This window comes from Megachile rotundata, chromosome 2 (assembly GCF_050947335.1).
Source record: "Megachile rotundata isolate GNS110a chromosome 2, iyMegRotu1, whole genome shotgun sequence".
Taxonomy (NCBI): Eukaryota; Metazoa; Arthropoda; class Insecta; order Hymenoptera; family Megachilidae; genus Megachile; species Megachile rotundata.
This window is the reverse complement of record NC_134984.1, coordinates 8386408-8503500: the sequence shown is the minus strand read 5'-3', so window position 1 is coordinate 8503500 and position 117093 is coordinate 8386408. Positions and strand designations below refer to the sequence as shown.

Here is a 117093-nt window from a genome sequence, read left to right as displayed (position 1 = left end):
CAAAATTTATTTGAGTTTATAAAACAAAACCTTCATTTATTTTTATGCTTATCACAAGTTAAGAATTAATACCCTAATTTATACTTAATAGACGTTAAGGATTAATAAGCTAATTTCTGCTTAACCTAAGCTAACAGTATAAAATTACATTATACCACTTCACTTTTGTATCATCACCAAGATAAATATGATTTACAAAAACATGAATTTAGTCTATGAAGAATGAAAATGATTAATTTGGGATCTTTAACAAGATGAATCAACTTAACATACTTCAATTTAACTAAAGTACTATATGAACCTGATTTAAATTAGTCGAAGTATCATTGCAAGAGAGTGCAAAACCATAAGTTCTTACACTTCAAGTACTAGAATCCCAAACTCGTTAACTTTAGTATCACTAAATGCTAAGATCACTTTAACTGTAGCACTCTCAATCTCCGTATCCTTGAATTTTAATATTCCTAAACCCAACAGACTCAAATCTGAAACTCTTACATCCCAAGCTCATAAACCCTGTTCCACTTGAACCCTGATACCCATAAACCTCAACACACTTGAGCTGTAGTGCTCTTAAACCCTAAACCCTTGGACTATAAATCTTAAAACTTTGAACCCTAAATGGTTAAACCCTAAAACCTATGATCCTTAACTCTTAAACTCTAAGCTCTTCAATCTTCAATCTTAACTCTTCAACTTCAGCTGCATGGATAGAAGAAAATTACTGCTTATTACTATTAGCAGAAAATTACTAAGAGTGACATCATGAAGTCACTATTCCTATGAATGAACATTTTTTCCGTGGAAAATTCATGTTACTCATTGAAGAAATTCTGAAAATTACATTAATAAAGATTGTAGAATTAATTTATGAAAATTCATTTTGAAAATTAAATCAATTAAAATCGCAGAATTAATTTAATTCTGAAAATTAAATCACAAGATGGATAAAATGCAAAGAAAATTCGGTTAAAATAAAAATAAAAAAAAGACGTTTGACTGAAGATATTCAGTTAAAGTAAAGAATTATTCGGACAAATTGATTTATAGTATAATTTATTTGAAGTTTAAGCTTGACCACACGAATCAGTTTGCATGACACGAAAGTTTATTGTTAGATGAAATTTCTTGTTGATAGAAGAAGCGGTAGGGAGAGAAGTTTTACGGTAATTGACATCTTCGTAAAACAAATGCTTACAAGAAGGATAATGATTGATTTATTACCATAGGCTTCACTTGCACACATAAATGTCTAATAATATTCTTTTGCATGGGACCTAACATCAGATGATTCACATAATTCAAAGAATCCAACAATATATGATTGATATTATTCATAGGATCTAACATTATATGATTCATATGATAGTACCTAACATCCTACGATTCATATAATTTATATAATCTAACATACAATTCATAATAATACAACTGTTTGTCAATCACTTGGAACAATCATATAAACCTTGTGACATCAACTGCAGAATACCTGCACTTTACTGTGATTTTTATTAAGCAACTTATTTTAATTCACCAAACCAGCTTTATACATCCCCACAAAGGTCTACTTACTTTATAGTTACAAAACCCAAAAACTCAGTCCACATTTCAAACTTTGAATTGTATGTTACAAGTCAATACACATAAATGAAGTGCAATGATATATGTATAAAGAAAAATAGAGTTTCCGATCAAGACATTTGTCACGCGAATTTTCGAACTTGTATTCATACATCAGTGAACCTCTGAGCCGTTTCGGAACCTTACAATATAAATAAAAGTTACCTCTATTCTAAGAAGTGTAGTTTCTCACTAAAAGTACCTCCCCCTGTGCGTTGCAGTATAACACTACATAATCACCTTGTAGAGAGGTCACTCCACGCCAAATCGATCACATTTGGAAGTCACCATTTCCGATTTTACTCTAATCGAAATATGTTGTAGTCCATGTGAAATTAAGGGGGGGTTTAAGTCATCATTTTGCCGGTTTCGAATTTGTTAAGGAATGACAAGCTTTCAAAGTTTGTAATTTTATCTCTAGATAAATGTAACACGTATGTTTTCATCCTTCAAAGTTTCAGCGATCATTCACTTTCGAGAAGTCATTATGTATCTATGATTGCAATACAATTTAGTTTAGTTTGTCTTCATTAAAAAACTGGCGCTTACATCGTATAAAGTTTGAAAAATAAGTATATCTTGTGGTATATCAAATTACTCCGAAAGTTTGTGTGCGTCCCTGACGCGCGATCTCGAAGACGAGACGAAAAGCTGAAGGCAGCAGCTTCACGATTTTTTCGTGACGAGTGGGAAACGAGATTTCGCGGTTGCTCGGCGTCGAGATGGCTATGCCAGAAGCGTCAAAATTCAGAATATTCACGTCGCCGTCGTGTAGGGTCCTTCTGGTGCACACCGGCAGCCTTGAGAGCGGCTCGCACAAAAAATATGTGTAATTAAAACTCGACGCTCCGGGGGATGCTCCGCGGAAAGGGAGAACGAAAGGGGTGAAAACGATAGAGACGTCCAGACGACGCGTGACGAGCGAGAGGTTAGAGAAGGAATAATCAACGACTCGAGGAGGAACAGTAACGATTTTTGATCCTATAGAGCGTTCATTCTTTCTTTCGGAAGAGCACTCTCACTCCAGGGGTCCAGCGTCTACGATCCATTCTTTTGACAATACTTGGTATTGTTCGGACCTTGGGTCCACTAATGTACGCAGGGTGTTCTGATTGATTTGGTCGATTATCCTCGAAATTGTTAGTAAGTAATATCTCGTGTTTCTGAAAAATACGTGTTATGGAATTTCGTTAATCTGTGCTATTATAAATATTTCAATATTTGAAGGATTCTTTTTTTTACGAAAAGATTAAAAAGCGGAATTTTTCGTTTCTCGATCATAGAAAGCTAAGACAAAGTAAAAATCCTCCTTGAAACTTACAACAAATGATTTGCAGTAATTAAAATTTATTTTTAATTAACTGAAATTTTTCATAATTAAAAATAGTTTTTGTTAAAAAATTTTTATTTATCAATATTAAATTTTAATAGAAAATAGTCTTTAATATTAAAAATTAATTAACTGAGAGTAGTACATAATAATAAGAATTAGATCGTTTTTAATTATCTTTAAAAATTTTTTTGTATAATAATTTTTTTGCAATGCAGCTGACACCGTACAATTGAAAAAGAAAGAGAGAACCAAACGGTGTACACGATATTTCACAATCCAGCTTCCTGAAATCAAAAAACAATATTTCTCTTTAAAACTGGTATGGTTGGTCAACGTATAGGTCAAAATTATTAAAAAATAACAGAAATTCGCTGATTGTTAGGTGTTTTTGTAAAGAGATTTAGAAACTAGTTGTCTTTTTAGTTACATATTGTGCTCGTGTATTATTTTGAAAGTATGTCAATAGTAAAAAAATGATTTCTGAATGAAAGTAACATTACAATGGAATAAATAACATTCGTATATAAATAATAAAGTATACAAAAGCTCAGTTGCTTTAAAATTGTTATGAGAAAGAATAAAAGCACCAAAAATCGGCGATTTATAATAATAAAGTAAATAAACATTCTTATGTGAATAATTCAATATTTGCAAGTTTAATTATCGTGAGGACATACAAAAATTTAAAAAACAGTAAAAGTCGACGATGTACAAAAATGAAATATATAGACATTTGTAAATAAATAATTAAACATCAACAAGCTTAATTAAACATCAAATGATTAAACATCTACAAGTTTAATTATTAAAATTGCATGAAAAAATGAAAACAGTAAAAAAACCTCAACTTATAATAAATAAACAACGGTATATAAATAATTAAATATCTGAAAGTTTAAAAATTTTGAAAAAATAAGATTTTGAAGAAATAAGAAACAATAGAAACAATAAAAGTCGGCGATTTACAGTAATGAAATAAATAAATATTCGGATAGAAATGAAAAATATCTAAATGTTTAATTTTTATTTTCTTAATAATCTAACAATTTAATTACTTTGAAATTATGATAAGAAAAAGTGAAGACAGTAAAAATTTGCAGTTTCAAATAAAGTTGTATACATAATGAAACAGATAAAAAATTCGTAAAAGACATTTTACGATTGGTATAAAAATAAATATTTATCGAAACGAATAAACAAATAAATGTACATTTTTCATGCTTATTAATGTATTCTGTCGTTCTTTTTCTGTTACATGTTGATGTGAATGACACGTTGGAACACCAAATTCTATGCGTCTCTAATGGAGCCCTCAGGCGATCAATATGTATTGTCAATATTTCAGGATTACCAGTATTTATTGACAATATTGTATCGACAATATACATACATCGATCCTGAATATGAGAAGTAGTGAATTTGGAAATTTGGTGAATCAGGATGTATGAATTTGGAAATTAGGAAACTTGGAAATTTGAATTTGAAAATTCAGTAATTTGGGAATTTCAAAATATGAAAGGACGAAAATTTGCAAGCAGACAAATGTTGAAATTTAGGAACTAGAAATTTAGAGATCTGGAAAATTAAAGATTTGGAAATTTAGAGAATTGGAAATTTAGAGATTTGGAAATTTAAAGATTTGGAAATTTAGAAATTTGGAAATTTGGAAATTTGGAAATTTGGAAATTTGGAAATTTGGAAATTGGGAAATTGGGAAATTGGGAAATTGGGAAATTCGGAAATTTGGAACTTTGGAAATTTGGAAATTTGGAAATTTGGAAATTGGGAAATTTGGAAATTCGGAACTTTGGAACTTTGGAACTTTGGAAATTTGGAAATTTGGAAATTGGGAAATTGGGAAATTGGGAAATTCGGAAATTTGGAACTTTGGAAATTTGGAAATTTGGAAATTTGGAAATTGGGAAATTGGGAAATTGGGAAATTTGGAAATTCGGAAATTCGGAACTTTGGAACTTTGGAAATTTGGAAATGTGGAAATTGGGAAATTGGGAAATTGGGAAATTTGGAAATTCGGAAATTTGGAACTTTGGAACTTTGGAAATTTGGAAATTTAGAAATTTGGAAATTTGGAAATTTGGAAATTTGGAAATTTGGAAGTTTAGAAATTTAGAAACTTGGAAATTAAGAAATTTCAAAATTTAGAAGTTTGGAAATTTTGAAATTTCTTTAAAAATTTGATAACACAAAACCTTAAAAATTTGAAAATTGGAAACTTTTGAGATTAAGAAGTGTGGGAATTTGGAAATTCAGAAGGTTGAGGACCTTAAAACTTGGAGATTCGGTACTTTGGGAACATTTAGAAAGTTAAAAATGTGATTATTTAAAAATTTGAAGATCTGGGAATATGAAAACTTAGAAATTTTTGGATTTAGAGATTTCATAACTTTAAATCTTTGAAGATTTTGGAATTATTGAATTTAGAAATTTCTTAATTTGACAATTGCAGAATTTGCATATTTGGTAATTTAAGAATTAATTACAATTAAATTACAATTGTAATCATATCACATTTATTTATGAATTGTACAATAATATATAACATTTTATTGATGATCTATACTGATAGCAAGTGCTTTGAAATATTGACAATTTATATCAATCATCCGAGGTTTCCATAACGCAAAAAATGCATTACGTCAGTTTTCCCTATTAGTATAATTTCTTTAATGTTCACTATAACTTGAACATTATCATTAATGTCATAATCCGACTAATTATTTATAATTATAAATATATCTGTAATTATATCTATAATTATAATTATCTCTCACGTTGAATTGAGGTTGCAATAATTTCCCTTCTCTCTTAGTAGACCTTTTATAATGTTATTTGTAAAAACCACCTGTTTTCGTTAGAAATCAATATTTTACACTTACATTGCATAATTTTCTCGTCACTTGAACGTGTCATTAGAGTGATGAAAAACGCTGTTGAACGTAGAACATGTTTCATACTGCACGCACCCAACATGTTTCATATTAGCTGCCTACGTGCTCCGATAGGAAAGTAATAATTATACTAAAGGAAGAAAATATATTTAACAAAAAATTGCTTTTGACAAATAAAATCCGAAATCTTTATATTTCAATGACGCATCAAAAATTATATTTTAACTTATCCGCACGAAAATATATTTATCTCACTATTTGCAGACTATTTAACTTTTCTTTTCAAACTATGAAAAGTTCTAATAAAAATGGATCAAAGAATTAATAGTTTCAAAGAAACAAACACTCTTCATTTAGAGCGAATAACTTTCTGGAGTACGCTAATTACCATTTCTTCTTTTACTGGTGAAAGATAATTAACCAGTTAACTGTGTCGCCGAAATCGAGCGATGACGAGTATACTCGTCAATCACAGAGTAAGTTGCGCTGGTAAGATATTGGATCAAAAAGATGGGTTTATTTTATAAAATTGACACTTTTATTACTAATGTATATTTATTTGGTTAACTTAAACATATATTACATACTTATTAGATGAAAAACACAATAAAAATTAAATGCATATGATAGACCATCCCTGAAGGGACCCTATCATAAATCAGCTTTCCGACTTTTGCTTTTGCTTTCCTTTCACGCTAACATCTAAAAAACGTTGTTGTCGCACATAAATAAATTCGTTGTGTGAACTGGTAAGCTGTTTCAGCCGGTGCATACGGGGACGCATGAGTTCATCGCAAATTATTTATATTTTTTATTTGTCTGTTTTATTCTGGCATGGCCTCAAAATATTCTAAACATCTTGAAATTTAAGATGACGTTTTGTTTTTCTCAAAAATTACAATTTAAATAGCCAATGGTCACTACTTTATACGCATGACGAGTATACTCGTCAATCACAGTTAACTGGTTAATACATTTTCCTCTAATGATACACTGTACAGAATATGAAGACAGATAATTCATTGCTTTCATACGAAAGCTTTAACTATGTTGCTTTGAGTATTTACCAAAGCAACAAAGTTATTCGCTGCAACCGAAATACAAAGTTGTTCACAACTTTTTGAAGCTGTCAGATTTTCAACCCATGTTTATCCTTCATTTCCTTCGTAGTTAAGTACTTCACCAGTTATGAATCCTTTTCGTATTTCATCTTTTAAATTCTTCTCTTATTTCTACCGACAGAATAAACTTCGCAATAGTTTAAGCAAATTCTTCGCAATTCGTTAAACGAAATATCTCGAATACCGCGACGCACAAAAGATTAACTCTTATCTCCTTCTCGATGCTCACGCAGGAAGAAGAGCAGCGAGCAATCAAGCAAAATGTGTGACAAAAGACTGTGCGCTTGCGAGAAAAAGGTGAAAGCACCTCAACCCCTGTTCATGAACCCAAACGACGAAAAAGTGAAGGTGTTGGAGCAGGCGTACGCCGAGTTCTCGAACGTCGAAAGCAAATCGTTGCTGAAGAAACACTTAACCCCAGAAATTTTCAACCGGCTGAAAACACGCATGACCAGCACCGGCTCTAATTTGATGGACGTGATTCAATCGGGTTTGACGAATCTTGACTCGGGTGTCGGCTTATACGCACCAGATCAGCTGGCGTACGACGTTTTCGCCGATCTTTTTGATCCCATGATCGAAGAATACCACGGCGATTTCAAGCCTACACACGTTCATCCTGATTTAGAGTGGGGAACGGCCGAGGAGCTGGGTAATCTTGATCCTGAAGGACAATTCGTGATCTCGACGAGGATTCGGTGTGCCAGGTCGGTTGAGGGATATCCTTTAAATCCCACGATGACGCTGAATCACTATCAGGACTTGGAGCAAAAGGTATGGAAGGACTGAAAGCTCGATTTTAATATGAACAGCACAGTGGATTAACGTCCGAGGCTCGGGGTTGTTCAAGTGTCAGCCTTTGAGCTTCCTTAAATCCTCGTTTTGTGTAGCGATGTTTGAGGACGCGTGTGTGGGTTATTTCTTCGGGTACAGGGAGGGGGACAATTTTGACTTAGGGTCTGTAAGTTGGGTTTCACAAAGTAGAGAGGAAAGTGAAACAGAAGGCTCCCAAGGAAGATAGTAAGTTTTGTGGAAAGCCTTGTTGGAAGTATATGTACTGTGTCACTGTGTTATTGAATACTAAGGGTAGAGATAACTAGAAGAGAGGCAAATACGGTAATTAAAAGAGGTAAATGAAACTTTGATGTTTAAGAGGACAAACTAAAAATTTATAACTAAAAGAACCAAATAAAAATGGGTAGTTAAACGAGAGGCAAATGCAAATTCATAACTAAACGGGGGAAATAAAAATTGGTAGCTAAACGAGAGGAAAAATTAATAACTAGAGAAATAAATAAAAATTGATAGATGACGTAGAACATCATGAATAATTAATATTTTTCATGGATTTTCGACAAATGTTCACATTTTCACCAAACTTATGACATGTTTTAGCGAAATTTATATTTAGCTATGAGATTCACAGAAAATTGATTAAAAATACAGTTTTTTAGGTATTCACAGATTTTCTTATAAATATTTTAAAAATTGTAAAATTCAATTTTCTCAAAAACAAAGCCAGATATTGAAAATTTCATTCTAGGATGCCGTGTATTTTTTATTAAAAATTTTATTCTAGGATGTCGTGTATTTTTTATTAAAAATTTTCAACTTTTATTTACAAATACGTAATTATTAACGTGACATGAATATTCTGTGCAGTAAATTTTATGGTAGAGTATTAGCAATAAATTTCTCAGTAGGAAGATTTATTTTTGAAATTGTTCTTCAAAATAGTTATTGAAAAATTCCGTAATTGAAAATTTAGAGCGGGATACGATATATGTAGGGTTAAAGTAAATATATATTTAGGGTAATATTAAAGTACTACAAATTAATTGAGCGTCGAAAGTTTCTATTTGTTTGTTATTACCTTTACGTCATCTTCGTGATAATTTTGCAAAGATGATTGTACGTAAAATTTGCTACTTCAGTAAATTGCATAAGTTGAAGAACTCCCGTGCATTTATTTTTTCCATTTTTTCAAAATTACAAAGTCATTATTACTTATAATAATGAACATTTAAATTGTCAAGGAACTATATTTTTTAATGATTCAACAGTTTTCAATTACGAAATATTCAGTATTTTTTTTCATAACCAGAAAATCAAATTCTTTCATCGGTTCAATATTTATTCCAATACACTCCGCCCGCACAAATACGCGTGCAGCTTTATGAATAACAAACCGTTCAATCCAAGCAGAGTGTTTTTTAATTTTAACAAAAACCTGTCCAAACTGTGTTCCTCGGCTAGTTGGTATTACATAAAATTAAATTTCCTTGGTTGTCTACCAATGCCAAACAAAAATCAATTTTATTCCAGACGTACTAAATTATAAAATTCAATGTCGTTCAAAGTTATTTGCGTACATTCATAGCTTCATAAAACTAATTACTTTGTGACTTCATGAATCGGTCATTGTGCTTTCTAATTATATTAGCTGATAGAATTAAGGGAAAATGAACGTACAAGGCACTATTATATGTTCTTACGTAATTAGCAATTCGAGTATTGAAGTATTAATTATTATTTTAAGTATTTATTATTTTTTATTGTTAATTTATTCCTTAAATATTATTTCACGTACTAATTATTATTAATTATTTGTAGTTAAGGTATTAATAATTAATGATTAGTAGAACAAGTATTAGTAGAAAAGCATCTTAAAATATAAAATATTTTAAGCTTTATAAAAAAGCAACTTCTTGTAATACGAAAGCGATTCAATCTGTATTGATACAAATACGTATCCATTTTTCGCAAGAAATATTAGCAGTATTTTACTTAAAAAATTTCAAATTTGTAAATTTTTAAATTTTATTTTCTCAAATGAAAAAATATGATTCTATATTTTCAATTTGTTTCTGTTTATCTCTCCAGAGTTATTTCTCTTCATCTCTGTGCGATCATCTTTCTCGTTTTATTCTTCATTCTGAAATAACTTGTAAGAGTCCACCACGACTCGTGACATTTCAGTGGCGCGACAAAATGGTTCCCGACTAACGCGGTAAAATGGCTTCTCACGCTCTGTACACTGTAAATTCTTTCCTATTTTTAGGTGAAAGGAATATTAAGTTCGTTAGAAGGCGAATTGAAAGGAACTTACTATTCTCTCGCCACGATGGATAAAGAAACGCAGCAACAACTGATAGACGATCATTTCCTGTTCAAGGAAGGCGATCGATTTTTAGAAGCAGCCAATGCCAATAGATTCTGGCCGACCGGTGAGTAATGGAACCCTCTTTGCCACTCTAACTTTCTTCAAACTTCAGCAGATCGGTCTCTGCTTTACTTTTAAAACTGTTCGAAAAATTTGTCGCTTCGTTGATTTTTCTTCGTCAGACGGCGTTGGAGATTATCTTTCATAAATAATTCGACGTCGGATTTCTTGGATATACATTAATGAGCGATTTACCTGTTATCTAACTTTTCATTTTTCATAAAAGAACGAAGCCACGTCAGTTAGTGGATTATGGATGGTTGAGTCTTTCGTTTAAAAAATACTTTATATTTGTTTTCGCAATCTTGCGTAAGCAGTTAATTTTGTATAAGAATAAAATCAGTTTTGTTCATCTTGCTAAAGTAATGGAAATATTTTCGTTAGAATGTAACTGATTTTGATCTGAAATTGATATGAGATTTCTGATTGCTATAATGTTATATTTTGTATTATTATCAAAATTTGATAATCAGATTATTAATCATAATGGAGATTTCATGTATAATCGCAATAACCTTACATTTTAGTTTATATTGAATTATTTTATGTTTTGGTTTTTTTTTAAACGGTTTCAATATAAGTATGTTACCTACGCAGAATTCTACATTTAATCTCCTATAATTTACGTAAGCGAACTCTTTTATAGTTACAATTATTTTTATTTACAAATATACTTAATGTATCACAGATACAATAATTTTAATAGTTAACAAGTAAAATATTCATTTAAAATGTCGAAAATGTTCTTTGAGTAACGTAACATTTTTAAATTCATTATTTTCTTTGAATACTATTGGAGTTCAGATGTTTCTGCTATTACCTACATTCTGCATACTGAAAATCTATAAACTCTAAAACTTATATTATTTATAACATAAAAATTTATATTTACCTAAGCTAAAAATAGTGATTAATAGTGTTTTATTATGTACTTAAAAAATCATCAAATTATTCTTCTGTTCGCAAATTGTCCAAATATTGAATCCTTTATATTATTTGCTAATTAATTTTAATGTACAAACCGCTTTCAAATTATTCAGCCATAAGCTACAAATATGTTTCAGTTAATAGAGATATTTTCTTGATGTGTTCATTACATGGAATTTTCCCTAACGTGTCAATTACGTGATACTTTCGATAACATCAACATCGTTCGTTTCGTGTCAAGCAGTTTTTATAAAAATATCACAGCTGTGATTAATAGTAAATTTATGGTAATCGAGCCGAAATTTGACGTATGTTCGTTTATTTTAGGGAAATTTTGAGGATTTGAACATTTTGGGGAAACAGAAATTTACGATTTAGAAATTTAGGGATATGGGTATTTGGGGACTGAGAGATATACGAATCTAAGAGTTTGGTGGTCTATGAATTGGAGGATCTTGGGATTTCGAATATTTGCGATATAGAGATGGACATTGAAGATTCAGCCATTTGGCAATCTAGAGATTTGGACATTTATGTACTTTGGATTCTATGTATTTATGAATATAAATGTCTAGGAACATATTTTTTGAAATCTTTAGATTCCAAATCTTTAGAATTTGGGAATCTACGAATATAGAAATCTAAAGATTTAACGATACAGGAATTTGCAGAGTTGAGACCTCTGAGATTTGAAGATTTACAGATATAGAAATCTAGAAATTTGATTCTTTAAAAATATGTGAATCGAGAAATTTGGAAGCGTAGAAATTAGAGGTATACAGGAATTTAGGGGCATTAATATCTGGGAGTTTAGGGATACAAGGGACTAGAAATTTGGGGATGGAGACATTTAGGTATTCATAGATTTGGAAACTTGAAAACTTGAAAATTTGAAAACTTGAAAACTTAAAAACTTGAAATCTTGAAATCTTGAAAACTAGAAATCTAGAAAACTAGAAAACTAGAAAACTAGAAAACTAGAAAACTAGAAGACTGGAAAACTAGAAGACTGAGAAATTAGAAGACTGGAAAACTAGAAAACTGAGAAATTAGAAGACTGGAAAACTAAAAGACTGAGAAACTAGAAGACTGGAAAACTAGAAGACTGAAAAACTAGAAGACTGAGAAATTAGAAGACTGGAAAACTAGAAGACTGAGAAATTAGAAGACTGGAAGACTAGAAGACTGGAAAACTAGAAGACTGAGAAATTAGAAGACTGGAAAACTAGAAGACTGGAAAACTAAAAGACTGAGAAACTAGAAGGCTGGAAAACTAGAAGACTAGAAGATTAGAAGACTAGAAGACTAGAAGACTAGAAAACTGTAAAACTGGAAAACTGGAAAACTGGAAAACTGGAAAACTGGAAAACTAGAAAACTAGAAAACTAGAAAACTAGAAAACTGGAAAACTAGAAAACTAGAAAACTAGAAAGCTAGAAAACGAAAACTAGAAAACTAGAAAACTAGAAAACTAGAAAACTAGAAAACTAGAAAACTAGAAAACTAGAATACTAGAAAAATGAGAAGAATTAGAAAAATTATAAAACCAGAACACTTGAAAACTTCCACTAGGTACTCGTAAGCAGTCTACCTTCACAATTATGCTGTGTCAATTGTTTGGTGTTGCCGATAATGTCATCATCGTTCACTCCACGTCAAATAGCTTTTATAAAAGCATCGCAGTAATAATTGATCGTAAACTTATCGTCGTGTTACGAACCGTAACAGATCGTAAGTGATCGCAATTACTGTGTGGACGTTCACGTAGCTGTGCATGTTTCATACGGTTTAAAGTCAACCGTGAATTCGAAATAACTTTAAACCGTCCGTAAAGCGATTCGATTAATCCTTGCCTCGAGTCAGCTTTAAACTTGGAATTGCTTTAAAGCATCTCAACGAGTTCTCTTCGAGCACGAGAGAACGTTTCAACTGTTTTTTCCTTCATTTTATTTTTGTGAAATATCTCTGTCGTGCTTGGATTTGTTGCAGTATTTTCCTCAAGGCTGAGTGGTTACTCTTTTCGTGGCAAAAACGAATTTATTTTATTCAGGATATTTAAATCGTATCACTATTTCAAGTCTTAACGCATGATTTCTATCAAATTATCAATTTAGGAACGTATCAATGCTTAGGAATTACTGAAAATAAGAGATCACGTGCAATTCATATTCGGGTTTTGTTAAAATTTTGATCACCTACAAAATTAATAGAAAATTATTTTTGAGGAAAAGGTAATGGTAATTTCGTTATACTTTAAAAATTATATCACAGTTATTAAATATTATAATTACAATTATAATTTTATAATAACACTAGCAGTGTACACTCGCTACGCGAGTAAAGTGAGTTTATTGTTTATCAATGCGAGAAATAACAAAGTTGTCGAAATTGGAAATCGAATTGCCTTTCAAATAATTATCTAACCACTGTTGTTCTTTGTCATTGATGGTTTGAATGTGAGGAGTACCTTTAAACGAACCTGTCTCAATTTCAAGTTGGTTGTCATGTGTCTTAGTTTGATAATTTGGAATTGGCTCCAAAAATTTTATGTCTGGAATTTCGACAGACAGACGTGGTATCTCGTTACTATTAAACGTTTTTCTTGTTAATAATACGTGTCTTAACAAAATGAAAGAGGAAAAAGTTTTACTGTTCTTTAATGCCGACATAATAGTGTGTGCACTTTTTTATATTTGCAGTATTCTTGGAGGAATGAAAATGACCCATAATTTTTTAAATGGAACTATATAGTTTTTCTTAGATAAATCGATTCTCTGAAATATTCTGAATAAAAAGTATTAGGGTATAATGGTAAAAAAAAACAATAATTTTTAAGACATTTTAAGTTTCTTTTTTAACATAGTATGCCATCACCTTGTTAATCAGTGATAGTGGATATCAACAAAATAACACAAACTTGCACACCTGTGGTCATAGACGAACATTTTGATACAATATGTGTAGGGGTGCACCTTGCCATCTTCTCACATGATTGCCGGCTAGAAACGGCTAAGCCGTTTTATATAAAGATTATAACGTGATACTAAAATGCTACAATTATGTAATATTGCATGAATATTTTTTGGTGTGATTATAAAAATGATCCACAAAAAATGTGTTTTATTTTATTTCTCCAAAATAGTTGGAACAGCAAACCACGCGAGCACATACAAAAAAATATTTTGTGCGTAAACGACTAACGAAATTTATACAGGATATCAGCGGTACAACTGGAAAGAGAATAACTCTGCATAAAAATGTAGGAAAAAAGGTAGAATAAAATTTTACATACAAGGATTTTTTGTAAGAATATTCGCCACATGTATATTTAATAAACACGTGCAAAATTCATGCCCAGATATTCTCGATTGCTATACGTTGTGACAACCAACGAAAGTAAGGTTTGTATGATTAATGCAAAGCGATTCGTAACATTACGAGCATTTACAAACGTGGGAAAAAATGATACTGTTGCAAAATTCTTTAAACTTGTATGACTTCTAAGCGAATATTTAAAGTGGAAATTTTCAAACGTAGTCTCATGTGAAATAATTTTACTGTTAATTTTTGTTATACTTTTTTCTTTTTGAAAAATTGCCTTTGTAGGTTAGGTTGTTAACCTGATATCTCGTATGTTATTGAAGATGTACAAAATACGATAATATGCAGGGTGTCCTAGTTGTTCGCTGCTAAATTTTATTGATATAGTCTATTGGTGAAAATAGAGAATGTTACATGAACATAGAGTTTCGAAAACCTTAATAAAAAATACAAGAATATAAAAAAGATTTGCTGCTCGATGTCACAAACAGGGTGATACAGTTTTCATAGAATTTTAGTAGCACATATAAATAAAAATAAGAGAGAATGTTTAGACGAACATAACTTCCCAAATTCCTGTATCCTTAAATCAAATTCTCAAGTTTTCTCATTTGCACGTTTTCAAGTTTTAAAGTTTTAAAGTTTTAAAGTTTTCAAGTTTTCAAGTTTTCAAGTTTTCAAGTTTTCAAGTTTTCAAGTTTTCAAGTTTTCAAGTTTTCAAGTTTTCAAGTTTTCAAGTTTTCAAGTTTTCAAGTTTTCAAGTTTTCAAGTTTTCAAGTTTTCAAGTTTTCAAGTTTCCAAGTTTCCAAGTTTCCAAGTTTCCGAGTTTTCAAGTTTTCAAATGTCCAAGTCTATAAATTCCTAAATGTCTCCATCCCCAAAATTTCTAAACTCTTGTATCCCTAAACTCCCAGATATCAATGCCCCTAAATTCCTGTATCCCTCTAATTTCTACGCTTCTAAATTTCTCGATTCACAAATTTTTAAGGAACCAAACTTCTATATCTGTAAATCTTCAAATCTCAGAGTTCTCAAATCGCTAATTCCCCAAATTTCGGTATCGTTAAATCTTTAGATTTCTATATTCGTAGATCCCCAAATTCTAAAGATTTGGAATTTAAAGATTTTCAAATCACTCGAACCCTAGACATCTATGTTCCTAGATATCTATATCCACAAATACATAGAATCCAGAATACATAAATCTCCAAATCTCTAGATTGCCAAATAGTTGGATCTTCAACATCCACCTCTATATCCCAAATATTCAAAATCCCAAGATCCTCCAATTCATACAACACTAAACCCTTAAATTCCTATATCTCTCAATCCCCAAATATCCCTAAATTTCTAGATCGCAAATGTCTAGTTCCCCAAATATTTAAGAATGTATGTTTATATAACACTTTTCTAGCATTTTTATTTATGGAACATACTGATAAAGTTTTACGTTAAAAACTGGAATACATTATATGTGGCACCGAAAACAAAGCAGTCCGAAATTAGTTTGCATTGTTGCTATAACTTTTTAATAAAGTGTTTAAAACCCTCTGTTAATATAACATCTTCTTCTTATTTTGTGTATGGAATATGTTGGAAAAGTTAGGTGGTGAGAAAGTTGAGTATCCTGTATGTACATGACCTAAATTAACTCAGGCAGTTTCTGAAATAAAGTACATTTTATACTTTGCCTACATAATGTGCATGTTATGGATTAAGTGATTAATACGAGCATTATGAATAATGCAAACAAAATCGGGTCAGGCATTATAAATAATGGTCCATTTATCACTTCGTTCATAATGTATATATATAAATTGCCGATTTGCGATTAGGCAAAATGTTAACACGTTTATTGTTAATCCAACGTTCATTACCTACGGTAAATGCTGGTAAATGCTAGCAAATATCTTTTTAATGCTTGCATTTGTATAAGTACGTTAAAACTGAAATATAATATGTACAAATTTATTAAAATAATATTTTTAATTAAAACTTCTTGTTTTATTTTTAAGAGATATAATTAAAGGGAATGTATTTATACAAGTTTATTATTTAATTTTCTTTGTTTGTGAAATATCTACTTTCACGTTAGGTTATGTCAGTAACAAATTTAGGTTAGGGTTGTAATTATAACAATATGAGGTATAGTAAAATTTTGAATAAAGTATATTAGACAATTAATACACCCTTACAAAACAGTTACATGAAAATGCTGTAATTTCTTAAGATACTGATAGTACTATTCCGGCGAAGTACTAGCAGTAAAAAAATAGAAATAATACAGGTTGCAATCAAATAATGAATGAGTTGCGATTTTAGTAAGCATGTCAATTCAATACATTAATATGAATTTTTTAGAATTTAATTTTCAATGTCAGAAGTAATCAAATACTTTCTTTATGAATTCTGATGAATTTATAGAAGAATTAGAGGAAAAGTGGTAGGAAGGGACATTTTTATTTTGTACAAGACATAAAATAAGTGAAAAATTAGTCAACTTCTGATTAATATTATGGGGACCAAAAAGTAATCAGCAGAATAGTTTCCATCATTCTCTAACATTTTTTTGCCAGCGTAATAGCAATTGTTCGATTCTCTACTTCAAAAAAGTCCTTCGATTTTTCATTGCAAAACATTAAGTCATCGAAGAAATTTTGAATACTTTTCGGTTCCCCTGATATCATAAGGATATAATTTGATTATACTTTTAAGTAGCATTATTATTTTTTTTATGTCCCTTCCATCATTTTATAAACAACTGTATTTTGTCCCTTATATAAATTCGTGGTATTGAAAAGGACATCGATGCTTATAAAAAAGCCATATAATACAGCATTGGCAAATGGCGACTATAAAAACACACACATGACACTATAGATTGCATTAAAATATTCTGATTTCAAATTGTATTAAACGAAATTATGAACGTATATATTATGAACGAATACAAAGATTATCATTAATTCTTTAATTTTCACATTATCTCAGTATTCAAATAAATACTAGGATATTGCTGAAATACCATAGAATATTGTTATATTCGATATTATTGTGTACTGTTATGTTGTGTTGTTATATTACAAATATTGTTATTACACCAAAATTGACATCAAATTACACATCTGTTCAGAAGCAGATATAACTTTAAATGAATAAAACAATTCTTCTCTAGTTTCGTTAAAAGATAGAATATAATGTTTTAACGCTTTGACTGCCATGTCACCCACATGTGGGTGGTATTTCAATTACCATGCAGATGGTATGGTAATACCGTCTACAATTTATATTATTAAAAATATGTCCTTTTATCTAAGTGAAAATACTCTTATTAGCTACTTGTAACTATGACACATAAATATAAGAAGATACTATAAAAATATTCGGTAAGATTTGTTAAAAATGAAAATGTTACCGAATGCAATTTTCAGTTATTTCAGTGTGACAGTTCATGTGTTAATAATTTAAATTTAAAGAAAACACAACACTAATTTATAAAACTAAATTAACTCAAAAACCAACAGCGAGGTTTATGAAATATATAACTTTTATTAATATCAGTAACGAATTTTTGAGTGTCATAATGAACAAAAGAAATTAAATGCAACTTTTAATCATGTCCTTCTCATAAATATTGCAGCCAGATTGAAAATCTAACCACTAATTCGTAGAATGTTAGCAATAATGATGGTAAACTTAAATAATTATTGGTTCAGATGATAAAGAATAAATAAAGAAAGAAGTACGACAGCATTAACAATACTCGGAAAAATTTCGAAAAAAAATTTTACATTTGTTATTGAAGAACTTCGACTGTATATTGCTGATAAGGATGGTTTGCTATTGCGTGCTATTACATACGTACACACGAATACTGTTTCAAAATGAAAAATTATTGATTTGGTCATATATTTTAGATATCTCTGTCAGCCTCTGTTACTTTTCAGTCACCTGCCGATTATCTACTATTATTAATGTATTCGTAATAAATTATTGCTGAGCTGAACTATTGGATTCTGTGGACTTCCACTAATGTGTTACTGCATACTAAATACTGATAAACTTTCATCAATATTCGAGATCTCTGATTGTACTGCTAAAATTGCTAACTATTATTGATCTGTTATTTAACTTTATTCTTTTACATAAATTAACAGATAAAAATAAAATATTAGTTGCTAGTATTAAATTTCTGTACCTCAGTAATAAAATGCGGACCTGGTAGTTATACTTTTCTGCAAGAGCAGTACCTAAAAGTACAATAACAGTTTTAAGAATAAAATAATAGTTTTTAGCAGTTAAAACTTACATACGATTCCCCAAAAGTCGTGATACATAGACGAGTGATGATTTTGCAAACAAAAATAAGTTGAAAAGAAAAAATAACACTTTCTTTACATGTGCCTTCGTTCTTGTAAATTCTTGAAAATATTTGTTGAGGAATGTGTTTACAATAATGAAAATGACAATTACCGTACTAATTTGTTTAATTTAATGGATTTCATAAATTGGTAAAAGAAACTATTGATAAAATTACTGTTATTATTCAGACCTATTTGATATTGATATTTATGCACATATTTATCGCATATATAATTACACTTATTACAAATAAAGTATTTTCATCTCTCAAATTGATTTTTTTATTAAATTATGAAAATAATTATACTAATACATACATAATATTTGGAACAGTAATAATTAGGGCATGTCACGAATATTCTTCCATTACTACGCCATATGAATATTTTTAGATTTTAATTAATTTAAAACTTCTACACAAAGAATTCTTATTTTTCAATTTTTAATTATGTTTTTCAAATTTAATTTTGCTATTGTTTTTATGTATAATGATTATTATTTTTAGGATATAGATGAGGATTATTCAAAGGAATACAAAGTACACTATTATGAATAACTTGCATTGAAGTATTAGATTATTATATTCATTAGTTTGGCGCAATCTTATTATATTAAAATGCAGTATACAAGGTGTACCAATAGTTGTATGCATTTTTAGGTATATCCAATAATTTTGAGTAAGATTATTTGAGCAAAAGAATTTCATGTAATATTCCACAACAGTCAACAACTACAATGTAAGAATTTTAGAATACTAAATTTTCTGCAAAAAATTGCGATTACTTTGACTTTTTTGAATGACACTATATTTCTAACCACCGATTTACCTAATACTAAAATAAATTCAATTTATTATTGATCTGTGCCTAAAATGATCTTCAATTTTGAAATGTTAATTAAACCTATAAAGGTTAATTCTCACAATTACATTAATTATTGTTAACGAAGTCAATTAGAGAAATATCAGTAATGTTACAAAATTTCCATGATAAATAATTGCATGAAAATACTACTAGAAATAAGGTTGTAGATAACAATGCAATAATATATTACAGTGTTTGGAAGGTTAAAAAGTTTCTTAATTCATAAAATGTTACATGATTATTTAATATAATAACAGTTTGCAATTTATAAGAAATAAAGCTATTACATGTTCGTTATTTGTATTTTGGTTATCAATGTGGGTAGTTCAAAAGCTACGAATAATTGAGAAGCAAGAAATATTGTCAAAGAGAATCAGTACAAGTTATTAAATAATTTTTCAAGGATGAGTAAAAGACAAATAATAGCTTCGGAAATTCGAACAACCAGTAAATAACAAACAAGGGTAGATAGGAACAAGAACCATCTTTGTAAGAAACAAGAACTATCATTGTTAACTTGAATCAAAAGTATAAAATGTAACTACCGGAAGAAACGAATGAAATGTTCAATTATGTCAAAGCAACGTAGGAAAGGAGCTTTTAGAATAACCATTTGGCGTGCTCCCGAAACGAATAGTCGATAAATCGTTCGTCCAAAAAGGAAGATAAGGATTGGGTGAAAGGAACTGGTAAACAATAGAGAAAAGAGAGTAACAGGGATAATAGTGCCATTACGAAAATGTAAAGATATAGTTAACTACTTTTTTGTGATCGCAATTATACTGTTCGGTATGATTCAGCTAAATATTTATACAAATTCTAATAATTTGATTTAGGTAGAATTCATCGAATCTCAAAAATCTGTGCAATCCACTTTGCCTAAAATAGTTCCTCAACCCTTTTGCCACGTAAATCTAATTGTTCAATTTATTTAAACGTAATTTAATTATTTTAATGTATGCAGTAAAATGTACTGAATGGTTCTTGAAACTGGGAGAGATTACTTCTCTTCTGTAAGTAAAGATAAAATATCAGGAAAAATACGGTATTAAAATAGCAGAAATCTGTCCCAACTCCCAGAATCACCCTGCATAAGAAATTTACTTTTAAATCGATTTAGAAGTATTTCTATTAACTTTGACAATATTTTCTGAAATTTTAAGATTAAATCAATTTTACTGAAGTGAAACCAACTAATCTAATTTCTAGTATTTAATTATTTATTATCAGAACAAAAATGCTTGTACTTGTAGGTAATCAACTATTAATTATTAATATCTGAATTGGGGTAAATTTTAATGTTAATTTCATTGCGATGTAAATTTTGTGGACGAAATAAATTTATAATAATTTTCTCAATTTGAATAACCTTCAGTGTATAAATTTGGCATTGTGATTGCCAGCGACCCTAATATGTATAATATCAAATTTATTCTTAATAAATTGCAGTCGTTACATATCATATGTATAAATAAGGAATAATATGGATATTTGACAATAATTGGTGCATGTGAAAAGTTTGATACTTTCATTTAACTTCAATTGCATTATACGATATAAAGGTAACGATTCTAAATGAAGTAAGGGCTGTAATGTATGTAAAAATCGCTAAAATAATTTTTATTTTACTACATGTATTAAAATCAAGTATGGAATTATTCCTAACAACATATTTATACAAAAGATTACTGTATTTTATTAGATTATGATAATTTAGCAGTAACTCAAAAGAGTATTACGTATTCATCTCAGGAACAGTAAGATATAAAATTTCAAAAATTCTTCAAATATAGAGCGAAAACGGGGAACGAATTGTGAAAACTGTGTAAATTTCATTAAAATCGGTTCACTGATTTTTTATTGAAATTCGGACAAACAAACAAACAAACATTTAAAAACCTGTTTTTATATCTGAATTTCATGACGATTCAATACTCTAAAATATTGACGAAAAAACATTTATTCCGAAATACCGATAAGCGGACAAATAAATGTTCTCGCATATTTTACTAAAGTATATTTTTGTTACCAAAATTAATAAATTGGTTAAAATATGCACTGAAAATACGTCTCACCTAATTTGCACGTAACATGTATCAAATAAAATTATAATTAAATTTCAATCAAAAATTAATAATTAATTATTAACGATTAGTATTTTAAAACCACGATTGCTGATGGCCGATTAATGTTTTCACTCGGTAATTGATAGTTAATGACCGGTATTTATAATTAGCGATTACAAACTAATTTCGTGTATCGGTTAAATCAACTTCTATATTTTGGCGATTCTTTTAATTGATCAATCAATCTGGTTTTAAGAATTCTGAGTAATTTATTTCAAAAATTGATCACGATATAATAATACACAAGTACCGACAATGTAACTAAAAATCTGACGTTAACATGTTGAACAAATATCAAAAATGTTTTTACTGTAGATAGGAGATAATATTTTACTGTTAGCAAAATTGAAATAAATAAAAAATTCTTACTGATGATTAGAAAATTTGTAAATACATGAATAGTCTACATTGCACTCGTGTGTACAACATACAGTGTGTTACCTGTAACGATTTTTCTCCCATTTGTAGCCATTTTACGAAAAAAAGTTTAAAACAATATTTGCAGGGTATGAAGCGCACAATAAATATTAGTAAAGCAAATTTTAAAAACTATTTGCTCTCTTGGCAAAGTCAAGGTCATCTTGGGTTTTTTAAATAGAAACACATTTTCTTTTATTCATAGTTTTAGAAGACATCGAGACGAATTGAGAACACACATTACATATTTTTATTATCATATTACTCGATTTACAGAAATGTATGCAGTTTGCTTCATATCGGGGCAGATTTCCGTTCTATGTAACTATTTCTAGTTTGAACTTTCATCAAATTTAACGCAGTGTATTTTCTGCCTCTATAAATCCCTACGTTCAGCTTGCGATGCCCAGTTTCGTAGACTAGATTTAGATTTTAGCAGTCGAAGCTCGCAGCATGTAGCATCTAATTTTAATCGCCTTGATTAAAACAGTTTTCTTTTTATATTCAACAGTGATGAATTTTTCATTAGGACACTTTCAAATCCTTCTTCGTATATGTCACGAACGCTCGATGCTCTATTTTCTTTGTCTTCGACAAGCCAGTCTAAATCAGTATCCTGGATTTAGCCTTCCGTAGGTGTCTTAGCGATTCCTCTTATAGTTCAATTGAAACGTTTTTTAAATATTTATTGTGTCATTAATGAGTCCATATCTGAATGTAGCTTAAAGAGGTAACACGTCACTCAATAAGTCCCCGGTCTGACACATATATGGCGACACTGGTGACAGACCCACGTTATTTTTGAATAATACTAACCTTCAAACAGTACGTGTCAAAATTTTATGGTATTCTGACCAATAGTTTAGAAGTTACAGTCATTTTAGTACCCCCAGTTTCGTAATTTTGAAGACAATGGATAGAATGGAATTTCGTGTGTTGATTAAACACTGTTTTTTAATCGGAAAAAATACTGTTGAAGCCAAAAAGTGACTTGATAAGCATTATAGGGACTCTGCACTAGGGAAATCAACTATCAATGACTGGTATGCTTAATTTAAACGCGGTCATACAAGCACCGATGATGTTGAACGCTCTGGTTGCCCAAAATCAGCAGTCGTTCCGGAAAACATAAAAAATGACACAAAATAGTTTTAAAGGGCCGTAAACTTAAGTTGTATGAGATAGCTGATGCCTTGAAGATATCAGAAGGTAGTGTCTTCACAATTTTGCATGAAAATTTGGGCATGTGCAAATTGCTTTCAAAGTGGGTGCCACGTTTGCTGTTTCACGAAGGCAATGCGCCGTGTCACAAGTCGATGAACACGATGGTTCAATTGAATGAATTGCGTTTTCCTCATAGTTGTGAGGAAACAATTCAATTGAATTGTTTCCTACACACCGTACTTCCCAGATTTGGACCCCAGCGACTACTGGCTCTTTACAGATATGAAAAAAATGCTCCAGGGAAAGAAATTTGGCTCAAATGAAGAAGTGATTGCGGAAACTGAAGCTTATTTTGGGAGCAAAGACAAATCGTTTAATATAAAGGGAATTGAAAAGTTAGAGGAGCGTTTGAATCAATGTATCACACTGGAAGGAACGTATATTGATGATTAAAGTGGAATTTCTAAAAAAAAATTTGTTTTTCTTAGTTAGACCGGAGACTTATTGAGTGACGTGTTACACCTTCTATGTAAAAAGATTTGCTAATCAAATAGTGCACACATGTATAGATGTTAATCCACAAGTTGATGCGTGAAGAAGCTAACCCAGTTATTTCGAAGAGCACGTACCCAAATAGTCGTTAGACTATTTCTAAATCCCTATATTTCCGAATTCCTATATATCCGAGTTTTTATATTTTTCAGTTCCTACATCCCGAGTCCTTACCTTCTTCAACCCCTAAATTTCCAAATATTTACATTCGCGAATCTCTACATTCCCAAATCCATACGTTCCCGAATCCCTACATTCCCAAATCCATACGTTCCCGAATCACTACATTCCCGAATCACTACATTCCCGAATTCCTAGATTTTTAAACCCCCACGTTCAGAAATTCCTACGTTCCCGAATCTCTACATTACCGAATCCCTGCATTCCCAAATTCCTACGTTCTCGAATCTCTACATTACCGAATCCCTGCATTCCCAAATCCCTACGTTCCCAAATCAATACATTCCCGAATTCCTACATTTTTAAACCCCCACATTCACAAATTCCTACGTCCCCGAATCTCTACATTACCGAATCCCTGCATTCCCAAATTCCTACGTTCTCGAATCTCTACATTACCGAATCCCTGCATTCCCAAATCCCTACGTTCTTGAATTTCTACATTACCGAATCCCTGCATTCCCAAATTCCTCAATTTCCAAATTCTTTCACATCCAAATCGCTGCATCCCTAAATCGCTATATCCACAAATCGCTACGTCCCCAAATCACTATATCCCCAAATCGGTACATCCCCAAATTGCTATATCTCTAAATCGCTGTCACAAGCTCAAATTTATCTGTGGCATTCATATTATACATTTCATTTTAAGGACTTTGGCTTTTCAACAAATACGAGTACTCCAAAATTTTGCAGTGAATTGTTTAGTTGATACATGGATTGAAGAACGCAAATGAATTGCAGAAATATTTTATAACCAGAAATGAAAGTTCATCTTAAAGAATAACATCATAAAATGTGGAATAATATGCAGTTAAGTTATTATATAATGCAGTTATATATTTCTCAGACATACATATAATACAATTCCTAGAGAATAATTTTTTTCTAAATCCCGCCAGAAATTGTAGTTGTCAGAAAATTTGAAAAATAGTTTTTAGAAGAACGTAATTCTACAACCACTTAAACCATTACTACCAGAAATCTGCAATTCGGTTAATTTCGGATATTTTTAAAAAACGTTGTAACGAGATTATGACGCTCAAAATAAAGCAAAAATTCGGCTTTTCGTTCATGATAGAAAACCATAATGTTACCTTACCTGTCATAAGATTGCCGAAGTCTTGGCTAAAAATTGAAAATACACTTTACTTGGTAACAGTTTATGACACTATAACAAGCAATTACGAAGGCAAGAGAACAGATTAAAATGTAATAAGTTATGTTGACGAAGGCTTCACGATAAGAGGAGTAGAAGGGAATATCTCTTTGGTTGGCTTTGAAAACTCTCTCCCTGAGTAGCTGATTCTCCCTTGTACATGCCCTAATCTCTTTAATATCCCTTAACCCTTTTGAGCCGTTTAATCTCACCAGCAAAGAGATTTCCCAAGGCCATCGTGATGAAAATCACTAATGCAAATTCAGTTAATCACGAAATCCGCAGTTGGCTTTCTGGTGGGCTGCGAACCACAAGACAGCCATTATTTGATACATCTTCATTTTGTACTTCGATTAGCAGGATCACATCGTTCTCAAGAAATGTCGAATTATTCAAAGGAAATAATCGTCGATAATTGGTTTTCAACAAAATTTGATAATTGGATAATAAAAGGAGTTTGAAAAACAATTTTGAAAAACAGCATGATGTGATATTTTGCAGATGCAATGTTTTAATAAACATGCATGTAAGGAAATCTTAACAGTTATATTTGTTCTGTTTTCTTATTTGTCTTTATTCTAAAACTCAGTGATGTCTAATGTAATGTTTATCTGAACATGTCTGATTAATACGAGTGCCATACGGATGTAGTCCAAACTTTTATTAGGTAGTCATTTTGTTTTTAATAAATTGTACCGAATATTGTGAAAATATTCGCACTTAGTACTTAAATTTTCAATTAAATAAGCGAGCAAATTCTGAATAATAAAATTTGTATGAAAATTTAAACGTCACCTCTATGTGACACTCAAAGTGTTAATGTTTATTCTTCCGGTCAATGGGGGTAGCAAATTCAATGCTTACTCTGACGGTCAACGAGGGCGTCTAATCTAATATTTACCCTGAAAGTCAACGAGGACATATAATTTCATACCAAATTCATTCTCTGTCATTCATATCTCATTTGATACAATATTTGAATCTTTTTTTGAAAGATATATGACTAATTATTTGAATCGAGGGTGTACACTTTTTTATTTATTTCAATGCAGTTCCATAATCTAATTTTGTCGGAACACTTCTACTTGATAGACTTTTCAATCATGGAACGACAGTAAAAAATGATGAAATCCACAAGGAACATTTATAATTATACAGCGCATTCCGCGTAAAATTCCCCAAACTGCTATTTTTGGGAATTTTTTTTTAATAGTACATCATAATAAAATATATAGTATTATATTATAATATTATGGTAAAAATATCTGCTGTATTCTATCGATTAAATAGAATATGAAAGTATATTTGAGTATAATAATTTTGTCACTCATTGTATTTAAATTAATTGATTTGCACGAGAACTGCAGATAGACATGACAACCTGCTCCAGCTTTAGCTATATCAATTTATTAGGTTGGGGAATAAGTTCGTAGCGTTCACTTCGTGAGGCACCCAGGCTCCCAATTTTTCGACAAATCCCATTGAATGGAGATGATTGAGAATAGTTTTGTAGTCACAGTTCATTTTTTCGACCAATTCACGACTAGTTTGAGGATCATCCTGCTTTACAAGTGCTCAGAGACGCTTTTCGTCGAACTCAGAAGGTCTTCCGCTGCGGGGCGGGTTTTCAACGTTAAAATCGCCATTTTTTAATTTTGCAAACCATTTCCGTGCTATCGACTCACCTATGACACCTTCTCCGTATACATTGCAAATATCCCGGGCTGCTTCAGCAGTTTTTTGGCCGCGATGGACAGCGAAGAAGAGCAGGTGTCGAAAGTGCTAATTTTTACCTCCTGGATATTCTGAGCCTCGATAGTAATAACGAATGAAACTACTGAAAAAAACGATTAACACAGTTTTGTAGAGCAGAAAGAGCTCTATCGAATGAATATTATAACCTCTTGCAAATTGCAAAATGTCGCTGTAAAAAAAAGAAAATGTTAAAACGCTACGAACTTATTCCCCAACCTAATAGTTTGTTTCTAAAGCACTAATGCAGCACACACACTTGACATCGTACATGTACGATAAAGTATTCCAGTCTAGACATCGAATATGTCCGGGAAGAATACGTCTGAGATGGCCAATGAAAGAATTTATTACAAGCATTGTTTGACATTTTGTAGACTGAAGAGAAATCCAACTTCTCTTAAAGAGAGTACGGTAATAAAGACGAAAAAGATCTATTATTATTTTATTTTTAGGTCTTTGGGGATTTGATAACTTGATCAGTATTTTTTCCAAGTATCGAATTCTTCGAAAATCTTTCATAAATCTTTCATAAATTATTTAAACGCTATTTAGGCGCTACAAAATGTCAACAAACAAGTGAGCCCTATAGTGTCACTCGTCAGATAGAAATTTCCCTAGTCCGTGTCCCGTCGAATTCATTTTAATCTGAGAAACTTTTGGCTTAATCTTCGTTTAAACTTGTACCACCCTCAATTTCCACCGTCTGGCTTACCGAGGATTTATGTTTTCCAACGAGCTGAAGCAACTTCGGGCATTGTAATTGAATGTTTTAAGTGAATTCGAGCTGATTACAACGGGCTCTAACCTATTCGACTAACGTTTGTTTCGAACTTTCTGTAAAACGAGTAGTGTGTGATAAAAATGCTTCGAACAGAAACTAAATTGTATAGCATAAATCTTTTGAAACGAGGACTTTATTATCCACTTGCTCTATTTCCACTTTCATACTTGCTCGTTTCATACTTCCGGCACCTGTATTTGTTATAGTAATTGTACTTTTCTACCGGAAAGGTCAAAAGGATCTGTTTAATCTTTTGCCTGGTAAAGCAACAGGTCCTTCTTAGAAGAGCATTTAAATTACATGATTTTATCAATTGGAAACAAAGTGGTGAATTTTTACTGAAAACGTCGACTTTTATATTTCGATGGTTTTAGAAGCACTTCGCTCTACTGTAAATTCCTTGAAATGGAAAATACGATATATCAATCTTTTCCGCATTAGTCAATGTATTTCTAGTCTGGTGGTACCATTGAAAAAAAATTCGTATGAATTCGTGCGAAAAAATAAACCAAAAACGTGGAATAAAATTTTTTCATATGCAGCTTTCGAGAAAACTGAATTTTAACTTGAAGTATTTACACAAATATTTGTTCACGCAAAATAAAATGACAAATACAACTTTCCGATTAATTTAAAGATTAATGCTGTCAAATAAATAAACCTAATCATTACTACAAATTGAATAGTATTTTAGTGCCCATTTTCCTACAACTTCATTTTTCTCACAGATGTGATACATGTAAAAAGTACAAATGTACTTTTTTTTAAAATGATGTGACATATTTTTGTTGATTTAAGTGATTAGAATATTCGACATAAAATAGTATTAAGGCTCAACATTTAAAAATGGCAAGTTTGATATAATATTTTGTTAATATGTCTTGTGACATGTTATTTTGTTGTAATCTTGTGAATACATTTGTAAAGATGTTACTTTGTTTTTTAACGCGTTATGCGAGATGTTTACTGTAATTTTGTTAACATGCTTTGTTAATTGTAATTTTAATGTAATCTCATTAATATGTTTACTGCGATATTACTTTATTGTAATTTCCTTTATACGGTTTGCGAGATGCTATTTTGTTGTAATTTCGCTAATATGTTTTGTGACATATGCATGTAACATATATAATCATATGTAATTTTTCTAGTAATATGTTTTGTGATAAATCGAAGTGTTTATTACGTACTTGAGCAATCACACATTTCTAACAAACTAACTTCCTACAAAAAATGTGAAATGCCTCAATAAATTTAGGCTTCTTAAAAACTACATCGAAACAAGAAATGCACATACATTTTTCAAATGTATGATTGCATTTATAAAAGAAAAGATGATGTCATAAAAATAGGTATTACAATAGTATGTAACATTTTCGTCAACTGACTTTTCTACCTGTTAACCAATTCCAAATATGTCTTGCAACTTTATGTTGCATCCTGTAAACAATCGTCATATACACAGACACGTTTCAGTAGAACTATGCAGGACTCCTTTAAGCGAAAGTATGTAGTTTTGACTTTTGGCCGACCGTGTAGAGTCGGTTCCACTTTACGACGTGTAATCTTCAATCTGTCTCAAGTACGAAACCACCTAAAACCAAGTCAAGTGTCGCTATAGGAGAGGTAACCCAAACATTTACAGTTGAGAGCAATCTTCACCATAAACCAGAATAAGTTCTAAGTACTTCAGACCCGCTTACGCTTGTACTTTCACACTTTCCTTTTCATGATCTGTCTCTATGCATATTTCCCCTTTCTTGTGTCGACCTCCACCAGCTGCACTCACTATTAACAACCCTCCCTAGTTCACTGAAATATATGCGTGCAAAATTTCTGAACATGTATCCTTATATTTAAAGTAATGGCAATAGTTGACCAGATAGGAGAAATCTTTATAACCTTTTGTAGTAGTATTTTCATGCAATTATTTATGGCGGAAATTTTGAAACATTACTGGTATTTCTCTACAATTAACTTCGTTAACAAGAATTAATGATCAAAATTAACCTTTTTGGACGAACGATTTATCGACTATTAGTTTTGGGAACACGCGAAATGGTTATTCTAAAAGCTCCTTTCCTACGTTGCTTTGACATAATTGAACATTTCATTCGTTTCTTCCGGTAGTTACATTTTATACTTTTGATTCAAGTTAACAATGATAGTTCTTGTTCCTTACAAAGATGGTTCTTGTTCCTATCTACCTTGTTTGTTATTTACTGGTTGTTCGAATTTCCGAAGCTATTATTTGTCTTTTACTCATCCTTGAAAAATTGTTTAGTAACTTATACTGTTTCTCTTTGATAATATTTCTTGCTTCTCAATTATTCGTAGCTTTTGAACTACCTCCATTGATAACCAAAATACAAATAACGAACTTGTAACAGCTTTATTTCTTATAAATTGCAAACAGTTATTATATTAAATAATCATGTAACATTTTATGAATTAAGAAACTTTTTAACCTTCCAAACACTGTAATATATTATTGCATTGTTATCTATAACCTTATTTCTAGTAGTATTTTCATGCAATTATTTATCATGGAAATTTTGTAACATTACTGATATTTCTCTAATTGACTTTGTTAACAATAATTAATGTAATTGTGAGAATTAACCTTTATAGGTTTAATTAACATTTCAAAATTGAAGATCATTTTAGGCACAGATCAATAATAAATTGAATTTATTTTAGTATTAGGTAAACCGCTGGTCATAAGTGCATAGTGTCATTCAAAAAAGTCAAAGTAACCGCGATTTTTTGCAGAAAATTTAGTATTCTAAAATTCTTACATTGCAGTTGTTGACTGTTGTAGAATATAAAACGAAATTTTTGTGCTCGAAAAATCTTATTCGAAATTATTGGATATATCTAAAAATTTATACAATTATTGGTACACTATACTATATTTTAATATAATAAAACTTTACAAAAATCCTAAAAAAATGAAAAGTAATTTTGATCTGTTTTAACTTTTATCGTAAGTCGTAACAATGATTACTTCATTTCTAAGGAAACGCAATCAGAGTAGTGCCATCATGAACAGTTGTTTTGAGACGTATAGAATGCAAAGAGGACGGGTTGGAAGGTTTTCGTGGAGAGTTAATCAATGTACAATTAATTTAATTGTGTCGCGAATCTCAATATTGAAAGGGGTAAATTTTCGTTCGCAATTTCAGGTTGCTTTTACAGCGAAGCAGCCTTGTGAAATTTAATTAGCTTGCGTCCGAAGTTATTCGTCGATTAAATGTTCGAAGTCTTTTAACAACGTGTTTACAGAGTAACGTTAGCGGGAGCTGAGTTCTTTGTTTAAATACAAAGTGTTGACTGGACGCACGCGGAGTTAACCATAGATTAATGGTTCTGCGAGCTTTATTCGTATCCAACGCATTTATTTGTGTTGATTTATGAGATGTGATTATTCTAACAAAGTGTTGCTTCGAGCATTTACGCGAAGTACCGAGTTCAATATTTTCGAATAATCGTTACCAACGAATATCTCTGTGTAATTGAAATGTCCGATGCTTTATCAAGTTCAATGCAAATATTTTGTTCGACGCTGAAAGAACCGATTTTTACGAAGAAAACATTTGTAGAAATAGAGTTAGTTTTATTAATTTTGTTGTTAAAACAATTATTCCAATTTTGTCAAATGTGTATGTCTTTTTTTATATTTTAAACGTCTGATTAGCTTTCGTAATTCGCGAAACTAATAAAAATAATACGCGTTTCTTCATGACTATTAAAAATCTCATATCTTGTTTGTCAAATTAATGTATAATTATTATGTACATTATTTACTCGTAGTTTTAACCATCATACCATATGTGCTGAAAATTGTTTTCCCTTTCTTGGTTCTTTTTGCAATATATTTCTTCAAGCAGCTGTTTGATTTTATTTTATCTTTTGACAAGATATATATTTTATCTTTTGACGAGATAAATTGTACAAATTATCGTACAAATTTAACTTTGTTAATTGTGAAGTACTTGCTGAGCAAAGTGTGCCAAATGGATAAAGAGTTTTAGGTTATGGTACCAATTATTATACACTTTATTCGGCGTCTGTTATGAAACATATTTCACGTATATTTTAAAAATTATTGTTGAAGCTTTTGTTTTCGGTCGACAAATTCGGTCGTTTGTATGTCGATTACTAATAAACTTTGTTATCAATTATTGATAAGTATCACTTTCAGTTTCTCATTCACTTTGGGATCAATTAACTTCGATATCAGTCACTGATAAATATTGTTCTCAACTATTGATATATTTTTTACACTTGTGAATAAATTTTGTTATAAATTATTGATAATTCTAGCAATTATACAAATGAAACAAGTCCATTTTCTTCATGACAAGTTCACTATAAATTAACATCTTCAATAAAATCCAAAATAATATTAAATCATACGCTTTCTAAAATGCACTTACTGTCCATAATAAACGGATCAATTAACTCCTTCATTAATAAAATTAATTATAGCCGTCTAATGCCGAGCGTTCACAGGGTACGTGACTAATGATCAATCAATTTTCTATCAGTTAATGTTACGATTTAGCGTAATATAATTAGATATTTTCCAACGGAATATTAATTCGGTTACTTCTTTGGTTCAATTGACATTTACAAAATAGCAAAACAATTCTTCATTCATTTACGTTTGAATTTACGTTTTTAGAACGTCTTGTATATTTCAGTTAATTTAAATAACACAAATTTTCCATTTAAACTCTATTGCCACGAACGAAAATGGCTGAGCTCAGAAACAAAAATAAAACAAGTATCTGAACTAAAGAGGATCTCTCATCCGCTAATGACATATTCCGCAATATGATTTTATTTGCTGTTATATTTCCTTTGATCATGCGGTCTTCATTGAGAACAAACGACTTATGTCATCTTTGGTTTGTTGCTGATGACAATGCGAGCATCAAAGAACACGTTGAACTTATAAAATGGTCACCAAACACACGTTATATGTATGTACTTGTAAACTGAAACAGAAAGTACTATTTTTCGCAGCGAAGGTCTTGTAAAGGTTGAAATTTTACACGTTTTTTCTGTAATCTTAACAATGTGTAACTTATGTTTGGTCCATGATAAAACTATAATTTGTTTATTTTCCCGGTATTTTACTTTAGAACCCTTTCGATGGTATCTCTTTTGCAAACTGTACGGTTGAGTAATAAATTATCTAATTTACACTAAGGTAAAGGTACCAGTAGTTGGTACTTTAAGGAATTCTTTGTCTATTTGTTCACATAGGTCAGGCTAAGTTCACTTTATGGAAAATTTATGATTAGCAGTCGCTGCATAAACTATTTTTCTATTATATTACAAGTATTCATTCCTGATGGCGGTTGTAAATTTTTTTCTTTCTTTCTTCTAAACGTAAAATTTGATTCAATAATTGACACTCAGCAAAAACAGAAAATTTAGTAGTTGACATCCTTTTGTTACAGTAGTTAACATAGGGAGAAAATCCAATTAATGAACTAGTCTTAATAATGTGTGAATAGAGAATTTTTTTGAACATATAAAAAAGAATATTCTTGAATAAGTTTACAAAAAAATATTTAATAATTAAGGGCTAATATGAAGAGTTAATAATAAATATTTAATATGAAGAGTTCGAACACTCCTCATATCGGAGGTATCCTCATATCAGTTTTTATTGCATTTTCTTCTGCATCAGTCAATACTCTGGCTGCGCCCATTTTTCTTTTAATTGGATATTTGCCTTCAACCTTGTATTCTAAAGTTACCCTCGGAACACTAAATTTCCTAGTTGCCGTTTTATACGGAGTTTTATGGAGCCGGACATCTTCCACAGCCGCTTACATAGTCTCTTCTGTAAAATTTCTGAAATTACACTTCGTAGGAGGTATCTCAGAATTGACAGAGGAACAAAGTTTGTAGTTGACACGTAGTAATTTAATAGTTGACACCCCATGACAACTGAATAATGAACCATTACAAGTTTCAGTAGTTGACACGGAGTATATTTAGACAATTTAACATTGTTTGTTGCCAATTTTAATAAATAAACCTCTTTTTAAATTTCAAACAACATAAACGAATGTTTTTTTTACTCACAATGATTAAATAATACAAACTTGCAATACTTACATTTTAACCAAATCCTTAGCGATTTATATAAGAAAACACTGAAAAATCGTAAGAGCCGTGGGTAAGTTTGATTAATCAGTTACTATTACATTTTTGAATGGCGGATATGCACAATAGTTCGCAATTAAGCCACTGAGGTGTGACAGTATACAGATTAATAAGGTTTAGTGTATTCCAACTTGTGGTTTCCTTATTTATTTACCTTTTTTGACAAAATGTCAAGTACAGGTACAGTGTCAACCACTGGTGCTCTTACCTTAGATTTACATGTTCAGATAATAAATATCTAATTTGTATATCTAGGTAAATTATCTAAATCAATATCCCCATCTAAGCGAAATAACTTCATTCACAAAACTTCATTTGCAGTGAAAAATTATTCGTTATAGTATTTTTATCACAATTATCTCTCGTCACATGACCACCTGAAATTTTTACTAATCCCAATTTTCCTTTTCCATTAATCCTTAATTTCATTTTCATTAATTCTGTTCGCGCCCGAATGCTCGGATAAGTACATATGATGATTGAGGTAGGAAAGGTGATATTCACAATTGCAAAGTGGACTGTATATAAAAGCTTTACTGTTAAATCTTGGACGCGTGACTTATTAAGGGTCTGTCCCTTCGAAAATACAAGTTCGAATCCGTAAGTGTCCGACGGTCGGAACACTAGCAAGCCCCTGTGGCTGTTGAGAAAATTCTGACGCTTTCCCCGAAAATCAGGACGAAGGTAAACCCTTAAAGGTTCCCCTTTCAGACATGTTAGACGTTTTTGGCGTTCAAGTGGGGTTGAGAACTTTCCCTATTCTTACCATGTGACAGGCAACTGTGATGTTTTGCACAGTTTTCTAATTTCTCTGCCTGCCATATGGTTTACAGCATTAACCTCGACCCGAGTCAACCCTGGCCCAACGATGGGCTGGCGGTTCTGCCATAAATAAACTATTATTTATGGGCCCCTAATAAGTTCACAACAAATTCCTTAATTCCTTTTTCAAGTAAAGTTTCACACGTATTTAAATATATGCGTATTAATAAATGCATATTTTAATCCACGCAGTATGGATATCCGATTATTTAAACGTGTTTGCTGCGAGTATTTAACGGAAGAAAAATATGATTGCACAATTTTCCAGCTTGCAGATACGAATAATTTTAAAAGTACTCAGCTTGTATTAAACGAAGAGATGTTTGAAAATCTTAAGATCTCTGTTGACTCGTTACATGCTCGATTATTCTGATTTTCAATCACACGAATATTCTAGTTCCACTTAACGGTCGTCTGAAGGAATAACAGAAATAATTTCTGTAGTTTGCGACATGAAAATCGTTTCGTCTGAATAATCGAATCGTCGTACCGTATCGATTTATCGGACCCGTTTGCCTTCCCCTTCATCCGGATAATCGACGTTCTTCTGTACTTGCACTTCTTTCAAAGAATTCTTTTCTTACAGATTATTCGGTATTAGGTATTGAAAAAGCTTCATTTCATATTCTTCGCTTCGCTCGGTTGATATTAATTTTATCTGCTGCTCTTTTAACTTTAAATATTCCTTAAGAACATGCTGTCAAATTTCAATAAATCCGAGTTTGTAACTTATTCGGTGCTTATATTTTATTTGTACAATATTATTTGCATTATAATATTAAATACTTTATAATATTATTTATTTTATAATATTCATTTCATAATATCTCAAACTTTACTTCAACACCTACTACCATACATTATAACAAATAATTACTTAAAGTAATACTTACTTTGATTGAAAATTATAATTAATTAATTTTTAATAAATAAATTGATATGTGGAATTCGGAAGAATCACCAAACAAATGGTTAACCCTTTTTAGTTGTATTACTCTTTAAGCAACTGAATTAATTGCTTAAATTACATAAAATTATGTTATTATAGTAAATAACATTAAATTAACAAAGACAGGTTAATAATGAGAGTTAATAATTAAAAGTGGAAAGATTTAGCGATTTATACATTTCTCATGAAAATTGAATCGATATCATAAACAAAGTAAATTTCTACCTAAACTACGTAAGTTTCTATATAAATATCTACTATAACAAATAATGTAATAAATTGTATAAACATCTAGCAAAATTTCACTTTTTACTTCTTTATGTTTAATTTTACTTTTCAAGTGAAATTTTAATGCTATAAAGAACGTACCTAACCGAAAAAGCTTATTTCCAGCTACATACAATTGTTTCATACGATAAATGTCAAAAGGAAATGTGTATTGTAGAACATGCAATTTCAATTTACTCTAATGAAATATTAATATCTTTGCATAATACATTTTCCGGGAGAAAAGCTACCTTTTATAGAATCATAATTTATCCAGAATCCATAGAAACTTCTGCCGAGTTCATAAATCGTATTCTCAGAAACCTTTGCAGCAACAATCAAAGTGAGTGGACGTAACAATACGATTTATGCCATTAATGTAATTCAAGAACAATCGCTCTGTTATTCGCTTGACGTAACTATACTCTGGAGATAATATTCGTTGACGCAATTATATTTTGAAAGTAATATGAGTCGTTTATTTTGAAAGTGGTTGAAAATAATATGAGTCGTTTATTTTGAAAGTGGTGTATGTCAAATCTCCTATCGATAACGTCGAAAACCGCGGATTTTGAAATGCCCGAAGGCACTGATGATGGTAATTACAATTAATTATTAATTCGTTAATATAATAATTGTTTAGTGACAACACGATTTACGTCATCGAAACATCATGACTTCTTCAAATCCCTTCCGCATATACAAAATATAGATGAGCATTAAATTGTTATGTAATTTATATGTACAGTTAGATAATTTACAGTAAATTACAGTTGTATAAATGGTGTTCTTCAAGTAGTGTAATGAAATATATAATAAATTGAGTACTGTTTTTTCAATTTGAAACATTTTAAATTGTATCGAATGGACTCGGAATGTTTCAAATTTTATGACAAATTTAGGTGTTAATTTTGAAAGTGGTTTAACTCTAGTTTTGAGAAGAAAACACATATTCTCCTAATGATTATTATATTAGGTTGTTCGGAAAGTAATTTCGTTTTTTCTCGACAGAGGATTTAATTGTATTTTTTTACAGCTACCTTCACATTCAAGCCGCAAATCATTATACATTTTAATAATTGATATAGCAAGGCTTTTTTGTGAAAAATTTCCATCGATTCTACGCAGTAGTTTTTGGTTGGTACCCCATCAAATATGGAAAGAGAAAAGCACCATTTTCGGCATATTTTACTTTTTTACTATCGTAAAGGTAAAAATGCTGTTTAAGCAAGAAAAAAATTGTCAGATGTGTATAGAGAAGACGTATTAACAGAACGATAGTGCCAAAACTGGTTATTATTATTTATTCCGATCACTACAGAATTTTTTAAACGGTAAAACCTTCACTTCAAACGAGGAGGTGAAAATTTACTTACATTAATTTTTTGCCAGCAAGGAACAAAAATTTTATGAACGTGGAATTATTTTACTGTCAGAAAGATGGTGAAGTGTATTGGACCAGAATTGACAATATTTAATAAAGTAAAATATTTATTCACTATAAGAAAATCGTATTTCGCTTCATGGAAAAAAAACGAAATGACTTTCCGAACAACCCAATAAAATTACATACTTTGTGAATTTTCTAAAAAAGTAAGTTATCAAAGTTAAAGTACATGTATCATATCTTTGGGAAAAATTATAATTTAATTATCAAAAACTTCATTCAAATGCACTCACGTAGAGAACAACATTATCACACACTATAGTGCTGTTTATGCGTAATTTGCGTTGAACTCTGCCATCCAGAGAAGCAGTACATTGCAGTTGAAGTAATACTCAGCCGTGCTTAAGAGGTTAATGTACAAGATATGTTGCATACATGTTTGATCTAACTGTACGACCATTTTCATAAACAGTATAGTTCTAAGTAAAACAGTTTTCATTAATTCCAATAGAGTTTGTACTATTTATACATCAAATCAAGTATCAAATTTGTTTGTAATAGAAAGTTAAAAATATGTGTATGTTCTTTCGAAATGAACTTTTCTAAATCGTAATTTTTCATGACAAATTATGAAATTATATACATTTGTAATGAAAATGTAAAACTTAATATGTACATTTTAGGAAAAATAATTGAATGCTTTTCTTGTTTAACTTGGACAATAAAACTGTTTATTTGCACAAGTCTCACAATACATGTCCAGCACAAAAACTAGCAGTATTAAAAATTAAACAAAATGAAAATAAAGAAGTGAAAAATTGCTAGATAAATATTAAAAATAATAATCTGATGATATATAAATGATAGTCAAAATTTAAAGTTTTACCCTTACAATTATTGCTACGTACATTTAAGGTAACATAGATAAAGAACATCCAATAAAGGTGCATTTATAGAATGTCATAAATTAACCAGTTAAGTGTGTTTGACGACTATATCCGTCATGGAGATGTGGCAGAATTTTGTGTCATGTCGACTGTATCCGTCATGCGTAAAATTTTGTTACAATTTTGATATCTAAATTGTAATTTTGGCGAAAACTAAATTATATTCGTAAATTGTAATATGTTTCAAATGTTTAGAGGTTAACACGAAATTAAATAAATAAAAAGTGTAAATGATTTGAGATGGATTCATAAATTCTTGAGAGCTAACTCGTCATCGCTTGATTATCGCGACATGCACTGGTGCGCGCTTTGCGAACAGATCGCCATAGTTAACTGGTTAAATAAATTATTCTGTATATTTAAATTAGCATACATTCTGAACTAGTATTGTCTGTAATAATTTTGTTATATTTTAAAGTAAAATTCAGATCAAAGTTAAAATGTGACTAAAAAAGTCAACGCTACTATTATTAAGATGTAACATTTGTTTTTAAACAAATTAAAGAAGAATGGAAAATATACTTATATCAGTTTCAAATACAAGCATTCATGCAATTTTATTTATAATTTTTTCTTTTATCTGTTTCGCGAGGATATTGCAAATATAAGTACAAAAAGGAAACATCCAATTACAGCTGAATCGAAGATTTTATCTGCTACCTTTCTCAAAATTGTACTTATATTGCTTTGAAAAGTAACCACGCACATAACATGGTATAATATTATTTCTGAAAACAAAATGATGACCCCTCATTTTCATCTTGTAACAATGTTTATCTTTGCATGTTTCGCTCATTTTCATTCGCTCTAACTATTTGAAATTTATAAGCTCTTGATTTTACTATAAAATCAACAAAGCAAGGAAGAAAATTATACATGTATCTTATAAACACATAAAAGTGGTGACAATTATAAAAATGTCGAATAACTGAATTTTTTAGCGCAGCCATCTTTCATTGCATTTTGCTTATGACTATCATAATTTGTCAACATGAAAACATTGTGGACAAAATATTTTTCGAATTTTTTTTACAAGAAGTACAACGTTGGCATACATTACGTTTGATATTTATATTGAAGTATGTTTAAAACAATGTTGGGAATTTTTGTAAGCAGTTTTTGTGGGTTAATTAGCACTTTATAACATTTTTAATGGAATAATATCATGAACGTTCAGTTACTAATACTTGTACGTTGTATTATACATATACCATATAACATAGTGTACATGTAAGCTTGAAAATTTACAAATATCCAAATTCTGATATTTCGAAATTATTAATTATTCATATTTCTAAAATCAAGGAATAATTTCTTGGTCTTCAAAATCACTGTATTTCGAAATTAATATACTTCGGAATCACTATGCTCCGGAATCCCTATGTCATACAAATTTCTGTACATCGAAATGACTATGTCTCCATTTCCATATGTGTGTCCCAAAATTCCTATGACCTGGAATATAACACATGACTCAATAAGTCTCCGGTCTAACTAAGAAAATCAAAGTTTTTTTAGAAATTCCACTTAAATCATCAATATACTTTCCTTCCAGTGTGATACATTGATTTCAACGCTCCTCTAACTTTTCAATTCCCTTTATATAAAACGATTTGTCTTTGCCCCCAAAATAAGCCTCAGTTTCCGCAATCACTTCTTCATTTGAGCCAAATTTCTTTCCCTGGAGCATTTTTTTCATATCTGTAAAGAGCCAGTAGTCGTTGGGGTTCAAATCTGGGGAGTACGGTGTGTGGGGAAACAATTCAAAACGTAATTCATTCAATTGAACCATCGTGTTCATCGACTTGTGACACGGCGCATTGCCTTCGTGAAACAGCAAACGCGGCACCCACTTTGAAAGCAATTTGCACAGGCCCAAATTTTCATGCAAAATTGTGAAGACACTACCTTCTGATATCTTCAAGGCATCAGCTATCTCACACAACTTAAGTTTACGGCCCTTTAAAACTATTTTGTGTCATTTTTTATGTTTTCCGGAACGACTGCTGATTTTGGGCAACCAGAGCGTTCAGCATCATCGGTGCTTGTATGACCGCGTTTAAATTAAGCATACCAGTCAATGATAGTTGATTTCCCTGGTGCAGAGTCCCTATAATGCTTATCAAGTCACTTTTTGGCTTCAACAGTATTTTTTCCGATTAAAAAACAATGTTTAATCAACACACGTAATTCCTTAGTATCCATTGTCTTCAAAATTACGAAACTGGGGGTACTGAAATTACTGTAACTTCTAAACTATCGGTCAGAATACCATGAAATTTTGACACGTCACTGTTTGAAGGTTAGTATTATTCGAAAATAAGGTGGGTCTGTCACCAGTGACGCCATATGTGTGAGACCGGGGACTTATTGAGTGACGTGTTATTGCAAAATTTTTATATGTCGAAACTTCTATACCTCAGAACTCCTATATACCAGAAGGCCTATGTCTCAAAACTCCTTTATCCCAAAACTCCTATGTCCAAAAATCCTTTCATCTCAAAACTACTATTTTCCCGTATCTATATCTCCCAAAACTCCTATGCCCCAAAACTTCTATATCCCAAAACTCATATGTACGAAACTCCTACACCCCAAAATCTCTCTATCCCAAAATCCCTATATCTCGAAACTACTATTTTTCCATATTTATATAACCCAAAATTCCTATGTCCTGAAATAGCTATATTCAAAAAATTCTATATCTTGGAATTCCTATATTTCAAAATTGGTATATCCGAAAATCCTTCTATCCCGAATTTCCTATATCCAAAAATTCCTATGTCCTGAAATAGCTATATTCCAAAAATTCTATATCTTTGAACTCCTATACCCCAAAACTCGCATATCCCAAAATTCCTATATTCCGAATGTCCTATGTCCTATAATTCTAAGATTACTGCATCTGTAAGCACTGATTCCTAATTTTCTAGATCCTGTTTCCCCAATTTTCTAAATCTCTATAGTTCTTCATTAATTTCTAATTCTCCAAGCACTAGCATCCCTAAATTCGCATATCTTCTGAAACATCCATAAAAATCAATATGCAGGACACCTCTTTTCCCTCGAGTGTCACATTTTCTCTAGAAGAACCAGATTTGTCCCTGACTGTACTTTCTACTGATTGTAAAACTGGGATAAAGGTTCTCACGTGAAAGGAAATTTCAAACTCTGCGCAGAGTTTCTTGCAGACGTACTTGCACGTGTGCCGTATCCAGAATGGAATATTAATAATTCAATTTCACGTTCCCTGAAGCAAACTGATACACAGCAACCGGTACATAGAAACTGTACCACTTTTCAAGTATCTCTTTACATCGCCGCAGGATTTACTTTTTGTCGCGTTTGGAATGACTGCTAGAAACATTGCGTAACAAAAGTGGAAAGAAGAACGTGTTTACCTTAATTGCGAATCGTTTTAAATAGAATATAAAACTGGATTAAACGTATTGTTTAATACTTTTTAGATATGAGCTATTTGTTCCCTTCCTTAACTTAACTTGGATCACTTTTAATTTACAATTAAACTCTAAATTCAGAGATATCGTGTTATTTTGTAATTATAATAAAAAGAGTGACGGTGAAGTGTTGTATTCCGAAGGGATGTGGATTATTGTATTAACCAGTTAACTGTAGCAATCTTTTTGCAAAGCGCGCACCATCGCGATAATCAAGCGATGACGAGTTAACTCTCAAGAATTTATGAATCCATCTCAAATCATTTACACTTTTCATTAGTTTATTTCATTTCGTGTTGACCTCTAAACATTTTAAACAATTTACAATTTACAAATATAATTTAGTTTTCGCCAAAATTACAATTTAAATATCAAATTGTAACAAAATTTTACGCATAACGGATATAGTCGTCGTGACACAAAATTCTGCCACATCTCCATGATGGATATAGTCGTCAATCTCACTTAACTGGTTAAATACGCTTCGATTCCAACCGGAATTTTAGGTTAGTCTTTATTTAACGCGTATAGTAAGGCCGATTGATATTTTGTTGTGTAGACGTGTGAGAGTTCGTTCTAAGATGGAAAATCTAACTAACTATTGTTTTGTGGGAAATGCAGGAATGTATATAACGAAGAATGGTGGAGGGCGTTGGAATTGGTAAGGATACAGTTCAAAAATGATGTAGAGGACGAGGTTGGGGATAATGTAGGGATGGGTATTGACAGTATGAATCGGAGTTACGGAGAGTGTCTCGCGGCGACAATCTTGCTTGTTTACATCAGCGTCTGTCTCACTCATGCACCTTCGAAAATTCGGCTTTATTCAGTATAGAGTATTTATTACTATCTAAAGCAACCAGAGCAACCTGTAGTGAAGTTCACTGATGAGTGCTGTACTCGTAAAAACTTCATTTGCGCAATATTCGAGCGTTAAAGTCGAATCTACGAAAATCAACTCGTCTCTCTCACACCAATGCGATGTGCGAAGGAGACGCGGCGATTTCGTAGATTCGACTTTAACAAGTGTTGAAATTTGGACCTCCGGAGAAAAGCAGAGTGTGCTTAGTACGAAATTCCTTACATTGTTGCTGTGCACGAATTAGTTGTACTTGATAACGCATTAGTCTGCGATGTTCATGCATGAGAAGCCGTGATTCGTTAATCTATGATGCAGTAGGGGTATGTGTGTTTCTATCACCCTCTAAATGTCTCTACTCTCGTTATATCGAAAATTTTCTGTACCCTTTGTTACCGTTGGAATTTTGATTATCGTGTCGACCATTCCTCCACAAACTGCTTGTACTTATCCTTATCAACCCTCAGACACTTATAAACGACATCGCTTTCCCTTTGTATTCAAATTCCTGAACACAGATATTCCAGTATTAGTGGACTTGGACCCTGTTTTTTGGCAATCTTGTACAATCAGGCTCATATGCTGCGCCTCTGATGATTCTTGCTGGATACTTATGCAAGTGGAGCACTTCTTTAATAACAACCCTAAAACTCCGCTCCCAGGATTACTCCTATACTTTAACTGTCAAAAACGACGTATAAAATTGAGACTTTTCAAGAATATAGAACTAGTAATTTACAGTCCCTCTGTCTGTTACACTTGTTTGTAATAATTATACTAAAATAACATAAATGTGTTCCAAAGTTATAAGCTTGGAGAAATAAAATATTTAAAACCAACTCGTTTAGGCTGATACAACGATACCTTATTTACTATTACGACTACTTCGATATAAAAAGTCGGTAAGCAAAGCTCCAATATTATCTTCCTACAAAAGTGTCATCTCTCAAACTACTATATTTCGTTACGACTAGCTGATAATTTAGCACTTTTGAAATATCTTACGTGTCTGCTGATCAGTCACCTCGTGTTTAGTTTAAATTTCAAACTATGATTCAATAATCATTTTCAGATTTAAAATAGCCATTCAAATCTTCGAATTACAGATTCATGACCAAGTTACTTGTGTTTATGACTAATAGAACACGATATCCTGCGGTACAATTCACTATGCAGGTACTTACATCCGAACACGTAAAGAAATCATACTGCATGGTGCCACGGTTTCGAAAATAAGCACCAAAGAAGTTGACCGTAAATGGCGGGAACTCGTCGGCTGGATTACGGTACAGAGAAATGTTCTTAGTTCTTTGGGACGAATACGCTATTGGCCTTCTTGTCCGAAGATAATCGCATTGTCCTCTATTTCCTACCCAAAAATTATTCGCCGTAATGTATCCAGATGTTGGTTGGTCATTTGAGTCCAACACTTGAAAACAAGAGCATTTATCGTTAATCTAAAACTGGTATTCTAACTAAGCCGAAGAATTTTTAGTAGCTACAGTACTCAAAGAAAAAGGTCTCATTATAAATAATAAACAATTTCTTTGAAATGACGTCCTAGAATGTTTTAAGCACCTTTACATTTTCTAATACTAATTGCTTATTCCGTGATTTTACTTTTTACTTTGAACTATTGATATCGACGTGACTCAATTTCTTTCCTATTTCTTTTGCCATAGCTGTGCGGATTGAAAATTTGTTGAAGAAAGGGTGTTACTACCCTGTCAGAGTCCACAGCATTCTATGGTTTATCGCATAGCGAAATTGCACCATTTTCGTTCGACATTTGGTCGCATTCAGTTGTTCGATACGATTGGTCACTGCATAACCGGGCAAATTTTCCATCACTGTTATGTTTGATGCGATCTTATCAATCACTTTACATCAGCAACCCTATCCCCATTAATTTATACTTCATTGTGTATGTAATTTGGTGCTTTTTGTCGCACAGGTGAATTTCACATTTCTTGTTCGGCAAAGTTTGTGTCACGTTGGAGAGAAAATCACAAAATATAAATGAATGATTTCGGGCTCCATATCCCCAACATTGCTATTAAGCTTTTAAAGTAATTTTCCACGGTGCAAGTTTCAACACTGTCGTAAATATAACGTTTCATATTGAATTATGTATCTCATAAATATTATGACTTCTTACTTATTTCATAGCTTACATAATGAGCGTTTCTTCTTTGACGTCAACATTAATTTAACATTTTTAAAGACATCTCATTATTTTTTTGATCTTGCATCCATTTCATTAAATATTAAAGGAACATAAAAAATGAATCGATAATTGCAACATATTTTTTGTGCAACCTGCGACTAAGTTACTCCGCCTTATGAGAGGAAAAAATAATCGTGCTCAAAAATCTGTATAAATTCTTAAATATGTTTCACTTTTATTTAGCAGGTTTTAGACTGTACATTACAAATCGCTTTCTCGGTGAGCACGAAACTTTGGAAGAACAGATTTACTTGAAATGCTACAAACAATCTTGTAAAATTCAGTAGGTCCAAGCGAACGTCGAATGGATTTCGTCATGATCAACTTTCAGATTTAAAGGCAATTATATCTCCATTATAACGTCTGCCCGTTTGTCCATACATCACTATTTCTCCACCAATAAAGACTGTTCATCATACTAAATTATAATGAACCGTGCGTGTTCATGTTATTGCTGAACTTTAGCAAATTTGTGTGCTCGAAACAGCAATATCGCAGGTACTTCACATACGGCTGACAATATAAAAGCAAGAATGTAAACAATTACAAACTGTCCTAGTCCCACAGTTATCTAGAAAGAATAAGAACATTACTTTTGGAACAAATATATCATTCGCAAGATGTGAATATTATTGATAACATACTAAGTTCAAGATTTCACCGTTGTATGCGTAATGGCTACACATGTCCATGTAAAATACGACAACTGGATCTATAAGGTAAACGAAAAGTGATACTCTGCTAAAGGGAACCCAGCACGGTAACGACAAAAATCGATTTATGATGCCTGCAACAAAAAAAAATATTAATATTCCAGTAGGTAGTAATTATATAATTATCTCTAATTGTTTACACACGATCACATCTATAATAAGTGCACGAACTATTTTTGTAAGAAGAAGGATCATACCGCCATTGTTCGTTACACATGCAACAATGAGCCACCCTATTCCAAGACTCCAACCAATTTTGAAGAATGCCTCGTAAATGATTGATGAGACGAGCGACTTTTTAACGCTAGGAACACCAAATATAATCGAACAAATGCACAAAACGCTGAGGCACCAACAGACAGCTACCACTTTCTGAAGCATATATAAAAGGTAGAAAATATATGACATAGAGTATCTTTATGCCGCATTAGAGATGAAATAAATGTAACATATTAAGTGTTGCATAAATTATAACGAGAGAGAGAGTGCTGTAATTATTGTATACGAATAACACACAGACCTAAGATGCCATTCTATAGCATCTGAGATCTCGGTGCTACTATAGTGACTATTTACTTTTGACAGGTGTAATTTGTAATTTAGTTTATGGAGAATCAGGGCCGTTCCCATTCCTAATAGGTACGGTTGTATTCTCATCCAAGGTCGTATGTACATGAAACTCAGAGTTTCAAATTTTGCATCATTCCTGCAAAATTAAATGCGTCGAATACTCGTCCTATTATTTACGATTAATTACACTTTCATTAGACTCACGTAGCAAGGTATTCTGTAACGTATGTAACGTAAGCACGGTATGCCGACGCTGCAATGATCATAGTTACGCTTAAGCTCAGGCTTGCATAGTAATAGCTGAAATTATGGATCGTAATTACATATTGCACAAACAAAATTGATTAGTAAGGGAACATCTACATGTTGCCTAGTAGGGACTACTTACCTAGTTGACAGCATCAATAGAAAGATACCCAACATAAAAAATTGCATATCGTTGCTGATATACCAAGTCCAGGACATGCACTGAAACAGTTTCTTTTTCTTAGACAGTCTTAGACGGATTTTCTGTATGATATACCGAAATTGTAGGGTCATATAACCTCACTCACCAAATCTTGCCACTCGAAAAAGTTGTTGATGTACAGCACATTTGCCCACCAGTATTTCGAGCATAATTCGTGTGCTGGTTCATTCATGAAGAATAATGATGTATTTGCTAAGTAGGTGAACGTTACGATAACGATCAATATTGTAACAACTTGCGCGGATGTAAGCCTGTTGATTTTTAATTTGCAGATTTCATATAAATAATGTATAAGCATTTTTGTGCGCACTATGCTAAATACTTAGATTTCTATTGGTAAAGAGGAAAATGGGTAATATTTGGCCTGTGCTGCCCTCGCACAAAAATAATATTTACTATTGTGACGGTAAGAAGGACAAAGATCAAGTTCATGTCAGAAAATGTTATACCTGACGTATCGTTTAATTATACCGCCGATAAATCCAATCGCACATTCGCGAAACGAACGAGGTTTTCTTTGCAACTTAATATATCCAAAAGTCAGTATAAAACCACTGAGGAAGAAATAAGTCTCTACTACCAGTGTTGCGTTCGCAATGATTTGGTACCAAAGGGTGCTCATAATTATAAACAGTTGTCCCCTATCAGCTGAACAGACGGAATCTTTCTGTCAGTACTTTGGAAAGTTAGAAAAGTAACGAAACAAATAAAGGACCAATGACTGTAAGATATATTGTACTTACCAATATTACTTTTATATGCCATTGCGTGGCCCACAATAATCGTCACTGTTCCAAAAACTTTTAAACCATGGATCATTTTCAGATCTTCTGACGTATTGTTCACATTGAATATTTCTTTCAAGTTCGAATAAATTGAGAAATACGTAAGGATTCCTTTACTACGGCTAACCGTCTTCGGCTTTTGTATCACTGCAATCTCTTCGTGCGGAGCTTTCTTCTCCACAATATTATTCAATTCGATTTCTCCTGTATCCTGTAACTCTATTATACACATTTCCTCAACACTTTAACACTATGATGATAGAAGCAATCATGTTAGCTATTAAAAATATTAGAGGATATTGCTATAAGGATATCCTTAAATAGGTAAAAATGCGCAGCATATCCATTTTATTTACTTTTAAGAAATTAGCTAAAATCCGCGAGAGTCAAAGCGAAATTCGGTTAACGTCAAAGATGAGTTTAATTTAGAACCTCCTGCAGCGCAGACAAAAGGTGATACTTTGCGTGGCCCATGAGAAGTTCCCTGAAAATATAGCGAAGTTAATTTGCCAGAGTGAAAGGAGGATACCTAATTTTACACATATTCTTGGGCTACATCGTGTTATTAGTAGAAGTGAAAAGTTTTATTAACAAGTAGTGTATAAAATTAGACAATAAGCCAGCTTATGTTAGCTAGCTAGCATGCTTTGTTTATTTTAAAACAGATGAGGCCTTATTTCTATGCTCCCGTACGATTGAACACTCCAGAGCAAATCTGGCGCTCTTGAGAAAAATGATGACATACGCACATTGGCGTGTATTATACCTAGCTAACTGTTCCGAAGTGGATGAATGTACAAATTTTTGCAGGTACAAACTTAACTTAAGCTTTCTCATACAGTGAAAAAGCTTTCGCGAAAGGATGGCGGTCTTTGCAAATCTTTGGGTCCTTGAAAATTAAATCAAAACATGGTCTAAATGATATCATACAGTGGTACTCAGAAATTTCAACCTGCGGATAAAGTTTTGGCCAGGCTGACGTGCCGGGCCTGGGCGAGGTGAACGGTTGGCGACTTCGTGTCGCGTCCCGGAATCCGACCTCAGGACTCGGGAGGCTGGTGTCTCAAAGCCAGTCTCAGGGAAGCCGGGGGCCTAGAGAAAAATTCCTTACAGGAGGCAATGGAGTCAGGTGATGTCTTTGGAACCCGCGGATTGGACTGGGCTCCGACTCTTGTGCGGTGGTGGGTCTAAGACTCGAACACCTGCCGATATAAGCGAAAGCTCAGGAGCGGCGGAGCGGCAAAAGGCCATGATGCTCAACTAGACAATAAACTGCGGATAAAGTTCCGGTTCCCTCCGGTCTGTTGGGTGTTGTCTAACCCAATAGCAGTAACGGAACCAAGAATAAAATTCCTTACAGCAGGCAATCAGATTCAAGTGAGGTCTTCCCCTCGCTGGTTGGACTGGGTCCTGACTCTTGTGCAGTGGTGGGTCTATGACTTCTCAACACCTGCCGATATAAGCGAAAGCTAAGGTGCGGCGGAGCGGCATAAGGCCAACAAAGCTCAACTAGACAATAAACTGCGGATAAAGTTGTCTAATTTCCATATTTTTTTGTTTGATTTTTGAAGTATCTTTTCGTCAGATCATTCCGTATTATACGATCTCTATATGAGTTGTAAACTTTTACTCCACCATTTTGTCTGAGAAGGAGGGATTAGTCTAGTTGCATGCATGGTTTCTTATATTCTCCACATTAATTCGATTTAATAATAGTATTTGTTCCTGCTATTGCTATTCACGGTACCAATCACTGTAGAAGTTCTCTATTTCTGAATCGTTTTTTCCTCCCTTCTGTTATCTTTCATCATTTCTTATTATCCTCAGAATGTTCAAATGAATTTTTGTTTCTCCGAAGAAGTCTTGTATTTTGTTAGTGTCATAATTAACAAAACATGTACGATATAATTATTTTTGTTTAGTTTTAGTCGGACTTCTTGAAAGTATTTTTACAAGCCACTGAAGTGATTTATCTACACGATTTCGGTATTTACATACAAAGATGAGGCCATTTCAGGTCCTGTGGATTGATGACAAGCTAGAATCGTTTATCTGCATGTACTTTTGCTTCAAATATGTCCATACTTTGCAAGTCACTGAACAGGTACATACTTATAATTGTAGTATAAATTTTATGTGTATGTCAGCCCCCCCCCCCCCCCCCCCCCCGCTCTTTATCCTATCAACCATTCTGCTTCGCGAGGTGAAATTTTGTCTGCATATCAGGTGACATTTGAGCAATATTTCAAAACAAAAATGTACTACTTTTGCAGAGACACTTCCCGTGCATGAACGGAAGTACCGCCGTCATATAATATCTAAAATAATACAAATAATAGTAGGTTATTAAAATTAGTTAATTAGTTTATGAAGGTAAAAACATTGTGATGATCTCGTTCAAATGTATATTTCTGAATGAGCTATCTGAAATAAATATCGCTACTGGTGTCCAGAGCTAAAGCGCGTAATTGTCCAAGTGAAAGACGACATTTTTTAAGAAAATAAGCTATTTTTGCAATTTGTTCGCCCTTATGATACAGTTAAAATAATGATCGTATAATGGACTCGAAATTTTATGCTGGAAAATTGAAAAAATTGCAATTTACGGACATTAAAATGTTTAGTAGTCCAAGAATCGGAAGTGAACAATAAATTTCGAACAGAACTCTTGTATTTATTGACTTTTTCCATCTGTTGGCACTTTATGAACATTCCAAAGCTAACTAATACTGCTTCTTGAAGCAATTTAACGCAAAATATTGTCTATTACGATGAAAAATCAGGGATTGAATTCGATCGAACACGGTATAAAACGTCGAGTAGTGGAACTAGCATAACAAAAATTAGTGACTTTTTCCGAACTACAGACTTTTACGTTTCCTTGGGATGAATAGAACATCCTAGAATCTCGTCAGAATTGAAAGAATGTCATCGTAACGCGATAAAAGCATTATGAATGAAAATGAGAGATATTGTACGCATGTGCATCGTTTCACAACTGCTGCGACTTCGTGTAAATGTGCCATTCTACAGTATACTTAATTCAAACTGAAAGTAAACAGGCTTTTATTGGTCTCTTTATGTAATATAGTTGAAATTATAATAACGCTATCAATAGTGATTGTATTTAGATAAAAAAGTTGCAAACTTACCACTAACTTTGCTCTGGTCAGAGGAATATTCCTTATATTCTCTCAGTTTTTTCTGCACCACAAGCATATCGTACAACGTACCAGCAGTTACTGTACCCAATAATGCCGTCAAAATAAGTCTACAAACAAGAAACTAATTAGTTTATTAATTTTCAATTGTTACATGTCCAAGGAGCAAGTACCACTTAGAATGCAACTTTCGATCACTAATCGTGCTTGCGTACATGATAATAATAATCTTCGCATTAAAAAATAATGCATAATCTGGCCTAAGATCCGAAACTCGGAGCAACTTCAGGTCCATCGAATATAGGCGATCGGCTAAAAGAAGCTTATCATCGATTACCTTAGTCACCATTGTTGTTACTTCGTCTTCAGTGCAAGATGCGGGTAGGCAAAGTCCCAGAATTATCACATCCTAAAAAGAAGTTCTTTTTCAAACTACTGTTACGGCTTGATCTATCTAACAATTTCGAAATCGGTTCTGTTCCAGTTAGTGTTTAATTATTTGCACTTCTATGTCGAGTATGGTTCGACATTTCGCTTGGACCTCACAAATAATTCAGATTGATAGGTTGGTTGGATATGTACATTATCATTCATTTACTGCTTGCAATAAAAGAAATATGTATTTGTCAGATAGTCCGCCCTGTTGCAATACATTTTATTGAGAACCCCTTTTTTAATTTATTTTGTAAATTAGAGAGTCAGTAGATGAAAGGAGTTGAGGAGCGTAAAGAGTTAACATGGCGAACACTTGAAATTTTAAAACTGCATTCAAAAGACAACTTCTAGTAATAAAGTTGCGTCGTTAAAGTTTCTCACATACCAATATCGCTACTGCAAAGAATAAGTCACTCATACAAGTACTGTCTATATCCACTGGCTTACTTCTGGAAATGTCGAAGTATGATACTGTATGGTGCCACCTTGATGAATGTATGCACCAAAGAAGTTGAGCTCAAACGGCGGATACTCATCGGCTGGATTGCGAAAGCGTGAATTGTTCTTAGCATTTTGTGGTGAATACACAAACGGCAGCTTCTGACTAAGAGACTCGCACTGTGGCCTGTTACCCAGCCAAAAATTATTTCCCAGAATGTATCCAGATGATGGTTGCCCACTTGTGTCCAACACTCAAAAACAAGAGATGTAACTATTGAGAAGCTGCTTCTTGAGCAAAGGGAAGAATGTCGGTAATTACGATAGCGAAATGAAAAATGTCGTAAACGAGTTGGTTCGAGATGAAGCTACGAGTTCGAATCCCATCCACCTACTCTCCTAACAATTTTTACATATCTGTTTCTTTTTCCTCCCGATTGATGCAGTTGTGGCGATTGAATTACCGAATATAACTTTTTACTAACTTTTGAGACTCCATAGTATCCGGCGGTCTATCGCATCGCGAAATTGCTCCATTTCCGTTCGGCATCTGGACCTATTCAGCTGTTCGATACTGCTGATCACTGCATAACCAGGCAAGTTTTCTATCAATGCTAAGTCTGATGCGATCCCATCAATTAGTGTACACAAATATATTAGCACAACTATCCCGACCCACTGGCACTTCATTGTGTGTATAATTTGTTTTAGTGAATGTCACGTTCCTTGTTTGCCGATAAAATTTATATAACGTAGCTGAAGTTTGTTAACAGTAGATAATTTTGTTCCCTACGTGGATCTGTCTTGGATCAAATAAGGAAGTATGGTCGGGGAAAGAATGACGCTTTGAAGAAGAAACAAAACTCAAATGAAAAGTAAGACTGTTACACGTGCCTTATATTATCAACGTCACTTCAGGTCATATTGAGCTTGTAACGTATTTTCCAAGATGCACATTTCAACACAGTCGTAAATATTACATTTCATATTGAATTCAATACTTCATAAATATGATGATTTTCAATTTATGTCATGTTTTAAATTATGTGCGTCCTCTCCTTGACGGCGACATTAACTGCCTCTTTTTGAAGACTATGTTCGTAGAATACTGAGTTCACTATTATACTTTTGATCTTGCTTCCATTTCATTAAATGTTAGTGAAAGATAAAAAATGAATCGATAATTGTAGCATACTTCTTGTACTGTGACCAAGTTACTGTGCCTTATAAGTGAGGAATAATAGTCCTGATCGAAAATTCGTGTTATACGCTTGCTAAACCGCATAGTATGTTTAGTTACGACGTGGTACAATATGAACCTGCCGTTTCTTTACGTCACCGAAAACCTTCTTGTTCTACAAATCTTTTCTTACTAATTGCATTGTCTCAATGAATGTCGAAAATACGAGAGCCATAGCGCTGTGATTGTGTTAGAAGTGTGTTGGTTTTAGAGTGAAACACCAGTTTAGATTCGTATTCATTTCGCAGGTGAACTCGCAGGATTCGAACATTGCATTAAATGTGTCATGTGCGTCAGTACTATGTTACTTGAAAAGCCCTTCGACAAAAATGTTTTATGAGATATAAACAACAAAATAAAAAAATGAAGTGTATAATTGGTATGTGCATGTTATTCGAAGGTTTGCAAGTGAATTTCTCAGTAGAATTCTGCCAAAATAGTTTTGTTTTAATGTGTACTTACAAAAATTCGGACATAGTTATACCTATCCCGATTAAAATTAGTAAAACACGAAATATGTACCATGTTGACTCATAAATTCCACAATTTCAAATTCTTAAATTTGCTTCACTTTTATTTAGCAGGTTTTAGATTGTACATTGTTCGGTGAAAGCAAACCATTCATCTATAATTACAAAGTGCTTTCTCGGTGAACATGAAACTTTGGACGAACCAATTTACATGAAATGCTGCAAACAATCTTGTAAAATTGAGTGGGTCCACATGAGCACCGGAAGGATATCGTCATGGACAACTTTCGGATTTTAAGGCAATTATATCTCCATTACTTCATCACTACTTCTCCACCAATAATGACTATTTATTATACTAAGTTATAATGAATCGTATATGTGCATTTTATCGCTTAATTCTGGAAGAATTCTGTGCTCTAAACAGCAATAAGGCAGGCATTTCACATACCGCTGACAATACGAAGGCAAGAATGTAAATAAGTACAAACTGTCCTAGTCCGAAAGATAGCTAGAAAGAATGAAATCATTATATATATATATATATATATCACTGTAAGATACGAATATTACTGGAAACATACTACGTTGTAGAATTCACTAGGGTATCCGTAATTGCTACACATGTCCATGAATAATACGACAACTGGATCTATAAGGTAAACGAAAAGTGCTACTCTGCTAAAGGGAACCCAGCACGGTAACGACAAAAATCGATTTATGATGCCTGCCACAAAAAAAAAATATTAACATTCCGGTTGGCAGTAATTGTATAATTATCTCTAATTGCTGTAACAGGATCACATCTATAATAAGTATACAAAATATATTTCTAAGAAGAAGGATCATACCGCCATTGTTCGTCGCACATGCAACAATGAGCCACCCTATTCCAAGACTCCAACCAATTTTGAAGAATGCCTCGTAAATGATTGATGAGACGAGAGCCTTGTTAACGCTAGGAACACCAAATAGAATCGAACAATTGCACAAAACGCTGAGACACCAACAGACAGCTACTACTTTCTGAAGCATATATAAAAAGTAGAAAATATATGACATACAGCACATTTATGCCGCATGAGAGATAAAATAAATGTAACATATTAAGTGTTGCATAAATTATGACGAGAGAGTGCTGTAATTATTGTATACGAATAACACACAGACCTGAGATGCCATTCTATAGCATCTGAGATCTAGGTGCTACTATAGTGACTATTTACTTTCGACAGGTGTAATTTGTAATTTAGTTTATGGAGAATCAGCGCCGTTCCCATTCCTAGTAGGTACGTCTGTACTCTCATCCATGGTCGTATGTACATGGAGCTCAAAGTTTCGAATATCGTATCAACTCTGCAAAATTAAACGTGTCGAACACTCGTCCTATTATTTGCGATTAATGACACTTTCACTAGACTCACGTAGCATGGTATTCTGTAGCGTATGTAACGTAAGCACGGTACACCGACGCTGTAATGATGATAGTTACGCTTAAGCTCAGCGTTGCATAGTAATAGCTGAAATTATGGATCGTGATTGCATATTACGGAAGCAAAATTGATTGGTAAGGGAACATCGACTACTTACCAAGTTGACAGCATCAATAGAAAAGTACCCAACATATACAGTTGCATATCGTTGCTGATATACCAGGTCCAGGACATGCACTGAAATAGTTTTTTCATTTCTTAGACAGTATTTTCTCTATGATTTACCTACATTGTAGGGTCATAAAATTTGCTCACTATATCTTTCCATTCGAAGAAGTTGTTGATGTACAGCACATTTTGCCACCAGTATTTCGAGCATGATTCGTGTGCTGGTTCAATCGGAAATACTAATGATGTATGTGATAAGTACGTGAACGTTACGATAACGATCAATATTGTAACAACTTGTGGGGGTGTAAGCCTGTTGATTTTTAATTTGCAGATTTCATATAAATAATGTACAAGCATTTTTGTGCACACTATGCTAAATACTTAGATTTCTATTGGTAAAGAGGAAAAATGGGTAATATTTGGGCTGTGCTGCCCTCGCACAAAAATAATATTTACTATTGTGACGGTGAGAAGGACAAAGATAAAGTTCATGTCAGAAAATGTTATACCTGACGTATCGTTTAATTATACCGCCGATAAATCCAATCGCACATTCGCGAAACGAACGAGGTTTTCTTTGCGACTTGATATATCCAAAAGTCAGTATAAAACCACCGAGGAAAAAATAAGTCTCTACCGCGAGTGTTGCGTTCGTCGGGATTTGGTATGGAAGGGTGCCCAAATTTAAGAATACTTGTCCCCTATCAGCTGAATAGATGGAATCTTTCTATCAGTACTTTAGAAAATGTGGAGAGTAGCGAAACAAATAAATGACCAATGAATGTAACATAGATTTACAAACTATAGACATTCTACTTACAAGTATTGCTTCTATATATTATTACATGGGCCAAAATAATCCACACTGATCCAAAAACTCTTATACCATGTATCACTTTTAGATCTTCTGACAAATTGTTCACATTAAATATTTCTTTCAAGTTCGAATAAATTGAGAAATACGTAAGGATTCCTTTACTACGGCTAACCGTCTTCGGCTTTTGTATCACACCAATCTTTTCGAGCGAAACTTTCTTCTCTACAATATTATTCAATTCCATTTCTCCAGTATCCTGTAACTCTGTTATACACATTTCCTTAACACTTTAATACTATCATGATAGAAGCAATCATGTTAGCTATTAAAAATATTAGAGGATATTGCTATGAGGATATCCTTAAATAGGTAAAAATGCGCAGCATATCCATTTTATTTACTTTTAAGAAATTAGCTGAAATCCGTGAGAGTCAAAACGAAATTCTGAAGTGAGTTTCATTTAGAATCTCTTGCAGTGCAGAGAAAAATTGAAATTGTGTGTGGCCCATAGGAAACGCTCTGACAAGATAACGAAGTTAATTTGCCAGAGTGGAAGGGGCATCCCTAGATTCACACATATTTTTGGGCCACAGAATATTATTGGTAGAAGTGAGAAGTCTTTTTAATAAGTAGCGTATAGAATTAAACAACAAGACAGCTTATGGTCATTCGTCGTCCTTGGTCTTGCACAGCTAGCATACTGAGTTTGTTTGTGAACAGAAGAAGCCTTACTTCTATGCTCCCGTATGATTGAACACTCCAGAGCAAATCTGGCTTTCTTGAGGAAAATGATGACATACACACATTGGCATGAATTTTACCTAAGTGACACTTATGGAGTGGATGAATGTACACATTTTTGCAGATACAAACTGTTTTAATGAGCATTTTCCGTTCTGGAATACTGATTCTACTGAACTATATTGGATGTGTAACTTAAGCTTTTTCATAATTCAATTCTACAGTGAAAAAGCTTTTGCGAAAGGAGGGCGGTCTTTGCAAATCTTTGGATCCTTGAAAATTAAATCAAAACATGCCCTAAATGATATCATACAGTGGTACTCAGAAATTTCAACCTGCGGACAAAGTTGTCTAATTTCCATATTTTTTGTTCGATTTTTGATGTATCTTTTCGTCAGATCAGTGGGGATTATAAGATCTCTGACACTTATTTTGGAAACTATCGAAATATATGCTATATGAGTTGTACACTTTTACTCCACCATCTTCGTTGAGGAGGAGGGAGCAGTCTAGTTTCCTAAGCAGCAACTTCTCAGCGTTAAAACTTGATAAATACGTAGAGTTTGTGAATGACATGTTGCATGCATGGTTTCTTGGACTTTCCACATTGATTCGATTTAATAATATTATTTGTGTCTGCTATTAAGCGCAAATAATGCGTCAGCTCCACCACGTCATGGTACCAATCACTGTAGAAGTTTTCCTTTTCTGTATAATTTTTTCCTCCCTTCTTTGGTCTTTTATCATTTGTTATTATTCTCAGAATATTTGAATGAACTTTTGTAACTTCGGAAAAGTCTCATCATTGTCATTGTCATTGTCATTGTCGTTATCGTTGTCATTGTCATTGTTCATGTCATAACTAGCAAAACATGTACGTCATGATCATTTTTTTGGCTTTATTACTTTATTTTCTGGTAGGTTTAGGTGGACTTCTTGAAAATATTTTTACAAGCCACTGAAGTGATTAGCCTATGATTTCTGTATTTACATACACAGATGGGGCGATTTCTGGGTCCTGTGGATTCACAATAAGTTACAATCGCCTATCTATGTGTGCTTTACATCAAATACGTTCGTACTGTTAGGGCACAGTTGCTAAAACATGTTTGAGTCCTCAAACCTTTGCAAGTCGCTGAACTATCCCACGCCAAATCTTACATTTTAGTCAACATTGTCCTCTATATGTCGCAAACAATTCTTACACACAAGTTGAAATTTTGTCTGCGTATCAGTGTATGATAAGGTATACTTAAAACTACGTTTCAGGGTCATTCCAAACCTGATTAATGTTGCTTTTCGAAGCAATTTAACGCATACTATTGTCCATTATGTCGAAAAATCAGTGACCAATGAATTCGATCGAAAACGCTACAACCGGCGAGTAGTGGAACTATCATAACAAAAAATTGTTATATTTCTCCAAATAATCGACATTCACGTTTGTTTGGAATGAAAAGAACATCCTAGAATCTAGACAGAATTGAAAGAATGTCATCGTAACGCGATAAAAGCATTATGAATGAAAATGAGAGATATTGTACTCATGTGCACCGTTTCAAGACAGCTGCGACTTCGTGCAAATATGCCATTCTAAAGTATAATTAATTCAAACTGAAAGTAAAAAAGCTTTTATTGGTCTTTTTATGTAACATAGTTGAAATTATAATAATGCTATCTGTTACGGATAGAACTGGCCAATTGAGGCATTTGAGAGCATGGGATGAGAATTTAAAGATAAACATAAGATTTAATGAATTTAGCGGGGTTTTCGGGGACGACTGGTCAAAAGCAGCAGGCATGGCGAGTTTCCATGCCTCGAAGCCCTACGTGCACGGGGAAACCTGTGGCCGTATTCGTCGAACACCATGAGTATCTCGGCATGAAAAACACCATCGTAGCACCGGGGGTAACCAATCCGCCCGGGAGTGGTGGTGCTCACCAAAACACCGAGGGCCACTCCGCTCGGGAGAGGTGAGAACCCGGGCGAGGGCGAGCTTACTTGCCCTGCGCTCCGGCTAGCTGTCTGCGGGATCGGTCGCACTCGAAGATGATAGATAATTAAATTTTCTAAGAAATGTACACGTGCGTGGTGCACGTGGCAATGGCACGTGGCAAAAGTGGCACGTGGCACATGCTCTGAAATTCCGAGAAAAATGCCAATTAATAAGTATTTGATCCACCGCGAAATGCCGGCGAACCCAGGTGCGTACTTCGGCAGAAAAGAAAGGCACTCCTCGGCGACGTGTCCTGATGCGTAATTTTCGAGAAACGAGTACAAAGGCGCGGACCGCTCCGTTTGACGGCGGGTACCGGCAAGTGCCGGCGCGACATCGGTATCGGCGCGCGGCGTGGCGGCGCGGCGGCTCGGCCACAAAGGGCGGGCGGCATCGCGAGGATCGGTCGTAGAGGGATGACCGCGAAGCCAAGGTCGACGGAGGGCACGTGGCAGATTTCGAAGAAATCGGGTGGTTGCTAGGAGACGTCGTAGGGGAGTGAAACGTATAAAATAAACAAGGGCATCGGGCCCGCATCCTCATTCTCTTATATTTGTTGTTACGCGCTTCTTTCTTTATATTTGTCGTTACGAGGGTTCACTTATAACTTGTCACTACGGGACGTACTTGTTTGTCATTACGGACTTTACTTTGTATTTTGCAAAGACTTTCATTGCGTGATCAAGTATTTCGGCATTTGATTGTAATATTGATGTCACTCGCAGACTAAATTATAATACGTGTGTTATATAATAATTGAAATAAACTGTGCGTATTCACCGTCGAAAAATTCAGTTGTTCTGATACACTATCAATAGTGATTGTATTTAGATAAAAATGTTGCAAACTTACCACTAACTTTGCTCTGGTCAGAGGAATATTCCTTATATTCTTTCAGCTTCTTCTGCACCACAAGCATATCATACAACGTACCAGCAGTTACTGTACTAAATAATGCCGTCAAAATAAGTCTACAAACCAGAAACTAATTAATTTATCAATTCTCAATTGCTAAATGTCCAAGAAACAAGTTCCATTTAGAATGGAACTTTCGATAACTAATCGTGCTTGCGTACATGATAATAATAATCTTCGCATTAAAAAATAATGCATAATCTGGCCTAAGATCCGAAACTCGGAGCAACTTCAGGTCCATCGAATATAGGCGATCGGCTAAAAGAAGCCTATCATCGATTACCTTAGTCACCATTGTTGTTACTTCGTTTTCAGTGCAAGATGCGGGTAGGCAAAGTCCCAGAATTATCACATCCTAAAAAGAAGTTCTTTTTCAAACTACTGTTACGGCTTGATCTATCTAACAATTTCGAAATCGGTTCTGTTCCAGTTAGTGTTTAATTATTTGCACTTCTATGTCGAGTATGGTTCGACATTTCGCTTGGACCTCACAAATAATTCAGATTGATAGGTTGGTTGGATATGTACATTATCATTCATTTACTGCTTGTAATAAAAGAAAAATGTATTTGTCACATAGTCCGCCCTGTTGCAATACATTTTTTTGAGAACCCTTTTTTAATTTATTTTGTAAATTAGAGCGTCAGTAGATGAAAGGTGTTGAGGAGCGTAAAGAGTTAACATGGCGAACACTTGAAATTTTAAAACTGCATTCAAAAGACAACTTCTAATAATAAAGCTGCGTTGTTAAAGTTTCTCACATACCAATATCGCTACTGCAAAGAATACGTCATTCATACAAGCACTGTCTATATATCCACTGGCTTACTTCTCGAGACATCGAAGTATGACGATACTGTATGGTGCCACGTTCATGAATGTATGCACCAAAGAAGTTGAGCTCAAACGGCGGATACTCATCGGCTGGATTGCGAAAGCGTGAATTGTTCTTAGCATTTTGTGGTGAATACACAAACGGCAGCTTCTGGCTAAGAGACTCGCACTGTACCCTGTTACCCATCCAAAAATTATTTCCAAGAATGTATCCAGATGATGGTTGCCCACTTGTGTCCAACACTTAAAAACAAAAGATGTAACTATTGAGAAGCTGCTTCTTGAGCAAAGGGAAGAATGTCGGTAATTACGATAGCGAAATGAAAAATGTCGTAAACGAATTGGTTCGAGATGAAGCTACGAGTTCGAATCCTATTCACCTACTCTCCTAACAATTTTTACGTATTTGTTTCTTTTTCTTTCTCATTGATGTAGTTGTAGTAATTGATAATTTACCGAATATAAATTTTTACTAACTTTTGAGACTCCATAGTATCCGGCGGTCTACCGCATCGCGAAATTGCTCCATTTCCGTTCGGCATCTGGACCTATTCAGCTGTTCGATACTGCTGATCACTGCATAACCAGGCAAGTTTTCCATCAACCCTAAGTCTGATGCGATCCCATCAATCAGTGTACACAGATACATTAACACAATTATCCCAATCCACTTGTACCTCATTGTGTGTATAATTTGTTTTAGTGAATGTCACGTTCCTTGTTTGCCGACAAAATTTATATAACGTAGCTAAAGTTTGTTATCAGTAGAGAATTTTCGTACCAACGTGGATCTGTCTTGAATCAAATAAGGACGTATGGTCGCGGAAAGAACGACACTTTGTAAAGGAAACAGGACTTAAATGGAGAATAAGATTATTTTACAGGCCTTATATTATGAACGTCACAATAGTAATCTTGTAATGTATTTTCCAAGGTGCACATTTCAACACAGTCGTAAATATGACATTTCATATTGAATTCAATACTTCATGAATATGATGATTTTCAATTTATTTCATATTTTAAATTATGCGCGTCCTCTCATTGACAGCGAAAATTAATTGCCTCTTTTTGAAGACTATGTTCGTAGAATACTCAGTTCACTTTAATTTTTTTGATCATACTTCCATTTCATTAAATGTTAGTGAAAGATGAAAAATGAATCGATAATTGTAACATACTTTTCGTACTGTGACGAAGTTACTATACCTTATAAGTGGGAAATAATAATCATGATCGAAAACTCGTGTTATACGCTTGCTAAACCGTATAGCACGTTTAGTGACGATCCGGTACAATATAAAAATTCCGTTCACTTACGTCGTCGAAGACCTTCTTGGTTTGCAAGTTTTTCTTACTAACTGTATTGTCTCAATGAATGACGAAAATACATGACCCATAGTTCTGTGATTGTGTTAGAAGTGTGTTGGCTTTAGAATGAAACACCAGTTTAGATTCGTATTCATTTCGCAGGTGAACTCACAGGATTCAAACATTGTATTAAATGTGCCAGTATGTGTAAGTGCGTCCCTATTACGTCAATTCAAAACCCTTGCGCTAAAATGTTATATGAGATACAAACAACAAAATGAAGAAATGAACTGCATAATTGGTATGTGTACGTTATTCCAAGGTTTGCAAGTGATTTTCTCAGTAGAATTCTGCCAAAATAGTTTTGTTTTAGTGTTTACTGACAAAAATCCAGACATAGTTATACATACCCCGATCAACATTAGTAAAGCACGAAATATGTAACACATCACTCAATAAGTCCCCGGTCTAACTAAGAAAAACAAATTTTTTTTTAGAAATTCCACTTTAATCATCAATATACATGTACGTTCCTTTCAGTGTAATACATTAATTCAAACGCTCCTCTAACTTTTCAATTCCCCTTATATTAAACGATTTGTCTTTGCCCCCAAAATAAGCTTCAGTTTCCGCAATCACTTCTTCATTTGAGCCAAATTTCTTTCCGTGGAGCATTTTTTTCATATCTGCAAAGAGCCAGTAGTCGCTGGGGTCCAAATCTGGGGAGTACGGTGTGTGGGGAAACAATTCAAAACGTAATTCATTCAATTGAACCATCGTGTTCATCGACTTGTGACACGGCGCATTGCCTTCGTGAAACAGCAAACGCGGCACCCATTTGGAAGCAATTTTGGCACTTCAAGGTATCAGCTATCTCACGCAACTTAAGTTTACGATCTTTTAAATCTATTTTGTGGACATTTTTTAAGTTTTCCGGAACAACTGCTGATATTGGGCAACCAGAGAGTTCAGCATCATCGGTGCTTGTATGATCAGCATACCATTCATTTAAATTCAGCATACCAGTCAATGATAGTTGATTTCCCTGGTGTAGAATCCCTATAATGCTTATCAAGTCACTTTGTGGATTCAACAGTATCTTTTACGATTAAAAAACAGTGTTTAATCAACACACGAAATTCCTTTCTATCCATTGTCTTCAAAATTACAAAAGTGCGGGTACTAAAATGACTCTAACTTCTAAACTATCGGTCAGAATACCATGAAATTTTGACACGTACTGTTTGAAAGTTAATATTATTCGAAAATAACGTGGGTCTGTCACCAGTGTCGCTATATGTATGTGTCAGACCGGGGACTTATTGACTAACGTGTTACCATGTCGATTCATAAATTACACAATTCAAATTCTTAAGTTTGATTCACTTTTATTTAGCAAGTTTTAGATTGTACATTGTTCGGTGAAAGCATACCATTCATCTATGATAACAAATTGCTTTCTCGGTGAACATGAAACTTTGGACGAACCGATTTACATGAAATGCTGCAAAGAATCTTGTAAAATTGAGTAGGTCCAAGTGAGCACCGGACGGATATCGTCATGGACAACTTTCAGATTTAAAGGCAATTATATTTCCATTATAACGTATGCCCGTTTGTTCATACATCATTATTTCTCCACCAATAAAGACTATTCATCATACTAAATTATAATGATCCGTACGTGTTCATGTTACCGCTGAACTCTAGCAAATTTGTGTGCTCGAAACAGCAATATCGCAGGCACTTCACATACGGCTGACAATATAAAAGCAAGAATGTAAACAATTACAAACTGTCCTAGCGCCACAGTTACCTAGAAAGAATAAAAACATTAGTTTTGGAATAAATATATCATTTGCAAAATGTGAATATTACTGTTAACATACTAAGTTTAAGATTTCAGCGTTGTATGCGTAATCGCTATACATGCCCATGTAAAACACGACAACTGGATCTATAAGGTAAACGAAAAGTGATACTCTGCTAAAGGGAACCCAGCACGGTAACGACAAAAATCGATTTATGATGCCTGCAACAAAAAAAAATATTAATATTCCAGTAGGTAGTAATTATATAATTATCTCTAATTGTTTTAACACGTTCACATCTATAATAAGTGCACGAACTATTTTTGTAAGAAGAAGGATCATACCGCCATTGTTCGTTACACATGCAACAATGAGCCACCCTATTCCAAGACTCCAACCAATTTTGAAGAATGCCTCGTAAATGATTGATGAGATGAGAGACTTGTTAACGCTAGGAACACCAAATATAATCGAACAATTGCACAAAACGCTGAGGCACCAACAGACAGCTACCACTATCTGAAGCATATATAAAAGGTGGAAAATATATGACATAGAATACATTTATGCCGCATTAGAGATAAAATAAAAGTAACATATTAAGTGTTGCATAAATTATGACGAGGAGAGAGAGAGTGCTGCAATTATTGTATACGAATAACACACAGACTTAAGATGCCATTCTATAGCATCTGAGATCTAGGTGCTACTATGGTGACTATTTACTTTTGACAGGTGTAATTTGTAATTTAATTTATGGAGAATCAGGGCCGTTCCCATTCCTAATAGGTACGGTTGTATTCTCATCCATGGTCGTATGTACATGGAGCTCAAAGTTTCAAATTTCGCATCAATCCTGCAAAATTAAATGCGTCGAATACTCGTCCTATTATTTACGATTAATTACACTTTCATTAGACTCACGTAGCAAGGTATTCTGTAGCGTATGTAACGTAAGCACGGTACGCCGACGCTGCAATGATCATAGTTACGCTTAAGCTCAGGGTTGCATAGTAATAGCTGAAATTATGGATTGTAATTGCATATTACACAAACAAAATTGATTGGTAGGGGAACATCGACTACTTACCTAGTTGACAGCATCAATAGAATGGTACCCAACATATAGAATTGCATATCGTTAGTGATATACCAAGTCCAGGACATGCACTGAAACAGTTTCTTTTTCTTAGACCGTCTTAGACAGATTTTCTGTATGATATACCGAAATTGTAGGGTCATGAAACCTCACTCACCAAATCCTGCCACTCGAAAAAATTGTTGATGTACAGCACATTTGCCCACCAGTATTTCGAGCATAATTCGTGTGCTGGTTCAATCATGAATAATAGTGAAGTATTTGCTAAGTAGGTGAATGTTACGATAATGATCAATATTGTCACAACTTGTGCGGGTGTAAGCCTGTTGATTTTTAATTTGCAGATTTCATATAAATAATGTATAAGCACTTTTGTGCGTACTATGCTAAATATCTAGATTTCTATTGGTAAAGAGGAAAAATGGGTAATATTTGGCGTGTGTTGCCCTCGCATAAAAATAATATTTACTATTGTGACGATAAGAAGGACAAAGATAAAATTCATGTCAGAAAATGTTATACCTGATGTATCGTTTAATTATACCGCCGATAAATCCAATCGCACATTCGCGAAACGAACGAGGTTTTCTTTGCGACTTAATATATCCAAAAGTCAGTATAAAACCACCGAGGAAAAAATAAGTCTCTACCGCGAGTGTTGCGTTCGCAAAGATTTGATACGAAAGGGTGCTCAAAGTTTGGGTCAGTTGTCCCCTATCAGCTGAACAGACAGAATATTTCTGTCAGTATTTAGGAAATTTAGGAAAGTAACGAAACAAATAAATGACCAATGACTGTAACATAGATTTGCAACGTATAGGCATTGTACTTACCAATATTGCTTCCATATATTATTACATGGGCCGAAATAATCCACACTGATCCAAAAACTCTTATACCATGCATCATTTTTAGATCTCCTGACAAATTGTTCACATTGAATATTTCTTTCAAGTTCGAATAAATTGAGAAATACGTAAGGATTCCTACACTACGGCTAACCGTCTTCGGCTTTTGTATCACTGCAATCTCTTCGTGCGAAGCTTTCTTCTCCACAATATTATTCAATTCTATTTCTCCTGTATCCTGTAACTCTATTATACACATTTCCTTAATACTTTAACACTATGATGATAGAAGCAATCACGTTAGCTATTAAAAATAATAGAGGATATTGCTATAAGGATATACTTAAATAGGTAAAAATACGCAGCATATCCATTTTATTTACTTTTAAGAAATTAGCTAAAATCCGTGAAAGTCAAAACGAAATTCTGAAGTGAGTTTCATTTAGAATCTCTTGCAGTGCAGAGAAAAATTGAAATTGTGTGTGGCCCATAGGAAACGCTCTGACAAGATAACAAGTGAGAAGTAAGAAGTCTTTTTAATAAGTAGCGTATAGAATTAAACAACAAGACGGCTTATGGTCATACGTCGTCCTTGGTCTTGCACAGCTAGCATACTGAGTTTGTTTGTGAACAGAAGAAGCCTTACTTCTATGCTCCCGTATGATTGAACACTCCAGAGCAAATCTGGCTTTCTTGAGGAAAATGATGACATACACACATTGGCATGAATTTTATCTAAGTGACAGTTATGGAGTGGATGAATGTACACATTTTTGCAGATACAAACTGTTTTAATGAGCATTTTCCGTTCTGGAATACTGATTCTACTGAACTATATTGGATGTGTAACTTAAGCTTTTTCATAATTCAATTCTACAGTGAAAAAGCTTTTGCGAAACGAGGGCGGTCTTTGCAAATCTTTGGATCCTTGAAAATTAAATCAAAACATGCCCTAAACGATATCATACAGTGGTACTCAGAAATTTCAACCTGCGGACAATGTTGTCTAATTTCCATATTTCTTGTTCGATTTTTGATGTATCTTTTCGTCAGATCAGTGGGGATTATAAGATCTCTGACACTTATTTTGGAAACTGTCGAAATATATGCTATATGAGTTGTACACTTTTACTCCACCATCTTCGTTGAGGAGGAGGGAGCAGTCTAGTTTCCTAAGCAGCAACTTCTCAGCGTTAAAACTTGATAAATACGTAGAGTTTGTGAATGACATGTTGCATGCATGGTTTCTTGGACTCTCCACATTGATTCGATTTAATAATATTATTTGTGTCTGCTATTAATTGTAAATAATGCGTAAGCTCCACCACGTCATGGTACCAATCACTGTAGAAGTTTTCCTTTTCTGTATAATTTTTTCCTCCCTTCTTTTGTCTTTTATCATTTGTTATTATTCTCAGAATGTTTGAATGAATTTTTGTACCTTCGGAAAAGTCTCATCATTGTCATTGTTATTGTCATTTGCGTTGTCATTGTCATTGTCATTGACATTGGCATTGTTCATGTCATAAGTACCAAAACATGTACGTCATGATCATTTTTTTGGCTTTATTACTTTATTTTCTGGTAGATTTAGGTAGACTTCTTGAAAATATTTTTACAAGCCACTGAAGTGATTCGCCTACGATTTCTGTATTTACATACACAGATGGGGCGATTTCTGGGTCCTGTGGATTCACAATAAGTTACAATCGCCTATCTATGTGTGCTTTACATCAAATACGTTCGTACTGTTAGGGCACAGTTGCTAAAACATGTTTGAGTCCACAAACCTTTGCAAGTCGCTGAACTATCCCACGCCAAATCTTACATTTTAGTCAACATTGTCCTCTATATGTCGGAAACAATTCTTACACGCAAGTTGAAATTTTGTCTCCGTATCAGTGTATGATAAGGTATACTTCAAACTACGTTTCAGGGTCATTCCAAACCTGATTAATGTTGCTTTTCGAAGCAATTTAACGCATACTATTGCCCATTATGACGAAAAATCAGTGACCAATGAATTCGATCGAAAACGCTACAACCGGCGAGTAGTGGATTTATCATAACAAAAAATTGTTATATTTCTCCAAATAAGCGACATTCACGTTTGTTTGGAATGAAAAGAACATCCTAGAATCTAGACAGAATTGAAAGAATGTCATCGTAACGCGATAAAAGCATTATGAATGAAAATGAGAGATATTGTACTCATGTGCACCGTTTCAAGACAGCTGCGACTTCGTGCAAATATGCCATTCTAAAGTATAATTAATTCAAACTGAAAGTAAAAAAGCTTTTATTGGTCTTTTTGTGAAACATTGAAATTATAATGATGCTATCAATAGTGATTGTATTTAGATAAAAATGTTGCAAACTTACCATTAACTTTGCTCTGGTCAGAGGAATATTCCCTACATTCTTTCAGCTTCTTCTGCACCACAAGCATATCATACAACGTACCAGCTGTTACTGTACCAAATAATGCCGTCAAAATAAGTCTACAAACCAGAAACTAATTAATTTATCAATTCTCAATTGCTAAATGTCCAAGAAGCAAGTTCCATTTAGAGTGGAACTTTCGATCAGTAATCGTGCTTGCGTACATGATAATAATAATCTTCGCATTAAAAAATAGTGCATAATCTGGCCTAAGATTTGAAACTCGGTGCAACTTCAGGTCCATCGAATATAGTCGATCGGCTAAAAGAAGCCTATCATCGATTACCTTAGTCACCATTGTTGTTACTTCGTCTTCAGTGCAAGATGCAGGTAGGCAAAGTCCCAGAATTATCACATCCTAAAAAGAAGTTCTTTTTCAAACTATTGTTACGGCTTGATCTATCTAACAATTTCGAGATCGGTTCTGTTCCAGTTAGTGTTTAATTATTTGCACTTCTATGTCGAGTATGGTTCGACATTTCTCTTGGACCTCATAAATAATTCAGATTGATAAGTTGGTTGGATATGTACATTATCATTCATTTACTGCTTGTAAGAAAAGAAATATGTATTTGTCAGATAGTCCGCCCAGTTGCAATACATTTTATTGAGAACCCCTTTTTTAATTTATTTTGTAAATTAGAGAGTTAGTAGATGGAAGGAGTTGAGGAGCGTAAAGAGTTAACATGGCGAACACTTGAAATTTTAAAACTGCATTCAAAAGACACCTTCTAGTAATAAAGCCGCGTCGTTAAAGTTTCTCACATACCAATATCGCTACTGCAAAGAATAAGTCACTCATACAAGTACTGTCTATATCCACTGGCTTACTTCTGGAAATGTCGAAGTATGATACTGTATGGTGCCACCTTGATGAATGTATGCACCAAAGAAGTTGAGCTCAAACGGCGGATACTCGTCGGCTGGATGGCGAAAGCGTGAATTGTTCTTAGCATTTTGTGGTGAATACACAAACGGCAGCTTCTGACTAAGAGACTCGCACTGTGGCCTGTTACCCAGCCAAAAATTATTTCCCAGAATGTATCCAGATGATGGTTGCCCACTTGTGTCCAACACTTAAAAGCAAGAGATGTAACTATTGAGAAGCTGCTTCTTGAGCAAAGGGAAGAATGTCGGTAATTACGATAGCGAAATGAAAAATGTCGTAAACGAATTGGTTCGAGATGAAGCTACGAGTTCGAATCCCATCCACCTACTCTCCTAACAATTTTTACATATCTGTTTCGTTTTCTTTCCGATTGATGCAGTTGTGGTGATTGAAAATTTGCCGAATATAACTTTTTACTAACTTTTGAGACTCCATAGTATCCGGCGGTCTATCGCATCGCGAAATTGCTCCATTTCCGTTCGGCATCTGGTCGCATTCAGTTGTTCGATACTGCTGGTCACTGCATAACCAGGCGAATTTTCCATCAATGCTAAGTCTGATGCGATCCCATCAATCAGTGTACACAGATACATTAGCACAATTATCCCAATCCATTTGTACCTCATTGTGTAAATAATTTGTTTTAGTGAATGTCACGTTCCTTGTTTGCCGATAAAAGTATAACGTAGCTAAAGTTTGTTAACAGTAGAGAATTTTAGTACGAACGTGGATCTTGGATCAAATAAGGACGTATGGTCAGGGAAAGAACGACACTTTGAAAAGGAGAGAGGACTTAAATGGAGAATAAGACTATTTTACAGGCCTTATATTATCAACGTCATAATAGTAAGCTTGTAACGTATTTTCCAAGGAGCACATTTTAACACAGTCGTAAATATGACATTCCATATTGAATTCAATACTTCATAAATATGATGATTTTCAATTTATTTCATGTTTCAAATTATGTGCGTCCTCTCCTTGACAGCGACATTAACTGCCTCTTTTTAAGGACTATGTTAGTAGAATACTGAGTTCACTTTTATTTCTTTGATCTTGCTTCCATTTCATTAAATGTTAGTAAAAGATGAAAAATGAATCGATAATTGTAGCATACTTCTTGTGCTGTGACCAAGCTACTATGCCTTATAAGCGGGGAATAATAGTCGTGATCGAAAACTCGTGTTATAAGCTTGCTAAACCGTATAGTATGTTTAGTTACGACCTGGTACAATATGAACCTGTCGTTTCTTTACGTCACCGAAAACCTTCTTGTTCTACATATCTTTTCTTACTAATTGCATTGTCTCAATGAATGTCGAAAATACGAGAGCCATAGCTCTGTGATTGTGTTAGAAGTGTGTTGGTTTTAGAGTGAAACACCAGTTTAGATTCGTATTCATTTCGCAGGTGAACTCGCAGGATTCGAACATTGCATTAAATGTGTCATGTGCGTCAGTACTATGTTACTTGAAGAGCCCTTCGACAAAAATGTTTTATGAGATATAAACAACAAAATAAAAAAATGAAGTGTATAATTGGTATGTGCATGTTATTCGAAGGTTTGCAAGTGAATTTCTCAGTAGAATTCTGCCAAAATAGTTTTGTTTTAATGTGTACTTACAAAAATTCGGACATAGTTATACCTATCCCGATTAACATTAGTAAAGCACGAAATATGTACCATGTAGGTTCAGAAATTCCTCAGATCAAATTCTTGAATTTGCTTCACTTTCATTTAGCAGGTTTTAGATTGTACACTGTTCGGTGAAAGCGAACCATTCATCTATGATTACAAATTGCTTTCTCAGTGAACATGAAACTTTGGACGAACTGATTTACATGAAATGCTGCAAACAATATTGTAAAATTGAGTAGCTCCAAGTGAGCGCCGGATGGATATCGTCATGGACAACTTTCAGATTTAAAGGCAATTATATCTCCATTATTTCTCCACTATTTCTCCACCAATAAAGACTATTCATTATACTAAGTTATAATGAATCGTATATGTGCATTTTATCGCTTAATTCTGGAAGAATTCTGTGCTCTAAGCAGCAATACCGCAGGCACTTCACATACCGCTGACATTACAAAGGCAAGAATGTAAATAAGTACAAGCTGTCCTAGTCCGACAGATAGCTAGAAAGAATGAAATCATTATTTTTGGAATATATATATATCACTTTAAGATACGAATATTACTGGAAACATACTACGTTGTAGAATTCACTAGGGTATCCGTAATTGCTACACATGTTCATGAATAATACGACAACTGGATCTATAAGGTAAGCAAAAAGTGATACTCTGCTAAAGGGAACCCAGCACGATAACGACAAAAATCGATTTATGATACCTGGTACAAATAAAAAATATTAATGTTCCAGTAGGTAGTAATTATATAATTATCTCTAATTGCTTTAACGCGATCACATCTATAATAAGTGCACAAACTATTTTTGTAAGAAGAAGGATCATACCGCCATTGTTCGTTACACATGCAACAATGAGCCAGCCTATTCCAAGACTCCAACCAATTTTGAAGAATGACTCGTAAACGATTGATGAGACGAGAGACTTGTTAACGTTAGGGACACCAAATATAATCGAACAATTGCACAAAATGCTGAGACACCAACAGACAGCTACCACTTTCTGAAGCATATATAAAAAGTAGAAAATATATGACATAGAGTACATTTACGCCGCATGAGGGATAAAATAAATGTAACATAGTAAGTGTTGCATAAATTATGACGAGAGAGAGTGCTGTAATTATTGCATACGAATAACACACAGATCTGAGATGCCATTCTATAGCATCTGAGATCTAGGTGCTACTATAGTGACTATTTACTTTCGACAGGTGTAATTTGTAATTTAGTTTATGGAGAATCAGGGCCGCTCCCATTCCTAGTAGGTACGTCTGTACTCTCATCCATGGTCGTATGTACATGGAGCTCAAAGTTTCGAATTTCGTATCAACTCTGCAAAATTAAACGCGTCGAACACTCGTCCTATTATTTACGATTAATTACACTTTCACTAGACTCACGTAGCATAGTATTCTGTAGCGTATGTAACGTAAGCACGGTACACCGACGCTACAATGATCATAGTTACGCTTAAGCTCAGCGTTGCATAGTAATAGCTGAAATTATGGATCGTGATTGCATATTACAGAAGCAAAATTGATTGGTAAGAGAACATCGACTACTTACCAAGTTGACAGCATCAATAGAAAAGTACCCAACATATACAATTGCATATCGTTGCTGATATACCAGGTCCAGGACATGCACTGAAATAGTTTTTTCATTTCTTAGATAATATTCTCTCTATGATGTACGTACATTGTAGGGTCATAAAGTTTACTCACTATATCTTTCCATTCGTAGAAGCTGTTGATGTACAGCACATTTTGCCACCAGTATTTCGAGCATGATTCGTGTGCTGGTTCAATCGGAAATACTAATGATGTATGTGATAGATACGTGAAAGTTACGATAACGATCAGTATTGTAACCATGTGTGCAGGTGTAAGCCTGTTGATTTTTAATTTGCAGATTTCATATAGATAATGTATAAGTATTTTTGTGCGCACTATGCTAAATACTGACATTTTTATTGGTAAAGGGGAAAAAATGAGTAATATTTGGACTGTGTTGCCCTCGCACATAAATGATATTTACTATTGTGACGGTAAGAAAGACAAAGATAAAGTATATGTCAGAAAATGTTATACCTGACGTATCGTTTAATTACACCGCCGACAAATCCAATCACACATTCGCGAAACGAACGAGGTTTTCTTTGCGACTTGATATATCCAAAAGTCAGCACAAAACCACTGAGGAATAAATAAGTCTCGACCTGCAGTGTTGCGTTCGTCATGACTTGGTACGGAAGTGTGCCCAAATTTATGAATACTTGTCCCCTATCAGCTGAATAGATGGAATCTTTCTATCAGTACTTTAGGAAATGAGGAGAGTAGCGAAACATATAAAGGACCAATGAATGTAACATAGATTTACAAACTATAGACATTGTACTTACAAGTATTGCTACTATATATTATTGCGTGGCCCACAATAATCCACACTGTTCCAAAAACTCTTATACCATGCATCATTTTTAGATCTTCTGACAAATTGCTCACATCGAATATTTCTTTCAAGTTCGAATAAATTGAGAAATACGTAAGGATTCCTACACTACGGCTAACCGTCTTCGGCTTTTGTATCACAGCAATCTCTTCGTGCGAAGCTTTCTTCTCTACAATATTATTCAATTCCATTTCTCCAGTATCCTGTAACTCTGTTATACACATTTCCTTAACACTTTAATACTATCATGATAGAAGCAATCATATTAGCTATTAAAAATATTAGAGGATATTGCTATGAGGATATCCTTAAATAGGTAAAAATCCGCAGTATATTCATTGTATTCAATTTTAACAAATTAGTTAAACTCAATGGAAGTCAAAGCGAAATTCAGCTATCGTCAAAGGTGAATTTAATTTAGAACCTTCTGCAGCGCAGGAAAAAATTGAAACTGTGCGTGGCCCATAGGAAGTGCCCTGAAAAGATGGCGAAGTTATTTTACCAGAGTGAAAGGAGCATTCCTAGAATCACACATATTTTTGGGCTACGTCGTATTATTTGTAGAAGTGAGAAGTTTTATTAATAAGTATTGTATAAAATGAGACAACAAGCCAGGTTATGTTCATTCGTCCTCCTTGATCCTGCACAGCTAGCATACTCAGTTGGTTTTTAAACAGAAGTCTTACTTCTATACTATTGTACGATTCAACATTCCAGACCAAATCTGGCCCTCTTGAGAAAAATGATGACATACACATACGGCATGTAATATACCTAGCTGACATTTACGGAATAGATGAATGTACACATTTTTGCAGCTTCAAATTGCTTTAATGAGCATTTTCTGTTCTGGAATACTGATTCTACTAAACTACATTGGATGTGTAACTTAACCTCTCTCATAATTGAATTCTACACTGAAAAAGCTTCTGCAAAACGTGGGCGTTTTTTGCAAATTTTTGGATCCTTGAAAATTAAATCAAAACATGCCCTAAACGATATCATACAGTGGTACTCAGAAATTTCAACCTGCGGACAATGTTGTCTAATTTCCATATTTCTTGTTCGATTTTTGATGTATCTTTTCGTCAGATCAGTGGGGATTATAAGATCTCTGACACTTATTTTGGAAACTATCGAAATATATGCTATATGAGTTGTAAACTTTTACTCAACCAATTTGTCTGAGAAGGAGGGATTAGTCTAGTTTCCTAAGCAGCAACTTCTCAGCGTTAAAACTTGATAAATACGTAGAGTTTGGCAATGATATGTTGCATGCATGGTTTCTTATATTCTCCACATTAATTCGATTTAATAATAGTATTTGTTCCTGTTATTGTTCGCAAATAATACGTAAGCTTCATCACGTCACGGTACCAATCACTGTTGAAGTTTTCTATTTCTGTATCATTTTTTCCTCCCTTCTTTTATCTTTTATCATTTCTTATTATTCTCTGAATGTTCAAATGAATTTTTGTTTCTCTGGAGAAGTCTTGTATTTTGTTATTGTCATAATTAACAGAGCATGTACGTTACAATTATTTGTTTGTTAATTTTAGGTGAACTTCTTGAAAGTATTTTAATAAGTCACTTAAGTGATTCATCTGCACGGTTTCTGTATTTACGTACACAGATGAGGCGATTTCCGGGTCCTGTGGATTGACAATAAGTTACAATCGACTATTTATGTGTGCTTTACATCAAATACGTTCATCCTGCTAGGGCACAGCTGCTGAAACATGTTTGAGTCCTTAAGTTTTTACAAGTTTCTGTACTATCCCATGCAAAATCTTACATTTTAGTCAACATTGCCCCCTATATCTCGTAAGCGATTCTTACACGCAAATTGAAATTTTGTCTGCGTATCAGTTTATGATAAGGTATACTTTAAACTACATTTCGGAATCATCTTCGAAGGATCCAAAATGAACAACTTTTGCAGAGGCACCTTTACGTACATGAAAGGAAGTACTGCCGTCATTTAACATGTAAAATGATAAAAATAACAACACTTTTTGCAAATAGCTAATTGATTTACGAAGCTGAAATCATTGGGGATGTCTCGTTAAAGATTATATTTCTGAATAAGCTATCTGGTATAAATATCGGCGTCCAGGGCTAAAGCGCGAAATTGTCCAAATGAAAGACGACGATATTTTTTTGTAAAATAAGATACTTCTGCAATTTGTGGGCCCTTATGATAAAGTTAAAATAGTGTCTCACAATGGACTCGAATCTTTATGATCGAAAATTGAGAAAATTGCAACTTATGGATATTAAAATATTTAGCCATCCAAGAATAGGAGGTAAATATTACATTTCGATTAGAATTTTTACATTTATTGACGTCTTCCACTTGTTGAGACTTCTTGAACATTCTAAAGCTGATCAATATTGCTTTACGAAGCAATTTAACACATATTAATGTCTATTATAATGCAAAATCAATGATAGATAAATTCGATCAAAATCGCTACAACCAGTGGCGTATAATGGACCTAGCATAACAAAAAATTGTTACTTTTCTCCAAATTAGCGACTTTTACCTTTCTTTGGAATGAAAAGAATATTCTAGAATGTAGACAGAATTGAAAGAATGTCATCGTAACGCGATAAAAGCATTATGAATGGAAACGAGAGATATTGAACGCATGTGCATCGTTTCATGACAGCTGCGACTTCGTGCAAATATGCCATTCTACAGTATACTTAATTCAAACTGAAAGTAAACAGGCTTTTATTGGTCTTTTTATGTAACATAGTTGAAATTATAATAACGCTATCAATAGTGATTGTATTTAGATAAAAAAGTTGCAAACTTACCAGTACCTTTGCTCTGGTCAGAGGAACATTCCTTATGTTCTTTCAGTTTTGTCTGCACCACAAGCATATCGTACAATGTACCAGCTATTACTGTACCCAATAATGCCGTCAAAATAAGTCTACAAACCAGAAACTAATTAATTTATCAATTCTCGATTGCTAAATGTCCAAGAAGCAAGTTCCACTTAGAATAGAACTTCCGATCACTAATCGCGCTTGCGTACATAATAATAATAATCTTCGCATTAAAAAATGATGCATAATCTGGCCTAAGATCCGAAACTCGGAGCAACTTCAGGTCCATCGAATATAGGCGATCGGCTAAAAGAAGCCTATCATCGAGTACCTTAGTCACCATTGTTGTTACTTCGTCTTCAGTGCAAGATGCGGGTAGGCAAAGTCCCAGAATTATCACATCCTAAAAAGAAGTTCTTTTTCAAACTACTGTTACGGCTTGATCTATCTAAGAATTTCGAGATCGTTTCTGTTCCAGTTAGTGTTTAATCCTTTGCACTTCTATGTCGAGTATGGTTCGACATTTCTCTTGGATCTCACAAATAATTCAGATTAATAGGTTGGCTGGATATGTACATTATCATTCATTTACTGCTTGTAATAAAAGAAATATGTATTTGTCACATAGTCCGCCCTGTTAGAATTCATTTTATTGAGAACCCTTTTTTTAATTTATCCTGTAAATTAGAGAGTCAGTAGATGAAAGAAGTTGAGGAGTGCAAAGGGTTAACATGGCGAACACTTGAAATTTTGAAGCTGCATTCAAAAGATAACTTCTCGTGATAAAACGTCATCGTTAATGTTTTTCATAAACCAATTTCGTTACTGCAAAGAAAGAGTCATTCATACAAGCACTGTCTATATATCCACTGGCTTACTTCTCGAGACATCGAAGTATGACGATACTGTATGGTGCCACGTTCATGAATGTATGCACCAAAGAAGTTGAGCTCATACGGCGGATACTCATCGGCTGGATTGCGAAAACGTGAATTGTTCTTAGCATTTTGTGGTGAATACACAAACGGCAGCTTCTGGCTAAGAGATTCGCACTGTACCCTGTTACCCATCCAAAAATTATTTCCAAGAATGTATCCAGATGATGGTTGCCCACTTGTGTCCAACACTTAAAAACAAGAGATGTAACTATTGAGAAGCTGCTTCTTGAGCAAAGGGAAGAATGTCGGTAATTACGATAGCGAAATGAAAAATGTCGTAAACGAGTTGGTTCGAGATGAAGCTACGAGTTCGAATCCCATCCACCTACTCTCCTAACAATTTTTACATATCTGTTTCTTTTTCTTTCCCAATAATGCAGTTGTAGCAGTTGAAAATTTACCGAATATAAATTTTTACTAACTTTTGAGACTCCATAGTATCCGGCGGTCTACCGCATCGCGAAATTGCTCCAATTCCGTTCGGCATCTGGTTCTATTTAGCTGTTCGATAGTGCTGATCACTGCATAACCAGGCATGTTTTCCATCAATGCTAAATCTAATGCGACCCCATGAATCAGTGTACACAGATACATTAGCACAATTATCCCAATCCACTTGTACCTCATTGTGTGTATAATTTGTTTTAGTGAATGTCACGTTCCTTGTTTGCCGATACAATTTATATAACGTAACTAAAATTTGTTAGCAGTAGAGAATTTTGATTCTGACATGGGTCTGCCTTGGATCGAATCAGGAACTATGGTCACGGAAAGAGTAACACTTTGAAGTGGAAGCAGAACAAATGTAAAATAGGACTATTGTGCAGGGCTTATATTATCTACGTCACTATATTAAGCTTGTAACAATTTTTTCGACAGCGCACATTTCAAATCATCATTTTACTTTTAGAATAAATACATTTTCTGCGAGATGCAAATATTGCTGGAAGCACGTTGCGTTCAAGGATGCACAGTTGTATGAGAAACTGCTAATCATGTTTGAACAATACGGATTTAGAACTCGAACTATTTATTCTGCCATTGTCCGTAAAACATAGACTATTCTTTTCCATTGTTCAGACATTATTTTTACATTGAACCTGAAATATGTTCCAGTAATTGAAACATTTTTGCAACAACCTGATCTATTAGTTATTTTTTAAAACGATTAATAATATAAAAATGAGTTACAAACTCAGTATTCTGTGCATTCTGTGCATTCTGTCCTGTTACATCCCATTTAAACTAGAACTATCTCATTAACATGTTTAAAACATTTTCATCCGAAAAAAGTTGATAGCAAAAAAGTTACAGATTCAGTAAATAGATTATGTCATATTTCATCTCATTTAAATCAGAATAATCTCATTAACATGTTAAAAACATTTTCATTTGAAAGAAGTTAATAGCAAAAAAGTTTAAACGCTGTTTTCAATATAACACTTGATGAGCAGGGATTTGAATCTCCTTGACTTGCTTTTCATCCTTGATATCTACTCTTCGTCATTTTCTTTGGCAAACTACGAGCTGCAAGGCTCGATTTTCGATTTTTTCCATTTCGATTCCGGGCTAAGGGACAATGTGACCGACATTACTGTAAGTGCTGCATGTACATTGCTATGTTTTCAGACTACTGTAGCGTGTTTCCCTATTTACACATGATGTAGCAACTTGCAAGTTGATTTGTTGGGACACGGGCTGAATGTGGCAAGGAAACAGACTGTCTTATAGTAGCACTATGAAACTGTCGGCGAAAAGACACTTCGTTATGTCTGAACTAAGCATTTAACGTGTTAACATGGAATTTAATTTTAAAAATCTCTTATTAGATACACAATTTAGTTTTTAAAATTCCTCGTCAGGATGTATGTATAGTTAAAATTAAGGAATGACGAGTATACATCGAACGCCAGACAAGTGCACTTAATAAATTTGATAAACTTAATAAATCTAATAAATTTCACGAAAAAGGCAAAGTAAAAGGTAGGATTATATTTTTATTTCGTGAAATATTAATATTTAGTTAATGTTAATCGTATTGGAATAAAATTTTCAATTAACGTATATACATATACGCCAAAAGCAGACACTATTATGTATAATAAAAAAGAAAACAATTATGCAGTATAATTAGCAACTTGTCTTTCTGGTCATAAATTGAAAAGATAAGAAATGTACGAGATGATAAATACACATAAATTTTTTTTAATTCAATTAGAATAGCACATTAGTTTCCACGTTAATTAGTTCCACTCTTTAGTTCAGGAATTAAAGGCAAGCTCACATAAAGATTTGTAAAATACAGTTTTGGAGCAACATGTCACACATCTATGACATTCAATTGAATTCAAAGTTAAGGTATGAGATGGCCTAATCTGTAAGATTGAATATGAAATCTTCAATGTTCAAAAATCCGAAGCCAACTAGGTCACTGTGAGATGTGATAAGTGGTTTTACGACAGTTGTTAAAAATTTGTAAACTTATGCAATCTTTGTGGAAAAGTTGTATGCAAAGAAAAGAAAATCTCCAAAACCTATTCTTTACCTGAACTGACACAGCTTGAATCATGTGTCATCTCGAACGAATAGTTCGGGTTAGTCGATTTTATGCATGGGATGCAATTTACTTTCTTTCCGAAAAAACCTTTGATTATTTTGGTATTCCCTGATATTACAATCTTATAAATATTCATTTCATTTTAATTTCAAATATATTTTTTAATATCGGTTAAAATAACGATATATCAATCGTTCTTTACAAAATAGTCTGCCACTTTACACTTTTCTGTGCTTCTAAATCGATTTTCTCTGAATACAATTTACACTAAATAAATTTCAATTTCAATAAAATTATTAAAGGAACTTAAAGTTGTACGCAAGTGATTTATCATCTTCTAAATTTATTCTTGCGGAACAGGAAGTATTAGTATAAGAACCCTTCGATCTATTCGAGGATTCATAATATTGAGTGGATAAACCTCCGTCTGAGCGGTATTGGACTAAAGAGAAGTAAGAAGCCGGTTATCGAATTTCCAGGTAGAGGAATATTTTTTAACGAGGCGAAAACTTTTCTCGTCTGGTGCAACGAGGAGGATCACTTACGTCTGATATCGATGGAAAAGGGTGGAGATCTGTCGTCTGTGTATGCCAGACTTGTTAAAGCAGCTACTGAGATCGGGCAGAAGCTACAATTTTCGCGGCACAGAAGACTCGGTTTCCTCACATTTTGCCCGACTAACTTGGGAACCACCATCAGGGCGTCCGTTCACGCACGCTTGCCGAAATTGAGTGAGGATTATGCCAGATTTGAAGAAATCGCAAACATGTACCATCTTCAGGTAAGAAATAAAATATCCTAGCTCTTTCTATGTTGATTATGATGCTCAATATATATCGTTCATTTTTAGTTGATTATTTTTGTGTAAATAGGTGACCGAATTATTGTAATCAAGAGATTTCTTTTTAATAATGTGCAACGAACGCGATTTTATTTAATTTATGTTAGTAGTACTTGTTATATTAATAAGTTGCAATGTATAAATAATGTGCTATCATTTGCTGTGAGTAATATGCTATCACATGAATTTTCTTGAAGCCAAAAAAATATTTTAAAATTCGTAAATGAAGTCTATTTTTGACGAAGTGCTTAAAAATTGCCAACTTTGAAGGCTTGTTATTTCTTAACAAATTCGAAATAGGTAAATGACTTAACCCCCCCAATTTCCCGTGGACTATAACATATTCTGATTACAGCAAAATTAAAAACAAAACTCAAAGCTTAGCAAATATTTTTTAATTTGTTAGAATAAATAAAGGTTTAGGAGAAAATTAAATTGCACCGCGTGATAAAGCAGACGATTTTCTATGAAAAGCATCAAAGGAGATTGTTCGTCTGCCTCAGTGTTTAACGTAGAAATGGAATTAATTTGGTAAACATGCGGGGTCAGCAGTAGTACTCATTTGTTGAAATCGATAAAATATGTATTGGATTAATAAGTATAAAACAGTTTTTATTTTTATGTAGATACCATGAGTGATTTGGAGAAAAGAAATAAATAGCTGTGCAATATGCCATCTGTATGTCACGAAGACAAATTACAAATTTTTGAAAATTGCACCAAATAAAATTTATAAATAATTAAATCTTTGACATCTTTTATCGACAGTGAATGTTTCTTTCTTGTTTAACAAAGTATAGGCAGTTAAAGATTACTGCACAATTAAAGGTTAAAAGTTAAAGGCTACTGCACAAATATGGCGAATGTAAGAGTACCTTCGACATTAAGTTGATGCTGAAAATTTATTAGGAAATCTTGTCAGAAACAATTAAAATGTCATATGATTTTGTTGAAAAAAACTTTTATTATTTTTGTTATAGTAAGTAGGGTTATGTTTGTTTACAACGCTAGAAGTATACATGCGCCGGCCATGATTATTAGTTGATACGCTGATGTATTAGATTTAGATACTGCTTTGAAGGAAAAATTGTTTTATTATATGATGTAACTAGATTTTCTTCTAAAACTTTGGTTTCTAAAAAAAGTAAATATCGACAAATCTATGTTTAGTTTGTGAATATAATAATTGAGCGTAATAATAACGTCATTTTATTTTGGAGGATTCATGGAATAATTTTATACGAAAAACAGTCGACTAATTTGTTACCGTTCAAACATCAAACATCTTCAAGTTTCAAATTTTACATTTTTTCTAAAAAAAAACTAAGACGATTTGCAGAATCAAATTCAATACACGAAAGATTATAAAAATTATTTAATAATTGTGATTTAAGAAAAGGAGTTAAAATTTATTAAATATTACAGTAACGACTCGAGTTATTGATTGATGGTTATTGCATGACTTGTGATTCAAGATTTCATTATTATTTCCTCCTAGAAAAATATTTTAGAATTTTATTGGAATATTTTAGGTATAATATAGGCGAAGGTTATTTTGGGTTACCAACCCGGATAATACGCCAGGGTCATTTAAAGTTTATAAATTATAGAACCGTCATTTTGATATTGCATCACTGCAAAAGTATTTAAACTAATTTAGGAGTTCATCAAAAGTTTAACAGCTCAGATAATACGGAACTTCGGTTAAACGAGATTGTATCAAAATGTTTCAGGTACAATGAGTATAAAAAGTACTCCTACACCAATTAATTTTAATAAAAATTGTATTTATTATTCAATAGTTATACAACAAATAATGTTTATATACCAATGAAAATCGTTAAAATATATTTTGCATAAATACTGACTGATTTCTGTTTTGTATAGAGTTCGTTAATATAGAAAATATTGTACATCACTATCTAGAAGAAATATGTTCCAATCAATACAAGAATTATATTTTAATTTTTTTTATACCCTCAATACGGTACAAACAAATTCATAAGGGTAAAATACGTGTAAAATCGGCGAAATATGTGTGCGTTGCCATTTTAAAAATTTAACCAGTTAAGTGTGTTTGACGACTATATCCGTCATGGAGATGTGGCAACATTTTGTGTCATGACGACTATATCCGTCATGCGTAAAATTTTGTTACAATTTGATATTTAAATTGTAATTTTGGCGAAAACTAAATTATATTCGTACATTGTAATATGTTTAAAATGTTTAGAGGTCAACACGAAATGAAATAAACAAATAAAAAGTGTAAATGATTTGAGATGGATTCATAAATTCTTGAAAGCTAACTTGTTATCGCTTGATTATCGCGACACACACTGGTGCGCGCTTTGCAAAAAGATCGCTACAGTTAACTGGTTAAGAAAGTGGAATAAGATACATAATTTTTATGATTTGTCAGCTTTCATTTATTTTTTCGTCATTAAACCTCATTTCACTATTTCGGTTGTTTGAATGTTAATTATGACATAAAGCCGTTAATTTTTGTCATATTTATTTTACATGTAATAAATATATCTATGCATTTACTATAAAAAGGATATATTTTTTATATTTTAATTATGATATAGGATCGCTAATTTTTGTTACATTTGTTTTACACGCAGCAAACGTATTTATGCATTTACCATAAAAATGATATACTTTTTATATTTTGTTCATTTTTACGCCATTCTTTCAACGGCGTAAAAAGACTGAAAAGACGAGACATATTAAAAATTTTTCGAGTACCTGCATTGTTCGCTGTTTTTTATCGGTGAATGCATACATAGTAGTAGAATATGTCAATTGTAGCATAAATTTAACCGAAGTTTCTTTATGAATATCTCTAAAACTAACAGTGAGGTCGAATGCATAGAATTTTTGTATGAATAATAAAAGATTATTCATAATGTTGTTCATGGTACATGTCTCAAGGTTATTCAAATCAATGAAAACATTCACTTTATACATACATAGATGTGGAAATATATATAATCTTCAATTTTATACATACAGTATTTTGCAATTAGTTCAAGAGTGCAATACCAGAATTTTCCAAATTGAAACTTTTTAAATTTCTAAATAAGAAACCGCAAAGTTCTTTATTTTCCAGTTGATCTACCACCGTCGTTTCCAATCAAATGTATGTACATATGTGTAATGCAATTTAAATACGTATACATACATGTAATACAATACACATACATATATGCATAATGTTGCATCGCCTTAGAGTGCGATGCAGCTATTTTTTCATATATTTACAAGGCAATAGACCGAGGATCTCAAACTGACCGTACAGGCAATAAGTTTATGAAGCCATTGACCATTTTTCGTTAGCAAAAAATACCTTCGCGTCGGCACCTAAGTTTACTGCTTGGGACCAGCATGTTTAATTTCCTATTCCGTTATTTTCAATCATCATCGTCAGGGTCAGAGTGCTTTTTCACCTTATTACCTGCTACGGGTTTTTTCCAAATCGCGGAATCCCTCGTGCGTTACCTCTTGGTCGCGGCTACTTCCAGGGGTGACCATTTCTTGTACGAGGGAGGTGACCATTTCTTACGAGGGCGGTCACCTCTCAAAAATCAACGACCAATGGACATACACATCCCCTTCCAAATTACCGATTCCGAGGTAACATCGATAGCCACTTTGGCGAAAGACGAGAGAACACGATAATATCTCATACAACACATATCTAAAATCACGAACAGAACTCAGTAATATCACGAACAACACGCATCTAAGTCGTGAAACGAACATAGTAGTACCTCATACAACACACTTTGAATCACGGACTGAACGCTTTTATACATCGAATAATAAACACTTTTAAACACGAACCGAATCGACTAAGATTTCGAACAACGAACGTTATAACACGAACCTTAATCGAATCATTACATCACGGCTATCTATTAAAACCAGGCTCAGAGCTCGTTAAATCGTGACTGGGTCAGAATAGTGTCGGATGTTCGAATCCGCGCTGTTCACGCAACACATAATACATTTCTTAGATTATAAAACATGTATTTCTTTTAAACAATATTACCAATGTCGTTAGAATAAATAACTATAGAAATTAAATAACACTACAGCAATTTAAAAGTATAGGATACTTTTACAAGGATAGAAGTAAACCTATCCTTGTTACGAAATGTATGTGGACATACGCCGTTATCAACACATTTCTTAATTTTTGTAAACGATAGTACAAAACTTGCAATATAATAACCAAAATGCCACTGAGCATGTTAACTGATTCCACATACATATGTCAACACACGTGTTGGCAAGGACGACTCAAAGTAAAGGAAGTTACGCCAATCTCCATCGTGAACACTTCCAGTGTTACATTTCGACAAACAAGAATACTAATGATAATAATAATTGCATCACGCAATTTACGTGTGAGTCTAGGTGTCCATTTTTCTATTCTGGCCAGTTGGGGTTGTAGCGATTTGGGGGTGTACAAATTTCGAGATGTAGAAATTTGGAAATATAGCGAGTTGGGGGTGTACCAATTTGCAGATGTAGGAATTTGAGAATATAGCGATTCGGGGGTGTACCAATTTAGAGATGTAGGAATTTGAGAATATAGCGATTCGGGGGTGTACCAATTTGGAGATGTAGGAATTTGAGAATATAGTAATTTGGGGATGTATCGATTTGGAGATATAGGGATTCGGGAATACAGCGATTTAGAGGTGTACCGATTTGGGAATGTATCGATTTGGAGATGTAGTAATTTAGGGATATAGCGATTTGAGGGTGTACCGATTTGAGAATGTATGATTTCCGATTTGGAGATATAGAGATTCGAGAATATAGCGATTTGAGGGTGTACCAATTTGGAGATGTGAGAATTTGGGAATATCGCGATTTGGGTATCTAAGATTTTAAGAATGTAGGAATTTGGGAATGTAGGAATTTAGGAATGTAGGAATTTGGGAATGTAAGAATTTAGGAATGTGGGAATTTGGGAATGTAAGGACTCGGGAATATGGGTATTCGAGAATATGGTAATTTGAAGATATGGGAACTCAAGAACATGAAAACTCAAGGATACAGGAATCCGGAAGTATATGGATTTAGGAATAGTATAGCGATTTTGATTTGTGCTCTTGTAAACATTATGTGTGAGTCTAAGTGTCCATTTTTCTATTTTGACCAACTGAAGTCGAAGCTCTTCTAAACACCTGAGTCAGCCTATTCGCGCGCCAACTCATGGGTTAACATCGGTACATACAATGGCGGCATACTACAACACTTATTTTACAAAAACCAATGGAACCCAGTATAAACTCATGTACTCGATTGTACTTACCCTTCCTCTACACAGAAGTTTAACAATGATAATTGAAAACAAAGATGTCTATGTAAAATAATCCTTAGTGTTAATAACGTTTTAAAGGTATTTAATACTTTATTTGTGTCCATATGCTGCATTAAATAATTTCACACTTGAGTGTTCCAATAATTTCAATAATTAATAATGAAATAAAGTAATATCTCGAATGATAATCGATTATAAGCAAAACAGAAACAGAATTTTCAGTTCAGCATCAATGTGGTGAAATTATTTATCAGCGAAACGAGCGGCGAAACAAACGCAACAAGTTTTCACAGTGAAATTAACGTTAATCGCTCATGCGAAATATTTATATTTTCATGTTATCGTAATTCTGAACGTATATACAATATATAGGTTCATCCAGCATTTTTTAAGATGAAATATCTAAAAAAATTATAAATATTTTATACTGGCATTATCTTTTGAGAAATAAAGGTACGATATTTTATTCCTGCAAAATGGCCAATATGGTCTCCAGATTTGTCTCCTTTAGATTTTTTTATGGGACACTCAAGAATAACGTTTACGATACACCGTTCTCTAATGTAAATGACTTGCAATCTGTCCCACAAGAGCATGTTGGCGATGTTTCTGTAAATATTTATATTTTAGTAAGATAGTTCTTATGCATGGAATCTATACGTAAAACACTAATATGTTTTTTTTTATTAAGGGGTTCTCCCACTGTCATTAATAAGCTTGAAAGCGTTTTGACTTTGACACATTCGCGACTAACAATAAGTTTTCAATGTAAGATAGGGATAGTGACCTCCATAACTTCCGTATGGTGTACAAGTGTTATTTTGGTGAACATCTTCCTCTCAGCTCGTTTTTCAAGGACTAGACATTTTCAATATGGTTTGCATCAGAAGACTGCTGTTTGTAATGAAGTACAATGATAGTGTTTTCTGCATTTTGTATATTCTTTTTCTGCATTGTTTATTCCGAGTTGCACCATTCACGTTACTCGAAATAATATCAACTCACTGTTTATGGGCATTCGGTCAAAACCCATATGGTGTCTATGCATCACTCACGTAATATTAGATGGATATTTATGACTTTTCGGAACGTCTCCACAAGTTGACATTCTAAACTATTGTTAGTAGCATTGCTAACAAACCAAAATGAATGCTATTCATCGAAAGCTAACGTATCTTTCCTTGAAGAAGTTTCTTTCCTATATCCTAAACTTGCAACCCCTTCCGTGTAGGGTATTTACAAAATACATGTCTACCCGGCGAGCTAATGCACTCGAGCTCAACCATTCAGCAGCCTCGTAGTTGTGCCCCAATGCCGAGACTCATAGAAGGACCCAAATCACTCAAGTATTTGCGTTGCGTACATCCATAAACACTTACGACCACTCATTGAGGAGTCTTACAACGACTCTAAAAGGCTTGCGATCTTATTCGCTCAGTCACGTCACAAATCGGTGTTTTTGCCAAACTATGGACTGACCCTGATTGATCCTCTACAGCAGACACATCCACGGCTTGACCTTCCCCTCCAGCGTTCATAGGTCTTCCTTTTTGAGCAACTTGTACAGTCTGAATATGGATCTCTCGTTGATACCAATTCACTCGACGAACTATCGTCACAGAGATTTGCGTGATATCAGTTATCACTCGATGACCATCGTCATCAAGACACGAGGATACATTTTGTATGTGTGAGACGAAGCCTTACAACTTTCGTTGGCCTGATCGTCTGAAGGTCTTTGAGCTATTATACGCTCGCAATCTAACCTCTTATCACACTCACAACTCGAGCACAACATTGGATTTGTGGGACGAAGCCTTACGATCTTCGATTACCTGGTCGATCATCGAGACGGTCTCATAACAACCACTTGCTCATAGGCTTGTTTCCTGTCAAATACCAAAGTTAATCAACTCTACACCAAATTCACGTCATCCAACTCAAAGACAATCGGTTTTACACAACATTTAACTCGTCATATATAGCCTTCACAATTCTAACAAGTAGTGGAGATGCATTGGAATATTCGTGGGACGAAGATTTACGACCTTCGACTACCTGATCGACCATTGTGAGGATTCCTCCATGATCCAATGCTCATAAATACTGTTCTTTTAACACTAAAACTACCAAACCGGTCAAATGATCACTCCATAAGTTTCTTATTATAAAATACACATTTTGTTAAACTACATTCTTTGAAATCAGCATTGATTTTCATCAAGATAAAAAATAAATGTGTGTACTAATTTATGTTTCGTCGTTTGTTTATTTATTTTTTAACTTCATTTTTAATTTCAAATTAAATACACATTATATGTCGGTAGGTTTAGTGTTAAATGCCTCACATGGAACTCAAATATATTCAACCAACGAAATAAATAAATCTATATTTGTTAACACTTTTATATCATCTTCGTTAGATGTCGGGTTTCGCAGATATCGTCAACATACTCAAGGATTGTAAAATAAAGTTTGATTTAGAACATCTGGTTCTACATATGTCGGTTAAATGAGAGTTTGCTGTACATAATCTTTCCTCAATTACAGTGCATCATTTTTTCCTTGTCGATACTGTTATTTTTTAACTCTGATTCTCAAAAATGGATGAAATTGCTTGAAAGGGTTGATAAATGCTGTTCTATGATGCTGTGTGACGCCGAGTGGCAGCACCGTTGATGTTGAGCACCATCGCTGCATTGCGTGATTTACTAAGCTATTTTATTTCTAAATTGAAAATAAAAATGAATCAACCGTTTTCTTTGATCCTTTCCGTAGTGAAAGTGTTCGCTCTATCACGAAGCGCAATTAATATTCCCTCTCAAAGCTTTAATTTTTCAAATAAATTGAAAAATGTCTGCAAGCGTTGATTCATTTTTGGTACAATTTCCAATCTGATCGTTGTTTCACCATGCTCGAAAATTTTTAATACAAGAATAATTTGTATCATAGTGATCGGGATAGTTCATGGAGTCTTTTGTAAAAACTGGAAATATTGAAAATTTATCAATGTGAAAATTTATCAATGTGAAAATTTATTATTAATATTAATGGACTGATTTATATTATTTAATGTACTTATCAAGTAATTGCTTTTTCAATATATTCATTAATTCACCATTTATAAGCGTATAAACAGTACATCACTTTTTTCGCGAATTATGTATAGATGTTTTTGATAAGGCCTTGATACCTTTTTACTCAAAACATTCTTAAAAATCTATCTATGTATATAGAAGTGAATAATCTGTTGCAAGAGATTAAATGTAAATGAATTATATTTACTTATATTTTATTTTATATATTTCTGTTACAAGGACCAATTACTTAGAACATTCAGAATGAGGTATTAGTGTATAATACGAAATAGGTATCAATAAGAAATATACTTCTTATAAAATAAAATTACAAAATTCGTAATTTAAAATATTTGAGAAACTATTGAATTTTTTTAGTAATCTCTAATACTTCTAGTATCTAAAATATCTTTAACAAATTTTTAATATAGAATTGTGCATGGAATTAACCACTTAACTGTGGCGATTATTTTGCAAAGCGCGTACCAGTGTGTGTCGCGATAATCAAGTGATGACGAGTTAACTCATAAGAATTTATGAATCCATCTCAAATCATTTACACTTTTATTTTGTTTATTTCATTTCGCGTTGACCTCTAAATATTTTAAACATACTACAATTTACGAATATAATTTAGTTTTCGCCAAATTTACAATTTAAATATCAAATTGTAACAAAATTTTACGCATGATGGATATAGTCGTCATGACACAAAATTCTGCCACATCTCCATGACGGATATAGTCATCAAACACACCTAACTGATTAATTTATAAAAAATAATCATTGCTTTCAATTTTAAAAATAAGTACAGTTGCATTTTATAACCTAATTACATTACGGTATTACCCGTAATAAGCGATATTGCAGGATGATTTATTTGACAATGAAAATTGTTCTTAAAAATGTTTACGTACCTATATAAAATATATTAATTCTTGATCAAATACAGCAACTTTTATTAATGATCGAACATTACAGTATTCCATCAATTACTACTCCGTAAAAGTGTACATAATTAAATTAACATATTATTTATGTTATGTTATGATAAAATACGTGTTCTTCTTAATGATACCGCAAATTTTATTTATTTGAATTAATTTGTCGTATGACGTATGATTAATCTTCTTCCAAATTGTTTAAAACAGTTCATCAATTTTCATTTATTCCAGCACGAATCACTAAGGATCCTACAAAAACCGAAATTCACAGCCATGAATGATACAAAGTACATGTTTCACAGCGGCCCGAAAATAAAATATAGCCTAAACCAATACCGATATATCATACATCGTGTTTTGTGATTTACAACTGTGTTCACAATATATTAAATGTGTTAAAACTTACTTCTCTGTAGGAACGGATCCATTCAACTACTTTATTTGCTGCAAACCATAGGCAATGTAATTGAGTCACGGTGCTATTTATTTTATTTTGTATTACTTTATTAATAATTATTTTACTATTTTATTATTTTTCAATCGTTCGAACTGTTAAAAACATCGTCGAAAATACTTATGCATTTTTCATATCAGAATTTTTGTACCATAAACTAATTAAGACGAATTTTATTAAAAAGAAGTTTGACAAATGTCTATAACGATATTTCGTGTCAACAGCAATCTAGACTATTTTTTATATTTTTAGTAGTCGTTGATTTGTATTATTTTCTACGCTACGTATTCAAAATAAATTAATTAAAAAAGGATCTTGATCCAAGATGGCATCATATATCTATAAATTGACAAAACAATATTGACACTGTAAAGCGATACAAAAGTAGAAATTGCATTAATTCCAGACAGAATTGTTTCTTGCTTTTTAGCATATTTAGTGATAGTTGTCTTGTAAATAAATAAATTAAAAATTTACAACTAAGTTCTAAATTTAGTATTAATATTAACTAAAGATCTGGAAATTGCAGTACATTCAGAAGGGTACAAAAATTGTTAACATTGAACGCCCACAGCGAGTGAATAGTTCAAAAACAACTATGGGTAAATGCAGTAAATAAAAGAAAAATAATGAAATATGTAAAAGTATAATAACTAAATATGCACGTATACTTTAAGTAACCAAGTAATAATGTTTGTCAATGAGAGCAAATTTAACACCTACGATAATAATTGGAAGGTAGAGTTTAACCCTGCTTGTACCGATAGAATTCTACAGGGTGTCTCACAATTAGTGTAGGTCTCGGAAGTGGGGGATAGCTGACGCGATTCTGAATAAGATTTCCCTTTGCAAAAATAGGGTTTGAAGCTTTGTTTTTGAATTATTAAGCAAAAACACGGACCAATCAGAACGCGAGGATTACGCGCGCTCAGCCACTAGACTCGAAGTTGTCGCATCTCGCGTCTGCGCATGCGTAACTCTCGCGCTTTGATTGGTCCGTGTTTTTGCTTAATAATTCAAAAACAAAGCTTCAAACCCCATTTTTGCAAAGGGAAATCTTGTTCAAAATCACGTCCTCTACCTCCCCTTTTCGGGAGTAACACTAGTTACGGGACACCCTGTATATCTTCACTAAAAGGAACAAAAGAACGAAAAAATAAAATTCAAAACGTTCACTACGATCTGATAATATATTAGGTTATTAAATATTAAGTATAAGATTAGGTTATTAGATACTAAATAGAAAATTAGGATAATAAGTATTCCAAAATACCTATAGAGAGTCGGGTATTATTTGATGTCAACAATTATTTCAAAATAACGATAGTGTACATAAACGTTAATGAAAGTGACGATGCATTGTACATAACCGTTTTGTCAATATTAATAATACGAAGTGGCTGGTTCTTCATCGAAACAAACAATGCATTAATCAATACACGGCTTACAATTACCGTTGTCCATTGACGAATATTCAATTTGCAACCATTTATATCCCAAAATGGTAATGGACTTTCGATTCGTTCGCGTAAACGAAGGAAAAGTATAAAAGTGCACAATTAGGGAATTTATATCAAAGTGTGTTAAATATAAAATAAAGCATTGAGATTAATTGCATTATTACAAAATATCAAATAAATAATTTTCTTGTTTTCTTAAAATTTAAAACAAGTATTTATTATTGAATAGATTATTTGAATTAAAAACTCATTTATGTTATTTATATAAATAATTTATATTATTTGTACAAAAAGTAATTTACTTAAATTATGCAATTTAGAAAGGTTATTTAAATAAAAATTACTTATTTATTGTAAATAATTATTATTTATTATCAAAATCCTTTTTGGAAAGAGGCGAATAAGCTGTGCCTACATAAATTTGTCTTTTTTTTGTTTATAATTTAAAGTAGTATTTTCTCAGACGCATTAACAGAAGTATGTTAACGCTCATTCGAACAACATACAACATGCAATGACTTTGATAATGAAGAGTTATATTGCAGTTAAATTATTCAATAACGGAATAATTGTCTTAGATAAATATTCATTCGAAATTATTCAGAATGGAATCAATTCACCATTGAATATATAGGTTCTTTCTACATTTGAAAAGATTCATTGGCCTGGATATAATGTCCCTTAAGGGAATGCGTGGCAATGGTGGCATACACTGAATAAATCGATATAAATAATCATTGTAATATGTAAATTAATATCAGCAGTACGTACTACTGTGTCCATAATTTGAAATAATTAACCGTAATGAGCACGAAGGGTACGTAAAGCTATCAATGAAGTTGCAGTGTAAGACAAATATGTGCAATAAATTCATTTATGCTAAAGTGTATCGTTTAGAGTGATTAACATTTTCGGGGTTTACTATTGTCGTAAAAAGCTATTGTTATGTGTACCTTTGTTATATGAACATCTTTGTCGTTTTTCAAAATACAAAAATATTGTTGACCTATTAACAAAATAATATGTAAGGCAAATCTGTTTTTCTGGGTTACGTAAAAATTGTAGTTTATCTTCAATGAATTTATTAATGTTCTTCCATTAATCTTTTTATCAACAATTTCACTCTATCCATTAGTTGCCTACTTTTCATTTTTCACACTCAAGATCATGAGAAGGTCATAACATTGTAGGTCACTGAAATTACGATGATCTCAGCTTTTAATACAAATATATTTCGGACATTTCGGATATACAACTGCGAATACAATGAACACTTCTGGAAACAAAATAACAGACTGTTACACAAAAGAATTGAAAGAATTCTTCTAACTTCTGAAGATTTTGGTTCTTATACTAGACTTCTTAGGTGAAGAGGGGTTATCCGTGATCCTTGCTACTGGGCCACCAGCTACTCTGAGACAATAGTGTCTACAGACTTTGTCTGGAATTTTTGAACTTAGATAAGGAAGGGGAAAACAAGGTTGACTAACTCACTTTAAATATATCATTTCCAATATACTTATCTTACTGAATCACTAAGTCATCCAAAACAGCTATCGTGTCACGTTAATGACAGTATATTATCCCACGTAAAATAACTTTGTGGATAAAATTTTGGAAGAAGTGACTTCAAGGAAAAATTTGAATATAATTCCAAAGTGCTACGGTGGAGGGGATGACAACTTTTGAAGGGGACGAGACCCTAAATATCAAGCGGTGTTTACACCAACCTATGAATTTTGGCGATATTAATGAAAAATTTTCAATATAATACATAGAATTCTGCCCAGACCAACATAACGAATACAACTTGCGCTGAAGTAACTACCGCCATCAAGTGGTGAGCAACTGATGACACCTGAGGGGGATGTCGACCTCAGCATGCATAGGGGATCTCGCTGAAAATTTTGCTGATGCATTGATCGTTGCATTACTAATATATCATATATAATATATGTAGCATTTTTGACAAGCGAGATAAAGTAATTTCAATGCTTCAAAGCAGTTTTCACCGAGCATTAACGCGCAAACTTTTTTCTGAAAAATGTAACCTAAGCTGATCATACCGTGGTCCAATATTTGTGGACCTACTGAAATGTTCTATTCGTAGACGTATAAGTGGCAAATTCACAAATACATCGTACACGAACAAAAGATAGCTATGCTCCTGACCTTTTTGTAAGTCCACACATTTAAGTACAATTCTTTAATCTACTAACAGTGTTTGAGAATATTTCAATAGCTTATTAATTCCACCAAAAATGAGATTCATATTCACAGGTTACAAAATAATGTTTTATACATATGGGACACCCTATAGATGCGCAAGTCAAGGGCACTATTACCTACTACGATAATTACTACAGCGAGATGGTTATGTTAATTATGTCTGTATAGGCAGAATTTAATGTATTATGCTGAGAGTTTTTCACTAATATCTCCGAAACGAAAATGCTGATGTGAAAACCGCTTGATGTTTGAAGTCGCCGCACTCCCTGTTTCACGCATACAACGCATATATCCATCAGCCACCAGGGTACTTCGGAACCCAAAAATTCTTTATCACATTTGTCCCTTCGAACAAAATGAGGGTACCAAAGTGCCCCGGGGCAGAATCACGGCCCGCCCAGTATAATGTTTCCCTGTGACACTTTTCTTGGTCATAGAGTAGCAAGACATTTAAGATGTTCGATTAATAACGTTTTCTAATTAAATGTCTAGATAAGGGGTACCCGTGGCGAGCATAGCGAAAGCGAGGAAGGTATTTACGACATTAGCAACAGACGTCGGCTGGGCTTGACCGAGCGAGAAGTGGTTTTCGAGATGAGAAACGGCGTGCTCGAACTGATCAAACAAGAGAAACAGCTGCAAGGGGAAACGTCGTAATATCGCGTGTCCGCTGGAAGTCGATGAAGGCCTCCCAGTACCATACGTTTCCATCGATTTCCCCTCGATTCGACACGACTGCCCCTGTAATTCTTATAAATCGAAATATCCAAACTGTTTCGATTAATGTTTCCCCCTGTGCCACCAATATGTTTCCGTTACGATCACCGACAGCGAGAGAGAAAGCCAAAGAGAGAGTGAGAGAGAAAGCAGAAGTGCTTCGGTAGCCTGGTTATCGACAAGTTGAAGCGGTACTCGTCTATTTCACTGCTTGAAAATGTCTGTGGCATTCCTCTCCGCTCTGGAGTTCGAAGCAAAGAAACATCGATTCGTTATTAACTTGTGATACAGTTGTTGTGCAACCTGATGGTTCTGATTGCGAACAGTTCTACGAAAATATTGACGAAATGAATATTCATTGCTGTGCTCTTTGGTTTGGAATTTTCGTTCTGTTGCTGTACAATAATAAACTTATGAAACTAAATGGTTGTTTAGTTTTTCTTGTAGAAATTTGTATTCCCAGATAAGCCGTGATTAAAAACGAAATTTAAAAGATATTCTCGTAAAGACTTATTATTTTATAAGGCAATATTTTTATTCCGCAAATTTGAGTCTTACAATTATTTTGTATTGTTTCTTGTTATAATATTTATTGCAACATTTATAATTATATTATAACATATATATTTCACTCTACACTAAAAAAGCAAATACGTTCTACACGCATTTAAAAATTTTGTGTTAGATAAATTTAGTCAATGAATAAACATTCTATAAACAGACTAGAAACGTATCTTAATTTAATATTTAATAAATATCGATAAATAAGCAATCTACGAAAGAAAAGTAGGTCTTTCAGTCCTGCAAGAATTAAATAGCAGTAAATACTTCGCAAACGTATAAAAGATACTTTGTAACTGATAGCTGATATAAAAAAGAGATCAATATATAAATTTAAATCTTCCAGAGGTATTTACAATCACGGAAAATATTTCATTTTTACTGCAGAGACGTTTGAGCTCAATTTTTTCTTTTCCCGTTTATTCCGTCCTTAAAGATACGCTTTTCCTGCTCGAACGCAGCAGCATCTGTAACGTTATCTAATGCCAAGAACCCGCTATTCCTGACACCGTGAAAATATCGTACACGTGAATGTGTCTAGATATAACAATAACGTGGGACATAACATCAACAACCGTCTGAAACTGACAAGGGAACGGTTATGAGAGTTTCTGGGACGTCATTTTTGTGAGGTATTGCATTCGTGTGACTCACAAAATGGAACAAGATTTTTATCACTATTCTATCAACAATTTACCAAGTATTGAACAATTTTGTTCCTTTAACATTTTCTCTGCGGTTTTTTTCAAATTCAGCTTTTCAAATTTCATTTTAGTTTTTACCGCAGTAAGTTCATTGATGCATAGTTAATTAACGGCGCCTAGGTCCGTTCGTTTATTTGAAACGCATGACAAGATTCGTTCATTTATTTGGTCTGTTAATTTTTGGACAATTTCTTGTATCATAACCGATGACGTGAAATATAGGATTCTATAGATTTTCTTTATAGTAACGTGTCACAAAAAAGTGCCTTCTTAAAAGTAACAGGAATTAATTTTTAGCGTTTACAGTAACTGTACTTAATATGAATCATCTGTGTTTGAAAGATGTCAGAAATAGACACATGTTATTTTTAACGAAATCTGAACACAAAAGGAATTAATAAATATTTGATTAATTATATAAAAATATATGTGTATTAAAATTATGACGAAAATTGTAAAAGACCTCAAAAGTAGAAACATGTAGGAAATTCGTACAGTAAATTCAAAACTTCATTTTCATTATGAAAAGTGAATATTTATTTTATTAAACATAAATAAAGGAATACTTTCGATATTTTTTAAATTTATTTTAAATAATATTATTTTTCTTCCTGTTGTTGAGAACATTACTCACATGTGAACGTATTGCAGCCATTTTACTCCATTATTATCGCTATAATATACTAGGATGATAAAAGTATAACTTATAAATGCTATACAATATTAACAGGAAACATGTACCCAATATAAAACATGTTTCATATTACGTACACTCAGCATATTCCACGTTGCAAGTACGTATTTCAACAGAAAAATTGTTATCCTAAAGAGAAAATAAATTTCGCGATAAATTGCTTTTGAACACGCAAAAATAAACATGTTTGATGATAAATCGTATAGAAGTAATATTTTATAACTTATTTACATTTGAAAATTTAACGAGCCGTTTATTTCGAAAATGGTGCAAACCAATGTTCAGAAAAATTAATGATAATAAATAGAAATAAATACTATAGATAATTTTTATTTAGAAATTTTAGTTATAATAATTAAAACTCAATATTTGAGCGAAGTTAACTGTATTACGAAAATTTTTATTTTGAAGCTTGTTCATTTAGGTCTAATATTACAAAAGCCTTATTATATTTAGCCAGTATGAACACTGATTGACATTAATGTTGATTAATATTACTCGATAATTATTATGTATTATACAAATGCAAAAAATGCAAAACAATATTTTATTATCGCTTACTAATATTTTTAAATTGATTGAAGTTCAAACCCATAAATATGTCACTAATAAAAAAGAAGCTTACCCTACTTTCAAATTTTTGAAGAATTTTATTACCTTCAGAAATTTTAAATCATTACGAAATATCGTTAATAGTTACTTCCGTATATAAAGACAAACCGATCCACTAATTTTTTGCAAAGAAAAGAACATTCTAGTGGATACAAGTAGAACGTGGTCTAAGAGTCCATTGATTGTTTTGCGCTAAAGTTCGTTGGTTGATTACTTCTTTCTACGTCGAACGCTTTGGATTTTCTGACCGATTGTTTCAAACTTTAGATCTCCTCTCCTCAAATGGTTTAGCACTTTCTGTCGTGGATGCATCGTGTTGATCCAGACGATGCCAGCAGACTAAACAATTCAAGTTCCAGACACACGAAACAATTTATTAGCCGCAGTAGCGAGGTCGTCTCTAAATGAAACGTCCATTCATCCTGTCACGTAAGACAAATTTTTAAAGCTTCGATGAATTGAAACGTTTAAATACATAATGCAACCATGATGCTACAAAATACGTCACTTGTTATCGAACTCGGAGGAATAAGATACCAGCACAGATGGTCTGCGTGTGAACCCTGCTCCGCGATTACATCAACCTTCTGACTCAGAAACACGAGCAGCTTCCGTGATTTCACCAAAATGATGTGACGGTCTCCGCATATTCCACCAGACGAGCATCAACTTTCTCGCAAGTCCTCACTGATTTATTTCTCTACTGATCTGATTTATAAGCCCGAAAATTACATCTAAATTCATAGGTATGAGATGAAAATTCATAGATATATTTTGGAATGCAAAGTTATGTAAACGTGTTGTGAAACGTAACTTCAAAGATATAAATGCTCTTATAAAAGAATCTGTTCTCTTTGAAATAATTTTTTTTATATTGTTTTAAGTAATAGAGATCTTATTGTTAGAATGGTGCTATATTGTTGGACCTTTTCACATATGAATTCGGTGAATAAATTGATTTTCAAACAATCTTTTTATTGCTAGAATTGTTAGTCTATACAACTTATTGTTAAAATAGCTTTACTACAAATTATCAATATTATAAATTGCAGAAATAACAAAATTTGACGTTGAAATTGGTGAGCAAAGTTCATTTCACCGACTCGTAAAATAGTTTTGGTAATTATGATATATAATTTTCAAACGTTCTGTACATATATGTAGCATAATTACACTTTGCATTCTTGACAACAGTATTTACATAACAAAAAAATGCTTAAGATGCACATTTTTTGCATTACACGTTTAATTATTGTAGTGCCGTAAGCATTATTGGTGGCAACCAGTAACCTACTTATGACAAGTAGGTACTCTACAAAGCAATACAGAATTTTTGAACACATTTGATCTTTCATCTATTAAGCCGCTTTTATACCATGAATACATGATGCAGTTTTGATACCTGGGAGATGAAAATTGATCGTAGACCCGAGATTGTAATTTTATCATATTGTTCCTGGCACAGAGGTTAACCTCTAACCACCATGGGTTAGAAACATAACATACAGCACGCGGCTCGTTCAAAAGTGATTTTGTGGCTGTGTAATGTATAAGTGCTTTGTTTCTATTTTTATTTTAACGCTGAAACACAAAAACAATAAACAATTTTGTTATTACAAAGAAATTCATTGAATAGTGTGCGAGGATTTCTACACAGGTATTGTTTAGTATTATTTTCTCAGACTAGCAATAAGGTGATTTAAAATATAAAATAAAATGCAGTTTGAGATATTTATATTTGTACATAACTGTCCGACAGTAGTAATTTAGATATTGATAAAAAAGGATGGTTTCAATCTTTAAATTCGGGTTATTAAAGCTAAAAATAAATAGCATATGTAGAAGTATTTTCATCTGCCCTACAAACCCACAAAATTGCAACCATGTCAAAGTTCAACCACGACCTCCTTTGTCTATTCTTCGGAAGCAACACGACTATTTTTAGTTGCAATTCCAATTTTAATGGAGTATATGAATGTATCCTCTCTGTATGAACTATAATACTCTGTATTCCATTTAAAAAAATATTAATGACCTTCATATGTCCTTTGCACGTCCACTTACAAAAAAAATATACCACCAGCATATGCCCCTCTCAAAACCATTCAACTGCATCTAAAACATTGTTTGCTATGAGTAATAATAATGATGCAAATCTAGATGACAAAATGTGGTAAGCCACCCTGTATATTATCTACCATTTACCATGTATTATCTACCATCTGCTATCTACTGTATAACCTACTATCAATTGTATTATCCAGTAACGATTATCAATTATCTATTTTGTCTTATTTTATATTATTTCATACGTAAGAAAAACCAAACCTGGTATACAATTTTATTAAGATTAAATTTGGTACTTGTCCATATATCGTAATCCTAAATCACTAAATTCAACTGACGCAGCTATGGAAAAGGTCATAAGTTAAAGGACGAAACAAAACAGCATTTGTATCTCAACGTCGAAAGTTCAGCACAGATTCGTACTTACCACATACTTTTGTTCTTTACTCCCTGCGGATGAAGCCACTTGGAAAGTATCAAACTTGAATTTAGAGAAGCAGGATTTTTCCTCGATTTTCTCGATCACAATTTCCCTGTTATTTTCTTTCTGACTCTGTAATCAGGTTCTTCGAAGTCACCGTTTCAAATCTTGGACGATTTGAGGCGAAACGGTTGCTATGCTCTGCTTCTTCAGACCTCGATTTTCCCTTGACTACCTTTGCATGCTTCTTTCATGTTCTTTCCATCCTTTGCACATAAAGAAAAGGTACAAAACGGTAACTAAATCGCTGAGTAAATAATAATTCCATTAGGATACGTAAATAATTGAGGTTTCCAATTAAGGCTGTGCAATTGCACCTGGTCTTCGTTACTTTGTATCTGGATGAGGTTTAATATGCACCACGTTGACTGTTCGTGGAAAATAAATAATGTTCGACGTTTGCGTACTTGCTTCTTCACATTAAAGTGACTTTTTCCGGTGACTCCTCATCTCAATATTTGAGTAGGTTCCGTTCCCTTTAAGTGACAGCCTTGTTATGGTCGTAAAGGATTCATTTCGTTGATTTTTTCCTCCCTCAAGTTGAATCTAAATTTCTTGTCGCAGTAATGTTCCCGAGAATATTTTATCCAATAAGCAGAAAATTTTTTAAATTAACTGAATGAGTACATGGAACTTGATTTCTATTGAGTTGTATTAACATCGTTTGATGTCGTTTGTATCATTAAATTGTTAAATGCTAATCAATTTTGGTTCAAATTTTTGTTATTCTAATCACGTTCGGTTTATAGATTATAATTTAAATAGATACGGTTTAATTATAGTTCAAATAAATATTTTTACAGATTATAATTGAAACAAATCTCAATAAAATTTAATTACAAACGTTTGCAGTGTTCAGAACTAAAATGGATATCCAAAAGTAGGGAAAATTAACAATTGCTTAAAAGTTGTAAATTTTTTGTGCAAATATTTTCTATAATAATTAATGTTCCAAGAATATCACAGCTGTTACGTAAACTGTGTTAATGAAGGCATTCCTATTTGCATTTTCTGTAAGGTAACGCATGACAAATTTCAAGTCTCAATAACAGCATTACAAAATGGTCCAACTGCTACGTGATATTTTGTTTGGATAAGATGTATATTATTAAACGTATACCAGTTTGCAAAAACAAGTCTGACTAAACTGCTGCCTTTGGATCCTTTTCAAATGAAGGATTAAATTAAATATGATGCTGGGAGACTGAAGTTTGAAGGTGACGGATTCAATGAAAAAAACATGCAATATCTTGAAAGAAGCTTTTTAACACTGGAAAAGTTGCTAGCAGCGATGTCTACGTAGCAGAGAAGAGGTATGTAAGTACTTTAAAGGTGATATCACTGCTTAATATTGACAGTAGGAAAACTAATATTTGAAATTTATATTTGTGGAGTACAAGTCTATAGTATATTTCTATTATCCAAGAAATGGCGAATTATATCAAATTATATTAAATTATAAGAAATTATATTAAATAATTATATGCAATTGATGATAATAACAATTATTAAGCTGTGCATTTAGTATGTTACAAAATGTAAATACTAGAAAATCTTGCTGAAATTTACAGATTTTTATTTGTGCAACTCTCGATGCTCAGCAATAACATGTTTAAACAATATGTAATATAGATCAAAAAAAAAACGTTGTGCGGATATGAAAAATGTTCTAGATAAATATTGTATCTATTATATATAAATATTGTAACACGTATATGAACATAGCGCCTTCACTTGGATAAAAATTATTATCGCTATATAATAGAGCCCTTTGCATTGTACAATTTTGGTTACAATAATTTTTCTGTGGACTTTATAGATTCGAAGATATTTCAGCTGCTAATTGTTATTGACCTACCCCCTATATTTAATTAATACAACATTCAACATTGCCAGTTATAATATTTAATAATATTAACTTATTCTGTGTTAAAGTAGAAGACTTTATCGAGGGATAAATGATAGTAAACGTAATGGTATTCTTAAAGAGGAATTACAGTAAAACAGAAAAAACGGTGTAATAAAAACGCGTGTGAATAGCGTCATGACGCCATGTACAGTGCAGGACAAAAGTATTCGTACACTTAAAATATAAAAATAAAAAGAACAATATTTTCTACATCTTTAGTATTTTTTATATTTTTCTATATGATTTACCTTCTTCGTGTAACCGTATACCAATTTTTCTTTCTTTTAACGTCGTTTCATTGCGTTTTTTCTCCATATTGTAAATATTAGTAATACAGTGTTCATTCTATATACACCAATTTTTCTTTCTTTTAGCGTCGTTTCATTGCGTTTTTTCTCCATATTGTAAATATTAGTAATACAGTGTTCATTCTATATAAGCAAAAATGTCCTTTCCGATATAAGCAAAAATGTTATCCCCACCACTGGGGGGAAGACCCCTCGAGACGTCCGTGGTTCGCTCGCTGGGAAATGTAACGTGACCCGGGTATTAATGTATCCGTGAGACAATACCAATGCAAATATAAAACTTTTTTATTTTTGACTTTTTCGTTATCAAACTTTTACCAATTAATTCTTGACATTTTTCCGATTAAAATGAGACCAAATACGGTATAATTTGGACTATATTTACTGGTTTAATTGACGATAAAAGTTTCTCACGTCGAAGAGGATAGCGAGTCAAAAAGAAAGGGACGCTACAATCGTGGCAGCCGGCAAAGATCAAAAGTCTGTTCGATTTTTTGCAATATTTGAGCATTGCTAATTTTTTTATTTTTCATCCATTTTTTTATATAACTTTTTCCATCATATTCGTGACGTTTTCCTGATTAAAATGAGACCAAACACGACGTAATTTGAGTTATATTTGCTTGCAATATCTTATTAGAGTAAAATCATCGATGTACGCGTAGCACTTGAAATTACAAGTAAATATGTCCCGAAGTATGTCGTGTTTGGTCTCATTTTAATGAGAAAAATGTTACATATATGATGGAAAAAATTTCAAAAAAAAAATCAAAAATAAAAAAGTTTTATTCTTGCATTAGGAGTGTCCTTCTAGTAGGTCACTGTTTGTTTACGTTCGGTCTCCTTCGCTCGAAATGTAGCACCTTTACGATATACGCAAACGGCGACCGTGATATTTTTCTCTTCTGTCCTTTTCTACGTTCGGCAAGACATCAATCAATGTAGGACCTGTACCATATACGCAAAACCTCAGACCCGAAAGATTTGCTTATATAGAATATCCACTGTAAAATGTACTTACCACGATTATTACTGACTACGCTAAAATAACATCATCTAATGTAATGGTTACATTGATCAAAATGCCCTGATGCCATCGCAACTGTTGTATTTATCAACATAAACGATAATGTACGAATACCTTTGTCCTCGCGATTTCTTACAGTCTCGTGAATTTCAAGTCATTTCAAGTTACTACATGATGTTATTACAAATGATTTTAATGTTTGACATAAGCTCATGAACAGTGATCTCTGAATATTTACGCAACAATGTACTGATATGCATGTTTTACAAATTTTGGTATTCATATTCGAACCATTCTGGAGTAAATGTCAAAAAGTCACACTTACAAGGAAACATATCGAACCGCAACACACCGATTTTAATGAAACTTATGTGAAAGATAGTTCTCAAGAAAATATTTCACACGTATTTTTTTTATCGGCCATCGTTCATATTAAAGGGGTGAAAGTAGTCCTTGAAGTTTGGGGTTGGAATCATATTTTTGGGAATATCTCCGGAATTAAAGAAGATGATTAGATTCTTTTTTTTTGTAAATTAATAAATAGGGAATTTGTAAATGAATAAATAAATAGGGAATTTTCGTGTGTGAAAAAATTTCAATAAACTTTATTTGTCTAAATAATATTTTGAAAATTTATCATTTTTGCTTAAATTTTTGCGTTAAATGTTAATCTACTTTTTGGAACTTCGTGTACGTAAACTACGGACAAAAATAGAGGATACGTGTTTTCGGAATTTGTTATTTGTTGCAATGTTTATTAGATATAAACAATTCGAACAAATAGTCCTGTGACATCTAATTGTCATATCACTTCAAGTCAGTGACCATTGTCTGTTACCTCAAATGATTACCATCATCCTCTTGTTCAGACCTTACACAGTCCATACCTATCATAAATCGTAAAAAGTAAAATAATAACAAGCTAATTGCCTTCGACGATCCTCAATCATGAATTTCAAGTCACTACATGATGTTATTGCCTTCGGTTTTGGATCATTTGTTACAGTAAATGTAATATTTAATATACAGCTATATATGATTAAATATACTTAATAGTATAGAAAACATTCATCTTTTTATTTCTATATTTCAAGTGTACGAATACTTTTGTTCTACACTGTATCTGACAGTTCGAGCCTACAGGTCCACAGTTACAGATGTCACTAGTGTAATCAGAGGCGCAGATTACAAATGCACGTTCCAACATTTTATTTATCGTTTAATTTATTTTATTGTAGACTATTCCGGGTTAAAGGTGGGGAAATAGAAAAAAATAAATCAGAGGCCGAACAACAATTAAACAAATAACGGATACAGAGGGTGTTTAATATTTAATTCAATTTCTTAGGATAGACTTTCGCGCATTTTCCTGTACAGAGTATATATGTCTTCCCAGGACTCTGGCAAGGGAGAAAAACACGGAGTGGAAAAGCGGATGACGTTTCCAAAAATCGGGAATTCCCACTTTCTCCTGCAGCGGTCATCCGTCCCAAAACCGTTGACCGGTGACCCATCCGGCCCTCGACTTACAAATTACCGTAACAGTAATAAACCCAAGGATTGCTTCGACTTTTCAAACTACATATACCGCAAAAAAAGAAATACAACTACGCCAACCCTGGGTTCAATGTGCCTACCAACTGGTGAAACGGACAAGTAATGGTTCCTTGGTCTTTTATTGCTGCTATGGCAAATCTTCAATATTATAAAACGTCCTAAAATCTAACATTATGTCTACTATGAATTCCTCATATTTACAAAAAATGTTTCGAAATAAATAAATGACTATCAAAATCTTTATAAATTTTAACGGTATACTTAACACGTTGACTGCCGCCCCATCCATATATGACATTTCAGTTGTTAAGCTGATCTAACATGAGTATTATTAAAAGTTTGTTCACTTTCCTCATAAAAAATTCTTGCATTACTTACATGGATCTATGGAAAATAAATGTAATAAGATATTGTGAAAGTATTTGGTAAAATTTATTAAAAATTAAAATACTACTTGATGCAATTTTCAATTGTTTCAGTGTGGCAGTCAATGTGTTAAACTACACAAAGAGACTACATGCAGTATATCCAAAAAATTCAGAAAATTCATATCAGTCGTAATGACATTCTCGCAAGTTTAGATGTTCAATCCCTCTTCACTAATGTTCCTATTTCAGACACCATCCATATCTTTAAGAACAGAGTTCCTGCTAGTTTCATCTCCTTTATACAACATCGCCTTACTTCCATCTATTCCCTTTTCCAAGGTGATTACTACAAACAAACTTATGGTGCCACAAGGGGTTTACCCATCTTTCCAGTTATTACGGATATCTATATGGAATGTCTTGAAGCACGAATCTTCAAAGATGCTCCTTCGACATCAACCACCCAGGAGTTCTAGAAATTCACAAAATAAGTCCACTTTTCTATTTTTGTAATCTGATCAATGAAGGTAACTACTGTTAGCAACTATTTGCATGTATGGAAAATATAAAACAAAGAATCAAGTCGCATTTTTTCAATTTTGCCAATCTTCATCTTATGACGGACAAACTATAGTACTTGTGACGTCACACGATAAAAGTAAAGGATACGAGAGTCAATTTGCCTTTGCAGATCTGTAATCTTCGAATTGTAAGGAAATTTTAAACAGTTCGTACAAAATTGGTTGTTGGACAATGTCAAGCCTAAAATTTCGAATATATTGCACCATCTTTTTATACTCTTCGGGAGGATTATAAATTAATTTGAATATTTTCACGCTTAGGGAGGATTGTAAACTAATTTGAAAATGAAACCAGTGATTACAAATGATGTTTTAGACGATATTTTTATTATTAGACATAAATATGTTTAAGTACATGTATATGTATATAATTTTTTAAATTAGAAAAATAATAATTTGAAAATATTAACTTGATAAAAAGTATGTTATACTTGTTAGTAAACAAACTAGGTCCAAAATTCAGTTTTTGTCAAATCACTCTTTAAATTCCATTTTCCAAGGAAATAGTTATGCTAACACAAGGAGGAAGAAACGATAGAGCATGTAATAAAAAGTGTATAAAAAATTCGTTCTGCACATCGTTACATTTTCATTAGAAACATAAATTCGTTTTGTATCGAATGGTGTAAGTAATATCACAGTTCGAGCTGGAACTATCACGCAGATACCGAAAATAAATTTTGATATGTGTGGTAGTGTTGGTATTGAATTCAGACACGAACGAAGCACGATATAAAACAGAATTCATACACTTACCCCTCACGAGTGGATATAAAACAAAAGTCATTTCTCTTTCCACGCGGACAACGAGAAAGTGAAGGTAAAATGCTATGAAATTCGAGTGAAAAAAAGGAGAAAACGATTTGCAGAGTTTCCCGAAGGTCGCGAAAAATCGACCGGTGAAATTGTTTAATGTCACGAGAAACGAAGATCAGACTAATATTACTTATCGCTCGAAACGTCGCGGAATAATTTAATGAGACTGCCATGGCCCTTTTCTCGCAAAATCATCTGCCTCTCGGTTCACAATATTCAGTTTAAATTGGAAGCCGAGCATAAGAGAGAGGAAAGATAAAAAAAAGGACAGACTGCTAACATACAGGGTGACAATAATGTTCCAGAATTCACATAAATTGTACTAATATTCGTTTTATAAAATTGACCACAGTTGAATGACTTTTAATAAACATTGAAATTCATTTGATTTTAATTAACAGCAAAAATTTTTACCGTCAAAAAATATTTATTATTTTAATTTCTTTTTTGATATTCACAGTCGAATGACTTTTTCTCGATATTGCAATTCGTTCCACTTCAAGTAACAATCAAAATTACCTTTAGAATTTTTATTGATTATTTACCATTTTATAAAAATAATTTTCATTCAGAGAATTTTTATTGGAATTGAAGTTCGTTCGACTTGAAATAATGATGCCAATTCGTGTTTCTTGTAATTCATATTGATTATTTATAAGTTTACAAATTTTAATAAATTTAAGTTATTGTAGATTAAATTTTATTGTTTAATGCATTTTACCATAAATATTACAATATTTTATACAGTTGTGTCAATGTGTGTAACATTAAAACATGAAAATCATAAAATGTTATGTAGCAAAATTAAGTAGTGAATGCATCATTGCGTTTTGCTTATTCCAGTACGAAAACTAGAATTGTTTAAAAGCTTTCAAAATCATCTACCTTTTTCAAAATGAAATTGCACCATGTTTTATCTATGAATGCATTTTTACAAATATTCGTTATAAAAAGGTATTAAAGTTCATATAAAAAAATATCAACAATTCTTTGGAAATTTTTACCGCTTTTATCATTTATTCCTTTTAAAATGTATACAATTTTATTCAAAAAACGTGCAAATATTCTCGGAATCTTTTAAATACCTCTGTTTTTAAAGTTAAATGAAATTGCATGCGATATTTAACATCATTTAATTTTGCCAAATGACACTCTTTTTATCTTCTAAAGTTTCCATTATAATTATTTTCTTACGCTTTACTGTAATTATGTAAAATACGATCGGTTTATTTTTTAAACTCACACTTCACATCAGCTACCTAAAATAGTGAATACAATAGTAAGACAAACTAAAAATTTTCCTTAACGGTTTTTACTATTAAATGAGCAATTTACTTTGAAAGTGATACAAATCTATTTGAATAAAATAAAACCATTTTTTAGCGCGGATTTCAAGCACTATTGGATAATAAACATACAGTATATAACGTTATAAGATACAAAATATTTGTTTAATAAACTTAAAAAATGAACTCTTCCCATTTTCAAAATAAATGACTTAATTATTTAATTGAAGTAAACTTGTAGTTGTAGCTACTAATATTCAAGGAATATGCCGTGTGTTAATCAAGGTTGAAGTTTATTTCATTCCACTATAACATAATTTACAAACAATAGTTTCGATCCAGTTCACTAATATGATATATCATAGCAATAGCAGTTTTGTCCGTATGCCGGGTTTGGAAACCCAGATCGCACGTAGAGTTGCTCGCTATTAGAAAGTAGTTAGTACGGAGAGGCGGAAAATACAGTCGAAGTGAAATCGGTTGCCGATCGTGAAGTCGAACGATTGTAGATTCGCATATCGCCTTTTCTTGGCAGGAGATCGGTGTCCTGAGATCACGCTGCAGATTCGCACTCGTGTTACTTGGCGGTCGGACGCGCCTATTCATCTAGTGACAGATTCACTCTTTTGCTTGATCTGCCTCCGCAGAATGAAAGGAAACAAAAATTATCAGTCGGCAGGTCGCTTCGAGTACACGTTATCACTTTATCGCATGCTCACCGACTTCAGGCCCCAACGGGTGGTTCTATATACTAATACGGAGTCGCTTTACCTGCGAGAAATGTGGTCGCAGCTGTCGCCCTCTCGCGATGGCGTTTGATAGCTGTGCGGCCTGAATATGTCAGGAATGGCGGATTTGCGCCTAGACGTCACAAATACGCCTCCCCTTTACTAGACGTAAACTCTCAATACTTATTTTTCCTTTTTGTGTGTTGTGGGAGCTTTTATTTTCGTTGTACATCGGTGGAATGTTTACCTTAAAACTACAAATTACACTGATCTTTAGTAACGGAAGCTTAACCCTAACTTACATAGTCTTAATGAAACTAATTGCTCTCAAAACGTTTACCTAACTTTATCTTACAAACTATACACAGTGGTGGCTTACAACTATCTTAAAGCTAGGGGGTTGCGGTGTCCGGCAGTGGAGGCTGAGCAGTGGTCGGTTCGGACTGCGAATCGTGGGCTGCAGCAGGGAGTACCAGTGGCGGTCCGCTTGCTGCGGGGCCGGGTCGGGTTCTGATCCGCAGTTTGTGTTTTCCTACCCGCTTGATCGAAATTTGCTGTCCATCTGGCAGGCTGTATTGTAGGGGACGGCGGCGGGTAAGACGGGACAGGTCGATGAAGAATTCTACGCTATGTTCGCTGCGGGAAGTGACAGGAAGCGGTGCCTGGCGTGGCGGCTGTGGGGGCCTCTCTGTTTGAGTGGCCTGGTCGACACTGGAGGGCTTCTCCGTTTGAGTGGCCTGGTCGACACTGGAGGGCTTCTCCGTTTGGGTGGTTTGGTGCGAAATGGTCGGTTCCGTGGTCATCATGCCCCGTTGTCGGGCAGTAACCCTCGAGGACGGGCGTCGAGCGGCCGAACAGGGCCTTGGTGCCGATTGCTGGGCCCCTGCTTTTCCTGTAAGTGCGGATGGCTTGTTTAGCCGACGACGCTTAAATGGCTTGGCAGGCGCCGAGGTCGATGTAGATGCTGGCAGCGACGTGTCCATTGGTGACGGCGGCAGTTGGTCGAACTGGGGAGGCTCCTCATCCTGGAACTGTTGCAGCGCCCTGTTTTGTTCTGGTATGTATCGGCTCTCGATCCAAGGTTGTTGGGTGGTTCGAAGTTCCTCCTCCAGGGCCTCATACTCCGTGATCTCACGCAGTAAGTCGTCGCGGGTACGGATGCTCGACCGGCGGATGTAACGCCGGTACTCGGGGCTGAGGTTGCGGTAGCTCATTTCCAACCGCTCCTCCTCGGAGAAACCCCCATGAAGGCGTATTATGGTCTCGATGTCGTTGAGATATTTCCGGCCAGATTCGCCAGGACGCTGTCGTCGCTGTAGAAACCGCTTCTCCAGTTCCTCCAGTTCGTGGTGTAGCAGATACTCCAGGCGGAAGGCGTCCAGAAACGCTGTCCACGAGGTCCACTTGTGCCGGTGATTAAAGTACCAGGCCAGGGCTGGTCCCCGCAACAACTGGGACAGACCTCGCAGAATATTATTGCCCGACGGGTCGTACGTGGCCTGTAAGTGCTGCAAATGGTTGAGGAAGTCTTCGGCTCCTTCACTGCCGTCGTAGAAAATTCCGCTGTCGTGAAGCAGATTCAGGAACGTCAGATTCATAGGTAGTGTCCAGGCAGGCTCGTCTTTAGGATTTTCAGTGGAGGAGTGCTCGCTATCGCCTTGTTTGGTTGCCATTTTGTGGCTCCTAATGAGTCTTCGGAGGCACAGTTTTGCCGACTAGACCGGTATGCCGGGTTCGGAAACGCGGTTCGCACGCAAACTTACTCTCTATTATACAATTATTAGGATGAAGGGGCGGAAAGTAGGCAGTCGGAGTGAAATCGGTTGCCGATAGTGAGGCCGAACGATTGCAGGTTCACACTTCGTCCTTCCCTGGCTAGAAATGGGTACTCCGAGAACACGCTGCAGATTCGCACTCGTATTCTTCGGCGGTCGGATTGCCTTCGTCTCGTAGCTGAGCTACAGCGTACGGTCGTTGGAGTACGGAGTATGGTTGCGACAAGTGGGCTGCAGATTCACACTCCCGCTTGATCACCCTCCGTTGGAGGAAAAGGAACAAAAATTTACAAGAGAGCGCTAGCACGGTGTAGACCGCTTCGTATACACTTACGCTATCGCTTTGCCGTACGCTCTCCGGCCGTAGGGCCCGACGAGTACCTCTATATACTATTTTGGGCGCGCTTTAACTGGGAGAAACGTGGTCGCAGCGGTCGCCCTCTCGCGGTGGCGTTTGGTAGCTGTGCGGCCTGGCTGTGCCAACAACTGTGTGAACGGCAGGTTCGCGCCTAGATGTTATGTTACAAGGTTTACATACGAATTAGTGATGAACTGCCTGTTGTTTTGACAGCAACGTTAAAAGCTTTGTTTAGTCTGACACGGTTCAATGAATACTTTCAATTTAATGAAAATGTCATTTTGCAATACGATTTTAATTTAGAACCGAAAAGAAGTCACAGGAAGAAAGTTATTTAGAATAATAATAGCACTATATGAGAGTGCATTCTCTTCTACAGTGCCATCTAATGTAATTTTATTTATTTAATAGCTTATATTAACTAAACTAATTAAGTTGTATCTAGAATTTTCCATATAATGTAGTTACTTTAAATATTTTTATTAATAAATTAAGTCAATCGCTTATCAAATGTAATATGGCTTCAAAAGTTCTTCGAGATGATAATCTTACACTTCTGTTTTTCTTTATCTACCTAACATAACTTTCTCAGTCACTTATACACATTTCGAGACTTTTCACGTATTAACCAGAAGTAATGAAGATAAATATTACATCAGTTTAAGTTATAATATTCTTTCATGCAATATTAAGATGGCGTAATAAAATCCTTGAAGTGAATATTAATTTTAATTGCCAATCTGATGTTGTATAGTTATGATCATTCTTCAACTGTTATAAGTTTAATACATTCTATCATTTGCAGCATCTCGGAAATTGCAAATAAAAGTCGTAAATGTAAGTAATTGTATTAAAATTTAATTTTTCTTATCACTATAATAATTTTATAAATATTTTATACGATAAACGATTATTAAATGTTTAATAAATTATTGTAATTTTTGTGCAAACCGCTTAAAAGTCTATAAGCCTTAATGTAAGGACAATATTCGCGTGACCTTGAAAAGGGAAAAGTACGCCGTAGTCCAATGCCAGGCGCATGCGCGGTAGTCATTTTCTGTTGTCGGATGAGTATAAATACAAGTGCATTAGCCAGTGGAGTAGCAGATCGCGTTCAAGTATACCTCAAGAAGGAATCTAGATTGGATCAACTCGAGGAAGCCCAAAAGGACTCTTCACTTTCGACTCATTCAGAGCACTGCATCAACTTTCAGGTTCTTGAAGCTGAGTTTGAGTTAGTTTATGTATCAGTCTAGTCTCAAAGCCTGGTTGTTTTAAGGAAAGTTGTGCATAAGGTTCTTGCAGCAGTTAACTTATTCCGCTGAACAACGATGCTTTATTTCATATTTAAATTCAAATTCCTTTAAGTTAACATTTCTATTTTCAAATTCTCTAAACTCATTCTAACAAGCTTAATAAACCAGTGAGGGGTAAAAATTCTTGTATAGCTGTTTGATTTCTGAAACTGTTATTTTAAGAGACGTATTTACCAACTCTGTGAGCAAACATTAAATCAGTTAATTATTGGAAGTATGTTATACTAATTATTCATTAATAAGTTAAGTTTAGAGAGCTAGTCAGCACTGAACACTAAACATTGTTGACTACATGTTGAAAAAACACGTGTTATCTAGTAAAGTCGATTTGTAAAAATGGCCAGCAAGAAGGTCAGGATCTACTAACAAATCTGACCAGTTATCATGGATCTTAGCGAAATATACATGACTTAAACCCTTGTCATGATGACATTAATGCAAAAGACCGAAGCAAATATCCACAGTCGCAACAACCTAGTCAAGCACTTGATGCAAACAGTCAGGTAACCACATAATATCGATAAACGAATAACGAGATGCTTTATTCATACTGGTAATTTACATGTCTCAAAGAGTACCAGTAACGGCGTATGGCTGGATGATTTTCTTCCCAAAAAACGCACTGATGAAAAGATACTCTAGATTAAATCGTGTTTAACCATAATAAGTGTGAACGTCTTCTTCGATTCAAACGACCCAGATTTTCTCGGGAACGATGTCACATCGACAATATCCTCACCACTATCTCATCAATCCGTTGAACGATCGTGTACTTACGGTAACTGCAACCTCCTCAAGGGGCGTACGGTAACCCACTCAACCAAACATAGTTACACCATGGCCGCAGGCGTTTGACCGCACCTGGTCTCGGACAATATCGTACCCATCAGATAAGAGATAAAATATGTGTTTAACAGAGGCACGAAGATTTTCATGAATGACTTGAAGAAAGCAAGGACTATATGTACCATGAATGTTATTCGTTCGAAGCTATTAAAAAAAAAGACTTAAAAGGCATCCATATGATAACGGCGATGCCGTAACAGTAGAAATACCAGTTAACACACAAAGATAGATGATACATGATGGCTGCGTTGGACTTACGTTTCGGTGACATAATCGCTGCATTGAACACACCGAACATACGTCAACATACGTGCTCCACCGTCGTCTCGAACATAGTTCACACTGCCCATGTATAGACCACCAACTGTACGAGCTCTAGTTCGACAGCGTCACAAGTAGTGTGGTCGACCGCACCATCAATCGTATCGCTGATATTTCCAACGCGTGTATCACCGACCACACTACCGATGACTCGATCTGCTACACCACCTACTATTCACTCACCACTTGATGAACCCTAAGAGCTTAGCGAGGCAAGAGAGAATCCCGCGGCTTGTTCCGCCCACCTTACTGTTGACACACTCATCGTCCATATGAGTAGAGATCTAATGATCATCTACTTTCCTTTCCTTCGATCTGACTGGTGTGTGCGAGTGCGTATATATGACCGCTGTAGCCTTCGTTCTAACCAAAGAACGATCTATCTATCTGTGTGTTCTAACCAAAAGCCTCATCTTCGGTTGCATGTAAGCGAATACCGCCTTCGTTTCAGTTGAGAAGTGAACTCTGCATGACTCATTCCCGATCTGTACAGGTATGTGACGCGTGGCTGGACTCAGTTGCAGATCGTATGCGAGTTTAAGTGATGCCGCTATTTTGTTGTAAATCGAGAAGCATGTAGTTTAAAGCAATCGGCAGACGTATGATTCGCTGAGGTCATTGAGGTACTGCGGTGAGATGCTTTTCTGCGCAGCGCATGCGTAGTATAATATGCGCCTGAATGTCCATATGCAGGTGTTCGACTACTAGTAGACATGATTTCAGGGGATGGTAGCTGAGATGATACTGAATAATTTTATCTTTACCAAAATGTTGACTGAAACTTAGTTTTTGAACTATTAACACTGACCAATCAGAACACGAGAATAGTGCACGCCCAGACGCGAGAGCGACAATTTCGAGTCTAACGGCTGAGCGCAATCGTGAATAAGCATGTTTTTACCGCGATAATTGCTAACAGAAAACCGCTACGTTAATGTTAACGTGCTTGTTCATGATCACGTATGTGTTTTTGATTAATAATTCACAAACGAAGCTTCAAACCCCATTTTTGCAACTGGAAAAGTTGTTTAGAATCACATCGTCATTTCCGGACGTTGCATCACTCATTTCTTAGAGCTACATCAGTTGTGAGACACCCTGTAAATAGACTGCATCCTCTATCTGAACAGTTTAGTTTGACGTCTGAATGGCGAAGATCAACAATCTTGCCTGCACATCACAGAAGTATCAAAATAGAATCTCATTATCAATTTACACGTTAGAAAGAGAAAGACGATCAAGAGCCATTGCTCCTCTCTTGTATTAAATTTAATGCCTCTCATGGGTCGTGTCTAATGTATTCCTGAATGACGTGTAATTATTCAGTATTCACCGGTAATGAACGGTGAAATTAACGTATTAAAAAGAAAAATAAGAGTATAGAAACGTAAAATGACTTTTTATTTATTTACATTGTTCACACATATGTAAATGACTTTTATAATGCTGTATTGAGTTCATGAAGTTTCCTTAAATCTCATCCTGTTCATAGCAATTTTTAATGTGATTACTTTTGGTTTCAGTATTTAGGGGAGTAATCAGACGATACTAAATCAACTGCGAAGGATGAATAGGGTAACATTGATTTTTTTGATTCAAAAAATTGATGCCAATAGTCAGAGAATACAATGCATAGTCATGCAAAAGGGTTACAAACCTACTTTCAAAAAATAGGAATGTTTAAATTTTTCTATTAAAGTTTTCCGTGCTATCTCCTTGCTTGGCTTAGTTATTTTCTCAAATAAACATTTGTGAATGATTTTTATGAATTCTTTTATCTCTTTCTATGTCTTCTTCATTCGTCAGCTTCTTTACAATCTTTTATGCAATATAAATACTTTTATTTTCAATGAACATTCTAGCTAAGTAAATTTTCAAATACTTTAACACTAGAACTACCAACCAGTCAAAATGACTGGTTTCAGATTTCTCATTTTGTATTACAAAATTTTATTGTCGCGATTTTATGGAAATGTCTGTCATATTTTGTTGACGTTCAAACTAGTTCTGTATGTTACTTGATGCGTTAGTATTTATTTATTTCCCTTTTCATTTTATTTTTCATTCTTCAATAAACGAGCATTTAATGTCGGTAGTTCTAGTGTTAATTATTCTTTAGCGTTATACAAATTTAATCTTCTTTGTTTCTTCTACTTTCAAAATTTTACCGCGATGTCCACATGAATTGTGCTGATACAATTGGAACTTAAGAGTGCATTAATAAAACAGCTTAATACTTGCGTATCGACTATCGAGGTTCCCTATAAAATGTTTCACTCACGAAACATTTCATGAAACGCTGGAGAAAAGTGAGCAATCATATACACAGAAGAAAGATGAATCTTTAACTCTCTCTTACCATTAGGAAGCGAAAGGTAATCACGGATTAAATTCGGATTTTCCGGAGACACAGGGTCAAGTATTACTGTGATCGCGGTCTAAAGATTTATGTACCTTAATTTCATCGCAAAATAATCATGATGAAGATTTATGTCCTGTGATATCAGAAAGAACAAAATCACGATGAAGATATGACCCGCGATTTATTCAATCAGAAATATCATCAGTAAATGAAAAAGCGAACAAATACTTGCAAAGACAAAGACGAAGAAATACATAGCCTGAAGAAATTTGTAAATTGATTTGTTACTATCATCATAATTGTTAAATTGTGTGGATGATAAACGATTAAGAGACGTGTGAACGTTTACGTTAGACTCGAGTATCGATAGCGCACCAAGTGAAATTTGGTGAACGCAACAGAAAATGTCTGGAGTCTACTCAAAAGACTACAACTCTCCAAATACAGACGTTTACATTACACATTACAGATGTTTGGGAAAATAATGAAGATATAAAGCATGTGATCAATATACAAAAAAACGAGACTAGTCCAATAAATCATTGTATCTTCAGAATCAGTTCTCCGTGACATTACCACCTTCAAAGTAGTCCCTTTTAGCATTCACACACTTCTGCATTCGGCGCTGCCATTGCTGGTAACAATTCTGGAACGAGATTTTTGGAAGTCCCTTCGGGAGATTCTCCATTTTTACCTGAACCTCTTCAACTGAGGTGAAATGGGTTCCCTTTAAGCAAAATTTAACTTTAGGAAATAAAAAAGTCGCATGGAGCCAAATCAAGTGAATAAGGGGGATGTCCCATCACAGTAATATTTTTGTTGGTCAGAAACTGCTTGAGAGACAGTGCCGTATGAGCGGGTGCATTATCCTGGTGCAACAGCCATCCATTGCTCCACAACTGTGGCCCTTTTTTCCTAATTTTTTCACGAAGTCTTTTTAGTATTTCAATGTAATATTTGATTTGTAATGTTGATTTTGACATGCGTGCTTTTTTGGGGTTTGGGGATCCTAGAGACTTCCACTCCATTGACTGGCGCTTACTTTTTGGGTCATAGGTAAAAATCCACGTCTCATCACATGTTACAAAATATTTCAACAAATTTTACAAGGAACTTGATGTTTATTCGCTGTTCGGTTTTTACATTAAACATTTTTTCGGCAGAATGCAGTTGCATGTGTTTACTCAATGATGTAATACTCCGCAATGGCATGACGGATTAAATCGAAATTGGCAGCATGGATAGAGGATATATGTGGGATGATGCCACCAAAAGAATTTCTGTCAACTCCATTGCTTTTTCAAACTACACACCTAGTCTCGTTTTTTTTGTGTCGCACCTCGTATATAAGGAGCATGCTGGATACAAGCTGTCAACAAAGCAAAGTGTGGAAACACAAAATATTAGCATGTGTTAATAATGTTATGTACAATAATAATGTATCATGTTCGTAGCTAAATATCATTATAATTTGAAGAGATCTTTTAATTTTGCGGGAAATGTGCAAAATACTGAAAATTTGCAATGATTCTAATTCGATGGCCAAGCACCAATATTTAACCAAATAGGTTGTCGTCCTATATCGAAGAAGAATCGTCAATTCTCTCCGTTTAAGCCACATTTATATCCGTACTATTTTAAACGATGGAAGAAGGTCTGACATTAATAGCAACTATCTAATAGTGGAGATTTTGCGTATTAAATATTAACACATTGACTGTCAGAGCAAAATCAGTCGTGTGAAGTGCGACATGTTATAACTGTACTCACACAGGATATGATCGTTTCACTTTTGAAACATTTCGTTTTCTGTCTTCCTTCTCAATCTGTCTGTCATTTTCTTCTTAGTTACTCAATTATTCCGGATCTTCCATTTGTATGCTACCAAACGGCAACGGTGTATTTTACGGTTAAAAAAAGTATGATGTAAAGGGGGTCATGAATGTTTTCTTATGTAAGTTGTAATTAAATTTGTGAAATTTCGTATGATTAGATTCGTGTTTGATCGATTAATAATTTTTACTAAAGTTTTTGAAATTGTCATTTATCCTTATAATTTTCTTATGAATGAATTCAACCTGTCCAATTATTTCTTATAAATTATCTAAAAATTTCATATTGTTGATAAATTGAATTTATTTCCTTCATTTTCAATTCTAGTTAATTCATTCAATGCAGCATCGAACAAGAAATTAGTTTTTTATAACTCGTGTACCTTTGTTGAGATAATAAATAGTTTATGAACCTCGTTTATGTAACATGTTTTTTTTTTAACCACAGCACAGTGGAGGACAAAAGTATAATACAAAATATAACCTGAAATATAAAATTTCTGCATCTTGTACCAGTTAACGTGGTAATTAAACTGATGTTAACTCAATTCATAATTGAAAGTTTTAAACAAAAT

At 33.5% G+C, this 117093-nt stretch overlaps 4 protein-coding genes and 2 long non-coding RNA genes across 13 annotated transcripts; 2 read left to right on the top strand and 4 right to left on the bottom strand.

Moving 5' to 3' along the window:
- The first annotated feature begins 2332 nt into the window (after positions 1-2332).
- On the top strand, positions 2333-94433 carry LOC105662834 (arginine kinase). Of its 3 annotated transcripts, none has more exons than XM_076539846.1 (6): positions 2333-2548; positions 2632-2763; positions 7217-7757; positions 10045-10210; positions 79426-79727; positions 93785-94433. In XM_076539846.1, exons 3-6 carry the CDS (start codon positions 7245-7247, stop codon positions 93947-93949), a joined length of 1146 nt encoding a protein of 381 aa, XP_076395961.1. In that variant the 5' UTR covers positions 2333-2548; positions 2632-2763; positions 7217-7244; the 3' UTR covers positions 93950-94433. The 3 variants fall into 3 exon arrangements, with proteins under 3 accessions (XP_076395961.1, XP_076395950.1, XP_012143752.1); XM_076539835.1 differs by having other exon boundaries at positions 2608-2763; XM_012288362.2 differs by having other exon boundaries at positions 2333-2763.
- Positions 45067-60970, bottom strand: LOC143265791 (nose resistant to fluoxetine protein 6-like). 4 transcript variants are annotated; one of them, XM_076539791.1, is made up of 24 exons: positions 60582-60968; positions 60100-60347; positions 59432-59625; positions 59208-59326; positions 55621-55881; positions 55310-55508; positions 54945-55110; positions 54787-54866; positions 54621-54716; positions 54423-54552; positions 54048-54222; positions 51972-52070; positions 51496-51740; positions 50829-51022; positions 50605-50723; positions 47411-47671; positions 47117-47315; positions 46753-46918; positions 46587-46666; positions 46403-46498; positions 46205-46334; positions 45826-46000; positions 45560-45702; positions 45067-45486 (listed from the first exon to the last, which is right to left on the bottom strand). In XM_076539791.1, exons 1-24 carry the CDS (start codon positions 60784-60786, stop codon positions 45364-45366), a joined length of 3903 nt encoding a protein of 1300 aa, XP_076395906.1. In that variant the 5' UTR covers positions 60787-60968; the 3' UTR covers positions 45067-45363. The 4 variants fall into 4 exon arrangements, with proteins under 4 accessions (XP_076395906.1, XP_076395922.1, XP_076395912.1 ...); XM_076539797.1 differs by lacking the exons at positions 45067-45486; positions 45560-45702 and having other exon boundaries at positions 45858-46000; positions 46149-46334; positions 60582-60970; XM_076539803.1 differs by lacking the exons at positions 45067-45486; positions 45560-45702; positions 46205-46334 and having other exon boundaries at positions 45858-46000; positions 60582-60970.
- On the bottom strand, positions 62800-69282 carry LOC143265796 (nose resistant to fluoxetine protein 6-like). The gene is made up of 13 exons (XM_076539830.1): positions 68926-69282; positions 68447-68691; positions 67780-67973; positions 67556-67674; positions 65159-65419; positions 64848-65046; positions 64483-64648; positions 64317-64396; positions 64151-64246; positions 63953-64082; positions 63571-63745; positions 63305-63447; positions 62800-63231 (listed from the first exon to the last, which is right to left on the bottom strand). Exons 1-13 carry the CDS (start codon positions 69128-69130, stop codon positions 63109-63111), a joined length of 2136 nt encoding a protein of 711 aa, XP_076395945.1. The 5' UTR covers positions 69131-69282; the 3' UTR covers positions 62800-63108.
- LOC143265795 (nose resistant to fluoxetine protein 6-like) lies at positions 70093-77205 on the bottom strand. 2 transcript variants are annotated; one of them, XM_076539822.1, is made up of 13 exons: positions 76812-77205; positions 76330-76577; positions 75661-75854; positions 75443-75555; positions 72564-72824; positions 72253-72451; positions 71887-72052; positions 71729-71808; positions 71563-71658; positions 71365-71494; positions 70988-71162; positions 70721-70863; positions 70093-70646 (listed from the first exon to the last, which is right to left on the bottom strand). In XM_076539822.1, the coding sequence occupies exons 1-13, from the start codon at positions 77014-77016 to the stop codon at positions 70524-70526; spliced, it is 2133 nt and encodes a 710-aa protein (XP_076395937.1). In that variant the 5' UTR covers positions 77017-77205; the 3' UTR covers positions 70093-70523. The 2 variants fall into 2 exon arrangements, with proteins under 2 accessions (XP_076395937.1, XP_076395926.1); XM_076539811.1 differs by having other exon boundaries at positions 75437-75555; positions 76812-77204.
- A 1376-nt stretch (positions 94434-95809) lies between the features above and the next one.
- On the bottom strand, positions 95810-97217 carry LOC143266598 (uncharacterized). Its single transcript, XR_013041551.1, has 3 exons — positions 97089-97217; positions 96594-97002; positions 95810-96097 (listed from the first exon to the last, which is right to left on the bottom strand). It is a non-coding gene; the product is annotated as an uncharacterized LOC143266598 (long non-coding RNA).
- On the top strand, positions 97199-104201 carry LOC143266599 (uncharacterized). Of its 2 annotated transcripts, XR_013041553.1 has the most exons (4): positions 97203-97326; positions 97839-98237; positions 100147-100441; positions 103769-104201. It is a non-coding gene; the product is annotated as an uncharacterized LOC143266599 (long non-coding RNA). The 2 variants fall into 2 exon arrangements; XR_013041552.1 differs by lacking the exon at positions 97839-98237 and having other exon boundaries at positions 97199-97326.
- Positions 104202-117093: the final 12892 nt, after the last annotated feature.

Coding starts and splice junctions, on each gene's coding strand:
- LOC143265795 (XM_076539811.1), bottom strand. CDS start 77,016: ATGAGGTACAAGTGGATTGGGATAATTGTGCTAATGTATCTGTGTACA. Junction 75,556..75,660: donor GCGAAGATTATTATTATTAT/GTACGCAAGCGC, acceptor TCTGGTTTGTAG/ACTTATTTTGACGGCATTAT. Junction 71,659..71,728: donor CTATTGATGCTGTCAACTTG/GTAAGTAGTCGA, acceptor CCATAATTTCAG/CTATTACTATGCAACGCTGA.
- LOC143265791 (XM_076539791.1), bottom strand. CDS start 60,786: ATGAGGTACAAGTGGATTGGGATAATTGTGTTAATGTATCTGTGTACA. Junction 55,509..55,620: donor AATATATAGAAGCAATACTT/GTAAGTAGAATG, acceptor CCATCTATTCAG/CTGATAGGGGACAAGTATTC. Junction 46,499..46,586: donor CTATTGATGCTGTCAACTAG/GTAAGTAGTCCC, acceptor CCATAATTTCAG/CTATTACTATGCAAGCCTGA.
- LOC105662834 (XM_076539846.1), top strand. CDS start 7,245: ATGTGTGACAAAAGACTGTGCGCTTGCGAGAAAAAGGTGAAAGCACCT. Junction 7,758..10,044: donor ATCAGGACTTGGAGCAAAAG/GTATGGAAGGAC, acceptor TCCTATTTTTAG/GTGAAAGGAATATTAAGTTC. Junction 10,211..79,425: donor CAATAGATTCTGGCCGACCG/GTGAGTAATGGA, acceptor TCGAATTTCCAG/GTAGAGGAATATTTTTTAAC.
- LOC143265796 (XM_076539830.1), bottom strand. CDS start 69,130: ATGAGGTACAAATGGATTGGGATAATTGTGCTAATGTATCTGTGTACA. Junction 64,649..64,847: donor ATAATTAAACGATACATCAG/GTATAACATTTT, acceptor AAAAATCAACAG/GCTTACACCCGCACAAGTTG. Junction 63,232..63,304: donor ACGCTGAAATCTTAAACTTA/GTATGTTAACAG, acceptor TATTCTTTCTAG/GTAACTGTGGCGCTAGGACA.